Source organism: Pleurodeles waltl, chromosome 1_2, assembly GCF_031143425.1.
Source record: "Pleurodeles waltl isolate 20211129_DDA chromosome 1_2, aPleWal1.hap1.20221129, whole genome shotgun sequence".
Taxonomy (NCBI): domain Eukaryota; kingdom Metazoa; phylum Chordata; class Amphibia; order Caudata; family Salamandridae; genus Pleurodeles; species Pleurodeles waltl.
The window spans coordinates 1,071,435,938-1,071,580,116 of NC_090437.1; positions in this window are offsets into that span (position 1 = coordinate 1,071,435,938).

Genomic DNA, 144,179 nt, shown 5'->3' on the forward strand with positions numbered 1-144,179 from the left:
AGCCAATTTAAATAATGTATACATGACAAGATTCCAGTTTAAACTCATTATGTTTGTACAGAATGAAGATCAAAGCAGAATTGAAAAAGTAATTAAGGAGAGAATTAACAATTAAAGTATCTACAGTAAATCATAATGACAAAATGCATGATGATCCATATTATCTCCAGTTACAAATTAAGCAAACAGTTATAACTAAGGGACTCCTTACAAGTTTGGCGGTCGGACTTCCAGACCGCCATGTTGATGGCCCTAAAAAGACCTCCATGCTACGGTCTTCTAGACAACCCTATTTTTAGTTACACAGGCAGGACTGCTGACCGCCAACCAAAAATGGCAGATGGCCAGCAGTACAGAGGCCTGGAAATAGGTGGTCCGACCTCCAGCACCATCAACACCGTGACCAACCCCTGACCTTATTACAAGCACACAGTCACTGTTAGAACTGGGGTCTTTGGTTGGCAGTCAGGTTACCTTCTGTCCAAGCAAGGACTCGCACTCTAGTCTGGGTAAAGGAGAATCACCCTCAGCTAACCCCTTTGGTAGCTTGGCACGAGCAGGCAGGCTTAACTTCAGAGTTCTAGTGTCCTTTGCTTGTGTGTTCAGTGTGGCAATATGTGTCAACTGTGTTCTTTTCAAATTCATCCAATGTGCTCTTGTGTATTACTTTGGTGACCACAGACCGCAGACCGCCGTGGTTCAGACCACCATTGGCTGACCACAATGGTAGACTTGTCATGTAAAGTATTTTTACCAACACACACGGTAACTTAATGAAAACATTACAAAATGACATAACACAGGTTTAGAAAAATTTAAAATATTTATCTAAACAAAACAAGACTAACACGACAAAAATCAAACATATACAAGTCAAATTATTAATTAAAAAGCAAAAAGAGTCTTAAATCCTTAAGGTAAAAAACTATTAGCATTGAAAAGTACCTGGGTATCGCCAAAATAACACGCACAGGCGAGTGTGCGTCTAAAAATTTATGCAGTGCGTTGCTTTCTCACCCACAAGCGAGATCGTATGTTATTTCTCCTTCCCTGGTTCGGGCAGTACATGGGTCGTCGATCTGGGCAGCACTCGGGCTGGGCATGTTTTTTTTCTTTTTCCGTCCCAGCAAGGTTTGTGTCGAAAATCCTGCTGCACGGTGATAGCAAAACTGCACTGTGTGGGTTGCAACGTTACCAGCCTCCGTCAGCCATGCGCTGAGTCGTTTCTCCAGCTGCGTGCATCGATCTCCCAGCCACGCTGCAAGCTCTGCATCGATTTCAGCTGCGAAACTGGCAGCGTGCTGTTTGTTCCGCCGCTCTCTGAGGTTGCATCAGAAATTTCCCCACACGGCGGTCTGTGCATGGATTGGCCACAGGAACTGGACAGGGTACCACTTGGCAGGGCAGGAGTCTCAGCAGAGAGTCCAGGTGCTGGCAGGGGAAGTCTTTGATGGACCTGAGACTTCAACAACAGGAGGCAAGCTCAGTACAAGCCCTTGGAGATTTCTTCACAAGCAGGAATGCACAACAAAGTCCAGTCTTTGTCCCCTTTCACCAGGCCGATCAGCAACTGCAGGACAGCTCCACAAATCACAGTCACAGGCAGGGTAGCACTTCTCCTCAGCTCTTCAGCTCTTCTCCAGACCGAGATTCCTCTTGATGATCAGAAGTGATCTAAATCTGTGGTTTTGGGTGCCCTTCTTATACCCATTTTGGCCTTTGAAGTAGGCTTACTTCAATGGAAAGTCTTTATTGTTTGTGAAATCCTGGCTTGCCCAGGCAAGGCCCCAGACACACACCAGGGGTTTGGAGACTGCATTGTGTGGGGGCAGGCACAGACCTTTCAGGTGTGAGTGACCACTCCTCCCCTCCCCCCAGCACAGATAGCTCATCAGGAAATGTAGGCTACTCCTAGCTCCCTTTGTGGCACTGTCTAGAGAGAGGTGCAAACAGCCCAACTGTCAGACTGACCCAGACAGGGAATCCACAAACAGGCAGAGTCACAGAATGGTTTAAGCAAGAAAATGCTCATATTCTAAAAGTGGCATTTTTAAACACACAATCTTAAAATCAACTTTACTAAAAGATGTATTTTTAAATTGTGAGCTCAGAGACCCCAAACTCCACATGTCTATCCGCTCCCAAAGGGAATCTATGCTTTAATCATATTTAAAGGCAGTCAACATGTTAACCTATGAGAGGGATAGGCCTTGCAACAGTGAAAAAGGAATTTAGCAGTATTTTACTATTGGGACATATACATGATACACTTGCCATGTCGAATTGGTAGTTTAAAACTGCACACATAGACACTGCAGTGGCAGGTCTGTGCCATGTTTACAGAGCTACTATTGTGGGTGGCACAGCCAGTGCTGCAGGACCACTAGTAGCATTTGATTTACAGGCCCTGGGTACCTCTAGTGCACTGTACTAGGGACTTACCAGTAAATCAAATGTGCCAATCATGGGTGAACCAATTACATACACATTCTGAATAGGAGCACTTGAACTTTAGCACTGGATAGCAGTAAGAAGTGCCCAGAGTAGAAAAGCAGCAAAAACAGAGTCCAGCACACATCAACAACCTGGGAAACAGAGGCAAAAGGTTAGGGGAGACCACACAAAGGATGCCAAGTCTAACAGTCGCCATGGCAGACACCATGGTGGTCAGCCAATGGTGGTCTGAACCATGGTGGTCTGCGGTCACCAAAGTAATACACAAGAGCACATTGGATGAATTTGAAAAGAACACAGTTGACACACATTGCCACACTGGACACACAAGCAAAGGACACTATAAAACACACCCCTTCACAGACCACAATATTTTGCATTTACACTGCATGACAACACAGCCTTTTGTAACAGAGTACTTAGATTAGACACCCATTTGCTTCACCATCCCATTAAACACACTGCACACACTTTTGTCCATTCACACCTTATTGCACTTTGCCTGTTAAGTAAGTCACTGTCACCGGTTGTTTGTCCCACAATGTCATACTCCAAAAATCCCAATTTTTCTGAAGAAGAGTTAAGAGTTTTAGTGGAGGAAATCATAAGAGTAGAGCAAACATTGTTTGGAGCGCAAGTCCAGCACACTCCTTTCAGTAAGAAAACAGAAATGAAGGACAGGATATTAGAGAGATTAAATGCTGTAGGCAACACCCTGAACACAAAGTAGGACATTAGGAGAAGGTGGAATGTCCTCAGGGGCAAGGTCTGTTGTCTGGTCTCCAGAACCCAGCTGCATGCCAAGAAATCTGGGGGTGGCCCTCCCAGTGCCCCATTAGATCTCTTTCCCTGGGAGGAGAAGGTCTCGGTCATCCTGCATCCTGAGGGCTTGACAGGAATACCTAGGGGAGAGGAGTCTAGTAAGTCACAACATAAAAAATGTCACCAAAATGCTATGTCATGCATGCTCATAGCTCACCTTTTGCCTCATTTACTGTTTCTCCACTCACTAGCTCAGTGTTCACCTGGCCAAAGAACTCTATTTGGCAACTCAAATTGAAGTGTGCTAACTTGAGGCAATGATATTTGTATAGTGTGTGTAGTACAGGGACTGACATTACTCCAACTCCAAGCAGGCAATGTTCTATAACTCCAAACACCATATCTCCAGTTTTAATAATTGTTTTGTTGTTGTTTTGGTTGCAAATCATTTATTACATCTTACTCTATTTTTTCGGAATTGGGGTGGGCTCTTTTTTGTTTTTCTTTCAATTTATTACTGTTTACATAAATACTTTACACATTGTTTGTAAATTAAGCCTGACAGTGTTTTTGCCAAGCTACCAGAGGATTAAGAATAAGTGCAGAATAATTTGAAGTCTGTTTGGTACTTTATGCTAACAAGGATTATGGTTGCCTCTTGTGTAGGATTTCACCCCCCAACCAGTGGACAAATCATACTGAAGCTTTTGCTTCTGGCTGAAAAAGCTCTGAGCTGGAAAGTTCAGCTTTCATGCCCAGTTGCTTTTCACTGACTTGCCTGGTCAAGATTGTCTTAGGGCCTCATTAGGAGTCTAGTGGTCTCTAGACTGCCGGGCTCACAGTGGCGTTCACACTGCCCCACTCCTGGTGGTCTGACTACCAAATTATGGCCCTGGTGATTTTTATACCAGGGGACCACCCTCACCACCAGGAACATGGTTACCGATTGGGTGGCAGCAGTCGGAGTCGTGGTCAGCCACGGTGGTGCTAAGTTCAGCACCACTGTGCTGATCAAGAGCCCTCTTTCTGCCAAACTTTTCATGGCGGTGTCCCCTCCATGAAAAGGCTGGCAAAAAGCCAGTACTGGGGACAAAAGGGGGGCCCCTGCACTGCCCATGATCATGCTGTGGGCAGTGCAGGGGCCTCCCTGCTCAACACCCTCAGAACGCACACTGTCTTCTACGGAACCCTGGGAGCACCCTCTGTCAATGAGGAGCCAATGCCTCAGCCCTGTTTGCAATAGGCTAACCAGTGGAAACCTCAGATTTTGAAGGTTTCTGCCTGTCAGATCAGAGGAAATCTTGTAATCAGCCTGGGGGGATACACCCAGCTCTCTTCTCCATTGGGCTGGTGGGCCGACAGTCAGCCCACCAACCTCATATTGAGGCCCTGAGTCTTTCATTAGAGGTCAAAAATCTTCCAGGGAAAGCCTAAAGTTGTATACATTTAAGTTGCTCCAAAATTAAAGCTTTGCCTCTGGATCCCACTGAAGTTGTGGAGGTCTTGGATTTGAAAACCGTATTTAAATCCCAGCTTTTAAGACATTCTGGTAGAGATCCTCCTAGCCACTTCTAAGGCTTCAAAGAAACACTTCAACAGGGGCCACCCATAAGGTCCAGTACAGTCCCAATTGTAACTAGCCCTCTGTTCACTTTAGGAAAAATAAATATTGCAGCTAGTTATGTCCCTGTAGCCTTCAGGAGGTCAGTCAACTGACTATTGACATTCAGTTCTTTGTAATGGGTACAAGTGGGAACAGCTCCAGCCCTTCAAGTCTCCAAACAGATTCAGAAGCAGGGTCAATCCTCTTATGTTTTGCCCCAGATCAAGAGTAGGTACTGAGAAGCTGTGGTTTAGGTGCTTAGTTTGGTAAAAATCAACAGCCACTGGGTGTGGGTGACTCTTGTTTACTCCTTGGCCAACTGGCAAAAAGTCCCCAAGGGAAAACGTCCCTACTTTCACAGCTCATCCTGTTTGCCACTCTGCAAACTATCCCATAGTACCCCATTCTCAGCAACATACTGCCTGGCAAAATCATTCTGTCCCTGGAGAATGCTTCTGACCCACCTAACGGAGTATTTAAGGTAATGACCAGTCCCCATCCACTCAATGACTTCAAGCTTGTTCTTGGGTCATATATATATGCTTCGCCATTAAATGGGAATTTAATAAATAATAAAACAACATTTGAATCATCTCTGTAGCTTATGCTTTACCAAAGATAAAGGGTTAACAACAAGTTAATTGCACTTCTTTCTACAGCTAGCTACAGCCCTAGATTTTGTTGGCTGGTAACTTTAGGAATGTACAGGCATTAAATTAATGCATGCTCTACTTTGAAATGCCCTGCACTGTACCTTGTGGTCTTTACAGCCTTCTAAGTAGTGGTGAGTTACTTCATATTCTAAAATAGGCTTTCCCTCCTTTCAAAAAGTTTACTTTGACAGGTCTGCCCAAAGGTTTAAAAGCTTCAGGAGTCAAGGTGTGAGTAACACAATAGGTGCTGAAGTCTAAATGTGGCATCTAATTTTCTCTGTCATTAGTGTATTTTCTTACGCCATAAACAGTGACCTTACTGGAAAGTGGAACATGCTAGTTCGGAATAACCACTTTTACCATCTTTTTGAGGTCAGAGCATATTCATTTGGCTCTGGAAAGCAGTACCACAGTGCACAGAAGTAACAAAAGAGCAACATCAGTCCATAACAGAGTGGGGGTGACCACCATTAAAGAGGCACTTTCTCACACTGCTTGCTGCGTGAGTTCATTTTTCAAATGAAGCTCAACAAATCTGTAAGGGCTTGTTAATCCCACCTAATGGTTAGCCCTCTATGAGTACATTTTTTTTTGCCTGATCTAGAGAAGACATATTGAACCTGTCCTCTCCATATTAAACTATCACTGATGAAAGGAACCGGTAAGTCTTTTAGATGATTTGCATGAAAGACTCCTACTGTGTGTCCTTTCTTTGAAATGGTATGAACATTTGAAAAGAGCCTGCCTTTCTTTGAGTGGACCAGCTGTCTCATCTTCACTATTTGTCCCACAATTACCTAGTCCTACTTACATTTCTAATGTTCAAGAAATTCTAAAATATAAGCCACATATTCAAAATATAATTAATACTTAATACATTTACTCAAATGGTATCACTATATTTAATATAACAAATAATTATTAGTTTCAATATTTGTACAATAAAATAAAAAAAAGTTATTCATAATTGTATGAAACAGGAAGCTCTTCTGTACTTAAAATAATTTTGGATTCATTACTATTGAAATATTTTTGGAAATATAAAAAAATACTTTCATTCATTTCAAAATCAATGTTATTGTATATATTTTAAAACATGCTGATAACAAGAATATAAAAATATAATGATTTACACTTAGGGCCTTATTACGAGTTTGGTGGTCGGACCACCAGAGCGCAATAGTGGAAGCCGCCAAACGGGTGGCATGTTGGCAGTCACACAGACCGCCGTATTATGAGTTACACAGATAGGACCGACAAAAGTCAGCCAAAAACCCAAGACTGCCAGTCCTGTGGAGGGCCTGAAATAGGCAGGCTGATCACCAGCACCAACAGCACATCGACCAGCCACTGACCGTAGTACAAGTCAAAAGTGCCAGTGGCGGATCAGCCAAAGGGGTCAACTAATGGCGGTCCGAACCACTGCAGTTCGTGATCACCACAGTAATCCACAACACCACATTGGATTGATTTGAAAACAACACAGCTGACACAAATTGCTAAACTGAACACACCTGCAAAGCACACTATAAAACACACCCCGTCACACCCCACAATCCTTTGCATGGACAAAGCAACACACTGTAGCCAGAGCACACAATAGAGAAAACAAGAATTAGAATGGTCACCCCTGCAATATCACATACCACATCATTCACACATTATTTTTCCAAGGAAATACATTTGCACTTCCCAACTTCACACACTCATCGTCATCTGTTAATTCCAATCCATTCCCTTAGCACCACCATGTCACCCCAGAAAAATCCCCATTACACTGAGGAAGAGTTAGGAGTCATGGTGGATGAAATCATAAGAGCAGAGCCACATTTATTTAGAGTATTAGTCCAGCACACGTTTATTGACAGGAAAAGGGAAATGTGGCAAAGGATAGTTGGCAGAGTGAATTTTGTAGGCCCCGCCCTATGCACAAGGGACGACATCAGGAAGAAGTGGAATGACCTGTGGGTGAAGGTCCGTTCCATGGCATCCAGGCATCAGCTGGCTGCCCCTCTCCTCCCTTACAACTCACATCCTGGGAGGAGAAGGTCTTAGCCATCTGTATCTTGAGGGCTTGACAGGAATACCTGGGGGAGTGGAGTTTTATAAGTCACAACACTAAAATATCACCAAAATGTATTGTTAAGCTTGCTCACTGCTCACCTTCAACCACCTTCACTGGCACCCCACTCACCAGCTCAGTGTCCACCTGTCCACCGACCACTGCCTGGCATCTCACATGTGAACTAGACATACCTGGGGGAACAACAGCTGTGTACATTGTTTGTAGTATATAGATTGACAGCACTGCAATTCCCAGAAGGCACTGTTCTACAATTTTAAAAACCAGAACAGTGTATCCTTCTCAAATGTACCATTTTTGGCAAATCCCTAGTGAACTGTACCCACCTGACAGGGTGACATTTGTATAGTGTGTGGGTAGTACAAGCAATGACAGGACTGCTAAGGCCAGGAGGCACTGCTACTGTCACTCCACTCTGCCACCACCGTGCCCTCTACTTAAATTACCTTTGTCCCTGAACTCACCACTGAAGGGTACTCACCTGAGGGGATGACATTTGTATGGTGTGTGGGTGATACAAGTAATGACAGGACTGCTAAGGCCAGGATGCACTGCTACTTTCACTCCACTCTAAGCCACCACTGTATCTCCTACTCAAATGACCCTTGTCCCTGAACTCACCACTGAAGGATACTCACTTGTGAGGTTGATATCTGGATTATGTGTGGGTAGTAAAAGCAATGGCAGGACTGATAGGGCCAGGAGGCACTGCCACTGTCACTGCAAACACTAGAATATTGCCCACTTCCCTGAAGACATCAGTATGTCAAAGTGCACGTTATGTACTCACTGGGTTAGTAAGCAACTGTCAGTTATTGTAAAACATTGAGAGTGACAGGACTGCAATTCACAGCAGGCACTGCTCCCCCAAATCAAAATTACAAAACCATGCCCTCCTCCAAAATACCTCTGTGTACCAAATCATCCCTGAGGTGTACTCACATGGGAGGAAACCATCAGTATAGTGTGTATAATACAGGGAGTTACATGGCTGCAACTTACTGGAGGCTCCCTTAGTGTCACTCCAAACATCAGTCCAGTGCACACTTGCCAAAATACCCTTCTTTGTGAATTCACAGATGAAGTGCACCCATCTGGGGGGGATGACGCATAACAACTGCATGAAGCACAGGGAAGGGCATGACTTTTAGGGCCAGGAGACTCTGTCTCACAAAATCCAAACACAGGCCCATTGTTCATCCGTCCCAATATCCTTGTTTGTGAACTTGCAATGAAAGTGTACACACCTAGGAGGATAACTTAGGTATACTGTGTAGTGCTTAGAATAACATTACTGTAAATTTCAGAAGGGTCAATCCATGTAACTCCAATCACCATGACACTGTACACATGTCACAATGCATCTGTCTGTGAACTCACAAACATTACTCACCTGGGAGGGACGAAGATACAGATTATGGTATACTCTGTGATATGGCTAAACAGCTAGATCTGTCATGAGCAGCTAAGCCAAGATAGAACCATTGTAGACAGAAAGGACAGCTCAACCTGAGTGTACATAAAAACATGAACCAAAGGCCTCAAGATGCATCACCTGAAAGGTATTGGCAGCAGACACATTCACAATGCATTGATTGCAAGATGACTACAATCACATTTACAACAATTTCCATGGTCTGCCTGCATAAACGTCAAGTAGGAACTAAAAAGATCAAAGCCACATCCTGCCAGCCACTATTTTGCCTGCACTGCTGGCAAGAGGTAAGCCTATGACCATCCTCCCGAGAGCTAATGAACTCATACATTCTGCAGCTGGTTGACTTTAATGGAATTGTCATCTCTCAGAAATGTCAGTTCTATACAATTGATCCATATGTACCACTAACATCAGGAAAGGCTGCCAATCCAACAGGTACACAACCTTTACTAAATGTCACTGTCAACTATTGGAAGCAGATAACACAACACAACCTATAAAAATGTTATCTCTCCTATCAACAGGTTGAGCTGCCACTAGGAACACTGAGACTGCTGAAGAGACTACCACTACCCCCACAACAACACTCCTGGATATCTGGGTATTATGGACGGTTCAGGCCCATCAGGGCAACTGGTCAGAGGACACCAGTGAGCCTCAGCATAACCACATCAACTTCTCCCAGCCCGGTTGCATCTACATCTCAGGCAGTCATTCGGCCCCCAACCTGTGTCCCGAGGACAGTGACTACCATATTGTGCCCACAGTCCAGGATCCTGAGTTACAACAGCACACCTCTGAAAATGATGGTCCTAAAACCAGTGGTTGGGGGCTAACTGTGCCAAGGGTATAGACAGGTGGGGATACAGTGCAAGGGAGGGATGTTGTGGGCCAGTGGCATGAGGCCACTGGGAAGGGTCCTGGCCATGATACCATTCGCCAAGTCATGGGAGCAACAATCCTGAAGCATGAAGGGCCAGGTACTTACCAAACTCAAGGAAAACAAGCAGTGGCGGAGGGACTTCCATCAAGAGTCATTAGAAAAGTGGGAGGCCATAAACACCATCCTGACCTCCCTATCAGGGGTGTTCAGGGAGATCAGCAGTCCCCTGATCAGGGACCATGAGCAAAAGCTGTCGCGGTTCTCAACGGTCTTACCCTCGCAGCGGAGAGGCGTAGGGGAACGGTCCTTGTTCCGACGGGTTCTGCTCTGGCCGAGGTAGTGGCGACCCCTTCCGGTAGCCACGGTGCTGTTTGGTATGAGCGAACCACTACAGTCCGTGCCCTCCAGAAGGAGTCCCAGAGGAAAAACCCCAGTAGGGTAAAAAACCTCCACAGGAACTCCCTGAAACGAAAAGGAGGACACCAGGGTATTAGGACCGCAGTTCAGGAAGGCAGGAAAACAAAGCAATTCAGGAACAGACAGGATTCGCAGAAGGATATCAAATAGGAGCGTGACTATCACCAAGGAGTGTTGCAACGCAATGAACAGGCAGTTGGAATCCCCTTAAATACCCCTGGACAGGAAACAGGAAACAGGAAGTAGAACACCGCCATCTTGAATTGGGGAAAAGAAAACAGTAATGAATTAGGTATGTGTGTTAGACAATGCATGCTGGGTAGAGAGGAAGTGGTAAGCATGCTGGGAAGAGAAAAAGGCAAGTATAAAGAACCCCCAGTGTAAGGGTTCGGTTTGTCCTAGGAACATCGGTAAGTGGTGGTGGGCAGGTGAATACATGCAAGAGAAAATGTTAAGCGCATAATGCGCTGTGTGCGGCCATGCCTGAAACCCCCTCGGGGTTTCAGGCTCTGCCGCGTCTGCCTTTAAGGCAGAACTTGAAAAAGGGGGAGCGGCGAGCGCCGTGACCCCCAGACCGGCTCCCTGGAGCCTTTATGGCCCTCGCCGGAGCCGCGGCGACCCCCGCGACCTGGGTGTCTGCCTCGGCGTCTACCGCGGCCCGGGCGTCGGCCGCGGCAAAATTAACGTGCCGCGCCGCGGCAACCTGAGCCCGCGGCCGCAGCGAGCGCTGCGGTGTAACAGTATGCCCCCTCCCCGAGGCCCCGGGTTTGTGAGGGAAGAGCCGAAAAAAGCGGCGGATTAAAAGAGGAGCATGGACTGAAGAGGCATCCTCCCAGGAACACTCACTCAAAGGGTACCCCTTCCAATGAATAAGGTATTGGAGGCGCCCATGGAAAAATCGAGAGTCACAGACCTCCTGCACTTCGTATTCAGGCACATTGTCAACCAACAAAGGAGGGGGACAGGGCAACTGCCTATGAAAGAGATCAGGACGGTAAGGTTTCAGTTGCGAGACATGGAATACTGGGTGGATCTTCCATGTCCGAGGTAGGCGAAGACGCATGGACACTGGGTTGATCTTCTTGAGAATGAGAAAGGGACCATAAAAGCGGGGCTTGAATTTGTTTTGGGTGAGTCGGAGAGGTAGGAATCTAGAGGAGAGCCAGACCTTATCATGGACTTGATATAGAGGAGCCGCACAGCGTCTCCTATCTGCTATTGTCTTCATGCGGGACTTGGTGGACACAAGGTTAGAATGGATAATTCGCTGTATACCCCGTAGCTGTCGAACGAAAGAGGAGATGGCGGGAAGGTTGGAGTTGTCTCTCAGGGGAGTTGGGAAGGCCCTGGGATGGAAACCATAGGAGCCATAGAAAGGAGAGACTTTAGAGGCACTGTGTAGAGAGTTATTATAGGAGAATTCGGCAAGCGGTAAGTAGGGAGCCCAATTACTTTGTGTAGCGTTACAGAAGCTACGTAAGTACTGCTCGAGACCCTGATTGAGTCGTTCTGTTTGTCCATTGGTTTGAGGGTGGAACCCGGATGACAAGGCCACCTGGATCCCCAAGATCTTGCAGAATTGGTTCCAGAAACGGGAGATATATTGGGGACCTCTGTCTGATATAATAACTTGGGGTAGCCCATGTAGCCTGAAAATTTCTTGAGTAAAGACCTGACTTAACTCCTTTGCCGTGGGTAACTTTCTCAAGGCCGTGAAGTGGGCCATCTTGGTGAAGGAGTCCACAGTTACCATTATGACGTGGTTTCCCATTGAGGAAGGTAAGGCGCACATAAAATCGGTGGATATGGTAAGCCATGGGCCTGGGGGAACAGGTAATGGGCGGAGTAAGCCCACAGGTCTGGTTCGGGGTGTCTTGGCTTGAGCACATGTAGGACAGGATAACACATATGCCTCCGTGTCAGCCTTGAGAGTTGGCCACCAGAAAGAGCGAAGCAAAAGATCTTGAGTCGCTTTCACTCCTCGATGACCCGCAATAGGAGAATCATGGCACATGTGTAAGGCTTCGATTTGCACTGTTTTAGTGGGTAAAAACAGGGCCTTATCATGATAATAGTAGTCATGATCTATGTGCAGCTGTGGACGTAACCTCTTTAGTTCTGTTTCGTGTAGACGGGCATATTCAGACTTAACTTGATCTAAAAAGGTCTGTGCTACCCCTATGATTTTATTGTTGTCGAATAAGTTTTGAACCGCGGAATCACCGCACCCAGGATAACGTCGGGACAGGGCATCCGCCAGGATGTTCTGAGAACCAGGGATGTAGGTGATATAGAAATCATACTGCCTGAAGAAGAAGGCCCATCGAGCTTGCCGGCTATTTTGGCACTGGAAATTTCTTAAACACTGTAGATTTCTATGATCGGTCCGGGCTTCGAAGGGCTCCTTTGATCCCATCAAAAAGTGTCTCCATTCAGTGCACGCGACCTTTAAGGCGAGTAATTCGCGTTCTAGCACGGAATAGTTTCGCTCAGAATCAGATAGAATGTGGGATAGATAGAATACAGGGTGTTCTAGGTCATCATCGTCTTGTCTTTGTAACAAGGCAGCCCCAATGGCTCTTTCTGAGGCGTCTGTGACAACAATGAATTGTTTGCTAGTGTCTGGGTGTCGAAGAATAGGGGCTTGACTAAAGGCTTTCTTTAAGTCCTGAAAAGCTGACTCAGCGCCTGGTGTCCAACAAAAACCTTTCTTTAGGTGTTCCTTTTTGAGGGTTTGAGTAATGAAGCTGGTTCTCTGGGCAAAGTCTGCTATGAACTGCCGGTAGAAGTTGGCTAGTCCCAGAAAACATTGATTCTCCTTGATGGAAGAAGGAGATGGCCAGTTCAATATAGCCTGTACTTTGTCTGAGTCCATGGCAATTCCGGTTTGGTCTATACAGTATCCCAAATATTTCACTTCTATCTGATCAAATTCGCATTTTTCAGGCTTACAGAACAAATGATGTTGTCGGAGTCTTTCTAAGACTTGGCGGACGTGTTTGGAATGTTCCTCTGGATGAACCGAATAAATTAGGATATCGTCAAGATACACTACCACTGTTTGTTGCAAAAGATCAGAAAAGATAGAATCCATGAATCTTTGAAAGATGGACGGGGCATTAGTGAGTCCGAAGGGCATTACTCTATATTCGTAGTGACCAAAAGGTGTTCTAAAGGCGGTCTTCCACTCATCACCTTCTCTGACTCTTAGCAGATGATAGGCTCCTCGGAGATCCAGCTTAGTGAACCTCTTGGCTCCTCTGACTGCTTCTAAGATGTCTTTGATGAGGGGTAGCGGATACCGGTCTTTGATAGTGATCCTGTTTAACCCTCTGAAGTCGATACAGGGACGCAGGTCTTTGGTTTTCTTTGGTACAAAGAAAAGAGGAGCCCCGGCGGGTGAAGAGGAGGGAGTTATTAACCCACTTTGTAGATTCTCATCTAGGTACTCCTTCAGAATTTGTTTCTCTGGTTCGGTGAGGGAGTACATCCGCCCAAAAGGAACTACAGTGTCTGGCTCTAAAGAAATGGCACAGTCGTATTCTCTGTGGGGTGGCAATTCAGGTCTTTCTGGCTTCTGGAATACATCGATATAGTCCTGATACTGTCTGGGAACTCCCTGTAGAACATTAATGGATCCTCCCACCTGGGCAGGTGCTGTTGAGAGACTTTTTGGGGACCAATAATCCCTGGCCGGATAGCAATGGTGTTGACAAAAATGGGAGGATAACGAAATGGTTTTTGTTTCCCAGTTGATGTAAGGATTGTGCCGTGTAAGCCATGGAATTCCCAGGATCATGACATGGTGTGGTGATGAGATTAAGTCAAACGAGAGAATTTCCTGATGTTTACCGAACTGTAAACAGAAAGTAGGGGTGGTGTATTGTACCGGTCCAGAGGCCAAGAGTGACCCATCAACAGTATGTACCTGTTCTGGTATTTCTTTGGGTATTTGTGTTATTTGTTGTTCTTTGGCCCAGGTTTCATCTAAATATAGGCCACTGGCTCCGCAATCCAATAAAGCCAAAGTTCTTGCTTCACGGCCATCAGTTAAATGGAGGGTAACTGGTAAGAGAAAAAGAGCAGTTCCTTCCTCCCTGGAAGAGCAAATAGAAGGTATATCACGATATCCCGTCCTCACCCTTCTTACTGGGGACGGGAGTTGGCGTTTCCCAAGGGCTTGTTTGGACGAATGGGGCAGGCGCGAATTAGGTGACCAGCTGCACCACAATATAGGCAAACCCCCTTCCTTCGTCTATGTTCCCTTTCGCTGGCGGATAGAGGTCCGCGAGCTGTGTCAATCTGCATGGGCTCTTCCTCGGTATTCCCTTTGGATTCAGGGCGGGCTTCCTCGGAACGATGGGCGAAGGGACGAGATGGTACTGAGTGAAAAGGCAAACGACTCTTCTTTTTCTCCATTCGTCGTTCATTTGACCGATACTCTATAGTTAGTGCTTGGTCCATCAACCCTTTGAGGTTTTCTATCCTGGCAGAATGTACTAGTTCATCTTTGATGTCCTCTCTTAGACCTCTACGGAAGAGTGTCACCAAGGTACGTTCCACCCAGGTTGTTTCTGCAGCTAATTGTCTGAAACGGGTGATGTATTGTAATACATCCTGACTCCCTTGTCGGACTTCGCAAAGAGCCTCTTCTGCTGACGCCTCGAGTCCAGGGCGTTCAAACATCTGTTTAAAAGTAGTGATAAAGGTGGAATAATTAGATAGACAGGGATCGTTTCTGGTTACTAGAGGTGTGGCCCAGGCCAAGGCTGGTCCTGATAAGGCACTAATCAAATACCCCACCTTGGTCTTATCTTGTACAAATTGCGAGGGGCGAAAGGCAAAGTACACCGTTAAGGCATCCAGGAATTCTTTTAATGTGGTGGGATCCCCGGAAAATCGAGGTGTAGAGACGGCTACTGCAGGGACATCTGTGGTCCTGGAGGCAAAGGTTTGTCGATAAACAGTATTCTCAGTACGTAATTGCTGGAGTTCTTGAGCCTGTTGTTGTATCGTCGCCAGTAGGTCCTGGTTAGTAGGTTCCGTGTTTACCACTGGGTTATCCATAGTTCCGGACTGCAACAGGAATTGTGGGCGTTGCAATCTGTCGCGGTTCTCAACGGTCTTACCCTCGCAGCGGAGAGGCGTAGGGGAACGGTCCTTGTTCCGACGGGTTCTGCTCTGGCCGAGGTAGTGGCGACCCCTTCCGGTAGCCACGGTGCTGTTTGGTATGAGCGAACCACTACAGTCCGTGCCCTCCAGAAGTAGTCCCAGAGGAAAAACCCCAGTAGGGTAAAAAACCTCCACAGGAACTCCCTGAAACGAAAAGGAGGACACCAGGGTATTAGGACCGCAGTTCAGGAAGGCAGGAAAACAAAGCAATTCAGGAACAGACAGGATTCGCAGAAGGATATCAAATAGGAGCGTGACTATCACCAAGGAGTGTTGCAACGCAATGAACAGGCAGTTGGAATCCCCTTAAATACCCCTGGACAGGAAACAGGAAACAGGAAGTAGAACACCGCCATCTTGAATTGGGGAAAAGAAAACAGTAATGAATTAGGTATGTGTGTTAGACAATGCATGCTGGGTAGAGAGGAAGTGGTAAGCATGCTGGGAAGAGAAAAAGGCAAGTATAAAGAACCCCCAGTGTAAGGGTTCGGTTTGTCCTAGGAACATCGGTAAGTGGTGGTGGGCAGGTGAATACATGCAAGAGAAAATGTTAAGCGCATAATGCGCTGTGTGCGGCCATGCCTGAAACCCCCTCGGGGTTTCAGGCTCTGCCGCGTCTGCCTTTAAGGCAGAACTTGAAAAAGGGGGAGCGGCGAGCGCCGTGACCCCCAGACCGGCTCCCTGGAGCCTTTATGGCCCTCGCCGGAGCCGCGGCGACCCCCGCGACCTGGGTGTCTGCCTTGGCGTCTACCGCGGCCCGGGCGTCGGCCGCGGCAAAATTAACGTGCCGCGCCGCGGCAACCTGAGCCCGCGGCCGCAGTGAGCGCTGCGGTGTAACAAAAGCATACCCTATCCTTTGCCCCAGCAACAACAGCCCCATAGCATTGTTGGCAGCCACTGTAAGGGAGGCCTTGTCAGGGGAAGGACCCTCCTCAGACACCACTGCTTATGTAGTTGCAGAACCCAGCCCGCTAGTGGGGATAACCACCCAAGACTCCAAGAGGTGCAGATGGCAAGACATCAACCACTACCAGCAAGTGATCTCTTCATGATTTCACTTCTTTATGTGCTAATTATTGTAGGAGGTTGGCCCTCTATATAATGTGTAAAACCGAGCACACCATGCAGAGGGTCCGGACGGGTTAATTTCCAGAGGTAAAAATTAGACCACCTAATGCTCCAATTTTTAAGATAGCTGGTCGGCCGGCAGTTAGGTTAGATGTGCTAGGTATTTGCTGTGCTCACAAATCCAATCATGCGCCACACACACTCAATGAATAACTCAAGACCAGAGTTTATAAAACTACTTCAGACTTTTTTATATATATTTTAAGACCAAAATCTTTAGAAAACCTTGAGTACTTTTCAAGATACGACTTTTTAAAGTTTTGATAAAGTTAGTCTTTCTGTGAGTAATTACACACCATTGGAATTAATAGGCAGTCACTTTTAGAAATGCATTACAAATCGTACAGTTGAGTCACCAGTCTCTTCTTTTGCAGGATGGTTGCAGCAGTCAGTGGGCACCCTATGCCAGCTGGAGGGACTCGGACGGCACCTGGTTCTGGTAGGAGCAGCGTTGGAGAGTCTTTTGGCACAGGCATAGGGCCACCGGAGGGGCCACTTGGAAAAGGAGCTGGTTTGCAAATTTAAAGATTGTGCCTTGGGGTCCCCTTGGGCTGTTGAGGTCTCAAGGGGTTGGGTACCCCAGGCACACAGCAGATCCCATGATGCAAGGATGAGGGCGGCCAGGTGCAGGCTGAGTCGGAGATCCAGGAGCTGTGCGCAATAGAGTCCTTTGGAGCTGGAGGTGAGTTTCTTTGAGGGCTGCTTACAAGACAACCAGGGCACTCTGGTTGGAGGTCCAGGGTGTTACTGAAGTCCCTCGACTGGGGCTTCTTCCTGATCCTTTTTCAGCTCTGAGGGAGCTGTTTTTCTGGTTGTCCGACATCAGCTGGCCAGTACCCAGTGTATTGGCGTAACTCCCCCACTGGAGAGCAAACTTGACACACTTATTGGTCACATCTGAGCGGTTGTCAGTGTGTCATCGGGTTTGGCTGCAACTTTGGGTTGTGGAGATATTGTCCGTCCGGGGAAGTGACCCTCACCAGTTTGTTGGTTCTTTCTTGGTTTTTGAGTGGTGACCCCGCTCAGAAGAGAGATCTGGGGTGATCCTTGAAGCCTGGAGATCCCCTGGGTTTATTTGTGTCCAATGTCCAGCTCCGCCACAATTTGTGGGTCCTGGATGCAGCACGCAGGCTTTGGTGCCTTTTATTGTGCAGCAGGTCCACAGTTCTCTTGCTTTTGCTCTTCTTTGGGGCTGGTCTTCTTTGTCTTTTCAAATCCCTTTCAAATCTGATTTCTTGGTCTAGGGGAGCCCACTAAATACTGAATTTAGTCAGTGTTTTGGGGGATCACGGTAGAACCTAATGGGACACTTACCTTTGGGCGGCTACACTCACTACAGTGACCACTTCCTGTGGGAAGGGTCACTTCCCTAAACCAGACTGGCTATTTTCTTGCCATCTAACGTGGAGGAAAATGAAATGGAGGGTCCACTTTGCCTGCAAGCCTCTAGGGGTGGTGCATGCTCAGTGATGCCACTCCTCCTACCCTTTGTCTGGTTTTCCCCCTTTGCTTCCTCCAAAAGTGGGGGCTTACGAAGGAGGAGGCCATCTCCTGCTAGCAGCAGGCCTAGGGATCAAGTTTAAAGGGTGATAGCCCTTCAAACTTCCCTGCTGGGGCAGTGCACATTCGTGAGGGAGTGGGTGTTATCTCTTCCACCAAGGAAGGGCATTGTTTTACAAACCAGAGAGACAGGGCTCTCCCCCAGATTTGTATATTGGCTTTCTGGATGTGTCAGCCTTGCTGGAACCAGTCAGAACCCATGCCAGGATAGTTAATTTTTACACGGGGCACCATTAAGGTGACCCCTGGGTATATTTTATAATAAATCCAGTTCTGGTATCAGTCTGGATTTATCATTCTGAGTTGTTTGATACCAAACAACACAGGGTTTAGCGAAGCCGTTATGTAGCTGGGAAAGTCGTATTGACCACTGCCCAGCACATATACTAAAATGTCTGCTCTGTTCACTCACTATGTCCCAGGTTTGGCAAGGACACAATGGGTGCATATTGCTCATGCAATTATGCCCTCACATAAACAATGGTGCACCCTGTCTTATGGCTGGAAGGCCTAATAGAGGGGTGATGTACCCATAACATATGCGGTGTAGGGTGGGCAGGGCACACAGGGAGTGTGCCATGTCGAGTTTGTATTTTAGGTTTGCACCAGGACACTCTGTGGCCATGCTGAGTGCATCTCAATGAATGGCCCTTGACGGTGGCTACAATCAGTGCTGTTGCCCTTAAGGGCTTACCCATAGTACCCCATGCCCTGAGCACCTAAGTACCTTTTACTAGGGATTTATAGTGGTAGCTAACGGTTTAGCCAATTGCTTTTACAATGGTTTAGGGAAAGAACACTGCACTGGGAACCTGGTTAGCCAGCACTCAGTGCACTCCAGTCCAAGTTGCATTCAGAAACCAGGCAAAAAGTGGGGGTACTGCAACAAGGTGCCAGTTTGCCACGCTTATTCATTTTATTGACTGTTCTCCCTACATGTTTACTCTTCCATGGTAGTAGGACACTGGAATTCAGACTCCAAATGTTGTGGCATCTACTAATGTGATTACATCCACCATGGCTGATCCTCTCATTTTCATCTTCGGTAGCATCAGTTTTTTATGTCCTAAACCTATTGAAATAAACTCACCAAAAAGAAAAAACATTGCCTGCTTGCTTTTGTTCGACATGTTAAATGTTAAAATGCGATGCCCCTGTGATGCACATGAGAAAGACACAAGATGGTAATGGAAGGAAGGATATGTCACAGGTAGTGTCATGTTGAGGATTAATAGCAATATAATGATACAAGTGTCTGGCCACATCAAACATTGTATTGGATTATACCAGTCACATCAGGAAAGGTTTGTCAGAATGTCTGGACTGTCATAATCAACAATGTCTGAATCAAGCTAGGTATGCCAAAGTACCGTTCCCCCAGACCACAGAAGAAAGGGCTTTGTCAGACCTTGTCCCATAGAATAGACTAAAGATTAGTGGATGTTGTCACCAACTTGAGCCTTATCACATACCATAACCTGGTCTGCCAACTTTACACAAGCCATGGAATACACCATGGAACAGATGGAGGGCAGTAGAGGAGTCCCTAATCACAGGTCCATCCCATTACAAGTGCAAAGCATCTGTGGGCATGATACAACCTATGTCAGTGTTGTGGCACAGGCACTCTGGCTTGCAATTAAGAAACACATCTACAGCTGCAAACAGGTCATACAGGTTATTGTCAACATAATGTAAACAAAGAATGCATGGATTGCACTTAATTATAATATATTTCAAGGCACACATGGACCAACACACTTTATCAAACCAGTGTATCCTGCACTTCAGATATCCATCCACATACTGTCTAAGCTGCCTTGGCATAGGACTCATACACCTTAAATCTGTGACCAACATTACCTGGATCAATCTATGTCCTCTTCTAATGTCAGAACAGCATTAGATACCAGTTGTCATGACTCTGAAATATCTGCATGAGGATGGCATGGGAAGGTACCCGGATAAAGAATAATACAAGGCGTTTAGCTTGGGAAGTTATACCTATGACCAAAAGCTTATATCAAACATCAGTTGATACACTAATGTTGCAATTAGAATGACACAAACCCTGCAGGCAATCAATGTATTGAAATGTTCAAGTCTGACTTAACAAGCAAAGCTTGAATGCATACGGCAAAGCATTGCAGTCCACACATCCTGACAATTACAGTTCCTCGTACAGTCACAGTGACAACGTAACAATACTTACACTCAGGTAAAGTAGTGATTGATGAGATCTGCCTACAGATCCTCACCTTCCTCTTCATCACTATCATTCTCACTTGGCATTTCAGGATTCTCTACGGAGGGCACTGCTGGCTCCACCTCATCTGTGATGTAGGGGACATTCCTCCAAGAGGCAATGTTGTGGAACATGCAGAATGCCACAATGATCCTACACACTTTTTTGGGTGAGTAAAGGAGTGCTCCACCTGTCTTTACAGACACCTAAATCTGGCCTTTAAGGCCCAAAAACCCGCTCCATGATATGCCGTGTTCTTCCGTGGGCATCATTGAAGCATATGTCCCCTGGCATAGTTGGGTTCCTTAACAGTGTCAAAAACTATGGACGAATTGGGTATGCAGAGTCGTCTGTAATGGAATGGGACATAAGTGCAACTATGAGTTCCTCTCATCTGAGTATTTGCTGCAGGTATTGCACACATACAAATATGACAGATTTGACTCACCAACAAGCCAGGCCCCCTCTGGGTACAGTCATGGGTTCAGTTGGAGGATTGCGCTGTTCAGCATAATGAATGCATCATGGACTGAATCTGGGAAATGGGCACAGACTTGTGAGCTGTAGAGATCCCCAAAACAAAGCACTTGGACATTGATGGAATGGTAGCTCTTTTTTTGTGGTACACTTCTTCATTGCCATATGGTGGGACCAAGGCAACATGTGTACCATCAATGGCTCCCACCACATGTGGGATGTGTGACAAACCAAAGAAGTCCCCCTTTACATGGGTGAAATCCTCATGCAGAGGAAAGCAGTTGTAGCTGTCAAGGGGTTTCAACATTGCTGAGAGTACATCCTTCAAACCAGACTGAACTTAGCCTGGGACATCCCAGCAAAGAGGGCCATTGTATTTTGGAAGGACCTGTGGCCAGGAAGTGCAAATCTGCCATAACATGTGCAATAGGTGGTATGCTATTTGGATGGCAAATGGCAGGCATCAGATCTGGCTCCAACTGATGACATAGGTCCACAATTGTTAGCCGATTCAGACGGTAGATCTGGATGATGTGGAATACTTCCATAGTCTGAAGGTCTGGCAGTGGACCACAGACAGGAGGATGTCTGATCCCTCCCCTCCCTGGGTACCCAGGTATGACAAGGCATGAATATTGCATGTCATTCTGTAAGATGTGAGCAAGGCATGGATTTGATACACAGTACCCATCACAACTGATATTCACACAGTTGTCACATGTCACCCCCTTACTTTGACATACGTGTACACAACATGTGAATTGTCATCAACCATTCAAACATGCCTCTGGAACTGCGTCTTGATGGCCTAAGAATTAAAACATCCTTTGTCGTGGGGAGCTGTGTCCTAATGAATATCACTACATATGTCTAGCAGTCTACAACAATGATGTCTGAGTAGTAGGAGCTATATGACTGGAAAAGACAAGCAGTTAGTGATGCAAAACCCAATAATTTCAGAGGTGAGATGAATTTGTCAGAGCCATATGACACATTGCAGGCCTCTAAAATGGTGGATGCCCCACCTATTTCACATGACATTGAGAACCGCCCACAACCGCCAATGGAAGTTGTCATGGCAGTATGCAGTTGCAATTGTGGATGGCACAGCAATAGGTTAACATTGATGCCAGTGGCGGTCGTAAGTCAATGGCTGTATCCGCCAGTGGTGACAGCCGCGTACGTGGTGGACGTGACCGCCATGTCCTGCAACGTTCCTCACTTGACTCCTGGCAGTTTTGCCAGCAAGAACTCCACTACCTGAGCTGCTGTGTACCGCCTCTGTGAGCAATCATGCCATGTCCAGCAGGTGATAGGGTCCCAGCCTTCTCACCAGAGAAGAAGGAGAAGCTGGCGTCTGAAGTCCTACCCCTGTTTGAACAGCTCTATGGCACACCAGAGATGTGGATAAGTGCCTCATGTGCACAGTTTTCTCTCTACTTTGACATATGGGCTGGTGTTGCGTCCCTTTTGTTATGCAACTGTGGAACTATGTCTACTCCCTGTATTGCAGCACAACAAGTTATGAGCCCAAATCTTGCCCAAGTGCTAATATGCTAGGTATTGAGACTCTATCCTCTGATAAGAATGCACATGTCATTAGGGGAGAGCTGATGATCTATGATTGATGTGCACTTGACACCTCTGTCAATATGTGTTTCAGAGCTTTGATATGTCCCCTAATCCCACAGGCCATTTCATACCTTCATACAGGTCACATGTGTCCTGTGCAAGCCCATTGCATTTCCGACATTGCATAAGTGCAAACTGTGTGTTGTTTATTGATAACCTATGATATGTGACTCAGTTGTCTGGTCACACATTGCAGGAAATGTACAATGCATGCCTATGTTATTCTGAAGGTGATCTATGTATTATTTACACCTATGTCTAAAAGTGTGTTTTGGTTTGATGATGAGAAACACAGACCCCCAATCCCTTAAGTGGCATGAGTCTGCATCTGTATTTGCACATGTCCACACATGGACAGACTCTTTCTGTGTCCACCATGCCAATGGTGATGTTAGAATGTGTGCCCTGGCAGTAGCCTTAGGGACTGTATACAAAGGATTATTCTCACAGATTGTGAGATTGTGAGGGTTTTAATGCATTCATGGCTGAGGAGTTCACCTTCCAGAAGCCACATAGATGTGATGTTTCTAATAGTGTTTCTGATCTCTGTCAGATTCCTAGATCATGTCCCACAAGATGTCTGTTTACCTATCTAGTCAGTGAAGGGCCTGAACTGGGAGATAGGTAGGGCTGCATATTGGAAAGTGCCTACAGTCATCTCCCCATTTTCAATTACTGCTATGTGACAGACCTGGGCAGTATGGGCAAGACAGGACATTATCATCATGGTATACCAACATGTGTGTGACTCAGCCATTTTGGATAAAACTTGTTGACATAATTTCTTGTCTTGTCTTTTCCATCCATGCAGGTCATCGCCCATCAGTGGAAAGAGATTTGGAGAGCCATTGACAAGAAGGTGCAGACCCGGGGGGTTTACAGCCAGCGGAGCACCCATTGTCCCAAGAGGTGGTAGGATCTGAGACACAGGGCACAGAGGATTGTGGAGGACCATTTGGGTATCCTCCTAATGTGGGAGGAGTGCCCATTGGACCATGACCTCCCTAATGGCCCACATTCTGGCGGAATCCTACCCGGAGCTGAATGGGCATTTTAGGGCAGCACAGCAGCCACAAGGGGGTGAGTACACTGCAAATTCCTGCACGTCCCATTGCCAGGTGATTGCGTAAAGTACTGACTGTTCCCCCTGACTATGTGTTGCATAGTAGATGGGGGATTTTTTGTGTTGACATGCCATGTGTGCCAAACTGGTGTGCCTTGCCTTTTGGACCTGGGACCTAGGACAAAACAGGGGGAATCCTCAGACCATTTGCTCAGCAGGGAGCACAAAAGGCTGTGGAAAGTGGTCATTCATTTACTGATTGTTGTTCTAGTGGGTTTAATTTCTATCCAACAGATCACTCTACCTAAATGCCACAGGGCAAATGTAAGTAATTTGTGCATCACTGTACTCTGTCATGTGCCTGAGTATATGTGTATGGAGACATCTGCCACCCACAAGCTAGCTGTCTAATGTGTATGATGTATGCTGGTGTCTTGCTGCAGTCTGTGATGTATTGATGTCCACCATACATATGACGGCTTACATAGCTATTTGTTTGCAGCGGTAGCAAACTACTTCCCTTTTTAAGTTATGTTATGTTATGTTATGTTATGTTATACTATTTATAGAGCGCATGGCTACCCTGGGGTTTCCCAGCGCTAAAGGACCAAGACCAAAAATAAAATGGCAGAGCCAGAGCCAGGTCTAAAATAACCAAGTTTTTAGGGCCTTCCGAAAATAGTACTCTTGATTCATCAGCCGTAGGCTGGGAGGAAGGGAATTCTACAACTTGCCGCCCAAAAAGGCCAAGATGGCTCTACCCCATTTGGTTTACTTTATTTTGGGTAGGGTAGCCAAAGCAAGGATGGCAGATCTCAAAGCTCTATTTGGTTTATAGAAAGTAGCAATATTCTTCAGAAGAGGGGTGCCCTTATCATGAAGGGACATGTGTATATAGCATAGAGCCTTAAATTGTATCCGCTGTTTGACGGGTAACCAATGTAAAGAAACTAGACCCGTCTTTACAGATGACCATCTTGGAATGTCCAAAAGCAGCTAGGCAGAGGCATTTTGGACCCTTTGCAATTTCTTTTTAACGTAAGATGGGGAGCCAAGGAAAAGTCAGTTACCATAATCAAGTCTTAAAAAGATGGTGGTTTGCACAATAAGTCTCTTAGCCAAAGCTGGTAAGATGGAGAAGACCTTCCTCAGAAGTCTGAGGAGGCTAAAGCAAGTAGAGGATATATGCTTAGCGTGGATATCCAATGTCAAAAGAGGGTCAAGGCAGATCCCCGAACTCTTGATCGATTTTTTGGGGGGCGGAAGATCCCTCAACGCTGTGGGAAACCTTCGCTGAGTGCCTAATCTAGGTTCTGGGCCTTTTCTTCGTTTAATTGCAATTTACTATCAGCCATCCAATCTAAGGCAGCTTGTAGGCAGGTGGATAATATGGCCCCTTTCAAATCCACGTTGGAAGAGAAAGAGACAACCAATTGAGTGTCGTCAGCATAGGACACCAGCGTTAACCCAAAAGACTCTACCAGTGTAGCTAGCGGGTGATGTATATATTAAATAAAGTAGGACTCAAGGAAGAGCCCTGTGGAACACAGCACTTACATTGTAGTTTGCCGGACAGATGAGAACGGTCCAAAACCTGGATCGATCTACCTTCTAAGAAGGACGTCAGCCACGCCAGTGCTTGATCCCTGATGCCGTTGTTCCTCATCCTTCGGATTAACACTTGATGGTCAACCGTATCGAATGCTGCACTCAGGTCCAGCATAATAACTACGGTAGTGTGTCCCTGATCTACACACTTCCTAGCTTCATCCATTACAGCTAGAAGCGCTGTTTCTGTACTATGCCCTGGTCTAAAACCCATCTGAGTAGGATGAAGAAGGCTATTGGCTTCGAGAAAAGTGGAGAGCTGTAAGTTGATGTGTTTATCTAAAATCTTGGCTGGAGTAGGTTAAAGGGAGATGGGCCTGTAATTCTTCAACACTGCTGGGTCCAAGTTGAGTTTTTTCAGCAATGGTTTGACTATCGCATGTTTCCATAGACTGTCCACTGATCCTTTAGTAATGGAAGTGTTGAGCAATTCTGTGAGGACTGGGCCTATGACCTCGGATCTTTGAGCAAGGATGGCGGGAGGGGCAGGGTGTAGCGGGGATGCCGACTTCAGAGAGGAAAGGAAAACTATGACCTGTGCCTGAGAGAGGGGGTTAATTGGGAACTAGAAGATAAACTAATTTCCATAAGATTCTCCCCCTCTTCATCTATGGGATTAGTACTACCAAAATTTGAATAGATATCCAAAATAGTTTGTTGAAAGAAATAGGCCAGGACGTTGCTATGTTCTGTGGAGGCTTCCCTAGGAGTCTCCTCCACTGGTACTTGGAGAATCTCCTTTAAGATCTGGAACACTTCTTTTTGGGAACCGGCAGCTTTATCCATTCTCTGCTGAGTGAAGGAGCTTTGAGCTAGTTTAATCTTGTTATGGTATCTTATAATAGCTTTTCTGCACATGTCCCTTTCCTCCAACTCCTTTCTAACTTTTTACATTCTTTTTTTAGGAGATACAATTGGGGGGTGAACCATAGGGCATTGGTTTTCCTATGAGGCCCCCCTTTTTTCTTATTGGGAAGAACCGTGTCCAAGCTGTCCATTGTCAAATCATTGAAAGCCAAAGCTTCATGATCCATCTTGTCCAAGAACTGGGATTTACGACTTTACAGGGTAGCTATAAATTTCACTCTGTTTAGCTTACTCCATTGTCTCCCTACCTGCGTCGTGGGCCTGGACCTAGTTCCCACAGATTCTGACGCAAGCGCTAAAGGTATTAAAAAATGATCTGACCAGGCAAGAGGAATGGGAGTTTTGCAGGCTAGGGCAGATGTGTTACTGAAAGCTAAATCTATAGTGTGTCCCTTTTCATGAGTGGGGCCTGTAACCAATTGAACTAGTCCAAGTGACTCCATATTCCCCAACATCCTTCGACATTCTAAAAGTTCAAGGTTATCGGCCAGAATATTAAAATCACCTAGGATAGTGAGATTAGGTCTGGAGCATATGATGTCTGTGATGTAGTCTGAAAGAGAGTCCAGAAATGTGTCTGATGGGCCAGGGGGGCGATACACTAAGATCCCTGAGGGGGTATAGTGGGGATTTAGAGCAAGGGAGAAAAACATGCCTTCCCCTTCTGCTAAGTGAAGGGGCTGGTACGTTAATTTGAGGAAGTCCCTGTAAATGATTGCAATTCCCCCACCTTTGGAGGTTGTTCTATCCACTCTGGCTATTGCGTGTCCGGTAGGTAAAGCCAAGTTAATATCGGGTGCAGACCCTTCATGCAGCCATGTTTCAGTGAGAAACAAGGCTGTTGGAGCTACATCAGCAAGTAATAGATTAATATCTAGTTTGTGGGCAGACAAGGACCGATTAGTATATAAGAAGGAGGTGTAAGAGTTAACCCGAGAAATAGTCCTTACCCCTTCTGGCGAGGAGTGTCCACTGACAGGCAGGGCAGTGCCAGGCCTTAATGTAACCTTCTAGGCAGTTCTTACAGTTTTTGTTTCTAGGCAATCTCCAAGAGTGCAGCTGCTCCAAAGTGTAACAGGGGGCAGAGGTAGGGGATCCTGAGAGTGTGGAGGAGCTGGGGGGGGGGGTCCTATGGCCCGGTCTGGTGCAGACGGGCACAGACGGGCTTGCCTTTGGCGTGCCGGTGGCACGCCCGCTGCGCATGTCTGCTGTGCGCACGCCGCATGGCTCCTTAAAAATGATTGTAAGGAGAACCGGTGTGTAGGTTTAGGAAGCCTAGACCACAGACCCTCTCAAGATGGCGGCAGAGAAAGTGCAAAAAGTGCCAAGTAAAAATGGTGGCTGCAACTAACTTCCCACTGAAACAATGAGGGACTGTGTGGTCACTCAAACACAGGCCCTAACAGTCACAGTCACCCAAACCAAGCGAGTGGGAGTGGGGAATGTCTATTGACTTGTATAATGTGTCATCACTGTTGCCAACATTCCTTGCATCTACATGTCAGCATGTGTCCCTTTCTCTTTAGGAAACAATCCCATGCTGCAGTTCTACAATGAGCATCCATTTCATGTGGTGACACAGACAGGAGTGTGTCACCATTGCTGATTTTCTGACATATACCTTCATGTGTCATTTTATGTCATTTGGTATGTAGAACTGCAGTAACTATGAGGGAGAGGACAGGTAGGCCCAGAGTGTGGAACCACTTTGTGTTTATTTATGCCCTTGATGTGGAATCATATGTAAAATTACACTGTACATGTGTAATGATTGAGGATTGTGCCCTGACTACTGGCATGCATCGTGGAGTGAGGTACAATTATGTTTACATCACATGTTTAGGTACAGGCATTCATCCACAGACAGACACCAGGACTGGGATGTCCAAGATGTGGTTAGTAATGTTGGTGCTCATTGAGCAACACATAGAGGGCCTTCTAATGTTCTGTTTAAGTTATGTGTCTTCCCAAAGTGCAAAGGACAGATGTATATTACAGAAACCCTCAGAGGATGTCATTGTAATGGGTGTCAGACACTAGTGGTGAAAAATGTTGTTTTGTTTATTCTAGGGACATTCATCTCTGACATATTGAACCTGACGTCAACTGTGTTTCAATGTCACTTGTGGATTATCAGAATTACATTGATATTACCTCCTTCTATCTATTGTGACAATGTCACTTGTTGAAGTGTACATTGTTGAAATGTTTCCTGAGTGACATGGTTATTTCCAAGTAACATACTCCTGGACATAGAACACATAGTAGGATTTCAGGGCCTCCTTTCTAATTGCAGATTCATTATGTATGTGCCAGGTAGATGTGTGCTTGACCGTCTGTGGAATATGTGGTAAAGAAATTTAAAATATGATACTATTGTTTACCATTAGTTGACTGAGTTCTGCTGCATGTGGGGCACATTTGAGAATGAAGAGGAGTCCTTGTTGTTGTATGGTTAGTGTGGTTCTAAGAATTCACCAATGCAATTGTAGTTGTCTGAGGTCCTAATGTTACTGTGGCCACTGTAGTAAATCCAGATGGGATGCATATGTAATGGCACACTTAGATGAGTAGTTTTGCTGGGGCCTACTAGATGTGATGGTTAGTCCATCTGAGTAGTGGTCCAGGTATTATCATGGATATGTGATGACTATGGGCCAGATGTAGGTACAAAGCAAATTGCGACTTGCAATTTTTGCGAGTCGGAGCGACTCGCAAATTGCAACTCGCAATTTGCTATGCAGAACGGTGTCTCAGACACCGTCTGCGAGTCGATATGGGGTCGCAAAGACCCACCTCATTAATATTAATGAGGTGGATCACAAATTGCAGCCCCATGTCCGTGACTGCTTGCTAATAAAGCATTTTTTTTGTTTTCAAGTGTAGCCCGTTTTCCTTAAAGGAAAACGAGCTGCACTTAAAAAAAAGAATCCGAAACCTTTTGTTTCGGTATTTTTTCAGGGCAGGTAGTGGCCTGAAAAAATATTTTGGGGTCCATTCACAAAGGGGAAGGGGTCCCATGGGGACCCCTTCCAATTTGCGAGTGGGTTACCATCCACTTCAAGTGGATGGTAACTGCGACTCCATTTGCGACAGCATACGCGGTCGCAAATTTAATTGCATACCACTGCGAGTCGCAAATAGGAAGGGAACACCCCTTCCTATTTGCGAGTCGGAAATGCATTTTGCGAGTCGGTCCCGACTCGCAAAATGCATTTCTGCATAGGAAACTCCGGTTTGCGTCTCGCAAACGGCAGTTTTTGCCATTTGCGAGTCGCAAACTGGTTCCTACATCTGGCCCTATATTCCTCTTTGCAGTAGCATAGGCAACAGAAGGAGAAGGGGCTAAGCCAAGTGTGGATGCCTCTGGCCACTTGACTTCAGGTCAAGAGACTACTGACACGGAGAAACCCAGCGGTCCAGAGAGCGAGGGGAGTGCCGGGGGGAGACAGCATCTGCATAATCATCATCCTCATATTCCTCATCCTTGGCCACTCCCTAGTGGTGGTGGACCCATCTTGGCATTCCCCAGCACCATCTATGTCTGCCACCCCCTGCTCTATCACCCCTCTTTGTTGATCCTCACCCAGTTGGCCGTGCTCACTCATCTCTGTGGGTCAGTCAGCAATTGTGAATGCCATCCAGGGACTAGTGAGCCAACTGCAACAAACCAACATGTTCCTGGAAGGCATTCATGGTACAATGGCTGGCCTACAGAGATCTTTTTAGGCTCTGGCCTCTACACTGATCATAGCCAGTCACCCCCACCTTCCATTCCCCCTCCACCTCCTTCTTTCCAATCGAAATCCCTCCTTCCGCTACTTACCCAAACCACTCAAACCGGTCTGCAGAAATCCAACTCAGCAGACAAACGGAGTACACAACAACAGTCACAACTTCCCCTGACACCCCCACCACCCACAGTATCAAACACATAACATCAAGCATACCTACAGACACCAGCACAACAGTCACTGACACAGCCACCACACCCATCCTACCTGCTGACACCAACCCAGCTGACATCCACCACAAGAAACCGCAGACACCGTACACCACCACATCCACCACACCTGCAGTCACCACCCCAATAGTCATCTATCTACCCACCACAGCATCCCCCAGCACCTCCACCCCCTAAGCCCAAGACACATAAGTGCCCTCACTCACCCACTTAACAGACACCTACCCTCAAATAAGCACACAACCACAACATCCACACCTGCACATCAGACAGACTCCCTCAACCTCCAATCCCCGACCCCCTTCTGATGACCATCCCCAAGTGTCCAGAAAACAGTTCCTCTGTGAGCTTGACTTTATCCCTGTTCTTCCCCAGACCACAACCACAAGGACCCAGCCCAGCTCCATCCCATCCACTTCCAAGGCCTCCCCTGCCCCCCCTGCAAGCACCCATTACCCTCCCCCTGCCAAGAAGTAGCCCATCCCTCCCAAGAATCATCCCACCCCTCCAAAGAAGACCTCCCATCCCAAGCTCAAACCCCCCTCCCTTCTAAATCCAATCCCCTAATGCCCCCCTGCCCGGATAAACCCTAGGTGCCTTCTTGCCTCCTTAATGCTCCTTCCTGAGAAGGTTCACTAGCAGTTGGGAGTCAAGTTTATGCACAATGTGCTGTATTTGAAAATGTTTGGACTGGCCAATGGTCTTTGGACTTGGAGAACTTTATAAGTTAAGAAACCCAAACAGTTAGATTTGTTGGGTATGCAATTATTGTGCAACTCCTTTAATACCATTATGTTGTTCCTGATTAATTTGTTCTGTGGGCCTTAAGTTGTGTGTGTTTGGGCCTGCTTGCTGCTCCAAGTGCTGTTGTTTGCAGTATGTGAGTTTGAGGACAGTGCTGGTGTCAACTGAGAGAAGGGTATTTGTTTTGTGTATAGGTATTTGAGCACAATGCAATGTTGGTATCATGGCATTGTGTACTATTTGGTATGGTAAGTATTTCTTTTTGTGGTCTGCAATGTGGGCATGTATGGTGTCCCCCTGATATGGATATGAAAAATAGGCCTATTTAGGACTGTAAGAGCTAGTATTCTAACTTCCATCTAACTTACGTTGGAGAAAGTGCAAATATACTAGCTAAACCTGTCCAACTAAAATTGCAAAAAGTTAACACAACTCACTATTCTTAATTCAGTCCAACTGCCATTTGAGAAAAAAATACATGTATTTGGAGGGGTGGGTGTCAAATTTTCAATTGTAGCTTCAGTTTAACTAAGATTAGAGTGCACATATTTGGCAGGGGGATGGTCAGGTTCACTCCACTAACTCAGGCCTAACTAAAATTGGGGAAGCTCTTATACTTGGTAGTCCCAGTTTCCTATTTTAGCTATGCTCCAAATAACACTGTAGAATATATATATATATATGTGTGTGTGTGTATATATATATATATAAGGGGTGTCAGATTTACTATTATTACTATTATAATGTCATTCCAAACAAACACTGGAGGAAATGTATATATTTCAGGGTGTCAGATTCACTATTCTACTCCCAAACTAATAAGCACTGGGGTAAGCACATATAAGTAGAGAAGCCATATTTAGTATTCTAATTCTAGTCCTGTAAACATTGGGGTAAGTGCATATAATTGGGGAAGGCATATTTACCATTCTTTCTCTAGTGCAAAAAAGATTGGGGTGAGTTCATAATTTTGGGAGGCGAATTTACTCCTTTAACCTCAGTCGAACAAACATTGGGGTAAGTACATAGAAACAAACTTCACACATGACAATAAAACTAATTCTCCAAATGCACTACTTTACAAATTCCAAATCCAGTCCTATACTTGTTAATTTGTAAGTAAATCTAAAATCTAAGCCACGTTTAAAAAAAAATATATTACTATTTATTCTATTTATTTATTGAAAGTATTACTATATTTCATATAATGGTAATGTGTTATAATTTGACATTTAAAACAATACAATACATTAAATTGCTACTAATAATACTAAGAATCAGGATGATATTTTCTATTTTAAATAATTTAGAATTTGTTACTAAATTGAAAATATAAAATATAAATTCTAATGACCTTGGGCCTGATTACGAGTTCGGTGGACCATTTTGCCTGTCCGCCAAACATCCGACAGGGAGGTTGCCGCCATAGTGGCTACCTCCCCACCAGGTACATTACTAGATTTGCGCTAGATCGGCTAGTGGAAACCAGAGTTTCTGCCTGCAGGCCTAGTGGGACACACCCTACAGCATTGTCTCGAGCTGGCAGCAATGCTGTAGAGCGCAAGGTGCACCAACACCCTCGCAATGTTCACTGTCGGCAAAGTGAACATTGCAAAGGTGCTAGCCAGGGGGGCCTCTGCACTGCCCATGCCAAGTGCATGGGCAGTGCAGGGCCCCCCTGGGGCCCCGTTCACCTGTTCTCAGCCAGCTGTTGGAGAACGAGGTCCTAATCCCAAGGGCAGCACTGCATGCAGCGCTGCCCTGGTGGATTAGGACCGTCACATCCGGCAGACCGCTGGGATAACTAATCCTGGTCGTGCTGGTGGTCTGACCACAGCATAGCTGCCGTGAACATAATGTGGTGCTCGGACGGCTGCATTGGTGGCGGTCCAACCACCGCAACAAGTCTGGCAGTCCGGAGACCGCCAGACTTGTAATGACCACCCGAATGTTGACCTAATATTGAATCTCAAAAAAAATACTTCAACCATATTTCACCCATGTGGAATGAGTGTGCTGCTTTCAGAACAGCAAATTCTAAAACAACATTGAAATTCAATGGTAATTGGCTGAACAGAAACATATCAGCCGCAAACTTGAATGCCAGTATAATGTAAAACGATAAGATTTTGAATGTCTACAATGAGGTCACCATCCTAGACAGCCAAAAAATACCATCTGAGTAAGCTGCCTTGGGAAGACCCACCTGTTGTTGTTTGAATCTCAAATGCCCATTATTGTTGATGCCATCTCTGGCAACACGATACAACAATATTGCATCCTCTGGTGCAGACGGGCTTCATTATCGCCAACCCAGTGACCAAGAAAAACATGTCCAGAGTCCCCTGCAAAATAAATACTAAACAACCAAGGAGAGCCCTGACCTGATGACTATATTAAACAATCCCTTACTATTTGGAAGATCACTGTGCTGCACTTTTTGAGTCCCACTTTCATATTAGACACTTTCCAACCTACTTGTGAAATAAGCCTATATATTGCCCTTACTTAAGAAACCTTCAGTCAGGTTCACTTTCTCCCTACCCAATGAGATCAGTGAAAAGAGGCAGCTAGACACTTTTAATAGTGCAAGGAACATAATCTTATAGCACATGACTACTAGTCAGTCAAGCTTTATGTTATTCCTTGATAAAAACAAGGGATGAACCCAGCTATGTTACTCTTTTACCACTCAGTGGATTAATCCACTATAAGCAATGGCATATTACAGGAATTGCTGGACAATAAGTAGAATGATGTCACTCTTCTTCATTCACAGTCAACATGTTTGTAGCAAATGTGCCTTTTCTGCCTTATCATCCCTATATTTCTCACCATTTTCAGGACCTACCTTTGCTGGTTTTAAGACAAAACTGTAGTAGTGCTAGTGTACCCCTAACACATGAGCTCTACATTGGAACTCTCTGTTTGACCTAGATAACTTTCAGATCTGTCCATGATAAATAGTGTCCACAATGCAACTATAGCATAGAAGATTAAATGTCATTTATGGGCTGTGGTTCATTCTTATATGTATCTATTACAAAAGTATATGTCCTCTAGGAGGCTCTCGGAACCCTGGATGGGCTGCAGTTTAAATGCCATACAAACACTCATGACAAGGAGAATGCCTTTGATATGTTGTAAAAGCCTATTTTAATTTTTGTAAGCCATCTCTAGAGTGTGCCTTGTAGTCCCACAGGATACGGTGCATTAAAAAAAATGGAGCACAATACCTTCTTGGGGTAATGTAGTCACAATTAAATAAAACCATAAAGCTATTTCACAGTTTCTGTTTTGCTAGCTCGGAGCAAGATGTGATTTAAATGTTATCTCTGCTTTGGGAGAAGCTTAAACAATGCGTTAAAGATATTTCTTAATTAAATCTGGTTTAATTGTGAAATAATATTCTTGGCAACATAAGCAGAAAAGTTACTTTGTTAAAATGTAAGCCAATGCTGTCTGTAGGTAGTTTTGCCATTCAAGCCATCAGAAGCTGGAATTCACATTCTTAGGTGGAGAGAATAACCCTGGCCATTCTGAAATATGGGGTTTCTGTGTAGTCTATGGTCCAGACAAAGGTTTTAAAATTTTAAAGCTAAGCTCGATCTCTGGTAAACATAGCACATAAGTAGAAAAGTAACTTTAAAAAATAAATTTCTGCTACCTGATAAAAAACTGTCTGTAATTTGTTCTGACACTGAAGCCATAAGCTAGAATTCACATCCTTGGCTGGAGAGAATAACCCTGACCATCCTGAAACAGGGGTTTCTGTGTAATCTAGCAGTAAATGTGAGAGTGGTTCATTAATTAATGTGTGTTGTAGTATACCACGTGTAATAAAGCCAATAACCTCTTAGGTCCAGACAAAGGTTTCAATATTTTAGACCTGAGCTCAATCTCTGGTAGTAATAGCACAGCAAAGACAGTCTTAACTTTACACAAATTAGTAATTTTTTTGAACATTCCCTATGGCACAGAGGAGAAATCCATGTTTCACAAAGGAAGGATTTTCAGCCATGGTGGATGAAAGTATTACATAAGAGCCACAATTGTCTGGGACCCTAGTAAAAAACACAACCATATCTCAGAAAAAGGGAAATGTGAACCAGAATAGTGAACAGAGTGAATGATTTACGGAACAATGCATTCAGAGGAGGAAATTAGGAAGAAGTGTAAAGGCCTGCTTATGAGTGTGTTCACTGGTCCCCAAGTGTCACCTGGAAGCGCAGAGGACTGATGGTGGTTCGCCCAACCTGCTCTTGCAACTCCTTCCCTTGGAGAAAAAGGTCTTGCAGAACCTACATCCTGAAGGCTTGACAGGAATTCCTGATGGAGTGGGGACTGGTAAGATGATTGAAAATTTTCACTAATGAGAAATTGAGTTTTTGCACTTAAGTTAGCTGTTCAGAATGTTCAAGACCCTTATCAAAACCTATGTATCTAAACTACAAACTATTTTGTTTCATCCAATTGCTATCATCATGTTTGTATGTCTCGTTTTAACAATGAGCACTATGCTTTGTCATATTGTGTTTTGTTCTCCATGGACCATCCCTTTGCATTTCCTTTAACTCAATTTAGGCTGTTTTACTGAAACAAACAAGTTCCAAACTCAATCTATTTTCACATGAAGGTATATTGCTTGTAAGTGGTATTTTCACCTACTCACATCATACACATATGTGTGTACATATTGTAAATGTGGGTTCATTTTTAATTAAGTAATTTAAATAGGCATGTGTAACCCACTTTGTAACAAGTATTGGCAACGGTATTAACAAATGACTACAATTATCATGATGCCCTGTGTTAGAAATGGGGCCTCTGGTTGGCGGTCAGTTTGCACTCGGTCCAAACAGGGACCCTCATTCTAGTCAGGGCAAGGGAGATACTCACTTAAGATAACCCCTACTCATCCCCTTGGTCGCTTAGCGCAAGCAGTCAGTTTTATCACAAAGCTAATGTGTAAAGTGTTTGTATCAACACAAACATTAATACAAAATGGATGCAACACCAGTTTAGAACAATATTTAGCTAATATTTATCTAAATCAAACAAGACCAAGACAACACAAAGATACACATAATAGAATCTTACTCCATAGAAAACAATGGAAACATTGTTGTTACACAAAGTGCCTGGTTTGCATCAAACATAAAGCCACATGGGCGAGCGTGCATCAGAAAAGTCAGCAATGTTTTGATTCCTTACTTGCAAGTGAGGCTGTGCATCATTTCTTCTCCAGTCGGGTGGGCAATGCATCATTTTTCTCTCCCACAAGAGAGTGATGCGTTGATTATCAGATGGACACCTCAGATCTGGGCAGTCGATTTTGATGCTCAGTGACATTGCGTGCAAAATTCTGCCGCAGGAGAGTGAGAATCCGTGCTGCGTGGGGTTTGAGTCGATTTCAGCAGCTGCAAGCAGGTGTTGGGTCAATTTTACAGCCACACTGCAGTTTGCAGGTGGTGTGTCAAAATATTAGTTGCAGGGTTCCTGTGCGTGGATTTCCACCTTGGTTCCACCAGCTTCACCTTTTTAAGACCCAGGGCCTGAATAGGGCACCACTTGGCAGGGTAGGAATCTCAGCAGAGAGTCCAGGTGCTAGCCTAGGAAGTCGTTGATGGCCCTGAGACTTCAGAACAGGAGGCAAGCTCAGTCCAAGCCCTTGGAGACACTTCACAAGCAGGAATATACAACGAAGTCCAGTCCTTGTCCTCTTTCAGGCAGAAGCAGCAACTGCAGGCCAAACCCAGCAAAGCACAGTAACAGGCGAAGGGGCAGTACTCCTCCTCCAGCTCTTCAGCTCTTCTCCTTGGTAGAGCTTCCTCTTGGTTCCAGAAGTAATCTAAAAATCTCGGGTTTTGGGTCCACTACTCATACCCATTTAGTAGGCAAACTTCAAAGGAAGGTCTCTGTTTTTACAAGATCCTGCCTTGCCCAAGCCTAGCCCAGGACGCACGCTAGGGGGTTGGAGACTGCGTTGTGTGAGAATAGGCACAGTCCATTCAGGTGTAAGTGTAAGTTCCTCCCTCCACTCTAGCCCAGGTGACTCATCAGGATATGCAGGCTACATCCCAGATTTCTGTGTATCAGTGTCTAGTGGAGATTCAAAAGCAGCCCAACTGTCAGTCTGACCCAGACAGGGAATACACAAGCAGGCAGAGTCACAGAATGGTTTAAGCAAGAAAATGTCCAGTTTCTAAAAAGTGGCATTTTCAAACTGACAATCTAAAAACCAACTATCAAAATATGTATTTTTAAATTGTGAGTTTAGAGACCTGAAACTCCATACCTCTATCTGTTTTTTAAAGGCAGGCCCTATGTTAACCTATGAGAGAGACAGGCCTTGCAACAGTGAAAACCGAAGTTGGTAGTATTTCACTCTTAGGACATATAAAAACACACCAGCACATGTACAACGTTTAACATACACTGCACCCTGCCCATGGGGCTACCAAGGGCCTACCTGAGGGGTGCTTTACATGCATAAAAAGGGAAGGTCTGGTCCTGAAAGGTGGGTACACTTGCCAGGTTGAACTGGCAGTTCAAAAACTGTATACACAGACACAGTAGTGGCAGGTCTGAGCCATGAGCCATGAGCTACTCGTGGGTGAAACAATCAGTGCTGCAAGCCCACTAGTAGCATTTTATTTACAGGCCTTGGGCACCTCTAGTGCACTTTACTAGGGACTTTCTAGTAAATCAAATGTGCTAAACATGGAAAAGCCAATTACACATACATTTTACACAGTGAACACTCGTACTTTTGCACTGTTTAGCAGGGGTAAAGTGCCCAAAATAACACAACCAGGAAAAGGAGAGTCCACTATATAGTCAAAACATGGGAAGCAGAGGCAAGAAAGATAGGAGAGACTACACCCAGGATGCCAGGTCTAATACCCTGTTTTTGTGTCTAGAAAACACTAGTGTAACATGATGTTGCTCAACCTCCCTTTTTTTCAGTTATGCACAATGTGAAGGCTTTATACATTTGTCATTCAGCATTTCATGATATGTATGAAAATGGCATCTGCTGTGTTGATCTGGTATGTTGTCACCTTCTTGTTAATAAGCTACTTGCTTGCATAAATCATAGATCTGTTTATTCAAAGTTTTCCAGTCATATTCTGTGGCATGCTGAATCTAACTAGTATTGATGCACACTTTATTTTGTAGCGTTATTTGATGACCAATGTCATTAATGCTAATAAATAATCTCATAGTTTGTGTTTGAGGCTGCCAGGTCTTGAAATGGCCTGGCTGTCAACTTTCCTCTATACTATTTTGATATGTACGTCTGATATATGTAATGTACAATGTTTGAATAACATTTTACATTTCAGGATGTCTCTCCATCATTGTTACTGAAGTTTGCATCAGTATAAATGAACCTTCATGTGTAAAAAGCTCAAAATCACACAAAGGTCTAATCGTTCTGTTAATCACATCTGTCTATTGTGTTGGGTAGATTCATTTGTAGCTAAAAACACATTTGAGGTACAATACAGACCTTTAATTTCATTTTGTTTGTAATTCATCTTAGATCCAACACCCCCGGACAGTGGAAGACTGTCTGGAACAGAAGACATCTCTAGTCAAGACCAGGATCAAGCCTTCAGTGAAGATACTACTCCAGGATCTGGACATGACTGGTCCATCTGGTCTGTCTGGTCACAGAGCTTAAGTGAATCTTAATTGGGCAACTCTTACACCTCCCACCCTAGCAGCTATAACACCTCAGCCTCAGAATACCTCCACTTCCTGTGTTCAAAGGAATAGAACACCCATTGTGTGTCCCACAGTCATGGCTACTGTTGAGCAACAATCACCACCACCTGCAGTTGTGCCAGGACCCAGTAGGATGGGCCTCACTGCCTCAAGGGCTCAATGGAGTGGGGGTTGGGGCTATGGGAGTGAATCTGTAGGCCAGCAAAGTGAGGCCACTGGCATCATTGACACCCAGACCACCATTAACCAATTCATGAGAGCACTGCAACACTCCCAAGATGTGATGGGCCAGGTTGGAGCAGAACTCCAGTACAAAGGGAACACAATGTTGAGATGCAGAATATCAACTCCATTTTGTGCTCTGTGACTGGGATGATGTTTGATATCTATCATCAAATGTTCAGGGCTTTTCTTGTACCCTCAACCCCTATCTGCTGTCCCTCAACATTAGGTCAACTTACACCCATCTTTGCCACAGACATGGAGGTCCTGGTACAACAGGAGACAGATACACCCACCACAGTCCCTGAACCTGTGCCTTCCCAGGAGGGGTCATTTATCCAGATCACCAGGAGAAGACAGCAAGACCACCACCGCCTCCATGAGATGCCAAACATAATTTCCTCCAGTGTGTGTTTACCATTCACTCTGTGGACTATTTTGTGAAAACATTTACCTTTTTTGAGGAAAGTTGTATTTTGTACATAGGACACCAAACTATTCTTACTAAAAAAATATAGTTTCATCCACCATGATAGACTTTCGTTTTTATTATTTTCCTTTTTCATTCTGGATTCAAAGATAATGCACTCACTTATAATTTTCAAAATAAATGACATAATACAAAATTAAAGACTGGTGTAGTATTTAGTGTGGTAATTCCTTTCCCATGACTTTTAAACAACATTGTTTTCTAAACCTGTCAGCAATATGATTCAAAAACAAATAACACATATCAACTGGGTTATGCATTCCCAATAAAGAAAGATAGAAAAAGAAGCAATGACATCTCAATGTGTTAGTGTCATACATTTGTAGGTAACAAGTCTTTGACAAAATCTATGATGATTTTCACAAACAATACATTACCCAAATAGTCTGTGCCACTTAGGAGTTGACACTCCACAACCTTGATATCATGGAAGAAAGGGAACATTTAATAAAATCAAATTAAATAAGAAAACTGTTTTTGATTTATGACCTTTGCTGCAGCCAGACATCCAGCCCTCACAACAAGAATCTGACATACAAAAACAGCAGTCAACATTATGGCAGTAACAAAATATAAGGCTACCTGGCATTTCAGTACACTGTGGCAGTATCTGGTGGAATGTCACAACCACCTTTCAGTGGTATGCTACAGCTATGAAAAGAAATATCAACAACTTCAATCACTGAACACATATGGAAGATTTAACCATTGTGAAAGAAGAACAGTATGTTATGGATTGACATTAACATGTGGTTAGAGCAAATTAAACAGCACATTTTTACTTGGTGGCAATATTCCAACAGAAAACAGGTCTTATACAATCTCAAGAGTTCCATTCAATCACAGTGCACGTTGTCTCTGTACAAGATCTGTCCACCAAAAGTGGGTGTCTGTCCAGGAACAACCCATGTTCCCTTTGTACTTTCCAACACCAACACATCACTGCAAGTGCCACAACTTTGAATTGTCCAAACGAAGATGACATGGTGAAGGACCCTAAAATAGAATAACAAGGGAACGGTTTCACATGAGAGATTTGATTCAACTGATAAGTTAGGAGGACACATATATTTAGCACAAGCACAAATAATCTATGTCAATAAACACAACAGTCAATGTAGGGAATTTTTTATCTACACACATCTTTGCCTTGGGCTTTCCTGAACTGACCATTCCCAAAAAAGTCCCATTGCTGACTGAAATGTTCAGTATGGCACAAGTTGTTCTGAAATTGGATGTTACAATATATAAAGATACACTTACACTCAGGTGAAGAAGTAACTAATACCTTTGTGACATAGGGCAAATCCTTCCATTTTACCACTGTCATCTTCATTGAGCATTTCAACATCCTCAGCTGGTGGCTCTTCATGGACCGCATCCTCTGCGATAAGTTGGATGTTCTGTCACAGGGTGATGTTGTGCAACATGCAGGAGGCAACTGTGATTCGGTACACTTTATCGGTTGAGTAGAGGAGGGCTCCACCGGTCTTGGCCAGACACCAAAATCGGACCTTCAGGAGCCCAACAGCCCACTTCACTGACCTCTGTGTTCTTCCATGGGCCTCAATAAAGCATACTTCCTCTTGAGATGTTTGAGTACTCAACGGTGCAAATAAACATGGTCAGTTAGGAGACACTGAGGGCCTGATTTATGAAAAGTTAGCACCACCTTTGCGTAATTTTTTTATGCAAAAGCTGTGCAGACTTACAAAATCTAATTATATTTTGTACGTTAGTGCTGCTTTGTCGTCAAAAACTGATGGTGCTAACTTTTCATAAATCAGGAGCTGAGTTTCCTACATGGAAGCAATACATTGATAGATTAAACTCATATTAAGTAATTGTACATTCCTAAACTATGAATAAAGCAAATGATCCTCAAGTTATGTTGTACTTACCAACAAGCCAGGCCCTCTCATGTCCAAGTTGTGACATGTGCAGGGGCATGGAGCTGTTCCCTGGTACAAAGAAATGAGGTGTTGACCATGGAAAACAGACAAACACACTTCTTGAGATCTACAAATCAGGTGAAGGGACAACTTGCACATTGATGTAATGGAATGTTTTCCTAAGTTCCCTGGCATCTGATGGCACCAAGGCAAGCTGTATGCCATCTATTGCTCTAACCACATGTGGCTGGCCACCCAAAGAATAAAAATCCCTCTTCACGTTGGCCAAATCCTGATGTTATGGAAACTGAATGAAGCTGTTGATGTGTCTCATCATTGAAGCAAGGGCTTCTTGCAGCATACCACTGAAAGCTTCCTATGGCATGTCCACAGAAACTGCAAAATGTATTGGAAAGATCCAGTGGCCACAAAATGAAGTACTACCATGGATTCCTCTATTGGTGATATTGCTGTTGTGTTCCTATTGTGGCAGGAGATCAGGCTAAAGCTGGCGGCATAAATCCAGTATTGTTTGCATATTTAATCTGAATTTCTTCATGATGTCCCTTTGCTCCATGGTGGCAAGGTCTGGAAACAGTCTGAAGACTTGAGAACAATATCTTCTATCCCTCCCTTGGTTCATATGTCTACATATAATGAAAACAACCTATCAATTAAAATAGTCACACAATACATTGATAATTAACACACATCTCATGTCTTAATAAAACTAGTAATGTTATTGGTTGCTATGTTGTAGCACTGTTCCCGTCATGTACTACAAAGTTCTTATCACTCAGCTCAGCGGGATCATTCTGATGCAGTCAGGGAGGATGCCACAACCATAGCGGTGGCGTCCTCCCCGCAACTTTGATGATCCTGCCGTGGGACCACAAAACTCATAATAAGGCCCTGTGTCATTTATGAACACAAAATGTTTGCAACTTGAACCCTCTAAACTTAACATGTCTGACATTTTTAACAAATAATGTGTAAACAATACATTTGAAATATATTATTTGCACATTATTTTTTAAATATATTTATTTTAATTACCGTTAATGGAAGTACAACCTACACTGCAGCACTATCAATGTTGAAAACCATAACAGTACGCTTTTTAATGTGTCATATTTGTGTCACGTTAATTTTGTATGTATTTTACTTTGGTTAAAAAACTAACCACAATTTGAGAGGTGGTGACTCACAAATAATTTGGAAATGCAGTGCTTCACATCCTAAAATGGTGGGTGCTTGATCTTGATGTCAGGACATTGGCCATCCGGTAGCTATCTGTGGAGGCTGACCAGAGAACAGGTGTATCACTCCACAGCAGACACAGCCATAGGCTAACATATGGCCAGTATCTGTGCCATCTCCATCTAGGATTGAGTACTCTGTGTGCTTGATGTGGCATCTGGAGAAAAGCTCACTTGCCTTCTAACACTGCAGAGAAGAACACCTCCTCAACTTTTGCTGCTGTTACCAACCTCTGGGAGCCAGGAAGACAGGCAAAGAAGGAGAAATGGCTCCTGGCCAATTCCCTGAGGGTTGGATCTCCTCACCATGGAGACTATGTCCCTGTACAGCCAGCTTTATGGGAACCCAAAGGAAAAGGTTCATGTTTTGGGGGGGGATATTTTACTAAGTAACTTGTTCCTTCTTTATACACAGGCTAATTTGTCACTTTTTGTTCATGAGTGAAATATTGCGATTGGATTGGATTGAATTGAATAATTTAGCTGGGTACAGAATATTATTCAATGTTAGAAATGAAATGTCTGTACAATTAAATGAACAGTCACCTGAAAGAATAAGCAGACTTTTCTGTAAATGTTACTCACAATTCCAGATGTCATTAGATAAACTGCAGTCCCCTTAGTGCCTGTGGCCCGTAAACACTGTACCACTAGTATGAATGAAAACATACATCCCACTTCAAAATAAGAGCAATGTACAGTGCAAGATGATACTTTTAAGTTATGGAGTTGTCTGATTATTTTTTTCAAGCTAAACTATAGCCTATATTTTTTTAAGTGAGTATCTGTATCTTTTCAACATGTCACAGTGCCACATATGGGGAAAGGTATTTCCTGTGCTGAAAGTCTAAATGACAAAGGCTCTCAAATCCCCAACATGTATGGCCCAGTACTACACAGAGTTGTTCATACATCCCCAAACACAATGTTCTCACTTACACATGGCAGGCCTTCCATACTGCCCTTTGTCACCATGTGTGGTTCAAACCTTAGTATCTGACTTTTAAGATTAGGCATTACGCCGATGTCACTCTGGGTGGGTTTATATGCAAATATCGAACAGGTTGTTTAGCCTTCAGTAGCTCAAACTTATTTGGACTGATCAGGAGTGGGTATCACTTCAGGAAAGGTTTCATAGTCCTTGGCCTAGATGATGTTTGTGACCTGGACTGTAAACATACTTTGATGAAGGTACTCAACAGATCCCTGTACATTAGTATTTTCTATGACATTTAAATGTTGTTAAACAATCTGTACTGTCTGTGTTAAGTAGACATGTGAGAAATGCAACAACATTTAGTCACAGCATTACAGGCAAACTAAATCACTCAAAACATATTTTGTTTCTATTTTTTTCATACTTACATGTTAACGTCCATCAAAAGCGGGAAATAAGGCCATCGCCAAGAAGGTGCGGACGCTGGGGGTCCATAAGCGGAGCAGCCTGCATTGCTGGAAGAGGTGGGGGGGACCTTAAATTCTAAACCAGAAAGTCAGCAGATGTCCAGCTCAACCAGTCCTCCCAACGAGGCAAGTGTTTGCACTGAACCCTAACCCTCTTAATGGCCTGCATCATCGTGGTGGTCAATCTGGGGTTTGATAGGCAGTTGAGGGCCCAACAACAGAAGCTAGGGGGTGAGTTATTGTTTGTAGCCATTCTTGGTATTTAACCTTTTTTATTTACAACAGTGTTTTATGACCTTAAGATGACGTTTGACACACATCCAACACAAATGAGGATTTCTGGAAGGGTACATTTTTCAGACGGTGTCTGATGCTATGTTTCGGGTATTGATTTGTGTTAAAGGTCACAACTAGATTCCTCACCACAAGCCACGTTCTGTTTTCAACAGACACATGGCTGAATAAGAAAAAAGTACTTGCACTTTTTAGATGTAATGAGGGACAGATGTACCAAACATGGCTCATTTGAGAATTGAGTCAGGTGTGAGTCTCCATCACAAATGTGAGTGGGTAATGTAGACCCTAGTACAGGTGACATGGCACACAAAGCACTTATGATACAGTTGATGTTTCAGACTTTGCATTGGTAAGTTGGTACAATGAACATATGACCATGAGCGTCTGGTCCAAAAAGACTGGAAACAAGAGTACAATGGTATCATTCCTAGTCAAAAACAAGTATGTTTTCACTGCAAGATTTGTCACTTCATGTGGACAGTAGCAGACTGACATGAAGCCTTAATCTTTCAAAAATGTCAATGCAAGCCAGTCTGTTTCAAACAATATGAATTTTTCAGCCAAACTGTACTTATTGACACAGACAGAAATGTGTTGACATTGCGCATAGCCCAAACAACATTTTAGTCACCTTATTTATGTCCAAATGAGAAATCATTGATTGTGAGAAATGGGATACTTAAAGGACAGCTGCAGATGAAATGTTCCATCACATATATGGTGGAGTATCCCATCTTGAAAAATCAGTATCAGACCCAAATTATGACTCTTTTGGAAATGTCACAAGGCTCTTGCTCTGTACTGAAGTGGTTTACAAATGTATTAAAGCCCATGTATGTACCCATGCTGTCATAGCCATTTGTCAATCAACCAAAAAAAAAGCTTAGAGAAATATCTTTTGACAGCATAGGTATGTACATAGTGTGCTAATACATTGGCAAGCTAATTCAGTACAGACTCCATATATACCGCATTTGAATTATACTTTAGTTACTTGAAGTAAGTGTTACTATTGTGAATAGTGAATAGACAAAAAGAACAGGCTTTCAGTTCATAGATCTATTGGTACAACATTGCAGTATGTGTGGACACACATTGATCCATATTTAAGTGTCGATGAATGTAAATGATGCAAATTGTTTTACCTTGTAAACACACTGTACAAATGTATTTCTTGTTACTGTAATTTTTTAGGATATAAGTTAAGTATTCTAAACAACAAGGTCCTAGGAATCAGAGACATTAAAAAGTTAATGAGGAGAAATAAAAGTGGATAAGATACAAGGACATACATGATAGAGGAGCTAGCACAGGGAGTTTCAAAAGTGTGAGCAAATGGTTTTAGAAAACGTTCCCTACATGCATGAGATACTGATGATAAAGAATCCAAGTCTGAGAGCCTTGAAGCTCGTTAAATAAGTAGACATGGCAAATGTTTTGTGAGAAAAGCTCATGTACAATTGTATTTACAAAAATACACTCAAACTGTTGTATCTGTTTTTTTAGCATCATCAGTGACAGGTATAGGATACATTGGGCATGTCAGTGGGGAAGCAGCTGGCCACTGTGATCTTGGTGCTGACACCACAGACACTGAGGGACCTAGTGCCATGGAGGGTGAGGGGACTGGTACAAAGGCCAGAACTTCATCATCAGAGGCCTCCACCGAAGACCAATCCCTAGGGGTGGCAGACTCTACTGGTTACCATCTGCATCCTTGTATGCCACCAACATTCCCATTTCCACCCTACCCCTTGGTGTATCCCCAGTTGGCCAAACCTGCCCCCCCTAAAACGGGTGAGGTCTGCTTTGATGCAGGCACTCCCCCCTGCTTCTGTCCTCCTGAGTGAGGAGGCCATTTACCTCTTGCAGACTATCACTGTAGGACAGGCTGCACTCTTGAATGCCATCCAGGGGCTTAGTTGTCAGATGCTACAAATGTTGGCTTCCCAGGAGGGCATTCATAGTGCAACATCTGGCCTATATAGGTCATTCCAAGGTCTGGCCTTCTCACTGACCGCAACCTCCCAACTTTCCCACCCTCATGCCCCAAATCCCACCGCTTTCCCATCCGAATTTCCTATTCCCACCCCTGTCAAAAGCACACCTCTGAGGGTAGGTCGCTCCCCTGCCCACGAAGCGCCACCAGATCGCTTCTGCATTCTTTTCGCTGGTCTGTCAGTTGCTGGCTGTGATCGCGTTCCCCTTTTGCCTTTTGTAACCCGAGCGTCTGTGTTTGTGTGCTTGTTGCTGGCGGTGATCGCGCCCCCCTCTTACCTTTTGCATCCCGTTTTGGGCCCCCAATCGCCGTTTTTCTCCCCCCGCCGACTTTTTTCTGCACTTTTTCAAGGCCTCCTCGCCGCTTTTCCCACCTTTTTTTCCCCCGCCTGCCCGCCCGCCTCCCGCCTCCCAGCTGACCCCTCCTCCCCGGCTCCCCCTTATATGGCGGCCGCTGCGAGGCAGAGGTAGCGACCCCTGACCTGAGGGTAGGTCGCTCCCCTGCCCACGAAGTGCCACCAGATCCCTTCTGCATTCTTTTCGCTGGTCTGTCTGTTGCTGGCTGTGATCGCGTTCCCCTTTTGCCTTTTGTACCCCGAGCGTCTGTGTTTGTGTGCTTGTTGCTGGCTGTGATCGCGTTCCCCTTTTGCCTTTTGTACCCCGAGCGTCTGTGTTTGTGTGCTTGTTGCTGGCTGTGATCGCGTTCCTCTTTTGCCTTTTGTACCCCGAGCGTCTGTGTTTGTGTGCTTGTTGCTGGCTGTGATCGCGCCCCCCTCTTACCTTTTGCATCCCGTTTTGGGCCCCCAATCGCCGTTTTTCTCCCCCCCGCAGACTTTTTTCCGCACTTTTTCAAGGCCTCCTCGCCGCTTTTCCCGCCTTTTTTTCCCCCGCCTGCCCGCCCGCCTCCCGCCTCCAAGCTGACCCCTCCTCCCCGGCTACCCCTTATATGGCGGCCGCTGCGAGGCAGAGGTAGCGACCCCTGACCTGAGGGTAGGTCGCTCCCCTGCCCACGAAGCGCCACCAGATCCCTTCTGCATTCTTTTCGCTGGTCTGTCTGTTGCTGGCTGTGATCGCGTTCCCCTGTTGCCTTTTGTACCCCGAGCGTCTGTGTTTGTGGGCTTGTTGCTGGCTGTGATCGCGTTCCCCTTTTGCCTTTTGTACCCCGAGCGTCTGTGTTTGTGTGCTTTTTCCTGGCTGTGATCGCGTTCCCCTTTTGCCTTTTGTACCCCGAGCGTCTGTGATTGTGTGCTTGTTGCTGGCTGTGATCGCGTTCCCCTTTTGCCTTTTGTACCCCGAGCGTCTGTGTTTGTGTGCTTGTTGCTGGCTGTGATCGCGCCCCCCTCTTACCTTTTGCATCCCGTTTTGGGCCCCCAATCGCCGTTTTTCTCCCCCCGCCGACTTTTTTCCGCTCTTTTTCAAGGCCTCCTCGCCGCTTTTCCCGCCTTTTTTTCCCCCACCTGCCCGCCCGCCTCCCAGCTGACCCCTCCTCCCCGGCTACCCCTTATATGGCGGCCGCTGCGAGGCAGAGGTAGCGACCCCTGACCTGAGGGTAGGTCGCTCCCCTGCCCACAAAGCGCCACCAGATCCCTTCTGCATTCTTTTCGCTGGTCTGTCTGTTGCTGGCTGTGATCGCGTTCCCCTTTTGTACCTGAGCGTCTGTGTTTGTGTGCTTGTTGCTGGCTGTGATCGCGTTCCCCTTTTGCCTTTTGTACCCCGAGCGTCTGTGTTTGTGTGCTTGTTGCTGGCTGTGATCGCGTTCCCCTTTTGCCTTTTGTACCCCGAGCGTCTGTGTTTGTGTGCTTGTTGCTGGCTGTGATCGCGCCCTCCTCTTACCTTTTCCATCCCGTTTTGGGCCCCCAATCGCCGTTTTTCTCCCCCCCCGCCGACTTTTTTCCGCACTTTTTCAAGGCCTCCTCGCCGCTTTTCCCGCCTTTTTTTCCCCCGCCTGCCCGCCCGCCTCCCGCCTCTCAGCTGACCCCTCCTCCCCGGCTACCCCTTATATGGCGGCCACTGCGAGGCAGAGGTAGTGACCCCTGACCTGAGGGTAGGTCGCTCCCCTGCCCACGAAGCGCCACCAGATCCCTTCTGCATTCTTTTCGCTGGTCTGTCTGTTGCTGGCTGTGATCGCGTTCCCCTTTTGCCTTTTGTACCCCGAGCGTCTGTGTTTGTGTGCTTGTTGCTGGCTGTGATCGCGTTCCCCTTTTGCCTTTTGTACCCCGAGCGTCTGTGTTTGTGTGCTTGTTGCTGGCTGTGATCGCGCCCCCCTCTTACCTTTTGAATCCCGTTTTGGGCCCCAAATCGCCGTTTTTCTCCCCCCCGCCGACTTTTTTCCGCACTTTTTCAAGGCCTCCTCGCCGCTTTTCCCGCCTTTTTTTCCCCCGCCTGCCCACCCGCCTCCCGCCTCCCAGCTGACCCCTCCTCCCCGGCTACCCCTTATATGGCGGCCGCTGCGAGGCCGCGCAGCGGGCGTGCCGCTGGCGCGCCGAAGGCGCGCCTAAGGCAAGCCCGTCTGCGCCCGTCCGCGCCTGGACCGCGCCCAGCGCCCGAACCCCTGGCCCCCGCAACCCCCACCTCCCCCGCCTGACCTACAACTCCACCACCCTCACCGCCCTCAACCCCGGCCGCACGCCGGGCTGCTACCGCGCTACCCCGAAGCGGACCCACGGACCCTTCACCTGCCGCAACTGCTGTCTCACCGGCCTACGAACACACATCGCACCCAACAAGAACAACTCCCCCGGAAACAACCTCGACTGCATCCTGATCAACTCCCGATCCGTACACAAGCATGCCATCGAACTGTGGAACCTCATCGACACAACAAACCCGGACATCGCCTTCCTCACTGAGACCTGGATGAACCCCTCCTCGGCACCCGACATCGCCATAGCCATCCCCGATGGCTACAAAATCATCCGTAAAGACCGCACCAACCGCACCGGAGGAGGCATCGCCATCGCCCACAAAAGCTCCATTCGCATCGCGACCTACGTCGACGACTCACTCCCCGATGCCGAACACCTCCACTTCACGATCCACAGCGACCCCAAGACCACCCTCAGAGGCACCCTCATATACAGACCACCAGGACCACGCACAAAGTTCAGTGAAGACATCGCAGACTTCATCAGCCCACACGCACTCCCGTCCACCGACTACATCCTCCTAGGGGACCTGAACTTCCACCTGGAGAACCACACCGACAACAACACCGCCGCTCTACTGGACAACCTCGCCAACCTGGGACTGAAACAACTAGTCAACACCCCCACCCACTACGCCGGACATACGCTCGACCCCATCTTCTCCTCCAGGAAACACATCTCCTTCAGCCACACCACCGAACTCTCCTGGTCGGACCACAGCTGCGTCCACTTCAGCTTCAAGAAGACCACCGTGCACCACCACACCCAGCAACCACCAAGAAGACAATGGAATCGAATCACCACGGAACAACTCACATCGACCCTCGCTCAGAACCAACCCACCAGCACTACAGACCCCAACGAAGCCGCCAACAACCTCATGAGCTGGATCTTAGACTGCGCCAACCTCCTGGCCCCCCTGAAGACCCAAGCAAACACTAACAACCACAAGAAAAACTCATGGTTCACCCCCGACCTCAAGGACTCCAAAAAGGAATGCCGCACCCTCGAGAAGACCTGGCGCCTCAACCGGACCGAGGAGAACATGTCTGCTCTCAAGAACGCCACCCGCCAACACCACCAACTCCTCCGTGCCGCACGAAAATCAGCCTTCCAGAACAGACTAGACAACAACGCCCACAACAGCAAGGAACTATTTGGCATCGTCAAAGAACTCTCCAACCCCGACGCAGAAAACAACTCCATCCCTCCCTCACAGGACCTCTGCGACTCCCTCGCAGCCTTCTTCCACCACAAGATAACCGACATCTACAACAGCTTCACCACAACCAACACCAACACAAACCCACCACTGGAACCCACCTCCGACAACACCACCATCCTCACCTGGACCCCAACCACCACCGAGGAAACCACCCGCATCATGAACTCCATCCACTCAGGATCTCCATCCGACCCTTGCCCGCATCACATCTTCAACAAAGCCGACAACATCATCGCACCCCACCTCCGAGACATCATCAATGCGTCCTTCACCACCGCAACCTTCCCGGAGAACTGGAAACACGCCGAGCTCAACGCCCTCCTAAAGAAACCAACAGCAGACCCCACCGAACTCAAAAACTTCCGTCCCATCTCGCTCCTTCCGTTCCCCGCCAAAGTGATTGAGAAAATCGTCAACGCTCAACTCACCACTGCCCTGGAAACCAACGACTCACTCGACCCCTCGCAGTTCGGCTTCAGAGCTAACCACAGCACCGAGACCGCCCTCATCGCAGCCACAGACGACATCAGATCCCTGACCGACAAAGGAGAAACCGTGGCCCTCATACTCCTCGACCTCTCTGCAGCCTTCGACACGGTATGCCACCGCACCCTGATACGTCGCCTCAGCAACGCCGGCATCAGAGACAAGGCCCTGGAATGGATCATCTCCTTCCTCTCCGGAAGAACGCAGAGAGTCCGCCTCCCCCCCTTCAGATCCACAGCTTCGGAGATCATCTGTGGCGTCCCCCAAGGATCCTCCCTCAGCCCCACCCTCTTCAACATCTACATGACCCCCCTGGCGAACATCGCACGAAAACATGGACTCGACCTCATATCCTACGCCGACGACACCCAGCTCATCCTATCCCTCACCAACAACCCCACCTCAGCAAGAACCAGACTACACGAAGGCATGAAGGAAGTAGCGAACTGGATGACAGACAGCCGGCTTAAACTGAACACAGAAAAGACGGAGGTCCTCATCCTCGGCCCTACACCCACCGCCTGGGACGACTCCTGGTGGCCCCCGCCCTAGGCAGCACCCCCCAACCCACGGACCACGCACGCAACCTCGGCTTCATCCTGGACTCATCCCTCTCCATGGCCAGACAGGTCAACTCGGTGACCTCGGCATGCTTCAACACCCTCCGCATGCTCCGCAAGATCTTCCGCTGGATCCCCACCGACACCAGGAAGACCATCACCCACGCCCTCGTCACCAGTCGGTTGGACTATGGGAACACTCTGTACGCCGGCATCACCATCAAGCTGCAGAGGAAACTTCAACGAATTCAAAACGCGGCCGCACGACTCATCCTGAACATACCCCGCCACCACCACATCTCCGGACACCTGAAAAAACTTCACTGGCTCCCAGTCAACAAGAGGATCACCTTCAGACTCCTCACCCACGCACACAAAGCCCTGCACAACCTCGGACCAAAACTCATCAACCACTGAGTCTCCTTCTACACTCCTCCGCGCACCCTACGCTCGACCGGACAAGCCCTGGCAGCCGTACCCCGCATCCGCAAAGCCACCGCCGGAGGCAGATCTTTCTCTTTCCTGGCAGCGAAGACTTGGAACGCTCTTCCCAGCCACCTTCGCGCCATACAGGACCACCTCTCCTTCAGGAGGCAGCTCAAGACCTGGCTCTTCGAGCACTGACCCCTTTCTCCCCCCCACCCCCCACCCCCCAGCGCCTTGAGACCCTTACGGGTGAGTAGCGCGCTTTATAAATGCAATTGATTGATTGATTGACCTCTGCATTCACACATTCCAATGCACATAGACAGCACATCCATTCACAAACACAGACACAGCAAGAAACACAAGCACACATAGTAAACATATAGACACCACACCCCTCAGCACATCCACTACCACTGCAACCACCAGCAGACACCACTCCCACCATCACAGCCACATCTACCACCACACCAGCAGACAAGACCCACCATCACAGTTGCATTCATCACCACCACAGCATACCAGCAGACACCACACCCACAATGCACTACCACACTGGCAAATACCACACCCACTACCACACCCACATGCACTACCATCACAATACACCAGCAGACATCACACCCACTACCACACCCACATTCACCACCACCACCACACCAGCAGACACCATAAACACCACCATACCTTCATGCACCACCACCATCACCACATCAGCAGACACTACAACTACCATCACCACCACAACAGCAGACACCACACCCACTACCATATTCACATGCATCACTGCACCTGCAATCACCACATCTACACCCACAGGACACAAACACCCACACTCAACAGAAGAACAGACACCCAGCAAAAAACAAACAAACATACATTACATTTACGTGACCTACAGATACCTGCACCCTCAACAGACACACACACACATCACACACAGTTACTCCCTCAACCTCCCAACCCCAACTCCCTACCAACCATCTTACCCATTTTCCTATGGAAGACCTGTTATTTGTCCACATCTTAACACACCTCCCCCTTAACATGAGCCCACCCCTCCCAAACTCCAACACACCCCTTCCCTAACCAGAACCACCAACCAAACCCAACACAACACTCCCACACCCAAAACCACCCCTCCCAAACCAAACACAACCTCTCCCAAACCCAACAACCCCCCAAATAGCATCATTGAGGTGCCTGCTCTGTACTTAATAGTTTACCCTTCCTGAGGAGATTTTATTGGCAGTGCAAATAGGAGGCACGTTTTGAACCGATAGCCCAGTGCCCCCAGGCTGGACTCTAAAACCTGTGTTTTATTTTTTCTTTAATAATTTCTTGAGAGTTATCTCATTGTGCAATTAAAATTTCGTTTAATTTCCATACCTTTGTCTTGATAATAATTGATTGCTGTTATTTATGCCAATGTGTGTGACATGCAGTTGTTCTCATTACTGACAGTGACTTGCACGGGTTATAGTTTTGCCATCTTTTCTGTAGGGCATACATTAGTGTTGTACATTTGTGATAAACATGCTGTTTTTAGTGCAAACATTCATCCTGGTATTGGAAAATTACACAAAAAGTACATATGTTTCTATTTTTGTGACTTGAGAATTCATGTGTGTTTTTTTTTAACATGATGTGTTGATGATATACACATATGCATTACACAGGGAACATTACACTTTAGAGTTAAATGAGATCTAATGTGTTACAGAAATTGCACAAAAAAAGGAGACCTGTGACCATAATACATCTCTGACATGATTGACATTTAGAGGTTACATTGGTTATGCATTCTGTGTACACCCACTTGTTTCATTGTGTAGTGCAAATGCTACATTATTTTGGCTTTCTGTATTTGCAATGATGTGTACTGTATTTCATTGAACAATCAATCAATCTAAACGCCAATGATCACGCAGACACAGTCCAATATAAATTAATCATACATTATTCATCAGTGCAAAAGAAAATGAAAAGATAATACATGTTAAAAAATCGTCAATGAACTCCTATGTTTAATCACTTCCCACAGAAACTTCACCATACAATAGCAGATATGAATATTTAATAAAATCTGTAGAAAGAAATAGGTGGGTCAAAACTGTTTAAAACTTGAAAATTTCAAAACTGCTAAAATTCAAAGTTTTCTTAAATCCTTAAAGAAATTACAAACTAAAACCTGATGGTAGTACTCTGTTCTGCTATCTGATCACAGGGGCATTTAATTAATTTCCTGGACCAGTCATTAATTATCGGGAAGCTAACTAGGCAATGCAATATATCTAGCCTGAAGCATTTTAGAATGAGTCTGTGTTGGCCATTAGATACGTTTTGTAATTAAGGTTGTAATTTAAATGCTACCAAGGTCATTACATGGCTACGGACAGTGGGCTTCATCACCTCGCAAGCCAACCTTTGGCCTTCACTCAAGGCCAAGCAATCTACTCTAAGCAGCTTCCTACTTGGACATTAGGAGCTCCGGTTGGTCAAACTATTCCTGATGCCCCTAGGTCATAAAGGAAGTTTTTGACATACTTTTACCAAGAAAACTGGAAGGCAGCCTATAGTTTTAAGCAATCCCTAAACAATGTCTTGATTTAAGGAGGCTTGCTCAGTGGTCCAGATCTTGTGCCATAATAAAATGGTTTGAATTTTTAATAAATCACTAAGAAACGGGATCCCCAGTTCAGTTTGGCATGCATAGATAGGGCATCTGTCAGGCACTGCAATGACAAATCACAAAAAAGTGTTCTCAACCACTTGGATCTGCTGACAATCAAAGTGCCCCTGTAGAGCCAGCCCTATAAATAACTGTAGATACAGACTTTGCAGTATAAATAGCTAGTAGCTCTTTCATAGGTTTCCGCCCCATTTTGCAGAAAAATTACATAATGCCATAATTAATTTACTGTAGTGAAGTTTCCTGGTGTTAAGAGCTGGCTTCCAACTACCCTTCTGCTCAAACATCATACCTAAGCATGCAAAGGTTTTTGGAAATTCGATACGGGTGTCTTCAATAAATGGGTTACTGCATTTTACTGGACTTCTGCCACACTTCATGACAAAAGTTTTCCCCTTTATTAATAGAAAGCCCCAGGTTATGCATACAATTCACAATATGGGGGTGTACAAGCCATTAGTACGGTATCATCCGCATTGAGGACGGCGGAGATTGGGTGATGCCCAACATGAGGGAGGTCAATACAATGCTCAGTCAAAGCCTGACCTAAGTTATTAATATATAATGTAAATAAAAATTGAGCAAATATGCAGCCTTGCCTGACTCCTCTCTCTATGCGGAATTTACATGTGCACTCACTCTTAATCCAGTATCTAACCACTGCTGTACCATCCACATACAGGTACCTAAAAAAATCAACCTATAGAAATCATTATACGCCATAACTTGTCATGAATCACACATTCAAAAGAAGAATAGAAATCTACGAAGGCCAAGTATAGATTGCTACTTTTAATCTGCGTATATTTCCCTACAAGTAATGCCAGATTAAGACCCTCTTTGAGTGTGCTGATACCATAATTAAACCCGTACTGATAAGATCCCCTTTGAATCAGCTCAAACCTCAAATCTGTTCAGCAATACATGTCCCACTACCTTAACCAGTGAATTCAATAAGGATATTGGGCGGTAGCAAGCAGGATTAAGACGGCTCCCCTTCTTATATCCCGGGACTACAAGTGATTCTAAACAGGTAGTTAAAAAAAACGGAACTAGCACATGCTCGCAAAACTAGAGTTAGCAGCGGTGCCCTCAAGGGGATATTGGCCTTATAGAGGTCCACAGGGATTGAATCTGGACCAGGGGCCTTTCCACCTTTACTAGCTACTAACACTAAAGCATCCTCCTCCACTGTGAATAAGATCTTGCTTAGACTTGGAGGTGGACTGGAAAAAATATGCTTATCAGTGGCCATTTGAGGGGATGACCCCACATGATTCTTATAAATGTCTGAAAAGTAATCAACCCACTCAGGTTCCTTAATAGCAAACTCCAGCCTAGGGGAATCCTCAGCCCTAAAAAAAGGGGCATTTGCTGCACGCCAAGACGCCCTGCTATCATTTGTAAGACTGCACATTATACCCTCTTATGTGCCTGCAAGCACAATGAATCGAGCCAACGTCCACTTTTCTTGATGGGGTTGTTGGTATGCATAAATAGGCCACTTTTAACTCCCTCCATAATTGATTAAATGCCTCAGTAAGATCCTCATGGCCAGCTGTCTCTTCTAGGGAGGTGGTAAATACATCTCTCTGGGTGACCACCAATTGTTTTAAGAATTTTGCCGAGTCAATCTGAGACCAACGGAAAGTATATCTATTAGTGCCAATGATTTAAATATTATCCACAATGTGTGGTTTACTACTCAAAAACGGAATGACTCTGTTGCGCAACTCAACAGACACACTATGAGGGTGATGATCACTCATTGCATTACTATAAGTGACAAACTGTATCATCCCAGAGTAACGTACTGAAAATAGTGCATAGTCTATAACTTAGTTAGCCCCCCTTCCATTACAAGTACCTTTAAGCGGGAAGGGTGGGCAACAAAATTCATTGCATAAGTCTAAGTCATACCAGCATAATAAGTTATCAAGAAGATCACCATACCTGGATTGAATAAAATGTGATAATGCCCCATCTTCACAGTTAGATAAACCATAAATCCTGGCTGATTGAAATTGACACAGATTCACACTAAAATCACCACCCCACATGATTATCAAATCAATATTAGATGTCTTAAGCAGTGTAGCTAGTTCACAATCCAGCTGCCTTGGAGAACTACATGGTTCAGACATGCCTAAATTATTACAACAATTCACCACAGTTAAAAGAAGGTTGGTTGATACCTTAACAGTAATAATTTAAAAGCTAGCACTTGACATAGCCAAACAAACCTCGACAAAAAGGGTATCGATCGACACATAGGTGCACAAACCCCCTTTTGCTCTTCCATAAGTAGACAGAATGGCTGAGGTATGAAATATTTTATAGCCGTTTAGGTGACTAGGTTCCACTTGCCAGGTCACTTGAAAACACAATAGTTGGAATCCTGCAATAAACTCAAACCATTCAGCAGTCTGCAGTTTACTTTTTAAACCAGCTATGTTCCTGAGAGAGCATAGTTTAAAATATTATATGTTATAGATGTGAAATGCTTATGTTTAACAATGCTGCATTAATAATTGAAATGTATTAATAAACGTGGAGAATTATTCACCTGTGTAAACTAATGTCAACTAGAAGAAATAATCATTTATAATTGTGTGCATTATCACGTATAAAACCGCATTCATTAGAACTCGTACATCTTAAGTTAGCATGAGTCGCGAATTAGCTGTGTAACTCTCATATTAAAAGCGTATTTTTCTGTTTCTCCAGTGTGCTGACTTGCAAAAGACCATGTCCCAGCGATTGTTCTTTTTCCTCACTTATTCGCTACAATGCCCAACTCTCCCATTCGCATGCTAGTAGCTTTTAGTAAATTATGAGACTTCGAAACAAACATGGACACTTTCAAGGACAATAAAGCGAGGAGAAGAGAACTCTTGACCCGAGATGTGTGCCAAGGAGATGAAATAACCCCGGATATGCCACCTACGAAAAACGTCAATTATGAAGACCAATTAGGATCTAGAAAGATATCATGAAATGACAAATGCATTACTTAATGTATAATTTGATTGGTTACCAATAGTGGGGTGTAGTGACTGACCAATAGAATTTTGGGGGAATGTATTTTGGGAAAAGGGATAAAAACCCATGACACAGGAGACAAGACGCATTAGGTAGGGAATGATATCGATTGCATCCAGAAACTGTCACTCTATTTGGTGACTTGAGACTAGACAATAATCTTTGCCCATAGACCGCCCATTACACTTTCCTCCTTAAGGGGAGAGTGTCCCTTGCCTTTACTTAGATAGACTGACGGTGATCTAACTGATGTCCTGAAGACGAAGACTGATCCTGTATGCTGACCTATCCAGAGGAGGGTATGTTTTAATTAGAGATCCTAGTTAGATATTTTCCAAATTGATGTTCTAAATTGTTTTACATGAAGCCCCACATGTTAATGCTAATTCGAGGTTAGATGAGGTATTCATTAGACTGACGGAACTGACGTGACTGACTTAGTGCTATGCTGAACTAAGACCTCTAGGAGGTATTATGTATCACGATCTGTTCTTATTGACCTAACTTTCTTATGTTCCTGATCTTTGCATGATTGAAAGTTTATCATAGTTGTCACCTTGTGTTTATGTTCATATGCTTCTTGGGTTTGAGACTAATGTTTAGATTGTAATCAGTAGGGAATAAAAATTCACTAAAATCTCTATGAAGGTGTGGTTATTCGTGACTGAAAGGTCATGATTACGCCGAAGGTTTATTAATGACTGAAGTGAAATATATTTTGATGTTAACCTTTGACAATGGTATTGACATATTGATTGACTTATTGATCGGTTATCTCGTCTTATGGAGTCTCACCACTGGGCTCAAAGATTCATCGACCTAAAACGAGTCCTGATGTGTATAAATTAACATAGACGGACGCGTTAGCAGTTCTGGTAGCAGAGCGACGGTTTGGCCCTTGGGGGCCCTAGGAAGGAGTTTTCATTGTTAAATTTGTTTTCTGTGATAATGAAATTTGGTGAGACGATGAGTGGCTAGGTTCGCCATGGCTTTCCTGGGATCTCGGAGCCTGCCTGAATGAGTTGGGAATGTTCTCGGCGCCATACTATGTGTGGTTAGGGTCTTTGCGCTTATTAAATCTTATGCATCTTGCAGTTGGTTTTGAAAAATTTGCATGTGTCTAGGACAAATTAAGTGTTAATTAGAAGAAGTGGGCGTACTCCACAGTATGAGAGTAGGGAAGTCGGTGTACTTCATGTGAATGTAGCGCTTATTGCTCAAAATTATCCACGTGGTTGGTTGTTGTATACGGACCTATTAAGGTCTAAGACTCCGGAGTATGGTGGTAAATATGGTTTATGTTGTAATCTGTGCAGTTTAATAGGTCAATCGGGCGTGGTTGACAAGTCAAGTTCGAGTTATAATGCATGTGTGAAACCTTCGATGGAGATTTGACGAGTTCTAAAGTGCACTAGAAGGAGTCATTGACAAGTCGAGAGTAGGATTTGCAGGTCGAATTCTGCTTGCGTATGTGGGAACTGAGAAGGAGAAAGTAGCGGCCGAGGCTTCAAGTGAAATCTCTGTAAAGTTCTGAAGCAAATGTGTTACCCTTCCTGTAGTAAACCGGCAGATTTGTGTTGTCATTTAAGGTGCTTGCCATAATTCGCATTAGTTTGAATGAATTGCAAGGAGTTAGTGAGGTGTAGACAAGCCGCAAGACTTTGTCAGCCGCAGTATGTTTGAGTGTGACGTCAGTGGTGCCGCGCTGAGATAGGTCAGATGCCGAGAGGGGTCGCGCACGGATTGGCTGCCGTCCGTGAAAGGCCATAGGTTGAGAAAAGGGTAGGTGAAGAGTGTCCTGGGAATTAAGCCGTTTTTCTGATTAAATACGAAATAAAAGAATTGCAAAATGAATTTTGTTAAGGCATTCAAAAGCGCTTTGAAAGGAGATGTATATATTGTAGCAACCGATGGGGAACCTACACCACCTGAAGGTACTCCAGCTTATACAGTTATGGAGGAGAAGGGTGTTGCACCTTGTTTATGGATGAAACAATGGCGCAAATTAACAGAGAAAGAGGGGTGTCTAGCGTTTCCGGAACATGGGACATTCAATCCAAAGGTATTAGAATATTTGAGGTGGATGTTAAGTACGCAGAAACCACCTCCGAGACCGGCACAATACGAGGCTTTGGCGATTTGGGACCTGATGGCTCTTAAACATAGGCAAGAAAGGTTCCACAGAAGATTGACAAGAGCAGAAAAATCCTATGCAGAAGCTAGATGGGACAGTGAGAATAAAATGTGGAGACGAGGAATAGTAGATGGGTTAAAGCTGTTTCCAGCAATAACACAGGGAGAAGAGACACAGGGAAAGAAAGCTTCTTGTAAAACCGACAAGGATTCAGGAAAAATTAAAGAGAACAAAAGGTCCTGGGAAGAAGAGGATGATTCAGATGATGAGGCGTTTATGGATAGATTGTTGCATGATCGTCCACCACCGTATGCAGTGAGCGACAGTGTTCCGAGTATTAGCTTGGATCATGGGAACCAGACGCAAGAGAAGGGAGTTACTGATACGGTACAGACTAGCGATACAGCCTTGATACAGAATGGTGACAGTGTACCCACTGCACCAGACTCACCAATACAGTTGCAGCCTTCACCGCAGATAAAAATAATTTATCCTGATGTTCCAGTGCTTGAGACTACTACAAACTTAGTGGTGCCGCCAGACCCGATATACACAAAGCCAAGGCTGATTCAGATTAAGTCAAAGCTAGTGTCTCAACCGCCACAGCTGATACCTGGGTATAACCCTGTAGCAGGACCTCCGTTAGTACCTGTACCAGGTACATTAGAACAGACCTATGGTGTTGCAGCTCCCAGAAGCTTGGGACCAGGTCAGACACCTGCCGCTATATCACTACCTATTACTGTCGGTTCCCCGGTGCCGTTATATGCACAAGAGAAAACAGGGACATGTGAACAGGGAGTTATGACTCATGAAGCGATAAGAGGAGGGCCTATTAGAACTCCACAGATAATGGCCCAAGAAGGACAGGTATGTGAACAACAGAGACCCTTAATGGACCTTAGTCCAATAGGGGCACCTATTGAAGCAATGCGGCAAGCAGGGTTGGGAGTCTTGACTCCCCAAACTATGAGCACGAATACCTCTCACACTCCAATGATACATGCAGGGAACATTTCACTGCAGGGGTTTACAGTACAACAGTTAAATGAGTGGTTAGAGAAAACTTGTGCTTCACAAAAGACTACAGTGACCACAATCGATCCTGAAAAGGAAAGACAAGATGAATATCTGAATATCATACGATTAGGGACTGAAGCTGCTGAATTGGTGGAAGGAACTATGGGAGTGAATAGGTTGGAATCATACACTGAGGCAGAATTGAGGTACTTATGCCCTAAGATTACCAAAGAGGTAGGAAAAGTACACCAGAGATTAACAAATTTGGCAGACAAATACAATATTGATATTGGCAACACGAAACATTTGAAAAGGAGCTACAGGTTAGATTTTGACACTAAAGATTTTGAACACATGAGATCTGCAGGCATGAAGATACACCTGAAAGAATTGTTGCAAAGTGCACAAATTTGGGGAGCACTAGAGAAATGGGAAGGCCGGTGGGCAAAGAAAAGAAATAAGGAAAAAGGAGATGGTCCAGGGTCTAATGAAGTAACAGCTACACCCAATTTAGACACGGTAAAAATCCTACCCATGAGAGAAACAGCTGGTGGTATCTTAGTGCATGTGCCTTGGTCAAGAGGAGACATTTTGTCCTTTACGAATGATTACCCTAGGTTAAGAGAGAAACCGATCGAGTGGTATCAACAGACAGATAGATTTGTGAAGCTTGCGAAGTGTCTTTGGGAAGACTTGAATACCTCATTTGAGATCATTGTTCCGCCAGACTTGTGGCTGGAGTGCAAGAGAGGGGTAGATTGGCCCACGAAGGAGCCGGCAAGGGATAAGGTGACTGTTGCACCTTCTGAAGAGGTGATGAAATATTATCATAAAGTTATTGAGTTTTTTAAACAAAAGGTGTCGCTGAAGGTGACTGATTGGCAGAAAATCGACCGGACTTCGCAAGAGGTCAAAGAATCAATACATGCATATTATGAGAGATTGTTGAAACCATTCAAACATTACAGTGGTACTGAGACAATCGAACCGAAGGACATGAATCATCTTGTGTTTAGGTTTGTCGAAGGGCTAAGACCGGAGGTCAGCCAGATGATTAAGAATCATTTGATCTGTTGGCAAGCTAAACCGATTGATGAAGTGTTACAGTATGCAAAATACTGCAGTGATGAAATTGAGTTGAAGCAGAAAAAGTTGAAGGAGAAAGTGATGGTGATGCAGATAAGAGCTGCACAAGCTGGAATTCAGGGAGGTGGTGTTCAGCAGATGATACAGCAACAACCGCAAATGAACGGTGTGTTTCAGGCACAGCCGAGAGGTAGAGGTCGAGGTTTTGTGAGCCGTAATTCGGATATGAATAATGTTGTCATTCAAAATGACGGGCAGATAGTGAAAAGGATATCACCATGTCATGCGTGCGGGGGCATGGGACATTGGAAACAAGATTGTCCGAATGTGGTGCAGGATGGTACAGTTCAGCAGAGCATTAATGTCGGTACACTACAAAATCCACGAGGTCCAAGAATGAGACACCAGAACCCGAACTTCCAGAATAATTTGGTGCAAATGTCAGGGGTACAACCCATGCAGCAAATGCAAATGCCACGTTTCCAAACCGTGTCAGTACAACCAATGCAACAGCAGATCCCTATGGTGCCTAGACAGCAAATGCAGTTACCCCTAGCTCCGATGGGACAGCAACAGGTGACGCTTCCTCAGCAGGTCACAGGCCAGGTAACAAACCAAAACAACACTGTACAACAATTCCCATTACGAGGTGAAAGTGATATGAATGAAGAATGGTCAGACAACAGCTCAGACAGTGAAGAGTGCAGGCTTGCAGCCTCTTTAGAGGTAGATCAGAGAGGCCCATATGTAGAGGGAAAAGTAATGGGCTATAAGGTTTCATTTTTAGTTGACACAGGAGCTACATGCTCTACAGTTCGCAGTGTAGAAGTACCGAGATTACCTCTTTCAGGGCGCACCATACGAGTGGTTGGTGTGGCTAACCAGTATCTGACAAATCCAATCACTGACCCAGTACAGGTTGAAATTGGAAATTTCCAAGGCCTGCATAGGTTTGTTGTATGCGATTCAAGTCCAGTGTCCTTACTAGGAAGGGACTTACTATGTAAGCCCAAATGTTCAATTACCTGTTCCAGCGATGGAATAGAAGTTCAGACAAACAGTGAAGATGAAGGAGATGAGGGTCAATTCATAGAAGGAGGAGAGACGAATGAAGATTACCCTCTAATTGCTCTATTCCCAGTGTTTACTTTGATCGATCTACCTGCTGATCTGCAAGGGTCTGTAACAGAGAAAGTGTGGGGCTTGACTGGAAAAGAGGTTGGATTAATCAAGGGAGTAGGGCCAGTCAAGGTGCAGATAAAGCCAAATGCAGTGTTCCCACAAGTACCACAATACCACATGACTCAGGATGTCCTCATTGAAGTGACACAGATAATTGCAGATTTTCTCAGACAGGGAGTTTTGAAAGAAGTTTGGAGCAGTCCGTGTAACTCACCTACAGTATTATGGGTTTAAAGAAGCCCTGTGGAAAGGTTCGAATTGTGCAGGATTTGAGAAAAATAAACGAAATTGTGATAAAATGCTGCCCTGTGGTACCTAACCCAGCAGTAATAATGTTCCAGGTTCCTTGTGATGCTGAATGGTTTACTGTAGTAGACCTATCACAAGCATTTTTCTCAATACCTCTGCACGAAGATAGCCAATTTTTGTTCAGTTTCAAATTCCTGGATAAGGTTTACAGTTGGTGCAGAATTCCTCAGGGGTTTTCTGAGTCACCATCCATCTTCAATCAGATATTGAAGAAGGATTTGGAACCTCTTGTGCTGCCTTTTAATTCGACTCTTGTACAGTACATTGATGATTTGTTGATTGCATCCAAAACCAGAGACAGCTGTAAGTACGATACCATTGCATTGTTGAATCATTTGGGAAAGAATGGAATAAAGTGTCACCTAAGAAGTTGCAATACTGTCAGAAAGAAGTGAAAAATTTGGGGCATCTGATTGAGAAAGGGTCCAGAAGAATTTCAAAAGAAAGAATAACGGCTGTTTTACAAATGAATCCCCCAACAACAAAGAGAGATGTCAGGATGTTTTTGGGAATGGTGGGTTACTGTCGCCAGTGGATACCCAATTTCTCGATCATCTCAAAACCCTTAAAAAAATTGACAGGAAAAGAGGTCAAAGATGAACCATACACAATCACTTTGACAAAAGAAGAGATTGAGTCATTTTTAGAGCTGAAGGAGTGCATGTGCAGGGCTCCAGCACTAGGAATGCCCGATTATGAGAAACCTTTTCTGTTGTTCTGTCATGAACGTGATGCTTGTTCTTGGTCTGTTTTAACACAGGTCCACGGAGATGCAAATCGCCCTGCAGCGTATTTTTCAGCTACTTTGGACCCTGTTGCAGCAGCCTTACCGGGTTGTTTGCGAGCAGTCGCAGCAGTTGGTCAAAGCCTTTCACAATGTGAGGGCATAGTCATGGGATACCCTTCAACAGTACTGGTTCCACATTCTGTCGAAATTCTGATGACCCGAACTAAGACGCAACACATGACAAATGCACGATTTACTAAATATGAGACAATTATTTTAGGGTCACCAAATGTTACATTAAAAAGATGCACTGTGCTGAACCCGGCAACTCTACTTCCCAATGAGAATACAGAAATCAAAGATGGGGAAGAATTTGAGCATGATTGTCTTGAGGGGACTGAGGTCTGTACCAAACCTCGCCCAGACATACAGGATACCCAGTTAAAAGAAAACGACTGCATTATGTTCGTTGATGGGTCCTGTCTAAGAGATTCAACAGGAACATTGAGAGCTGGTTACGCAGTATGTACTATATCTGGCATAGTCGAGGCCTCTTGGCTTGAGAAAGTGTTTTCTGCACAGGTGGCAGAATTAATAGCTCTTACAAAAGCCTGCCACGCTGCTGTGAATTTGAAAGTCACAATCTATACTGACAGCAGATATGGATTTGGAATTGTACACGATTTTGGCCAACTCTGGTCGCAGAGGGCTTTCATGACTTCCTCTGGTTCACCAGTGAAAAATGGAGAACAAATAAGAGATTTGTTACATGCGATTCAGTTACCTCTTGAAATTGCCGTGGTGAAGTGCATTGCTCACACCAGATCACAAGACTTTGTGTCAATGGGGAATGGTTACGCAGATCAAGTTGCAAGATTTTGTGCATTAAACTGTATATCATTTAAAGAGCAGTGGGAATTGTTACCACAACCTGAGAACGACACAACCTTGAGTCTAGCATTACGAGTGGTTGATACCTTAGACGAATTAAAGACATTACAAAGTCGTGCTAGCAAAGAAGAAAAACGTTCCTGGCAGAATATGCAGTGTGTACAAAGAGCAGATGATATGTGGGTTTCAGAGGAAGGAAAGCTGGTTTTGCCAAATAGTCTTCTGTCACAATTTGCCCGATTATATCATGGGCAGGCACATTTAGGAAGAGATGCCATGATCAGATCTTTTAAAATTGATTGGTTCAATCCAAAATTCAGACATGCCGCAGAAATTGCTTGTCACAGGTGCGTCATCTGTCAGCAGATGAACGCTGGAAAAGGAACAGTGGTAACTTTGAGCCACATTGGAAGAGCTGGAGGTCCATTTAACAAAATGCAAATGGATTTCATTGAAATGCCTGTTTGTGGAGGATTGAAGTACGTGTTGGTGATTGTGTGTGTATTCAGTCATTGGATTGAGGCATACCCCACACGCAGGAATGACAGTCTTACAGTTGCAAAACTACTACTAAGAGAGTTAATACCAAGGTTCGGGTTTCCGGTTTCTATAGAATCAGATAGGGGAAGACACTTCGACAATGAGGTGATCAAACTTCTGTGTGCAGCACTCAACATTGAGCAGAAGTTGCACTGTAGCTATCGCCCTGAAGCATCAGGACTAGTTGAACAGATGAATGGTACCTTAAAATCAAGAATAGCAAAAATGTGTGCAGCAACAAACATGAAGTGGCCAGATGCGTTACCTCTAGTACTGATGTCTATGAGAAACACGCCAGATAAGAAAACGGGACTGTCCTCCCATGAAATCCTCATGGATAGAGCAATGAGGTTACCAGCGGTACCTGCAAACGCACTAGTGAATATTACAGATGATATGGTGTTAGATTACTGCAAAGGTTTGGCTGACGTGATTCGCTCTTTCTCTCACCAGGTGGAAGCTAACACATTGCCGCCAATCGGCGAACCAGGACATTCTTTGCAAGCTGGCGATTGGGTGGTTGTCAAGAAGCATGTGAGGAAATCGTGTCTTGAGCCACGTTGGAAGGGGCCATATCAAGTAATACTGACTACCAATACTGCTGTGAAGTGTGCCGGGGTTCCCAACTGGATACATGCCAGTCACACAAAGAGGGTAACGTGTCCTGTTGAAGAGGAACTTGAAGATTCCGGTACAGCAACTTCAGGAGGAGAGGTCTCAGAGACAGAAATCAGTCAAGAAAGATCTGAGACTGCGGGAGAGCCCACTGAGAACAGCCTTGTCCCTCAAGCTGACAGTGAGTTCGAGAGAGGTGACAGAGAACCTATCTCAGTTGGGGCAGCAGGAGAACTAAGACAAGGAGAGGTTCTCCCAGAAGTAGACGAATACAATTCGGAGCCTGAGTACAGTGTAGAACCGGAAGACGGCAGAGAGAGAGCAGTTGAACCAGTTGCAAGTCCGTCAAGAGAAAACACCATATCACAAGAGGAGGGTGCTGTTCAGCGTCCTGAAGGAAAACACCAAAACAAAACACACGGAGGTGATAATTGGCCAGACAAGCCACATTTCAGAATAAGGGAAATAGCAAACGAGACAATAATAGAAGAAAGCGATACTTCACAGGCAGATGATCTGAGTGAAGGAGAGGAACAAGGTGAACGAAGATTAAAAAGAAAGAGAATAGCGAACCGAAGATACACAGGTCCTGAATGGGCATACGCTACAACCTCTGAATGGCAACAAGAATTCTTAGCATTCTGCTTTGATCGAGAAGTGCCAGGCCAATACTATGGTACCTGAAGGTAATCTACGAGAAAATTTGGATACAATTAATATCGTAAAAGCTGAAAAGAAAAAGAGACTTTAGAAAACTACCGGAAAAGTGACACTAAACCTGGATTTGACTTCAAGAAACCTAATTACGACAAGCTGCTAACCTGAATTGACGAAAAGGGTCCTGGAGTGAGTGAAGACGCTGTAAAATTACGCAGAAAGAGTTTGCCTTCTTGAGTTGATTGTTGATCTGCTATTCTGATTCTATACAAACATGGCTTATAGTAGCAAAGGAAGTAAGGTGTGTGGTTGGTTAGGACTTATGGTGAGTGTTGTATGTGCAATAATGATTGTGGGAGTGATTGTAAGAATGCCGTGGAGAGAGAGTAAAACTATTAATGCAACTTCAAAACCTGAGACTACTACTGCTAGTAAACTATCACCGTGGGAGAAATTTGAGCAAGACGCCAGACATCTGCATGAGGGTACTAATGCAAAAGGGGAACTTTCTACTAATGTCTTCTATCGCTTACTAAATGAGTATGTGGAAACTATGGATGCGAAAGATTGTTATGTGTGCACTAAAATTCCTTCATCTGTGCAGGAGGGAGTTACTTATCATAGCCTCCCTCTTACTTATGGGATTAGCTGCAGCTTGCTATTAACAAGATTTTATAATCAAGAGCATGTGCAATACTTTTATTCAAATTTGGATGTTGTGTTTTCTTTTGTACCTGTGATTGAATTCTTAAATAAGTTAGCTAAAGAGCATGATATTAAAATAGTTAGAGGATTCTTTGAGCCAACACTTACATTTGGAACTGCTTATGCACATCGCAATAATCTGACTTGCTTACTGTCTTCTGTAGAGAAAAGCTTTTTAGATCACACAGATGATAGACGCAAAGCATTAAAGGAAAGGTTAGAAAAAGGATTAGAAAAACGTACTTACGCAAATGATTATGCTTACACGGCAATTAAAACACAAGGCAAATTAGCTTTAGATGCATTACATGTAGGTAGACTGTGTATATATAGGCCAAAGTCTGATCAAGACAATCTATTTGTAGGTACGAGTGAATGTAGACATGTGTTTCTGTTTCAGAGTAAATGGACCTTTATGTTAAACGGACAAGACCCAGCGATTCCTGGAATCTATTACATCTGTGGGTTAAATGCATATTACCGTCTCCCTAAGGGATGGTATGGGACATGTTATTTGGGAATAGTATTCCCAAAGATATACCAGATTGATGACTTGAAACAAATACCTAAAACGTCTGAAATACAACATACTAGACAAAAGCGAGAATCAGTAGCGGTTGTCATTGGTGACATATTTGGAGCTATAATCCCATCAGTGGGGGTTATCTTAAATTCCATGAAAATTCAAAAGTTGTCTACTATTGTGGATTACATGCTGACAAATTTTACAGGAGCAATACTTCTGATGGATACTGAACTTGCTGCAGAAAGAGCTATGACTCTTCAAAACCGGCTTGCTTTAGACATTCTTTTAGCAAAGAGTGGAGGTGTGTGCAAAATGCTTAATGAACGTCATTGCTGTTCATTCATACCTGACAACAGTAAGAAAATTAGAAGCATGCTTACTAACCTTACTAGAGATAGTACAGAACTGAAGGATCTAAAAGAACCTGGTGTTTGGGAAAAATTTGGAAAAGGAATTGCCCGAGTGGGAAGCTGGTTTACCAACATTTGGAATGGGGTACTTGCAAAAATTATGATAGGTCTATTAATTGTTTTGATTTGTCTATTAGGATTATGGGGGGCATGCAAAATTAATGACAAAATAAAAAGAAATTTGTCAAAAAGAGCCAGACAAAATGAAGAAAGTGAAAGAGAGAAAATGTTCAATGAAATATGGGAAAGCTCACATAAAGGGCAAGATGTTGAAATGCGTATCATGCGCAAGGTGAAAAATTAAAAGATCAAAAGATTGTGTGATGACGAGCGTCATCAGAGGAGGGACTGAGAGAGCCTAGTTTAAAATGTTACATGTTATAGATATGAAATGCTTACGTTTAACAATGCTGCATTAATAATTGAAATGTATTAATAAACGTGGAGAATTATTCACCTGTGTAAACTAATGTCAACTAGAAGAAATAATCATTTATAATTGTGTGCATTATCACGTATAAAATTGCATTCATTAGAACTCGTACATCTTAAGTTAGCATGAGTCGCGAATTAGCTGTGTAACTCTCATATTAACCCCTTCGCTGCCAGGCCTTTTCCCCCTCCTGTGCCAGGCCTTTTTTTGCCTATTTGGGGCAGTTCGCGCTTAGGCCCTCATAACTTTTTGTCCACATAAGCTAACCAAGCCAAAATTGCTTCCTTTTTTTCCAACATCCTAGGGATTCTAGAGGTACCCAGCCTTTGTGGGTTCCCTTGAAGGAGGACAAGAAATTGGCCAAAATACAGTGAAAATTTCGTTTTTTCAAAAAAATTGGAAAAAGTGGCTGCAGAAGAAGGCTTGTGGATTTCTCCCTGAAAATGGCACCAACAAAGGGTTTGCAGTGCTAAACTCAGCAGCTTCCTAGCTTTCAGGAACAGGCAGACTTGAATCAGAAAACCCAATTTTTCAACACAATTTTGGCATTTTACTGGGGCATACCCCATTTTTGCAATTTTTTGTGCTTTCAGCCTCCTTCCAGTCAGTGACAGGAATGGGCATGAAACCAATGCTGGATCCCAGAAACCTAACCATTTCTGAAAAGTAGACAAAATTCTGAATTCAGCAAGGGGTCATTTGTGTAGATCCTACAAGGGTTTCCTACAGAAAATAACAGCTGAAAATGAAAAATATTGAAATTGAGGTGAAAAAAACATCAATTTTTCTCTACGTTTTACTCTGTAACTTTTCCCTGCAATGTCAGATTATGGAAAGCAATATACTGTTACGTCTGCTGGACTCCTCTGGTTGCGGGGATATATAGGGCTTGTAGGTTCATCAAGAACCCGAGGAACCCAGAGCCAATAAATGAGCTGCACCCTGCAGTGCGTTTTCATTCTATACCGGGTATACAGCAATTCATTTGCTGAAATAAAAAGAGTAAAAAATTGCTATCAAGAAAACCTTTGCATTTCCAAAAAGGGCACAAGATAAGGTGCTGAGGAGCAGTGGTTATTTGCACATCTCTGAATTCCGGGGTGACCATACAAGCATGTGAATTATAGGGAATTTCTCAAATAGATGTCTTTTTTACACACTCTCCTATATTTGGAAGGAAAAAATGTAGAGAAAAACAAGGGGCAATAGCACTTGTTTAGCTAATCTATGTTCCCCCAAGTCTCCCGATAAAACTGATACCTCACTTGTGTGGGTAGGCCTAGCGCCCGCGACAGGAAACGCCTCAAAGCGCAACGTGGACACATCCAAAATTTTGGGAGAAAACAGAGGTGTTTTTTGCGAAGTGCCTACCTGTAGATTTTGGCCTCTAGCTCAGCCGGCACCTAGGGAAACCAACCAAACCTGTGCATTTATGAAAACTAGAGACCTAGGGGAATCCAAGGAGGGGTGACTTGCGGGGCTCGGACCAGGTTCTGTTACCCAGAATCCTTTGCAAACCTCAAAATTTGGCTAAAAAAACACATGTTCCTCACATTTCTGTGGCAGAAAGTTCTGGAATCTGAGAGGGGCTACAAATTTCCTTCCACCCAGCGTTCCCCCAAGTCTCCCGATAAAAATGATACCTCACTTGCGTGGGTAGGCCTAGCGCCCGCGACAGGAAACACCCCAAAGCGCAACGTGGACACATCCTAAATTTTGGAAAAAAACAGAGGTGTTTTTTGCGAAGTGCCTACCTGTAGATTTTGGCCTCTAGCTCAGCCGGCACCTAGGGAAACCTACCAAACCTGTGCATTTCTGAAAACTAGAGACCTAGGGGAATCCAAGGAGGGGTGACTTGTGGGGCTCGGACCAGGTTCTGTTACCCAGAATCCTTTGCAAACCTCAGAATTTGGCTAAAAAAACACATGTTCCTCACATTTCTGTGCAGAAAGTTCTGGAATCTGAGAGGAGCTACAAATTTCTTTCCACCCAGCGTTCCCCCAAGTCTCCCGATAAAAATTATACCTCACTTGCGTGGGTAGGCCTAGCGCCGGCGACAGGAAACACCCCAAAGCGCAACGTGGACACATCCTAAATTTTGGAAAAAAACAGAGGTGTTTTTTGCGAAGTGCCTACCTGTAGATTTTGGCCTCTAGCTCAGCCGGCACCTAGGGAAACCTACCAAACCTGTACATTTCTGAAAACTAGAGACCTAGGGGAATCCAAGGAGGGGTGACTTGCGGGGCTCAGACCAGGTTCTGTTACCCAGAATCCTTTGCAAACCTCAAAATTTGGCTAAAAAAACACATGTTCCTCACATTTCTGTGGCAGAAAGTTCTGGAATCTGAGAGGAGCTACAAATTTCCTTCCACCCAGCGTTCCCCCAAGTCTCCCGATAAAAATGATACCTCACTTGCGTGGGTAGGCCTAGCGCCGGCGACAGGAAACACCCCAAAGCGCAACATGGACACATCCTAAATTTTGGAAAAAAACAGAGGTGTTTTTTGCGAAGTGCCTACCTGTAGATTTTGGCCTCTAGCTCAGCCGGCACCTAGGGAAACCTACCAAACCTGTGCATTTCTGAAAACTAGAGACCTAGGGGAATCCAAGGAGGGGTGACTTGCGGGGCTCGGACCAGGTTCTGTTTCCCAGAATCCTTTGCAAACCTCAAAATTTGGCTAAAAAAACACATGTTCCTCACATTTCTGTGGCAGAAAGTTCTGGAATCTGAGAGGAGCTGCAAATTTCCTTCCACCCAGCGTTCCCCCAAGTCTCCCGATAAAAATGATACCTCACTTGCGTGGGTAGGCCTAGCGCCGGCGACAGGAAACACCCCAAAGCGCAACGTGGACACATCCTAAATTTTGGAAAAAAACAGAGGTGTTTTTGCGAAGTGCCTACCTGTAGATTTTGGCCTCTAGCTCAGCCGGCACCTAGGGAAACCTACCAAACCTGTGCATTTCTGAAAACTAGAGACCTAGGGGAATCCAAGGTGGGGTGACTTGCGGGGCTCGGACCAGGTTCTGTTACCCAGAATCCTTTGCAAACCTCAAAATTTGGCTAAAAAAACACATGTCCCTCACATTTCTGTGGCAGAAAGTTCTGGAATCTGAGAGGAGCTACAAATTTCCTTACACCCAGCGTTCCCCCAAGTCTCCCGATAAAAATGATACCTCACTTGCGTGGGTAGGCCTAGCGCCGGCGACAGGAAACACCCCAAAGCGCAACATGGACACATCCTAAATTTTGGAAAAAAACAGAGGTGTTTTTTGCGAAGTGCCTACCTGTAGATTTTGGCCTCTAGCTCAGCCGGCACCTAGGGAAACCTACCAAACCTGTGCATTTCTGAAAACTAGAGACCTAGGGGAATCCAAGGAGGGGTGACTTGCGGGGCTCGGACCAGGTTCTGTTACCCAGAATCCTTTGCAAACCTCAAAATTTGGCTAAAAAAACACATGTTCCTCACATTTCTGTGGCAGAAAGTTCTGGAATCTGAGAGGAGCTACAAATTTCCTTCCACCCAGCGTTCCCCCAAGTCTCCCGATAAAAATGATACCTCACTTGCGTGGGTAGGCCTAGCGCCGGCGACAGGAAACACCCCAAAGCGCAAAGTGGACACATCCTAAATTTTGGGAGAAAACAGAGGTGGTTTTTGCGAAGTGCCTACCTGTAGATTTTGGCCTCTAGCTCAGCCGGCACCTAGGGAAACCTACCAAACCTGTGCATTTCTGAAAACTAGAGACCGAGGGGAATCCAAGGAGGGGTGACTTGCGGGGCTCGGACCAGGTTCTGTTACCCAGAATCCTTTGCAAACCTCAAAATTTGGCTAAAAAAACACATGTTCCTCACATTTTTGTGGCAGAAAGTTCTGGAATCTGAGAGGAGCTACAAATTTCCTTCCACCCAGCGTTCCCCCAAGTCTCCCGATCAAAATGATACCTCACTTGCGTGGGTAGGCCTAGCGCCGGCGACAGGAAACACCCCAAAGCGCAACATGGACACATCCTAAATTTTGGAAAAAAACAGAGGTGTTTTTTGCGAAGTGCCTACCTGTAGATTTTGGCCTCTAGCTCAGCCGGCACCTAGGGAAACCTACCAAACCTGTGCATTTCTGAAAGCTAGAGACCTAGGGGAATCCAAGGAGGGGTGACTTGCGGGGCTCGGACCAGGTTCTGTTACCCAGAATCCTTTGCAAACCTCAAAATTTGGCTAAAAAAACACATGTCCCTCACATTTCTGTGGCAGAAAGTTCTGGAATCTGAGAGGAGCTACAAATTTCCTTCCACCCAGCGTTCCCCCAAGTCTCCCGATAAAAATGATACCTCACTTGCGTGGGTAGGCCTAGCGCCGGCGACAGGAAACACCCCAAAGCGCAACATGGACATATCCTAAATTTTGGAAAAAAACAGAGGTGTTTTTTGCGAAGTGCCTACCTGTAGATTTTGGCCTCTAGCTCAGCCGGCACCTAGCGAAACCTACCAAACCTGTGCATTTCTGAAAACTAGAGACCTAGGGGAATCCAAGGAGGGGTGACTTGCGGGGCTCGGACCAGGTTCTGTTACCCAGAATCCTTTGCAAACCTCAAAAATTGGCTAAAAAAACACATGTCCCTCACATTTTTGTGGCAGAAAGTTCTGGAATCTGAGAGGAGCTACAAATTTCCTTCCACCCAGCGTTCCCCCAAGTCTCCCGATAAAAATGATACCTCACTTGCGTGGGTAGGCCTAGCGCCGGCAACAGGAAACACCCCAAAGCGCAACGTGGACACATCCTAAATTTTGGAAAAAAACAGAGGTGTTTTTTGCGAAGTGCCTACCTGTAGATTTTGGCCTCTAGCTCAGCCGGCACCTAGGGAAACCTACCAAACCTGTGCATTTCTGAAAACTAGAGACCTAGGGGAATCCAAGGAGGGGTGACTTGCGGGGCTCGGACCAGGTTCTGTTACCCAGAATCCTTTGCAAACCTCAAAATTTGGCTAAAAAAACACATGTTCCTCACATTTCTGTGGCAGAAAGTTCTGGAATCTGAGAGGAGCTACAAATTTCCTTCCACCCAGCGTTCCCCCAAGTCTCCCGATAAAAATGATACCTCACTTGCGTGGGTAGGCCTAGCGCCGGCGACAGGAAACACCCCAAAGCGCAAAGTGGACACATCCTAAGTTTTGGGAGAAAACAGAGGTGTTTTTTGCGAAGTGCCTACCTGTAGATTTTGGCCTCTAGCTCAGCCGGCACCTAGGGAAACCAACCAAACCTGTGCATTTATGAAAACTAGAGACCTAGGGGAATCCAAGGAGGGGTGACTTGCGGGGCTCGGACCAGGTTCTGTTACCCAGAATCCTTTGCAAACCTCAAAATTTGGCTAAAAAAACACATGTTCCTCACATTTCTGTGGCAGAAAGTTCTGGAATCTGAGAGGGGCTACAAATTTCCTTCCACCCAGCGTTCCCCCAAGTCTCCCGATAAAAATGATACCTCACTTGCGTGGGTAGGCCTAGCGCCCGCGACAGGAAACACCCCAAAGCGCAACGTGGACACATCCTAAATTTTGGAAAAAAACAGAGGTGTTTTTTGCGAAGTGCCTACCTGTAGATTTTGGCCTCTAGCTCAGCCGGCACCTAGGGAAACCTACCAAACCTGTGCATTTCTGAAAACTAGAGACCTAGGGGAATCCAAGGAGGGGTGACTTGCGGGGCTCGGACCAGGTTCTGTTACCCAGAATCCTTTGCAAACCTCAAAATTTGGCTAAAAAAACACATGTTCCTCACATTTCTGTGGCAGAAAGTTCTGGAATCTGAGAGGAGCTACAAATTTCCTTCCACCCAGCGTTCCCCCAAGTCTCCCGATAAAAATGATACCTCACTTGCGTGGGTAGGCCTAGCGCCGGCGACAGGAAACACCCCAAAGCGCAACGTGGACACATCCTAAATTTTGGAAAAAAACAGAGGTGTTTTTTGCGAAGTGCCTACCTGTAGATTTTGGCCTCTAGCTCAGCCGGCACCTAGGGAAACCTACCAAACCTGTGCATTTCTGAAAACTAGAGACCTAGGGGAATCCAAGGAGGGGTGACTTGCGGGGCTCGGACCAGGTTCTGTTACCCAGAATCCTTTGCAAACCTCAGAATTTGGCTAAAAAAACACATGTTCCTCACATTTCTGTGGCAGAAAGTTCTGGAATCTGAGAGGAGCTACAAATTTCTTTCCACCCAGCGTTCCCCCAAGTCTCCCGATAAAAATGATACCTCACTTGCGTGGGTAGGCCTAGCGCCGGCGACAGGAAACACCCCAAAGCGCAACGTGGACACATCCTAAATTTTGGAAAAAAACAGAGGTGTTTTTTGCGAAGTGCCTACCTGTAGATTTTGGCCTCTAGCTCAGCCGGCACCTAGGGAAACCTACCAAACCTGTGCATTTCTGAAAACTAGAGACCTAGGGGAATCCAAGGAGGGGTGACTTGCGGGGCTCAGACCAGGTTCTGTTACCCAGAATCCTTTGCAAACCTCAAAATTTGGCTAAAAAAACACATGTTCCTCACATTTCTGTGGCAGAAAGTTCTGGAATCTGAGAGGAGCTACAAATTTCCTTCCACCCAGCGTTCCCCCAAGTCTCCCGATAAAAATGATACCTCACTTGCGTGGGTAGGCCTAGCGCCGGCGACAGGAAACACCCCAAAGCGCAACATGGACACATCCTAAATTTTGGAAAAAAACAGAGGTGTTTTTTGCGAAGTGCCTACCTGTAGATTTTGGCCTCTAGCTCAGCCGGCACCTAGGGTAACCTACCAAACCTGTGCATTTCTGAAAACTAGAGACCTAGGGGAATCCAAGGAGGGGTGACTTGCGGGGCTCGGACCAGGTTCTGTTTCCCAGAATCCTTTGCAAACCTCAAAATTTGGCTAAAAAAACACATGTTCCTCACATTTCTGTGGCAGAAAGTTCTGGAATCTGAGAGGAGCTGCAAATTTCCTTCCACCCAGCGTTCCCCCAAGTCTCCCGATAAAAATGATACCTCACTTGCGTGGGTAGGCCTAGCGCCGGCGACAGGAAACACCCCAAAGCGCAACGTGGACACATCCTAAATTTTGGAAAAAAACAGAGGTGTTTTTGCGAAGTGCCTACCTGTAGATTTTGGCCTCTAGCTCAGCCGGCACCTAGGGAAACCTACCAAACCTGTGCATTTCTGAAAACTAGAGACCTAGGGGAATCCAAGGAGGGGTGACTTGCGGGGCTCGGACCAGGTTCTGTTACCCAGAATCCTTTGCAAACCTCAAAATTTGGCTAAAAAAACACATGTTCCTCACATTTCTGTGGCAGAAAGTTCTGGAATCTGAGAGGAGCTACAAATTTCCTTCCACCCAGCGTTCCCCCAAGTCTCCCGATAAAAATGATACCTCACTTGCGTGGGTAGGCCTAGCGCCGGCGACAGGAAACACCCCAAAGCGCAACATGGACACATCCTAAATTTTGGAAAAAAACAGAGGTGTTTTTTGCGAAGTGCCTACCTGTAGATTTTGGCCTCTAGCTCAGCCGGCACCTAGGGAAACCTACCAAACCTGTGCATTTCTGAAAACTAGAGACCTAGGGGAATCCAAGGAGGGGTGACTTGCGGGGCTCGGACCAGGTTCTGTTACCCAGAATCCTTTGCAAACCTCAAAATTTGGCTAAAAAAACACATGTTCCTCACATTTCTGTGGCAGAAAGTTCTGGAATCTGAGAGGAGCTACAAATTTCCTTCCACCCAGCGTTCCCCCAAGTCTCCCGATAAAAATGATACCTCACTTGCGTGGGTAGGCCTAGCGCCGGCGACATGAAACACCCCAAAGCGCAAAGTGGACACATCCTAAATTTTGGGAGAAAACAGAGGTGTTTTTTGCGAAGTGCCTACCTGTAGATTTTGGCCTCTAGCTCAGCCGGCACCTAGGGAAACCTACCAAACCTGTGCATTTCTGAAAACTAGAGACCGAGGGGAATCCAAGGAGGGGTGACTTGCGGGGCTCGGACCAGGTTCTGTTACCCAGAATCCTTTGCAAACCTCAAAATTTGGCTAAAAAAACACATGTTCCTCACATTTTTGTGGCAGAAAGTACTGGAATCTGAGAGGAGCTACAAATTTCCTTCCACCCAGCGTTCCCCCAAGTCTCCCGATAAAAATGATACCTCACTTGCGTGGGTAGGCCTAGCGCCGGCGACAGGAAACACCCCAAAGCGCAACATGGACATATCCTAAATTTTGGAAAAAAACAGAGGTGTTTTTTGCGAAGTGCCTACCTGTAGATTTTGGCCTCTAGCTCAGCCGGCACCTAGCGAAACCTACCAAACCTGTGCATTTCTGAAAACTAGAGACCTAGGGGAATCCAAGGAGGGGTGACTTGCGGGGCTCGGACCAGGTTCTGTTACCCAGAATCCTTTGCAAACCTCAAAAATTGGCTAAAAAAACACATGTCCCTCACATTTTTGTGGCAGAAAGTTCTGGAATCTGAGAGGAGCTACAAATTTCCTTCCACCCAGCGTTCCCCCAAGTCTCCCGATAAAAATGATACCTCACTTGCGTGGGTAGGCCTAGCGCCGGCAACAGGAAACACCCCAAAGCGCAACGTGGACACATCCTAAATTTTGGAAAAAAACAGAGGTGTTTTTTGCGAAGTGCCTACCTGTAGATTTTGGCCTCTAGCTCAGCCGGCACCTAGGGAAACCTACCAAACCTGTGCATTTCTGAAAACTAGAGACCTAGGGGAATCCAAGGAGGGGTGACTTGCGGGGCTCGGACCAGGTTCTGTTACCCAGAATCCTTTGCAAACCTCAAAATTTGGCTAAAAAAACACATGTTCCTCACATTTCTGTGGCAGAAAGTTCTGGAATCTGAGAGGAGCTACACATTTCCTTCCACCCAGCGTTCCCCCAAGTCTCCCGATAAAAATGATACCTCACTTGCGTGGGTAGGCCTAGCGCCCGCGACAGGAAACACCCCAAAGCGCAAAGTGGACACATCCTAAGTTTTGGGAGAAAACAGAGGTGTTTTTTGCGAAGTGCCTACCTGTAGATTTTGGCCTCTAGCTCAGCCGGCACCTAGGGAAACCTACCAAACCTGTGCATTTCTGAAAACTAGAGACCTAGGGGAATCCAAGGAGGGGTGACTTACGGGGCTCGGACCAGGTTCTGTTACCCAGAATCCTTTGCAAACCTCAAAATTTGGCTAAAAAAACACATGTTCCTCACATTTTTGTGGCAGAAAGTACTGGAATCTGAGAGGAGCTACAAATTTCCTTCCACCCAGCGTTCCCCCAAGTCTCCCGATAAAAATGATACCTCACTTGCGTGGGTAGGCCTAGCGCCGGCGACAGGAAACACCCCAAAGCGCAACGTGGACACATCCTAAATTTTGGAAAAAAACAGAGGTGTTTTTTGCGAAGTGCCTACCTGTAGATTTTGGCCTCTAGCTCAGCCGGCACCTAGGGAAACCTACCAAACCTGTGCATTTCTGAAAACTAGAGACCTAGGGGAATCCAAGGAGGGGTGACTTGCGGGGCTCGGACCAGGTTCTGTTACCCAGAATCCTTTGCAAACCTCAAAATTTGGCTAAAAAAACACATGTTCCTCACATTTCTGTGGCAGAAAGTTCTGGAATCTGAGAGGAGCTACACATTTCCTTCCACCCAGCGTTCCCCCAAGTCTCCCGATAAAAATGATACCTCACTTGCGTGGGTAGGCCTAGCGCCCGCGACAGGAAACACCCCAAAGCGCAAAGTGGACACATCCTAAGTTTTGGGAGAAAACAGAGGTGTTTTTTGCGAAGTGCCTACCTGTAGATTTTGGCCTCTAGCTCAGCCGGCACCTAGGGAAACCTACCAAACCTGTGCATTTCTGAAAACTAGAGACCTAGGGGAATCCAAGGAGGGGTGACTTACGGGGCTCGGACCAGGTTCTGTTACCCAGAATCCTTTGCAAACCTCAAAATTTGGCTAAAAAAACACATGCTCCTCACATTTTTGTGGCAGAAAGTTCTGGAATCTGAGAGGAGCTACAAATTTCCTTCCACCCAGCGTTCCCCCAAGTCTCCCGATAAAAATTATACCTCACTTGCGTGGGTAGGCCTAGCGCCCGCAACAGGAAACGCCCCAAAACGCAACGTGGACACATCCCATTTTTTGAAAGAAAACAGTGCCTACCTGTGGATTTTGGCCTGTAGCTCACCCGGCACCTAGGGAAACCTACCAAACCTGTGCATTTCTGAAAACTAGAGACCTAGGGGAATCCAAGATGGGGTGACTTGCGGGGCTCCGACCAGGTTCTGTTACCCAGAATCCTTTGCAAACCTCAAAATGTGGCTAAAAAAACACATGTTCCTCACATTTCTGTGGCAGAAAGTTCTGGAATCTGAGAGGAGCCACAAATTTCCTTCCACCCAGCGTTCCCCTAAGTCTCTCAATAAAAATGGTACCTCACTTCTGTGGGTAGGCCTAGCGCCCACGAAAGGAAATGGCCCAAAACACAACGTGAACAGAGCATATTTTTTCACAGAAAACAGAGGTGTTTTTTGCAAAGTGCCTACCTGTGGAGTTTGGCCTCTAGCTCAGCCGGCCCCGGGAGGGGGGGGCAGAAATACCCTAAAATAAATTTGCCCCCCCGAGCCTCCACCCCCCGGGAGCGACCCTTGCCTAAGGGGTCGCTCCCCCTGCGTGACATTGGCACCAAAAAACAAATCCCAGCTGCCTAGTGGTTTCTGCCCCCTTGGGGGCAGATTGACCTAAAATCAGCCAATCTGCCCCCAAGGGGGGCAGAAAAGGCCTAAATACAATTTGCCCCCCAGGGGAGCGACCCTTGCCTGATGGGTCGCTCCCCATCTCGAAAAAAACAAACAAACAAAAAAAAAACAACACAACAAAAAAAAAATCCCTGGTGCCTAGAGGGTTCTGCCCCCCCTGGGGGCAGTTCGGCCTAATAATAGGCCGATCTGCCCCCAGGGGGGGCAGAAATGGCCTAAAATAAATTCCCCCCCAGCCCCCACCCCCCCCGGGAGCGACCCTTGCCTACGGGGTCGCTCCCCCTGCGTGACATTGGCGCCAAAAAACAAATCCCCGGTGCCTAGTGGTTTCTGCCCCCTTGGGCGCAGATTGACCTAAAATTGGCCAATCTGCCCCCAGGGGGGCAGAAATGGTCTAAATACAATTTGCCCCCCAGGGGAGCGACCCTTGCCTGATGGGTCGCTCCCCATCTCTAAAAAAAGAAACAACAAAAAAAAAAAAAACACAAAAAAAAATGTTGCCCTGGCGCCTAGAGGGTTCTGCCCCCCCCCGGGGGCAGTTCAGCCTAATAATAGGCCGATCTGCCCCCCGGGGGGGCCGAAATGGCCTAAAATAAATCCCCCCCTCGGAGCGACCCTTGCCCACGGGGTCGCTCCCCCTGCGTGACATTGGCGCCAAAAAACAAATCCCAGGTGCCTAGTGGTTTCTGCCCCCTTGGGGGCAGATTGACCTAAAATCGGCCAATCTGCCCCCAAGGGGGGCAGAAATGGCCTAAATACAATTTGCCCCCCAGGGGAGCGACCCTTGCCTGATGGGTCGCTCCCCATCTCGAAAAAAACAAACAAACAAAAAAAAAACACAACAAAAAAATTTGCCCTGGTGCCCTGAGGGTTCTGCCCCCCCCCCCTGGGAGCAGTTCGGCCTAATAATAGGCTGATCTGCCCCCAGGGGGGGCAGAAATGGCCTAAAATAAATTTGTCGCCCCCCAGCCCCCACCCCCCCGGGAGCGACCCTTGCCTACGGGGTCGCTCCCCCTGCGTGACATTGGCGCCAAAAAACAAATCCCCGGTGCCTAGTGGTTTCTGCCCCCTTGGGGGCAGATTGACCTAAAATCGGCCAATCTGCCCCCAGGGGGGCAGAAATGGCCTAAATACAATTTGCCCCCCAAGGGGAGCGACCCTTGCCTGATGGGTCGCTCCCCATCTCTAAAAAAACAAACAAACAAACCAAAAAAAAATTGCCCTGGCGCCTAGAGGTTTCTGCCCCCCACCCAGGGGCAGATCAGCCTAATATTAGGCCGATCTGCCCCCGGGGGGGGGGCAGAAATGGCCTAAAATAAATTTGCACCCCCCAACCCCCACCCCACCCGGGAGCAAGCCTTGCCTACGGGGTCGCTCCCCCTGCGTGACATTGGCGCCACAAAACAAATCCCCGGTGCCTAGTGGTTTCTGCCCCCTTGGGGGCAGATTGACCTAAAATCGGCCAATCTGCCCCCAGGGGGGCAGAAATGGTCTAAATACAATTTGCCCCCCAGGGGAGCGACCCTTGCCTGATGGGTCGCTCCCTTTGCGTGAAATTCACGCAAAGAAAAAATTCCCTGGTGTCTAGTGGTTTCTACCCCCCTTGGGGGCTGATTGGCCTCATCAAAATAGGCCAATCTGCCCCCAAAGGGGGCAGAAATGGCCAAAATATAATTTTTCCCCAAGGGGAGTGACCCTTGCCTAAGGGGTCGCTCCCCACCAAAAAAAAAAGAAATGAAACATAAAAAAAAAAAAACAAAAAAAAAAAAGCTCCCTGGTGCCTAGAGGTTTCTGCCCCCAGGGGGGGCAGAAAAGGCCTTCTCAAAAAAATGCCCGCCCTGGGAGCGACCCTTGCCCAAGGGGTCGCTCCCTTTTGTCTGTTTCAATAAAAAAAAAAAAATCCCTAGTGTGTAGTGGGGTTTCAAAATCCGGATTGCAAGCAATCCGGCTTTTGAAACCCTCGGAGGGACTTCAAAGGGAAGGAAATACTTTTCCTTCCCTTTGATGCCCCTCCGGGCCTCCCAAGTGATTGAAAAAGAAATGCTTTTGCATTTCTTTTTCAATCGTGCTGGAAGCAGAGCTTCCAGCGCTACTAGGGAGGCCCCTGTGACAAATCAGCGCGCGCGTCACAGGGGGGGGTGGGGGGGTCGGGGGTGGAAGGGGAAGGTCTTCCCCTTCCATCCCGACTTGGGGGGGGAAGGGGGGTGCACGGGGGGCGCGCTAGCGCGCCCCCAAATTCCCCTGTGCCATGGACGAGATGATCTCGTCCAAGGCACAGGGGAACTGTAGCCTTGGACGAGATCATCTCGTCCAAGGCACAGAACCTGTTAAAAGTGTATTTTTCTGTTTCTCCAGTGTGCTGACTTGCAAAAGACCATGACCAACGATTGTTCTTTTTCCTCACTTGGGGCCAGATGTAGCAAAGTAGCAAATTGCGAATTGCAATTTGCGAGTCCGTGCGACTCGCAAATTGCAAGTCGCAATTTGCTATGCAGTACGGTGTCTCAGACACCGACTGCGACTCGCAATGGGGTCGCAATGACCCACCTCATGACTATTCATGAGGTGGGTCGCAAATTGCGGCCTCATTGCAAGTATAGGCACTCGCTAACATGGAGGCCTGCTGTCGTCAGCAGACCTCCATGTTTGCGACCTGCTTTTCAATAAAGCAGTTTTTTTTTTTTTTAAGTGTAGCCCGTTTTCCTAACAGGAAAAACAGGAAAAAAACCGAAACCTTTTGTTTCGGTTTTTTTTCAGGGCAGGGAGACCACTCCCTGCCCTGAAAAAATATTTTGGGGTCCAGTCACAAACTGCGATTTGCGATTGGGTTACCATCCACTTGAAGTGGATGGTAACTGCGATGCCATTTGCGACCTCATATGCGGTCGCAAATGGTATTGCATCCCAATGCGACTCGCAAATAGGAAGGGAACACCCCTTCCTATTTGTGAGTCTGAAATGCATTTTGCGAGTCGGTAACGACTCGCAAAATGCATTTCTGCATTGGGATACGCGCTTAGCTAGTCGCAAACGGCAAATTTTGCCGTTTGCGACTCGCTAAACGTTTGCTACATCTGGCCCTTATTCGCTACAATGCCCAACTCTCCCATTTGCATGCTAGTAGCTTTTAGTATAAATTATGAGACTTCGAAACAAACATGGACACTTTCAAGGACAATAAAGCGAGGAGAAGAGAACTCTTGACCCGAGATGTGTGCCAAGGAGATGAAATAACCCCGGATATGTCACCTACGAAAAACGTCAATTATGAAGACCAATTAGGATTTAGAAAGATATAATGAAATGACAAATGCATTACTTAATGTATAATTTGATTGGTTACCAATAGTGGGGTGTAGTGACTGACCAATAGAATTTTGGGGGAATGTATTTTGGGAAAAGGGATAAAAACCCATGACACAGGATACAAGACGCATTAGGTAGGGAATGATATCGATTGCATCCAGAAACTCTGTCACTCTATTTGGTGACTTGAGACTAGACAATAATCTTTGCCCATAGACTGCCCATTACACTTTCCTCCTTAAGGGGAGAGTGTCCCTTGCCTTTACTTAGATAGACTGACGGTGATCTAACTGATGTCCTGAAGACGAAGACTGATCCTGTATGCTGACCTATCCAGAGGAGGGTAATAACATTACTAATGAAATCTATTTTGCCTTTTCTTTCTAGGTACCAACTGCTGTATGTTTTAATTAGAGATCCTAGCAAGATATTTTCCAAATTGATGTTCTAAATTGTTTTACATGAAGCCCCACATGTTAATGCTAATTCGAGGTTAGATGAGGTATTCATTAGACTGACGGAACTGACGTGACTGACTTAGTGCTATGCTGAACTAAGACCTCTAGGAGGTATTATGTATCATGATCTGTTCTTATTGACCTAACTATCTTATGTTCCTGATCTTTGCATGATTATCATAGTTGTCACCTTGTGTTTATGTTCATATGCTTCTTGGGTTTGAGACTAATGTTTAGATTGTAATCAATAGGGAATAAAAATTCACTAAAATCTCTACGAAGGTGTGGTTATTCGTGACTGAAAGGTCATGATTACGCCGAAGGTTTAGTAATGACTGAAGTGAAATATATTTTGATGTTAACCTTTGACAATGTTATTGACATATTGATTGACTTATTGATCGGTTATCTCGTCTTACGGAGTCTCACCACTGGGCCCAAACATTCATCGACCTAAAACGAGTCCTGATGTGTATAAATTAACATAGACGGACGCATTAGCATTCCCAAAAACAATCTTAGTCCTCAAAGCATTCTTGTGGTCATCAGAAACGTAATGACTATCCAGGGATTTCAATGTTCCACTGTTAGACGGTAAAGCCAAATGAAAACGACATGTTTGAAGGTTAGAGCACAGATTACAAACAACCCTCTGGAAACAATGCTATTAGTATCCAAGGATCCCAGCACAGGGCTGGCATGTAGTCAGTCAACACCATCTATGGGGACCAAACCTCTAAATGTATTTATTGGCAGTCATAGAACCTGTTGAAAGACCAGGATTCAAAGCTTCCTATACACCTGAGAATCCTTGCAACATGGAAGACTGGTAAAAGAAACCGAAGGAAAGCACCAGGATCTTATTATCTAATACCTTTGGCACATTTAACTGATTCAAAATAATTTCAATCAATTGTGAGGATTGAAAAAAACAGAACAACCCAGTCCCCCCACCATAGTTTGCCTCCCTCTTTCCTCGTGACCATCTTAATATCTGGAAACAGGGTGAATAATAAACCAGTATACTTCCCCACCCAATGCAGTGTCTTATTTCTTAATGAGTCCCAAGACTCTTGACCAATTGGTTGAAGAGTAGGTACATTATATAGTTCTAATACATTAGGTGTGGTCTCCGGTGGAAGATCAAGATGGTCCGCAGGGGACTGCGCATTCTTACTTCTGGAAGGGCTGTTTACCGCTATGGGAGGATCTAAGGGGCAGCAACTCCCACTACTAATAATCTTAACTCCTTTATCTAAAGACAAAACACTCTGTGAGCTCTAATGCCACCTTGGGTTGGACAAAAAACTGTACCGTTTGTTTATGATATGGTATTTTTTGTTAAATGTTTACACACACTTGTATGGCCACATTGCCATTTAGGGATTGTTGTGCCTTTTTGTGTGGGTGTTCATTGGCATGCAGGCATTTAGACCATTATTGATTCTGACTGATTTGACAGGGTGTTTCATTTTACATTTTTGTAGCTACCACATTTCAGGCATATGCATTGCACATGATTATACTATTGCTTACAAATATTTTATAATCTAGTTCAAGTCCAGTGCTAATTAACACAGGCAAGTCCAAGGATGACAGGTAAAACAGTGACTTACATTTGGTTCCGACAATCACATTGATTTTTTTCTTGGTCCAGCAGCAGCAGAAGTAGGACTTGTATGTTTGGATTCATGGCAGCAGGAAATAAGGAAACTCAAAAAAGGGGTGGGTTTTGTGCATATATCCCTCCCAATCTGCCAACTCTGGTGGGCAGGTTTAGTTACAACAGTTGTGTCTGCTGGAAGGCACATCATGAGTGGTTCAGCAGTAAAAGTGGCTAGAGTCCCATCGCCAGCCACTTATGCCTATGGTAGCATCAATGAGGGTGAAAATTCATTTTGGTGATGGCGGTTTGTGGTCGGTCTTTCGTCTATGGGACTGTCAAAATCTATATAAAGTGGGCATACCGCCAAGATGGCGGATGGGAAATCTGATTGAAAATCATTGGCAGGACCAGTACCACCAAAATCGAAATCAGGCCCTAAGTCTCAGAAGTGGAAGTCAGCTGTGTCCAGAGTAGTCCTTTCAAATTTGGATATGTTGTGTGCAAGGTGTTGCTGAAGCTCTTGGTTTTGGTAGGAAAAGTGAACTGTCACACACATGAAAGTCAGCGTATTGGCTAGATACATTTAGCACCTTCTCCTGGTCAAAAACTTTTACTTTAGACTTCCATTAACCTTTAACTGGATTTCAAGGTGGCTAGTAGCTCCAGGGGACCCAACCTGATTTTATTTCCCAGCGGGACCTTAGGGACAGCACCTAAATGTCTGGAATTACTCGGGCAGAGGCCACCAGCAGGGTCCAGTTCTCTTTCAGTTGAAACTGGTCATTGATTATTCCAGGAAAATGCCTCTTGCAGCTTTTTATGTCCCCGTAGCCATACTGGTAGTCTGTCAACTCTCCCTTGGGGTCCAGTTCTTTGCCCCAGGTACAGGTGGGAGCAAGTCCAGTCCTTCTTGTCTCCTCACAGGTCTCATCAGGTGCAGTCTTCATTCTGTTTTTCCACTGGTCCAGAAAATGTCCTTTTGAACAGTATTCGAGTCTGTGGGCCAGAATGGGGTGTGTTTAGCAAAATGAATAATATCCTACTGCTCCGATATACCTAACTTGTTCTGCTACCTGCTCACCCGCCCATAAGCCAGGCCTTTCAGGCAATTCCAGCATGTATGAATGAAGGACGGCCACCAACAACTTGTTTGAAAGTAGAATGCGAAGAAAAACCCAGAAATTAAGTTAAATATTAAGTCAAAATGAGGATATGGTTAACTTAGGTGTTAGCACCCTAATACATGTTCCTGAGATCAATGCTAGTTAAACTATAGCTATGGTTCTAAGTTAAAACTGAAATCCAATGAAATTTAAAAGTTATGATTAGCCCCACCAATCATAGCTTGTAGAATGACCATGTAAACAATAAATCACATACCAATATAACCTCACATAATTTATTACAAGTAACAACACCTAAAAGGAAATCATTACATAACAACATATACTAAAAAAGCACTATATTCATTGTTGATCATTTCATAGTCTTAATATTTGTGTGATGTGTTATCTGATCTGTATTATTGTTTATATCATTTGTAATAGCAGCTGTTACAGTATGGGTGAGGTAATGGCATTGCATTTGTTGTTTGAAAGTGCTTTGATGATCCCATCCCACACCAATTTGTGATATTAGAAAATCTAAAAAACTTTTTAAATACATGTTAAAAACATTGAATCCCCCATGAATGGTATTTTGACATTGCAAATGTCAAACTTGTCAATTAAGTGAGCATTGTTAGTTCACGGATATTTCGAAATTAATGTCATGTTGCCATGCAGATCGCAGTTGCCTCAATTTAAAGTTTAGATAGATAGTTTGATGAAACAAAAAGCCGATTAAGAAATACTGTCGAGCTAAGTGTGCTTGGAAAGTTTTATAACATGTTAATGGACATTATACCGTTTTCATAAATAAATATTTCAAGAGGTAAAACTTGTATGCTGAGCCTCAGTAATTAATCAAAAATGTTGGATCCTGTAAATTACATCTCTGCTTAAAATGAGTTCAAAAATAGAAGTGTAATCAACTACGGCAATTTTTTAATAATGTGTTTGACGCTTTAGAGGAAAGTGAGAATACTGTAGTATCAGCCCAAAAAATCATTGAAATGAACAAAAGAGAGTAGAGCCAATAAATCACATTTGTTCGTTCTAACGTGAAATATGCTGAACACACTGTTCTTTCAACAAGATGTGCCCTTTCATTTTTATTGTATAAATAGTAAAAAGTCCATGCTTCCAGAAAAGGAAATATTTCTTACATAGGAAATGTTTTAGAAAACGCTATCTAAACCTCTGAGCAACGAATAATATATTTTCATATTTGTCTTATGTGATGTTTTATTTTCGAAAGTCAACATATATTTCTATATCCATAGTTGACAATATAGCCAGCCTGCTTTGTTCCTATAGAAACACCATACCCACACTATGGGTATGTTGGGAGGAACTCTATTGAGGTTATTGTAAAATAATCTGTGACACAATAATTTCCATTCGGATTTTATTAAGTATCAGTTGTTCAGTACAGAAAACTAACTCTAGTGCAGACAAGTGCTACCATTTTGTATTTATATTTTAGCGTTTGTAAAGCGGTACAATGTCCGTTTACAGTCGCTCTGTAACACAATGATTAGTGGAAACTGGTCAGGGGTTGAGAAAGGTCTACACCTGAAAGACTGACCTTAAGCCCTTTCTCTAGTTTTGTTTAACATTTTTGCAAACTGAGGGCCAGATTTATGGAAAGTGGCGCTGCACTGAGTGCAGCCCAACTTTCCCTTCGCCCTTTAGCACCCCCCTACCGCCAGCATGTATGCGCCCTATTTATAATACGGCGCACCATGGTGCAGGGTAGGGGGAAATAGTGTAATTTTCAATGATGCTATCGATGAACTCTGCAGGAGCAGCACCAAAATATTGGCGCTACTTTTGCAGAGTACATAGGGGCCCATTCTAATGAATGAAAGCCCCCTTTTAGCGCCTGCCTTGAGCAGGCATTAAAAGTGCCGTAAAAATGGCGTAAGAAATCTCAGAGATTTCCTTATGCCATTTTTCTGGCTCCCCTAATGGGGGAATGCCCCCTTTGCATACATTATGCCTGGCACAGGCATAATGTAGCATGAACGGTTACAGAGTGGCGCAATGTATGCATTGCGCCACTCTGTAAATACAACACAGCGATTTTGGCCTCTTTGGGCAACATTAACTTCAAAATAAATTAAGTTAATGTGACGCAAGGTAGCGCTAGAGGCCTATAAATATGCCCCTAAATACTACAGTTAGTACTTTTTGTAGTATAGATATCCTTATATTATCCTAATTAAGCAATAGCTTTCCTCCTGTTTTGTTGCACTTAGGGCTGAATTTAAGAGAAGTGGAACTGCATCCAATGCAGCGCCTCTTTTATTGCTCCCACCTGCGCTCTCCTAATGCCACCATGCGTGTGCCGTATTTATGATGCAGGTATGCTGATGGTTACGGATCTGAAAGTGCCCTGGGCTCTGCTAACCAGGATCAGGGCCAGGGCTCTGTCCTCTAAAGCTATACGGTATATGGTAAAACTCTAATGTGCAAAGACAACCTACCTGTAAGTCCCCAGTATATGGCAGGGCATGTAGGTTTGGAGACCCCAGTGGACTTAATGCAGTGGTTTGGTTATAAAAATATGTTTTAGAAAGAAAAACAACCAGCATTGTTTTTGCCTATTATAGTGCTACTAGCCCCTTAGGCTAACACAGCAAGGCTTTCTTAAACGTAATAACATCTAGCTTTTGATTTGACCTAGCTATACAACTCAAGTATCAAAATAATGCTTACAATAAATCAAACAACTTGCCAGGGTCCAATTTATTATAACTATTACAGGAAAGTAGTTTTAGAACTTACTATCCTGAAATTACCTATAGCATTGCTGTAGCCGCCTCTTCTGATAGGTCAGTCTTTTACAGCCTGAACCAAGCTGCTGCCTGAGTAGGTATGTGGAGGCCCGGGGCTGTAAGGATACAACCATTAGGTGGGAGGAGATTTGCTAACTGGTGAGAAGAAGGGAGCTGGGTAGATAAGCTTGACATAAAAGGCAGGAGAACAGATGCCATAGGTCCCAGGCCAGCCCCACATCCTTCATTACCAGCCAGAAGGGAGCGTCCTAATTAGATTAGGAGAGGGGCTGGAAAGGGAGTGTAGTCAGATGTTAGCCACATCTCTGAGTTGGCTACATAGATACACACATAACCAAGGAGAACATTTAGATTTTTGAGGGAACAGTGCATTCTGGACCAGAAATATGCCAAACTTTATATGGTGGTCTGGATACATATTGTGTTGTGTTGCTTAATGATTAAGGGCATCATTACGACCCTGGCGGTCTTGAGACTGCCTGGGTTGCACTGGCAGTTGGACCACCACCAATGTAGCGGTCCGGCAGCCACACTATGAACGTGGTAGTTGCACCACAGTCGGACCGTCAGCACCACCATTTTGCAACTTTTCGTCAGTCTGGCACTGCAAGTAATCCTAATCCACCAGGGCAGCCCAAGCAGCGCTGCCCTGGGGATCACAAGTTCCTTCTCCGCCGGGGATTACATAGCGGTAGTCCTGTCATGTAAAGTTTGGCAAGGACGGGATGCAGGGGGTCCCATGGGGGCCCCTGCACTGCCCGTGCACATGGCATGGGCAGTGCAGGGGCCCCCATGGCCAGTCCTGTCGTGCTTTTCACTGTCTGCTTTGCACACAGTGAAAAGTGTGATGGGTGGTGGTGCACCCTATGCACCACATAATTGAGCCGGCATCAATGTTGTGGGCTGTTTCCTGCTGGGCCAGTGGTAAACTTGTAATGGGGCCTGCAGGAAGGGGACAGCACTAGAGGTAACCTGACCACAGGAGTTTAGCGGACAGCCTTTTCCAACCGCCAAACTGAAAATGACCCACTTAATGTTTCACTGGTTTTAAGTGTTTTACACATACCTGTCGCATGTGTTAAGCCTAACTGCTCATTTTCTAAGCTACTAAGGGTTGGGCAAGGATAAAGTTACTAAAACTTGACTGGACCTTTTAGTGGTTGTTGTATTATTACTAGCTGAGGATGAATACCTCCACCTACTAAAAACCCACTTTCCTACACAAGGGTCCTCTCCATACCCACATTGACCCCATCACATCAACCCATCAATGTTTCTGAGTGATATCTAAGAATCATGCATGATATCCCATGAATGAGGTGTTGCCAACATAAACCTCCCCAGATGATTTGCCTTAAATAATAGTGTACTAATGTTTCTAAAGAATGAAGGAGGGGGTGCTGAAGGGACAGTCTCTATCAACTTAAACATAGGTCCAAAGACAATTACTTTGTTTAGTCATAAAAGCTGTTGGGAAGAAGCACATCACCCTTGTCCAAATAATTTTAAGCAGAGTTCAAGTTTAAGCATCTTACAAATGATAGGACAATATAGATATACCGATACAAGCATTGTTAATATCTGCATATGTACATGAAAGCTATGACGGGCCTACAGGGGACATGGCTTAGAAATGAATCACTGGTATTTCTCCTCCTCTTTCAAAAGAACTACACTCCATACCCATATGACTCAAGAAATGACACTGACCCGATCTCTAAAAAATACACAATGTTTAAAATAAATTATCCCTGATCCCACTTTGGTCTTACTGAAAATCTGAATTTGATCTCATTGAAATAAATGAGACACTGCAAACTGTCTACCCCTTCCACCTTAAACTGTTCTTGTGACTCTGGGTCCTAGGGTTTCTCGGGGGATCACCCACTTCCAAGGCAAGACAGCCATGTTCTTATATTAAGTTGTTTTAGTGTAGTGAAGTCCCAGGTTTATTACTCCGTTACCTCTTTGACTCACAAGGAATCAATGAGATGTGGAAGAGTCAGTGAAGCACCCAGCACTCTTAAAATGTTTCTTTACTGCATTTTTTGATTTAATAACAAGGTGAGGAGGAAGTTCTCAAAATTGAAGAGCATGTTGAGATGCACATAGGAGCTATAGGAATTATGAACAGGCCAGAAGCACAGCAGCAGACTTAGGCATTGTCAGCTCAGACATTGAAAATATGACAAAACTGTGCAAGGCCTGCAGTGGTCTTCACTCTCCCACCTCAGGAGGTAGAGAGGTTTGAAAAAATAATGCACTATGGATGCTGTATGGCCGAGTGAGTGGACAGAGAGTGAATGGAGACAATTGTGAGACACTGAGGGGGGCTTTCACCCACTCTCTCAGGAAATATGTGGACAATAAAAAACACAATAGACAATGGCACTCTGAGCATACTAAGGGCCAGATGTATCAAGCCATCCCAGAACTCCTGTCTTTTATCTACTACCAAAAGTGCAAAAAGACAGGGATAATCCCCCCAGACGTCCAATTATTTTAGCCATTGGCAGCGCCTTTGAGAACATGTCAAAATACACAGATTATTTTTTGCAGGACCTTGTCCGAACACTGCCCTCTCATAATCAGGACACAGGAGACTTCCTTAAAAAGATCTATAACCTACATTGGGAAGAAGACTACTGTTTAATGGCAATTGATGTGACAACATTGTACATGAGTATACAGTATGCTGATGATTTAAAAGAAGTAGAGGAATTTTTGGGTGGTAGCTGAAGGATGCTGGCCTGGCTTATAGTGGGTACCTTGTGGTACTTACACCTTGTGGCAGTTCCAGTTATCGCTTATTAGTAGATTAGAGGTGTTCTAGCAGCTTAGGCTGATAGAGATAGCTATAGCAGAGCAGCTTAGGCAGAACTAGGAGGCATGCAAAGCTCCTACTATACCACTTATATCATATAGCACTATATCATAAGAAAACACAATACTCAGAGTTACTAAAAATAAAGGTACTTTATTTTAGTGACAATATGCCAAAAGAATCTCAGCGAATATACTCCCTTAGGAAGTAAGTAATATACACAACATATACACACACAAACCAAATTAGGTAAGTAAACAGTTAGTAAAGTAGTGCAAACACTGTAGGACACAAAAGAGTGCAATAGGGAGAAATAGGCCTAGGGGCAACACAAACCATATAGTCCAAAAATGGAATGCAAACCACAAATGGACCCCAGGCCTAGTGTAGTGTGTAGAGTGTCGCCTGGAGTGTAAGAAAACACTAAGGGTGTCCAATATACCCCACCCCAGGACCCTGAAAAGTAGGAGTAAAGTTACCTTACTACCCCAGAAAGACAGTAAAGTCGAGATAGGGGATTCTGCAAGGACAACAACTGACTGCAAAACACTGAAGTTGGATTCCTGGACCTGAGGACCTGTAAAGGAAGGGGACCAAGTCCAAGATTCACACAAGTGTCCAGAGGGGGCAGGAGCCCACTAAACCCCGTATGAAGGTACAAAAGGGCTGCCTCTCGGTGGAAGAAGCCAAAGATTCTGCAACAACAGAAGGTACCAGGAATTTCTCCTTTGGTCAGAAGATGCCCCATGGCGTGCTAGAGGATACAGAGTTGTTTCCACACAGAAAGACCACAAACAAGCCTTGCTAGCTGTAAGAGTCGCAGTTGAGGATTTTTTGGTGCTGCCAGAACCCAGGAAAAACCAGGCCATTGCCCCTTGGAGGAGGAGACAAAGGGGGCGCTCAGCAACACAGAGAGCCCATGCAGAAGCAGGCAGCCCCCACAGAAGCACCAGACCATGCACTTAGAAGATCTGAGGATGACGGTCAACTCAGAGCAACAAAAGAGGGTCCCACGACGTCGGAGTCCAACTCAGCGAGTTGGGCAATGCAGGACAGAGTGCTGGGGAACTGGGCTAGGCCATGCACAAAGGAAGTCTTGCAAAAGTGCACAGAAGCCCGAGCAGCTGCAATTCACGCAGTACGCAGCATTACTGTCTGGCGTGGGGAGGCAAGGACTTACCTCCTCCAAATTTGGACAGAAGGGCCACTGGACTGTCGAGGAGACTTGGACCCAGCTCCTGTGTTCCAGGGACCACACTCGTTGGGATGAGAGGGGAACCAGATGACCGGTGATGCAGAAGATTGGTGCCTGCTTTAGCAGGGGGAAGATTCCGTCGACCCACAGGAGATTTCTTCTTGGCTCCAATGCAGGGTGAAGACAGACAGCTCTCAGAGCATGCACCACCAGGAAACAGTCGAGAAAGCCGGCAGGATGAGGCACTACAATGTTGCTGGTAGTCTTCTTGCTACTTTGTTGCGGTTATGCAGGTGTCCTGGAGCAGTCAGCGGTCAATCCTTGGCAGAAGTCAAAGAGGAAAGTGCAGATGAACTCTGGTGACCTCTTGCATTCGTTATCTGGTAAGATACCCACAGAAGAGACCCTAAATAGCCCACAGAGGAGGATTGGCTACAAAGAAAGGTAAGCACCTATCGGGAGGGGGTCTCTGACATCACCTGCTGGCTCTGGCCACTCAGAGCTGTCCATTGTGCCCTTACACCTCCGCATCCAAGATGGCAGAGGTCTGGGACACACTGGAGGAGCTCTGGGCACCTCCCCTGGGAGGTGCGGGTCAGTGGAGTGGTCACTCCCCTTTCCTTTGTCCAGTTTCGCACCAGAGAAGGGCTGGGGAATCCGTGAACTGATGTAGACTGGCTTAATCAATGAGGGCACCATCTGTGCCCTTCAAAGCATTTCCAGAGGCCAGGAGAGGCTACTTCTCCCTGGCCCTTCACACCTATTTCCAAAGGGAGAGGGTGTAACACCCTCTCTGAGGAAATCCTTTGTTCTGCCTTCCTGGGACCAGGCTGCCCAGGCCCCAGGGGGGCAGAAACCTGTCTGAGGGGTTGGCAGCAGCGGTAGCTGCAGATTAGGCCCCAGAAAGTTAGTTTGGCAGTACCCAAGCTTTATGCTGGAGACCCGGGGATGCATGGAATTGTCCCCCCCAATACCAGAATGGTATTGGTCTGACAATTCCATGATCCTAGACATGTTACATGGCCATGTTCGGAGTTACCATTGTGACGCTACATATAGGTATTGAGCTGTATGTAGTGCACACGTGTAATGGTGTCCCCGCACTCACAAAGTCTGGGGAAATTGCCCTGATCAATTTGGGGGCACCTTGGCTAGTGCCAGGGTGCCCTCACACTAAGTAACTTTGCACCTAACCTTCACTAAGTGAGGTTAGACATATAGGTGACTTATAAGTTACTTAAGTGCAGTGTAAAATGGCTGTGTAATAACGTGGACGTTATTTCTCTCAGGCTGCAGTGGCAGTTCTGTGTAAGACTTGTCTGAGCTCCCTATGGGTGGCAAAAGAAATGTTGCAGCCCATAGGGATCTCCTGGAACACCAATATCCTAGGTACCTAGGAACCATATACTAGGGAATTATAAGAGCGTTCCAGTGTGCCAATCAGAATTGGTAAAATTAGTCACTAGCCTGCAGTGACAATTTTAAAAGCAGAGAGAACATAAACACTGAGGTTCTGGTTAGCAGAGCCTCAGTGATACAGTTAGGCACTACACAGTGAACACGTATAGGCCACAAAGTTATGAGCACTGGGGTCCTTGCTAGCAGGATCCCAGTGACACATATCAAACATACTGACAACATAGGGTTTTGACTATGAGCACTGGGCCCTGGCTAGCAGGATCCCAGTGAGACAGTAAAAACACCCTGACATATATTCACAAGCAGGCCAAAAGTGTGGGTAACAAGGCTAGAAAGAGTCTAACTTCCTACAAGCTCTCGGTCTGCATTTCTTAAATAGCTAATTTTAAGAAATCACTATTTAAGAAATGCAAAATGGGATGTATAAAAATTGCGAGTCAGGAACAGCGATTTCTTAAAAGTCCCAATCGATATTACTGAATCGCAGTTGGGGAATGGGACTCCATTCATCCCCATGGGCCTATAGGCTCATAGGTGCGAATAGTGTTGCATTACCTAATTTGCGAATTCCTATTAGGAATGTGCAAATTAGGTAATGCAAACCCCAGGGTGCTCGGTGCCTAAGGCCCCCTTTGTTGCACCCCATAAAAATATTTGCGAACATGTGAAGTACACTACATGTCATTTAAAAAAATGCATTTCTAATGTATTTTTTGAAATTGCACATTCTTACCACCAGCTTGGATTTGGTAGTAACTGCATTTCCTAAATGCCCAATTCGCATTTAGGAAATGCTTGATACATGTGCTTTGGAAATCGCAAATAGGAATTCCATGTTTTCGATTTCCTATTTAAAGAATCGCAATTTGCGATTCTCTAAATGGAGTCGCAATTTCAGAGAATCGCTATTTTAGCGATTCTTTGAAATTGCATTGCAAATGCCTTTCATACATCTTGAAAGGGATTTTTGTATTTGCAAACGGCCAAATTTTGCAATTCGCACCGCTTGCGAATGCAAAATTGTTTGATACATCTGGTCCTACGGCACTTAATGGGTATCTAGCCAGAGGGGTCAAGTAGGCATTTACATTACAAAAAGCCTAAATAGGAATAATAGGTAAGCAGAAGAAGGCTTGGAACCACAGTGCTCGGGGGAGCTCTGCAGTGGCATATATACTGTAAAGGGGGAAGAATTCTTCTCTGGTCAAATTGCCCAAAAACATTCAGGGCATCATAGCCATAATCAGGATGGACAATGCTTGATTGTCTTGACTGACTAAACTGCCTTACCATTGGCAAGTAAGCATTGTCAGGTTGGGAGAGAAGGTGAGATCTGCCCCAAGTAACAGAGTATATAAAATACACTGATGTCCATTGGCAGCTTCTTGATGCTCAGAGAGACACTTCAAACAGTTAGCCTCTTTTAATAGGTCATTGTCCCTAATGGTTTAGCTGAAGCATCATCCACTGCGGGAAGACACTATGGCCAGAGGAGTCATATTATCCTACAGGCAGCATCGCTTGTAAACAGCTTCTCCCAAGAGATGTAGCTCTTATAAATGTATATGTTGACCACTCATTAGACAATGCTCACTATATCAGAAACAACAGTGACTAGTGGCATGGGGTGGATGGGGTCTACTTGTCAAGGAATCCCACAAAGCCAAAACTTCTTGAAAGAGTAAAGAGTAAAGTAGTGACCCAAAACATAGCCGGAGAAACAGAAAACATGCATATCATGCCAGATTTCCTACAGCACCTCCTCTAAAACATAAGAACACCTGTAGGGACCATAAGATATTACTTTCAAGCCTGGCTTTAAAGAGTTGAAAAGCAATATCAACTCCCTGGACTCTTGCACAGATGATCTGGGAAGAACCATAAATTAATGTTTAGAGAAGCAACACTAGACCTTGGGAGCAGTGCATTCCCTACAGGACCACAACAACTGACTTACAACTCAAGAACAATATTCACTTAAGAGGACTGCTGAAAGGATTTGAAGTGTAAAGACATCAAAGTAATGTTGTGCCTATGAACTGATGCAGTCTGTCAAGGGCAGGAGTGAAGAATAGCCTGATAACAATGGATCATACCCATTGAGTGGCAGTGGGACAACTCCTTATTTAATATCAGTGGGGCCAGACCTTCTGTTTGGTCTCAATGTAGAAAGGAAAAAGATTGGCAGTGAGGTCTCTGTAGAGAAGCCAGTGAAATTGTCGGCATCCAAGAAGAGACCATGTGTTCCTCTGAGGATGACAAGCCCTTGGATATGCCCAAGAAGAGTTGTTCCTCTTGGCAAATGGTTCTGAATGACATTGCAGATGACAGGGCCAGTGTAGTGCATTATCTAATGGCACCAAATGAGAAACAAAAAGTCCATCACAGCATGGAGGTCCACATCAAATGCACTAAATGAAAATGAGACTTGGCTACATACAGTTGCCATTAGGGGGATCAAAGATGGGTGGCGGGTCCAGGTGGTTTCTGTCTAATGATCACAGGATTGAAAGATTATGCATTTCAGGAAAGAGTTGGAAGAGTAGGGCCAGGTTCATATGGCGGGACTGTGTTAATAAAGGTTACAAGATCTAGATTAGTTGATGTTATAGTTCATGTTAGGAGAATGGTTGACAGTAAATAGAATTCCTCCTGGCAGTGAGAGTCAGCTTACCTAAGGTGTGCACTTTTTTCCTATGGTTTTCCTTAGAGCACTACCCCATGCCATGAAACTGCTTATGTTTAACATTAGTAATCTTAACAGACTGAGGAAACACTTTCTAGCTCTACACTTCCTGAGCAAAACAAAATGTGGCATTTTTCTCATACACAAAGCACACCATCTAAAAAGTTGTTCTCAAAACAGATCTTCTCATCGAACCATAGAACAATGATGATCCCACAAACAGAGAAATGTGACATTGTGAAGGCTATTTCAGAGACTGCAGGACGACTACTACAACTTTTTATAACAATGGGACAACCACATACAGCCGAGCAAATATTATTGTACATAATTAATCGAAAGAGAAAGGTATGTAAAAGTATATGGCAGAGGTTATGAGGCATCCTCAAAGGGAAATGATAATCAACCATTTGAAAGGACCTCAATGTACCAAAGGATGGAATAAGAGATATGTTCCCCTTGAGACCGGTACCAAAAGGTTTCATATCTCACAAAAATAGATAATAATTATGATGTGAATACAGAGACTATGCCTGTGTTAGATCTCTTTGATTTTTATCATGTGCTTCTTTTCAGATTCCTTTATCTGTATAAGAAGAAATGTAAAGTTTTAGACACAGGGATGTTAGCATCACGGGTGCCTCCTATTTAGGCTGACATATTTTTATTGTTTTTGTTGACTCAAGATGAAACATTGAATGCCATATTTCTTTAGTTTTGTTGATGACTCAGGGCCTGATTACCACCTTGGTGGAAGGGCTACTCCATCACAAATGGGACGGATATCCCACTCACTGTTTTACAAGTTCTATAGGATATAACGGAACTTGTAATACAGGGGATGGGGTATTTGTCACTTTTGTGATGGAGTGTCCCATCTGCCAAGGTCGTAATCAGGCCCTCAGGGCTTCCTATCCTGCACTAGCAGAGGTGCCCCCACAACGTCAAGGACCATTTTCCCAGACCTTGTGAGTGCGGGAATGCCATTTTATGTGTGCACTGGACATAGGTCACTACCCGAATAGGGCCATGTTCGGTATTAAACATGTTGGAATCACACCCCAAGCATTGGATGTAAGATTCCATGCACTCTGGGGGCTCCTTACAGGACACCCAGTGCTGCCAGTACAGCCTTCTGAGGTTTTCTTGGATGCCCCAGCTGCTGCCACCTCAAAAACAGGTTTCTGCCCTCCTGTTGCTCAAACAGCTCTAGCCCAGGAAGGCAGAACAAAGCATTTCCTTTGGGAGAGATGTGCTACACCTTCTCCCTTTGGAAATACGTGTTACAGGCATGAAAGGGGTAGCCTCCCAGAGCCTCTGGAAATGCTTTGATGGTGCAACACTGGACAAGGGACTACTCCCCTGTCCATCACCACCCCAGGGGTGGTGCCCAGAGATCCTCCAGATTGTCCCTGGGTTTTGCTATCTTGCATTCCAAGTTGGCAGGGCACTCTTGGAGCAAGTGTATGGCCAGTGCCAGCAGGTGTTGTCAGAGCCCTCCCTTGATAGGTGCTTATCTGTGTAGATGACCAATACCCCTTTCAGGGCTATTTAGGGTGGTTCTTCAGATTCGGATTGCAAGACTCCAGCAGGAATTTTCTGCATCTGTTTCTTCACCTTCTTCCCAAAGAAACTGCATCTGGACCCCCCAGGAACTCTAAAAACTGCAAAAAAGAAGCAAAGACAACTTCTACAACATTATATCTTCAGTTCCTGCCAGCAACCGCAACTGTTTCCAGGTTGTGAATCCTCCGAGGACTGCCTGTCTTCAACCTGCACCAGAAGAATGAAGGAATCTCCCTTAAATGAAGGAGTCACTTCCCTCCTTCGGCAGGCACCTCTCTGCAGCGACTACCAGTGGCTTGGGTCCCTCTTCTGAAGAATTGCGTGGATCCAGCAACGCAGGTGGTAGACTGAAGTGGTCCTGATGGTCCTGACATCCAACTGTTTAACTTTGGTGGAGGTAAGAGCTTGCCTCCTCATGCAAGACAGTACCCCCATGCAGCACATGCATTGCAGTTGCCAAGGCTTGTTGTCATCCTTCCACAAAGTTCATCATTCATTCTTGTGTGTTCTAGGAACGTTACTGTGATTTACTCCTGCTTTCCTGGGATCTGGTGTGGGTTCTATTACTTACCTTTATTGTTTTCTAATACTCCTAGCGCCCCTCTACACACTACACTTGCCTAGGTAGGAAACCGACTTTCACATTCCACTTTCTTAGTATATTGTTTGTGTTCCCCCTTGGCTCATTTCTAACTATTGTGATTTTCACTATTTGCACTGTTTTCTAACTGTTTTTACAGCTATTTCTGCACAATAGTGTGTATAATTTGTGTATTACTTACCTCTTAAGAGAGTATAGTCTCTATGGTATTTTTGGCATTTGTATCACCAAAATAAAGTACCTTTTTGTGTTCCACTGAGGGGCATATTTATACTCTGTTTGCGCTGAATGTGCGTCAAAAAGTTTGACGCACATTTAGCGCAAACCGTGCACCATATTTAAACTTTGACGCCCGAGCCCGTGGACCTCAAAATTCCTCTGTGTGAGTCATTTTTTGTATGTGGGAAACTGCCTTGCGTTAATGACATGCAAGGTAGGCGTTCCTGCTCAAAAAATGACTTTAAGGCCTGTGCGCCCTATTTATACTTCTGCATCATTTTGACGCACAAAAAATGGCGCAAAGCCTGATGTGCACGGATTTTAACACCTGGGTTAGGGCAGGCTTTAAGGGACCTGTGGGCTCACTTCCATGGTCTCTGACCATGGATGGAGTCCAGAGGTGCACTTCCCTGCCCCCAGGGACACCCCCTGCCACCCTCGCCCACCCCTGGAGGACACTCATGAATGTGGGGACCCATCCCAGGTAAGAACAGGTAAGTTGAGGTAAGTATTTTTTTTAAAGTTACATAGGGGGGGGCTACATGCCACTGTGCCCAATGACCATGACCAGGGGACAGAAGTCCCCTGGGCATGGATATTGGGCTGGGGGCATGACTCCTGTATTTGCTAAGACAGGAGTCATTTCAATGGGGGTTGTGCGTCATAAAATGGCGCAAGTCCGGTTTGAGGCATGATTTTTGTCTCAAACCTGACTTGCACCACTTTAGACGCACAACCTCCATTTTCCCTAACATTATTTCTTAAATAAGGCGCCTGCACGGCACATAGGAATGGCGTTAGCCAGCGGTAACATTTTGGACGCATACCAGCGCCGGCGCTGGTTTGTGTCACAAAATATAAATATGGGCCTGAGTATTTTCTTTCATGTGTGTGAGTAGTGTATGACTTCAGTGGTATTGCAAGAGCTTTGCATATCTCCTAGTTAGGCCTTGGTTGCTCATCCACTACAAACCAGGCCACCCTTCTACATCATGTTACTGAAGAATCATTGAAGCTTTGTTGTTAAGTATGCTGTGTGGAATTTTCTTCTGCATCGTGATCTTAACAGTTCTGTAGACCATTGTATGTCAATTTAATTGAGGATTGAGACAATTGCTGAATTTTCAGGTGTAATAAGTGGTACACTGGGGGCATTTAGACCCTGATTTAAGAAAAGCCTTGTCACTTTTCTTGTACCCCTTAGAGCTCCCATTATGCCACCATGTGTGTGCTGTATCTAAGATAAGGCACATCCTGGTGGTAGTATGAGAGTACTAGCATGTGAATTACAAGGCATTTCTCAAATAGACATCTTTTTACACACTGTCTTACATTTGGAAAGAGAAAATGTAGAGAAAGACAAGGAGCAATAACACTTGTTTTGCTATTCTCTGTTCCCCTAAATCTCCTGATAAAAATAGTACCTCACTTGCATCGGTAGGCCTAATGCTCGCAACAGGAAATGCAACATCAACACATCACATGTTTACATTCAAATTTGATGTGTTTTTTGCAAAGTGCCTAGCTGTAGATTTTGGCCTATAGCTCAGCCAGCAACCTAGAGAAACCTAGCAAACTTGCACATTTTTGAAAACTAGACACATAGCAGAATCCAAAATGGGGTGACTTGTGGGGCTCTCACCAGGTTAAAAAATAACTTTTTCCACATATTTCGGTGACAAAAAGTTCTGGAATCTGAGAGGAGCCACACATTTCCTTTCACCCAGCGTTCCTCCAAGTCTAATGATAAAAATGGTACCTCACTTGTGTGGATAGGCCTAGTGTCCGCGACAGTAAATGCCCCAAAACACATTGTGGACACATCACATTTTTCCAAAGAAAACAGACCTGTTTTTAGCAAAGTGCCTACCTGTGGATTTTGGCCTCTAGCTCAGCCGGCAACCTAGAGAAACCTACCAAACTTGCACATTTTTTAACACTAAACACCTTCGGGAATCCAAGATGGGGTGATTTGTGGGGCTCCCACCATGTTCTGTTACCCAGAATCCTTTGCAAACCTCAAAATGTGGCCCAAAAACTATTTTTTCTCACATTTTGGTGAGAGAAAGTTCTGGAATCTGAGAGGAGCCACAAATTTCCTTCCGCCCAGCGTTCCCCCAAGTCTCTCGATAAAAATGGTACCTCACTTTTGTGGGTAGGCCTAGTGCCTGCGACAGGAAATGCCCCAAAACCCTATGTGATCACATCAAAATTATCAAATACAAAACTGTTTTTTTTTTGTGGAGTGGCACTTGCGTTTTTGGTCGTGAGCTCAGTAGCCATATAGGGAAACCTACCAAACCCAAAGATTTCTGAAAGCTGACTTGCGTTGATCCCCCAGTTTTTTCTTACTCAGAATCCATTGCAAACCTCAAAATTTGGCTAACAAACACTTTTTCCTCACATTTCGGTGACAGAAAGTTCTGGACCTTGAGAGGAGCCACAAATTTCCATCCTGCGTTCCCCCAAGTCTCCCGATAAAAATGATACCTCACTTGTGTTGGGGCCCAGGTGCCTGCAACAGAAAAGGCCAAAGACCTATAGAGATTGAGGGGATAGCACAGCAAGTTGATAAGCACATATTTTTTTCTTTTATACATCTTTAGGCTGACTTTGCTTTGGGGACCCACACAAGTGAGGTATCATTTTACTTAGGAGACTGAGGGGAGCACTGGGGAGTATGAAATCTGTGCCGGAGTGGTCATCCTACAAAGAAAAATGAGGAAAATATGCTTTTTCTAAGTAAATTTTGAGGTTTGCAGAGGAGTCTAGGTAAGAAAATGTTGGGGGATCCCCGCAAGCGACACCTCCCTGGACTTTAAAACAATGTCTGGGTTTGGTAGGTTTCCCTCTATGAAGACCGCACCTGGGACCTAAAACATAGGTCCCCCCTCCCCCCAAACACAGATAGTTTTGTAATATAACATTTTGACATGTTTACGTACTTCTGTGATGTTCCAAACACTAAAATTGTGAAAAGATATGCACTTAGGTTATGTTAGAAAGAACCCTCACCCACCAACAAATTAGGTGGCATGCTTCATCATCAGTGTCCCACCTGAGACATTTAGTGTGTCACAGGTGTGCTGCGACGCATGATTACAGCGGAGCAGGATTTGTTATTTTTACCACACATACTGTTTGGATTTGGCACAAGGGTGAGTGATCGTTCAGTAGATCAAATCTTATTAACAAGACATTTCACAAAAATGAAATGCACTGTTAATAACAGAAAGGCCAAAAAACTGAACCAATGACTCACAGCTCGTGAGCTGTAAAGCCACCTCAAGGCACCAACTGCTTGACAGTCCATTCACACACCATTCATACATGACATGCACAAAACCATTCACGCTGCCAGCCATGGGCCCAGCACATTACAACACTTGCATCGACAGACAGCGCCACTCAATGGCCGATCACTTACATATGCCCACATGCCTGATACAGCAATCACACTAGGTGATGGGAGTGTGTAGACTGACGTTTGGCTGGCACCGCCAGCCAAGCACCACTCCACACACACCGCCGGCCAAGCGACACCCCACGCACACTGCCAGCCAAGTACCACCACATGCACGCCGGCAGCCAAGCGCCACCCCATACACACCGTCAGCCAATTGCCACATCACCAGCCAAGCGCCACCCCACTCACACCAGCCAAGCGCGACCCCACGCACACCGCCAGCCAAGCGCCAGCCCACGCTCACTGCCAGCCAAGCGCCACCCCATGCACACCGGCATCACTTTTTTGTTTATAAACAACAAAGAAACCACTAACTAATTATAGAAGTACAAAACTACAAACACAAAAGCTCTAACTGAAACCATGACAGAAATGTGAAACTGAACATCTGAAAATATAAAACAGACAGTTTACGCTCACGGCATTTCCCCCATTTTTTTTTTTTTTGGGAGTGGTAACTCCTGAAACAGCCAGTCACACACAGCCCAGGCTTTGAAGGGTAATCAGGGCAGTACATCAGGCTCTACCTCCAGATACCCCTTAGGGCACATACTCTACATTTCTTAGTGGGCAAGTTTTTTTTGGGAGTGGGAGGAATGTGATCTGGAAAGTGGCGATCTTTCAATCTAGCCACATCCTCCACCTCTGGTACTCTAGGAACTTTTGCCTGTTCAACGACAATAAGGCTCTCTATCACTAACTCCTGAAACTTAACAAATTTCATCGTTGACTCAGGTGAACAATCCTTGAACACAATAAAAGCATTAAAAGTTGCTAGCAGCTCATTATTCCGCAAGGCACTGCACTGTCCCCTCTCAAGTTAATTACAGACAAGCTCCCTTGGATAGCCTTTCCAGTTAGAACGGATTTTGCCACAAGCAACAGTGTCCATTCTAAACAACACCTTGAATAGCTGCACTCCAGTGTAGAAATGATCTAAGTACAAATGGTGACCTTTGATAAACAGTCGTCTACCAAGTTCCCACACAATTTTCTCGCTAACTCCAAAAGTGGGCGGACAACCAGTGGGTCAATACTGGAATCCCTACCAGTGTAGACCTGTAAATTATACACGTATCCTGTACTACTTTCTGACAGTTTTCTGTATTGACTCTACACCCTGGGAGAACAGTAAATGCAGGTAACTGTGGCTGCTCCATGTTTGGGGCAATCCAGGGGCCAGGTCTTGTAATGGAAAAACCTTCAGCCCCAGGCTGCTGCACTCTTGTCACATCAATGTCCTCTTCTAAAACAGGTCCTTCATCTGCACTGAGAGTGGCTTCCTCATCAGAAGAACTCTCTCAGACAGAAAACTCACTGCCAGAATCTCTCACTTCCTCCTCTGCCTCAGATGCAGAGTCAGTCTCATAATAATGATCAGAAGATGACTCAAAAAGCATGCCAACAATCTGCTGAGCGGTCTCTCTGCGGCTAGCCATGATCCTTTCTAACAACAAATGGATTGCCAACAACAACCAACACTGTCTAAAACAAGTAATAAACAAAGTGTAGCTTTATCACAAAGAGTTATGTACTAAAATACTATACCACTCACTTGCCTGAAAAAGCTAGACTCACCAGCAACTACTCTGCACAGACACAGCAATCACACATGATATCCCACTAAAAAGAGAAAAGAAAAAAAGCAAATTAGACATAAGGCAACACAAATATCAATTTGCACACATCTAAGGACAATTTCACACACAATCCTGCATTTAGTACACCGCCTACAACATGTCATTCATGCATGTCAACTATTCTCCTTTGGAGTAAATTGCTTTCACTTACCTAAAACATGCAACTATTCAAACCACAGGACAACTACTGCCAAAACTAAAAGGATCCACAGCAAAAGAAGCAAAAGCTTTGAACTAAAACAAAAAGAAAAAATAAACTGTTAAAATCACAAATACAAATACGTTGCCAGTTGACAAACACCTCGCCAACAAGAACTTACACATTTTCCCTTGTGCAGATGGGCCTAAATAAATAGGGGGGCAGAGATGGCCATCAGTAATGTGCCCCCTTTGGGGGGTGACCCTTGCCAAAGGGGTCTCCCCCCACACAAAACATACACACACAAGATCTCTGGTGCCTAAGTGGATTCTGGCCCCCTTGGGGGCAGATGGGCTAAACAAATAGGTCGTTCTGCCCCCAAGGAGGGCAGAAATGGCCAACAGCTCTGTGGCCCCTTTGTGGGGGCAACCCTTGCCAAAGGGGTTGAAAGGGGGCTCCCCAAGCACAAAAAACAACAGGGAACAAAAAAAAATACCGGATGTCTTGGGGACAGATGGCCCTAAAAAAATAGGGCAATCTGCCCCCAAGTGGGGAGGGGGCATAAATGCCCATCAGTAATGTGCCCCGACCTTGTCAAAGGGGCCATCCCCCACACAAAACACACTAACACGAGATCCCTGGTGCCTAAGTGGATTCTGTCCCCCATAGGGGCAGATGGGCTAAATAAAATTGGCTGATCTGCCCCCAAGAGGGGCAGGAATGGCCAACAGCTCTCTGCCCCCTTTGGGGGGGCGACCCTTGCCAAAGGGGGCACCCCTCAGCACAAAACAACAAAGGAAAAAAAAAAAAAAAAAAATCACTAGCGTAATGGTGGTTTCTGCCCTCCTTGGGGGCAGATGGGCCTAAAAGAAAAAGGCCCATTTGCCCCAGGGTGGCATAAATACCAACACTAATTTCCCCCCTTTGGGGGGGCGACCGTTGCCCAAGGGGTGCCCCCAAGACACAAAAACACACACACACAACACACAATCCCTGGGGGCCTAGTGGGTTTTGACCCCCCCGAGGCGAGATCGGCCAAAATCATGGCCGATCTAGCCCCATGGGGGGCCAAAACATAAATCAATATTGCCCCTGGGGCAGCAAACCTTGCCTAAGGGGTTGCTGCCCGAAAACATGATAAAAAACATAATCCCTGGTTCCTAGTGGGTTTTGACCCCCCGGGGGCAGATTGGCCGAATAAAAGGTTGATCTGCCACCCGGGGGGCCAAAACATGAATCTTTTTATTGCCCCCCCCCCCCCCCCCAGGGGAGCCACCCTTGCCCAAAAAAAAAAAACTTGAAATCCCTGGTGCCTAGTTGTGGATTCCTGGAATCCATTGAAAACAGGCACAGGGGGAAAGGTAAAATTCTTTCTTTTACCCCTGTGTCTGTTTTACCCCCCTAACGCCCCCACAAAGAGAAGGACTTACCTGTAGATGTCCTCTCTTCTCGACTGGTTGGAGGCAAATGGCTTCCAGCGCGTCCTCTGCAGTATTTGATGACGTTGGTGCACTGTGAGCGCGCTAACATAATCGGATTGCCAAGGGGGGATTGGGGTGGAAGGGGAAGCAATTCCCCTTCCACCCCCGACTAGGGGGGTTGGAGGGAGGCCCACAGGGGGGAGCACTGTGGGCTGGATGCAGGACGAGCTGGTCCCGTTCCCGGGTGCCAGGATGAGACCAGCTCGCCCCAGGAACCCATGTGGTTAAATGCCTTCTCTGAGCAGACGTAAAAAGTGCCGAAATAAATGATGCAAAGAAATCTTTTAGATTTCTTTGCACCATTATTTTAGCTCCCCTAATGGAGGGAATGCCCCCATTGCATACATTATGCCTGGCGCAGGCATAATATAGCGCTAAAGGTTGTAAGTGGTGCAATGCAATTTTGGTCTCATTGGGTCACATTAGCATAAAACAAATTACGCTTTTGTGGCGTAAGGAGGCGCCGGGGGCTCTTAACTCAGCCCCTTAGTTTAGTTATGTTATAGCGTTTTGTTTAGTGTGGGTTTTGTACTTTAGAGTTACCCAGAAGGATTTTAGATCTAAAGATTGTTCTAATGATAATTTGATGATTTCATTGATGATTTGAACTAATTGGATAGATTTACAGAGTGCTACAACTGAAACATATCAATAATTGTTAGAAATGGGGTCTTTGGTTGGCAGTCAGGTTACCCCCTGTCCAAGCAAGGACCCTCACTCTAGTCAGGGTAAGACACACACAATCCAAATTATCCTGTGCTCACCCTCTGGTAGCTTGACACTGAGCAGTCAGGCTTAACTTAGAAGGCAATGTGTAAAGTATTTGTGCAATAAGTCATACACAACACAATATAGCACCACAAAAATACACCACGCAGTGATTAGAAAAATATATAATATTTATCTGTATATTTGCACGTCAAAACGGTCAAAGATACAATAAGTAAATGTGGCGATATCTCTGAAAAGTGATATAAAGTGTCTTAAGTCTTTTTAAAGCAAACAAAGTCTCTTTTAAGCTTTTAAGCACAAAGTACCTGGTTCACGTGAAAAATCTCCACAATGGGCCGCAGAGGAGGAGAAGCGTGGAAACAAAGGGGGTGTGCGTTGAGTTCTGACCTGGTTCTGGCCAGGAGTCCACTTGGCTCCACCAGCCTGCCCCCGTGCCCCTGAGCCACTCTGACTGCCACCTGGACAGGTGTTATTCCACACTGAAGATTTGAATAATTACGTACCTTCATTTGTACGATCATGAGTGCCCTGACAACCTTTTTATGCCACCTGGACAGTAGTTTGAGGCCCTCCTCCACCTGCAGGCACCCACCTGCGCCTCATTCCTGGTGCCTAGTGGTAGGCAGCTCCGGTTACCGTGTAAGTAACCCTTTTGTGTTTTTCTATTTCTGTACTTTTGTAGTTGCCATGTACGTATTTGTTTAATTCTGAATCCTGTATTTTGCTGTTTTTTCATAGCCCCCCACTCCACCTGTGATCCTCTGCTCTGCGCCTTTCTACCCCCTGTCCCCCCGTTCTCAGCGCTCGCTCCACTCTCTCTCTCTCTCCCCGCCTGTTTCTCCCTTCTCTGGCTCCGGCCGGTCTCCGCTTCCCCTGCCTCTGCCTCCCCTGCGGCCCGCCCCTGCACACACCCATTGGCCCTCCCTCCCTCCTCCCAGCTGCTCTACCGTCCCACCCCACCCTCTTAATGGCAGCCACATCACTGGCACGCCGGAGGCAAGCCCGTCTGTGCCCGTCCACACCTGGACCGCGCCCAGTGCCAGTCCCCCTGGCCCCCTCCAGCCGAGACCCCCTCAGGCAACACTATTCCACAAACACACCCCACTCCCTCAACCCAGGACCATGCCCTGCATGCACCCAAACCAACCCCACACACACACAAGAACCCGTCACCTGTTACGCCTGCCGTTTTTCCCACTCCACCTCTCACACCTCTGACACCCACACGCCACACACCACCCCCGGCACCCCTCACACCAAACACCACGACCTCAACCCAACAGACTCGCGCACAACCCCCAAACACCCCAACAGGCCACACCTCAAAGAAAACCACAACCCTAACACACTCCACTAAAACACCTCCACAACCCACAACAACACCACAAGCACCCACACCAACACCATCGCACAACACAACAACACCCCCACAGCCATCTCAACTGCCTACTCCTCACCATAAAATCCCTACACAAGCACGCCATAGAACTCTGGGACCTCATCACATCACAATCACATGACATTGTCTTCCTCACAGAAACCTGGACAAACCACTCATCTGAGCCCGACATAGCTACAGCCAACCCTGACGGATACAAACTCCAACGCAAAGACAGCCTAAACAAACCAGGAAGTGGCATCGCCATCCTGCACAAAGACACCTTTAAGGTCACCACCAACACACACAACACCCTCAACAGTGCAGAACACAGGCACTTCCTAATCCACATAAACAATAATACCACCCTCCGAGGCACACTCATATACAGACCCCCAGGGCAACGCCCCCCCTTCTGCAACACCTTTGCCGACACCATCAGCTCTCACGCACTCATCTCCACAGACTACATCCTCCTCAGTGATTTTAACTTTTACCTGGAGAACCCCCAAGACCACAACACCTCTTCCCTCCTAGACAACCTCACCAACCTTGGACTCAAACAACTGGTCACAGCACCAACCCACTCAGCAGGACACACACTAGACGCAATCTTCAGTTCGAGCCAACACATAACCTACACCCATACCACTGAACTCCACTGGACTGACCACCTCTGTGTCCATTTCTCCTTGGCCCCCTCACACCACCAACAACACACCACGCCCTACCGCTTGTGGGACAGGATCCCCACAGAACACCTGAACTCCGAACTGGCACAGAACTCTCCCGCCCACACCAACGACCCCAACACTGCTGCCCACAACCTCACAAATTGGATCACCATCTGCGCAGACACACTCGCCCCCCTAAAAAAAAACATCACCACCCGCAACATCAAGAACGCCCCATTGCTCACCACTGGACTCCAAGACTCCAAACGTAAATACCGCAAAGCTGAGAAAGCCTGGCGACAGGAACACTCAACCACTAAGTTCTCCACCCTCAAAACCACCATTCGCACTCACCACCAACTCATATTCACCACCAAAAGAGCATACTACAAGGAATGCATAGATAGCAACTCCCACAACAGCAAAGAACTCTTCACCATCATCAAAGATCTCTCCAAACCCAAAGCCAGCAACATAGACCCCACGCACACACAACTCCTCTGCGACTCCCTCTCAAACCAAATCCTAGACATACACAATAGTTTCACAACAAACACACCTACCGCACACACCCCCCACCCATCCAACAAAGACTCCCCCTCACACCACTCCCAACATACTTACCACCTGGGCCCCAACCACAGATGAAGAAAGTGAAACAACTATGAACTCCATCACCTCTGAATTCCCCTCCGCCCCCCACCCCCACCGCATCTACAACAAAGCCAGCCCCACCATTACCCCAAGCTTTGTGACATAATCAGCACCTGATTCGACACCGTCCCCTTCCCAGACCCCTGAAAGCACGCAGAAATCACTGCACTCCTAAAAAAGCCCAAAGCTGACCCGAACGACCTCGCCAACTATCGCCCCATCTCTCTCCTCCCTTTCCCCGCCAAGGCTGCCGAAAAACTAGTAAACACACGCCTATCCCACTTCATGGAGGAAAACAATACACTCGACTCCTTCCAGTCCGGTTTCCGCAAGAACCACAGCATGGAAACCGCCCTCATTGCATGCACTGACGACATCAGAACCAGAGTCGACAAGGGTGAGACCATCGCACTCATCCTCCTAGACCTCTCTGTGGCCTTTGACACAGTCTGCCATCACACACTCCGCACACGCCTCTACAACGCAGGGATTCAACACAAAGCCCTAGACTGGCTCACCTCCTTCCTCACCGATAGAACCCAAAAAGTCTGCCTCCCTCCCTTCCAATCCACTGCCACCAAAATCATCTGCTGCGTCCCCCACGGATCCTCCCTCAGCCCCACCCTCTTCAACATTTGCATGACCCGGCGCGCCTACATCCTCCGACCACACGGAATCACCATCCTCTTCTATGCAGCGACACCCAACTCATCATCTCCCTCACCCGCAACCCTACTACCGCCAAAACCAACCTCCACGCTGCACTCCTCGACATCGCCACTTGGATGACAGCCAACCACCTCAAGCTCAACTCCAACAAAACCGAAATAATCATTTTTGGACCCAACAAAACCATATGGGACGACTCCTGGTGGCCCACCTCCCTAGGCCCCGCTCCTACCCCTGCAAGCCACGCATGCAACCTCGGCATCATCCTAGACCCCTCCCTCTCCATGACCCAGCAAATCAACGCTGTCACCTCCTCCTGTTTCAACACTCTCTGCACGCTGAAAAAAACCTTCAAATGGATTCCCACAGAGACGAGAAAGACTGTCACCCACGCAGTCATCAGCAGCAGGCTAGACTACGGTAACGCCCTCTACGCCAGCATCACACTCAAACTCAAACACAAACTCCAGAGAATCCAGAGCACAGCCGCAAGCCTCATCCTGGATCTCCCTCGCCATGATCACATCTCACCACACCTCAGATCCCTTCACTGGCTCCCCATCGACAAGAGGATCACCTTCAAAATCCCCATCCACGCCCACAAATCCCTCCACAACTACGGCCCAGCCTACCTCAACCAAAGAGTGAACTTCCACACTCCCATCCACCACCTCCGATCTGCCGACCTCGCACTCGCCACAGTCCCCCGCATCAAACCCACCACCACAGGAGGCAGATCCTTCTCCTACCTCGCCCCCATTGCCTGGAACGCCCTCCCCACTGACCTCGGTAAGACCCAGGACCTCCTACTCTTCAGAAAAATACTGAAGACATGGCTGTTCGAACAGTGACCCTCCCCCCCTCAGCGCCTTGAGAACCTAATGGGTGAGTAGCACACTCTATACATTTTATTTGATTGATTGATTGACAAAGTGATGCGTCGTTTAGTTTCCAAGGAGGGACGGCTGTGCGTCGATGTCCGGTTCTCAGTCGTGGATCCTCTTCAGGTTGGGGGGTTTCAGATGCCTCGGGGTCTGTGCGTGGAATCCTGGCCTTGTGGAGCGAAGTCACAAGTGCTGCGTGGTTCTGGTGGGTGTTTCTTCAGCATGGTAGACGCTGCATCGATTTCCACTCTGGAAGTCGGGCCGCGTCATCCCAGGTCGGCTGTGCATCGATCCGGTGGCCCGTGTGTCGAAGTTCCAGTTACAATGCAGGCACTGCCTCGATCTTCTCCTCGCGAAGTCGGGCTGCGTTGTTCCAGTTCGGCATGCAGTGAATTTCTTACAGCAGGGCAGGCTGTGCGACAGTTTTAGCAAGCTGTGCATCGAGGTTTCGCCGCAGAAGGAGTCCAGTTGCAAGCAAGAAGTCTTTTTAGTCCTGAGACTTCAGGAAACAGGAGGCAAGCTCTATCCAAGCCCTTGGAGAGCACATCTTCACCACAGCCAGGGAGCAGCAAGGCAGCAGGGCAACAGAAAGGTATCAGTCCTTCACAGAAAGCAGTCAGGTGAGTCCTTTGGGTAGTCAGGCAGTTCTTCTTGGCAGGATGCAGGTTCTGGTCACAAGTTTCTTCTCTAGGAAGTGTCTGAGTTGGAAGGGGCAGAGGCCCTGTTTATATACCCAAATGTGCCTTTGAAGTGGGGGAGACTTCAAAGAGAGCTTAGAAGTGCACCAGGTCCCCTTTCAGTTCAATCCTGTCTGCCAGGGTCCCAGTAGGGGGTGTGGCAGTCCTTTGTGTGAGAGCAGGCCCTCCACCCTCCCAGCCCAGGAATACCCATTCAAAATGCAAACGTATGCAAGTGAGGCTCAGTATCCTGTGTTTGGGGTGTGTCTGAGTGAATGCACAAGGAGCTGTCAGCAAGGCACTGCACTGTCCCCTCTCAATTTTTTTACAGACAAGCTCCCTTGGATAGCTTAAACCCAGCCAGACATGGATTGTAAGGCACAGAAAGATTTAAGTGCAGAGAAATTCTCACTTTATAAAAGTGACATTTCTAAAATAGTAATATTAAATCCAACTTCACCAGTCAGCAGGATTTCATGCCACCATTCCAGCCATACTACATATGACCTTCCTACTCCTTTCAGATCAGCAGCTACCACTCAAATAATATATGAGGACAGCCCTAATGTTAGCCTATGAAGAGAGCAGGCCTCACAGCAGTGTAAAAACAAATTTGGGAGTTTTACACTACCAGGACATGTAAACTGCCTAGGTACATGTCCTGCCTTTTGCCTACACAGCACCCCGCCCTATGGGTTACCTAGGGCATACCTTAGGGGTGTCTTATATGTAGAAAAAGGGGAGTTTTAGGCTTGGCAAGTACTTTTAAATGCCAAGTCGAATTGGCAGTGAAACTGCATACACAGGCCTTGCAATGGCAGGCCTGAAACAAGGTTAAGGGGTTACTTAAGTGGGTGGCACAACCAGTGCTGCAGGCTCACTAGTAGCATTTAATCTACAGGCCCTGGGCACATATAGTACTAGGGACTTATAAGTAAATTAAATAGTCCAATTGGGTATGATCCAATGTTACCATGTTTAAAGGGAGAGAGCATATGCACTTTAGCACTGGTTAGCAGTGGTAAACTTAGCAGAGTCTAAAAAACAGTGCCCAAAAAGTGGAGGGAGGCAGGCAAAAAGTTAGGAGTGACCACCCTAATGCTGTCAGGTCTAACAATAATAAATTAATTTAAGTAGACTAAGTTGCTTAGTTGGTTAATTCCTTTGACATATTTTGTTTGGAGAAAAATCTTAGGTTTAGGTTTCTAGTTTTTGTTTTGGTTAGAAAATATGTTGATTCACCTTGAGAGAAAATATCAGTGTTAACGTTTGACCTATACAGCTCGAGGTGCACTGAAAACTGTTCCTGTTGGTTGTTAGAAAAAATAATAACTGTTTTAACTTTTTGAGAACAACAATTGAGCATAGCGAATTAACAGTAGGACAGAAATACATTTCATTATGTATGCTGCAGTGTACAGATATAACACCAAGAAAATGCATTACACCTGTTAACGAAAAGGACGATGAGTATAAGAAATTGGGTTGTTGTTTGACCACGACAACAAAAGTCATAGTCCATGGCACGGTAAAGTACAGAAATTCACTGAAACAACCTGTGTTTATTCATGGGAAGCATGCCACTAAAAGCAGTCATGCTTGAGCCGGGTCAGCACTTACCTTCAGAATTAGAAGAAAATCTGTGGAAAACGTTCTGAGAAAATAAAGTTCAGAAAATAAAGTTCAGTGGGGCAAGGCTGCAGGCAGTGTTTGAGGTGAGAGCTTCATACTTAGAGCCTCATTATGAGTTTGACAGTCCCACCACAGGACCCCCAAACTCATGGGGAGGATGCCACAGCCATAGAGGTGACGTTGCCCCCAAGCATTTTACAAGGTTCCTGATGGGTTGACAAGTGTTAAGACTGTAATACGTGTTCCTGCCGGGCTGCCCCCATCCTTGCACCATATGGCCCATTCAGGCACACCTAATACTTCCATATTGTGACTCTCTGGGAGGAGTTCAAAAGTGCAGCTGCCAACTGGACCAAGTCGTGTGACCCAGGGGAGGCTGCAGGTACCAAATGGCAAAGGGCTGAAAAATGCCAACTGTAATTTGAATTCCAACTTTATCATTAAAGAGGATTTGTAATTACAATTTCATAGATAGCAAAAATGAAATGTGTATTTGTCCCTAATCAAATGTTCATACTTATTAAATGTAATAATGTATCCCAATTTTATCCTATGAACAGGCAGACCTCATAGGAGTGAAAAACGACTTTAGGAGTTTTTCATTACTAGGACATGTAAAACTGAAAAGTAAATGTCCAACCTTTTAATTAAAATGCACCCTGCCCTGTGGGCTACCTAGGGCCTACCTTAGGGGTGATATATGCAATAAAATGGCAGTTTAAGGCTTTTCAAGAGGGGTTATACGGCCAAGTCAAATTGACAGTTTGAAACTGCATTCAAGTTGCAATGGCAGTCCTGGGACATGTTTTAATGGGCTATTTGAGTGGGTGAGAGCACCAAAGACCCATGGATATGGTATCCATGGTATATGGATCCCATAAACTGATTGTACCATGATTTTGGGAGTGAGTAGAAGCACGTTAGCACTGGTTAGCAGTGGTAAAGTGCATAGCGTTTGAAGGCTACAAAACGAATTTCAACAAAAATGGAGGGAAACAGTGAAAATGGTTTGGGAAGACCACCCTAATGCTGTCAGATCTAACAGTGAGAGACAGTTTCTGCAGTAATCTGTGGAAAGAACAGGTATAATTTGAGAACTGAAAAAGAGATTACACATACATCCCTCATTTGCAATCATTAATGTCAAGCAAAGATGAAGCATATGCTTTGTCGACCTATACAGACCAAAGGTATTACCCAGCTCTATACTGGCAGTGTATCAGGCCCACACAGGCTCACTCCTATGTTCTACAAACATTTTGAAGGCCCCTTGATCTGACAGTGAGCAATTTCTTCAAGCTGTTTGCAAAAGGAGGTAAATCCAATGCCAAAATCAGAGAGGCACAGGTAATCATTCATGGGAAAGATCCGACACACAGCAGGCATTATGGGTCCATCTGGCTGCTTAATGTGGCTGGATCCAATCAGCATTTCATCCATCATCAGTTATTTTGCTTTTATCACCCAAAATGGGAACGGTATGTCCATACGTGGATCCCTTGCTCACTGCGCCACTGGAGTCAAGCTATTCTGGCTGATGAGAGGTGATACCCAGAAACCGGTCCCAGGATGCTTGTTTCCGGTCCAGGTAGGACCTGGCCTTGCAGTCAGGGTAGACTGTTCCCATAGGGAGCAAGGTCAAGACTGATTTGAATTTGGCTGGGTCCAAACTGGGGTGGCATGGTGGCCCAAAAATTATTAGGGGTGAATGTTTGTATTGCTCAGCATTCCATCCATCATCTGTTCTTTGTGATTTTGCAGGCCCACTAGTAGCATTTAACTTACAAGCATAGGGATATAGTATACCACTTTACATGATACTTACAATTAAATTAAATATGTCTATTGTGTATACACTAATGTCCCCTTGTTTAGGGGAGAGCACATGCAGTAAAGCACTGGTCATCCATGGTAAAGTGCTCAGAGTCCTAAGGCCAACAAAAATACATTGAGCAAAAAGTGGAAATTAAAAGGCAAAATGTTTGGGGTGACCGTTCAGAGAGGGCCATTTTCCAACAAGGACCCACTTAATGTATCCATCCACTTCTCTATTGAGGTCGGCCAGAAATTACATCTAGGTCCTGGCCAACTGTGAGCAGTAAATTGTGACTGACTCTTCACTCTTTCATTACGTTTTTTTTACCTTAAACTTTAAAAATCGTATCCTGACTTCCCAATATTGCTTTTTAATATATTTTTTTCTAATGTGAATTTTGTCAATTTCTACAAATTGTTTATGGGATTTTTATTATTTTATTTTTTGACGCTTTATTTGTTTTGGTATCACTAAATACGCCACACACTTTTTCTTAAGTTAAGTGTGCCTGCACAGTGTCATAGCTACCAGGAATTTAGTTCAGCTTTATGTATTGAACTTGTGTGTTGGAGCTGACATGATTCTACTTGTGACCTCCTCAACTAATAACCAATTTTCTTACATTTGTGTTCATTTGTGCAATCCAGAATGTACACTATGCAGTTCCTATTTCATTTTAAAGGTTAAAATGTAAAATACCTCTCCACAATTGGCAGTAAAAATGTATTTTTAATTGGCATAAGGAATTTCATTGCGTTGTTCTTGATTTTTAGTCAAAATTGATAATTCAGTTGTATTTTTTGTATATTTAGGGGGTCATTACAACATTGGCGGTAAATGGCGCTTACCGCTGTGCAGAAGACCGGCAACACACCGCTGCGGCAGCTATTATGACCCACAGCTCGGAATCCGCCAAAATCCAGACACCCACACAAGTCTGCCACACCAAAGGTGGGTGATAAGCAGCCGATAACAAAACCTCCACTGTCACGCCAACATCAACCTATCACAACCCACGAATCCACACGGCGGTCTTTCAACCGCGATATTCCATTGGCGGTACGCACTGCCTCGCTCAAAATACACACACATTTACAAAAAACGACCACATTGGACAATTCCAAATACACACACCTGATACACATACACACACCACTCCCACACACTCAGTACAATATAAAACACACACCCACACCACCCACAAACCATTACAACCAGAAATTTAGACGAAGGCCCGAGAGACAGTACAGCAAAGACAACCCCACCATACAGAGGCACACAACACCATCACACATACACATCCAAGCACAAAACACCACCTAAACATCACCCCACACATCACAACACACAACGCCTCACACATCACCCACACCTCCCCATGACACCACAAATACACCCCAGGTTTTCTGAGGAGGAGCTCAGGGTCATGGTGGAGGAAATCATCCGGGTAGAGCCACAGCTATTCGGATCACAGGTGCAGCACACCACCATAGCTAGGAAGATGGAACTATGGCGCAGAATTGTGGACAGGGTCAACGCAGTGGGACAGCACCTAAGAACACAGCATGACATCAGGAAGAGGTGGAACGACCTACGGGGGAAGGTACATTCCGTGGTCTCATGACACCACATCGCGGTTCAGAGGACTGGCGGCGGACCCCCACCTCCTCCCCCACAACTAACAACATGGGAGGAGCAGGTCTTGGCTATTCTGCATCCTGAGGGTTTCGCAGGAGTAGCTGGAGGGATGGACTCTGGTAAGTCAAAGCTTTCACTACTTCACCCCCACCCTACCTGCATGCTATCACATACCCCCACCCTCACCCCCATCACTCCGACTCCTCACACATGTCCCTCTATCACAACCCACCCATCCCAAAACCAAGCCCTGCTTGCAACAACAAAGCATGAACACCCATCACCAATGCATGGTCACTGCACATACCCACACACACCCCTAAACAATTATCACACAAGGTCCTACACAAGAATGCAAGCACTGGGGTACAGGGTCACCCACCCATTGCACACCATGGCACACACAGATGCAATAATTATGCCTTTACATCCCTGCACGACCCCTACCCAACGTCACTGGACAGGAGGTTCCAGACATGTCCACTCCCCCCACAGAAGAGGCCCACAGTGATGACAGCAGCTCTGTCCAACTGGATCTAGATGACCAGCCCGGCACATCTGGGACCTCGGGACAGTCGGTTCCCCTCACACTGGCACAAGCACAACAGAGCCTTCCCACTCTGGAAACACCAGCACAGCACAAACTCAGCGGGCCCATACCTCTGTCCCCAGGACACGTCAAGCAGCAGTGTGTCCACCACTACAGGGACCCCAGGCTAATCCACCAACCCAACAACACCAGGGACCTGGGGTCAGTGGCAGTGGGCACACAGATCAGGGGACAGAGGCCCAGGAACACAGGGGAACTGGGAGGGCTGCTGTGCGACAGGGGGAGCATAGGCCCACGGAAACCACTTTCCACGAGGCCCTCTCCAACATCATGGGAGCCTACCACCATTCCCAGGAGACGATGGCAACGGTACTGGCCAAGTTTCAGGAGACCCACCGGCTGCAGGAGGAACAGAATTTGGGGTTCAGGGAGGAACTCAAAGCCATCAATTCCACCCTGGGCACCATTGTAGGGGTGCTGAAGGAACTCGTGAACACCAGGAGGGACACTGTGGCACAATGAGGGGCCCCTGACACTACCCTGAAAGATGAACTGCCCACCACCTTCGCCGGCGCTAGTGGACAGGAGGCACCGTCACAGGACCACAACACCAGCACCCCACCCCCTGCAGATGGAGAACCACCCGCAAGCGGGCCCTGAGATCCAGGACAAAGACAGCGAACAATGCCAAGACCCCGCCAAAAAATGAGACCACCCTGATTGTCATCCTTTTGTCCCACTTTGTCACCCTGTCCATCCATCAACTGCCCCAGCTCCACTTCCTATGCCCCTTTGGACAATGTACCTGTGAGACTAATAGACTGGACTCTGCCATGAACATTCCTCCACCATCACCCCTGACCATTTTACAACCCCCTCCACTATTTAGCACTTAAATAAACACCCTTAAATCACAAAACTATCTGGAGTCAGTCTGTGCTTTCGAAAATGTGTATTTGCAATAACTGAGGAAAAATGATATATCCATTGATTTGTCAACATACCAATGTCACACAGCTCTAGTCCATGAGGAAACAAAGCAGATGTCACACAGTGGGACCCACATCTGTAAAATCGAAAGGGAAAGTGACAACTCAGGCTCCATACACAGGGTGAAAGTGACAGACGGATGAGAGGTAGAACAAGTGTATCAGATGTAGCAGGCAGTGATGTCTTCTTACCTGTGTCTCACTGGAAGTATTGATGAATCACCGTGTTTCTGTAGTCGATATCCTCTTCTTCTGCTTCCTCATCTTCACTGTCCACAGGCTCCGCAGCTGCCACAAGACCTCCATCTGGACCATCCTCCTGCAGAAAAGGCACCTGTCGTCACAAAGCCAAGTTGTGAAGCATACAGCAGGCCACGATGATCTGGCACACCTTCTTTGGTGAGTAGAATAGGGAACCACCTGTTATATGGAGGCACCTGAACCGGGACATCAGGAGGCCGAAGGTCCTCTCTATAACACTCCTAGTTCGCCCATGTGTCTCATTGTAGCGTTCCTCTGCTCTTGTCCTGGGATTTCTCACTTGGGTCAGTAGCCATGACAGGTTGGGGTAGCCGGAGTCACCTGCGAATGTCGAGGGACAACTGTTAGACACACACTAACCCTTAGGGACAACCCCAGACCCAGACAACTATTCACACTGTATAGGGTCCATGTCCTCACCTAATAGCCACACACGGTGCCTCTAGAGTTGCCCCATCACATAAGGGATGCTGCTATTCCTTAGAATGTAAGTGTCATGCACTGAGCCAGGACATTTGGCGTTCACATGAGAGTTGTACTGGTTGGACAAACACACCATCTGCATATTCATAGAATGGTAACTCTTCTGGTTTCTGTACACCTGTTCACTCCTGCGGGAGGGACCAAGGCCATATGTGTCCCATCAACGGCACCTATGATGTTGGGGATATGTCCCAGGTCATAGAAGTCACCTTTCACCGTTGGCAAATCCTCCACCTGAGGGAAAATGATGTAGCTGCGCATGTGTTTCAGCAGGGCAGACAACACTCTGGACAACACGTTGGAAATCATAGGCTGGGACATCTCTGATGCTATGGCCACTGTCGTCTGAATAGACCCACTTGCTAGGAAATGGAGTACTGACAGCACCAGCACTAAAGGAGGGATACCCGTGGGATGGCGGATAGCTGACATCAGGTCCGGTTCAAACTGGGCACAGTTCCAGGATTGTGGCATGGTCCAGTCTGTAGGTGACAATTACATGTCGCTCTTCCATTGTCGATAGGTCTACCAGCGGTCTGTACACTGGAGGATGCCGACATCTGCTCACCTGCCCCTACTGACGTGCTCTATGGAGGAGAAGAGCGATCAGAGGGTCAGCCAACACTGAGGTACGAAAACACTACTTTATTGCACACATTCTTCAATCCGCTATGTCCCTGTCGTAGTTTGCACGCAAGGCCTAGATATGTGTGACACAATTCAAATGAATGCCATGTGGCCCCCTGAAATGGCGGCTGACTGACCTGTAATGTGGGACAAGGGGATATGAGGTAACTGCGCTGGCGTTGTACACCGTCGCGGTAGGCCGCGGCGCAATCCTACATTGGTTAACATTGGACCCTATGGGTCCCAGGAGCCAATGATGATGTATGCTGGTGGTGACGGTATGCACCGATGCGGACGTGACCGCCATTTTCTAGCTGTTCACTCACTTGAGACCTGATCTTCGACAGGAGAGGACCTACACTGCAAGTGCTACTGTGACCTCAGTCTGGAAGAGACAATGACTCATGTGTCTGGGGAAAGGGCCCCTGCCTTCACCCGGAGGAGTTGGAGACACTAGTGGACGGGGTCCTCCCCCAGTACATGCTACTCTATGGTCTTCCAGACAAACAGGTAAGTACACTGTGAGCATGCTGTATGGGCAATGCCTGTGTGGAGTGGTGTGGATGGAAGAGAGGGGGGGGGAATGAGGCATGCATGAAACGACGTTGAGTGCATGTGCGTCATGGCAAGGGTAGGAATGCGGGTCAATGACTGTGATGGTCCGGACGGTTATATCTTCTCCTTTTCCCCTGTACCATTCCTCTACGTCAGCGCCCACCAGAAGAAGGATATTTGGCGTGCCATCGTCAAGGAAGTACGGACCCTGGGGTTCCACCACAGACGGAGACCCCACTGCCGGAAAAGATGGGAGGACATTCGCCGCTGGAGCAGGAAGACAGCGGAGGCCCAGCTGGGGATGGCCTCCCAATGTGGGAGGGGTGCCCGTCGCACCATGACCCCCCTGATGTTCCGGATCTTGGCAGTGGCGTATCCGGAGTTGGATGGGCGCTTGAGAGCATCTCAGCAACCGCAAGGGGGTGAGTACACTCTCATTCAGCGTGCATTACGAGGTGTCTGGGTGGTGGAGGTGGGCTGTGGGTTCCCCTAGGCCAGGGCGAGTTTAGTTGGCAAGGTCCCTTCGTAAGGCAGGCCATGTGGCACCCCACCCCACCAGTGTTCAGAGGCAACTACACCTAGTCAGGCTTGTGTGACTTCCATGTGTGCATCAATCGGGCATAGGCCTTGTACCCCATGTCCCTGTGATTAATTAGGGAACTCTAAGTGCACAGCGCAGTGCAGAGATCATCTGTGTCTGTAGTGTCCGCCAACGGTAGCGGTATTGCATGCACTCAACATGTCTTTCTTCTGTCTTTTCCCCCCCTGTTTTTGGTCTCCCTGTTCTTGTGTGCATTAGCATCATCAGGCGGAGGAGCAGTGACACCGGAGCAGGAGAGAGCTGCATCCCACATGGCCCTGGAGGGAGAGACAACGGAGGCTGAATCAACCAGTGGGATGGAGGGCAAGGGGAGCTCCACGGTAGGGACAGGAGCTGAGACCAGCGACACAGACTCTTCCTCTGATGGGAGCTCCCTTGTGGTGGCGGGCCCCTCTGTGCCACCCGCATCTAAGGTTAGAGCCTCCAGCACCCCTACCAGCACCGCCCTCCCAGCAGCCCCTCAGCGTGTGCCCCGTGGCCGCTCACCCAGGAGGGTGGGCATCTCCTTCACCCCAGGCACCTCAGCCTCTGCCCCAGTCAGCCCTGCTGACCTCAGTGAGGAGGCCATTGACCTCCTCAGATCCCTCAGATCACCTACAATTTTCTGAATGCCTTCCAGGGTGTAGAGAGGCAGTTGCAACAGACAAATGCATACCTGGAGGGCATTCATTCTGGTCAGGCAGCCCAACAGCGAGCTTTTCACACTCTGGCCTCAGCAATGATGGCAGCCATTGTCCCTGTGTCCAGCCTCCCCCCTCCAACTTCCTCCACCCAGACCCAAACCCCTGTACCTCAGCCTATCCCAAGCACACCATTAGACCAGCATGCACACACTTCAACACACAAGGGAAGCTCTGGCAAACATAAGCACCACACATCCCACAGGCGCTCACACAAGCATCATACCCATGCAGACGTACCAACAGCCACTGCCTCCACTGTGTCCCCCTCCTCCTCGTCTCCCTCCTCCCTCCCTGTCACGTCTCCACTCACACCTGCATGCACTACATCTTCATCCACTACGTCCATCACCAGCACACCCATCACCACACACCGCTCACGTGCAGTCACCACCCCCACCACAATTCACACATCCCCTGTGTCCTCTCCCAGTATGTCTGTGAGCCAACCTCCCAAGGGACACAAACGCAGTCATACACCCACCAAACAGCCATCCACCTCCAGCCCATGCACCTTCACCAAAAGTCAGCAAATGTACACCTCCTACAACCACTACCCCTTCCTCCACTCCCAAACCCCCTCCATCTACCCGTCCCAGTGTCTAAAAAAAACTTTTCCTGTCCCCTCACCTCCCCACCCCTTCAGTCCCCTAGGGCATGCCTTTCCTGGTCCCAACCCAGCACCTCAGCCACCACATCAGCGGGTACAGTGGTGCCAGCAGTAACCCGCTTCTGGAGTGCGCCAAGCAGCAGGGCAGCCAGTGTGCCAAGGAGCCAGACCACGGACAGTCCCCCACCTCAGAAGCATATGAAGATGGCCACTGCCCGGAGGGAGAAGGGTAAAACACCTGCCACCAAGGGCCCTCCCAGGACTACAGTTGGGAGTGGGAAGAAAGCTGCGCCACCATCCAAGGTGGGGAAGGGGCACAGAAAGAAAGGGAAGTCGCCGCCAACCTGCATAGCGGACAAGACCCCTACCACGACCACTGCCCAGGAAACCGCCGCCACCAGCCCTGCTGCCAAGGACACCGCTACCACTAGCACCGCTGCCAAGGACACCGCCGCCACTAGCCCTGCTGCCAAGGACACCGCTGCCACTAGCACAGCTGCCAAGGACACCGCCGCCACCAGCACCGCTGCCCAGGACACCGCCGCCACTAGCCCTGCTGCTCAGGACACCTCCACCACCAGCCCCGCTGCCATGGACACCGCCGCCACCAGCACCGCTGCCAAGGACACCGCCGCCAGAAGCACACTCACAGAGCTACCCACCAGCACCGCAGGCCAATGAGCGCCCGCAAGCACCGCCGCTACTGAGGCCGCCACAAGCAAGATGAAGCACTCTGGGCACAAAGCCCCCTCCAGAACCAGTGGAGACTGTTATCCACTACCTCTGTCCTTGGCAGGATGAAGCACTCTGGGCACAAAGCCCCCTCCAGAACCAGTAGAGAAAGGCATCCACTACCTCTGTCCTTGGCAGGATGAAGCACTCTGGGCACAAAGCCTCCTCCAGAACCAGTGGAGACTGTTATCCACTACCTCTGTCCTTGGCAGGATGAAGCACTCTGTGCACAAAGACACCTCCAGAACCAGTGGAGACTGTTATCCACTACCTCTGCCCTTGGCAGGATGAAGCACTCTGGGCACAAAGCCCCCTCCAGAACCAGTGGAGACTGTTATCCACTACCTCTGTCCTTGGCAGGATGAAGCACTCTGGGCACAAAGCCCCCTCCAGACCCAGTGAGTCTGTGAGCCCACCTCCCAAGGGACACAAACGCAGTCACATACCCACCAAACAGCCATCCACCTCACCACGGCCTCCAGCCCATGCACCTTCACCCAAAGTCAGCAAATGTACACCTCCTACAACCACTACCCCTTCCTCCACTCCCAAACCCCCTCCATCTACCCGTCCCAGTGTGTCTAAAAAAGCTTTTCCTGTCCCCTCACCTCCCCCACCCATTCAGTCCCCTAGGGCATGCCTTTCCAGGTCCCAACCCAGCACCTCAGCCACCACATCAGCGGGAACAGTGGTGCCAGCAGTAACCCGCTTCTGGAGTGCGCCAAGCAGCAGGGCAGCCAGTGTGCCAAGGAGCCAGACCACAGACAGTCCCCCACCTCAGAAGCATAAGAAGATGGCCACTGCCCGGAGGGAGAAGGGTAAAACACCTGCCACCAAGGGCCCTCCCAAGACTACATTTGAGAGTGGGAAGAAAGCTGCGCCACCAACCAAGGTGGGGAAGGGGCACAGAAAGAAAGGGAAGTCGCCGCCAACCTGCATAGCGGACAAGACCCCTACCAGCACCACTGCCCAGGACACCGCCGCCACCAGCCCCGCTGCCCAGGACACCGCCGCCACCAGCCCTGCTGCCAAGGACACCACTGCCACTAGCACCGCTGCCAAGGACACCGCCGCCACTAGCCCTGCTGCCAAGGACACCGCTGCCACTAGCACAGCTGCCAAGGACACCGCCGCCACCAGCACCGCTGCCCAGGACACCGCCGCCACTAGCCCTGCTGCTCAGGACACCTCCACCACCAGCCCCGCTGCCATGGACACCGCCGCCACCAGCACCGCTGCCAAGGACACCGCCGCCAGAAGCACACTCACAGAGCTACCCACCAGCACCGCAGGCCAATGAGCGCCCGCAAGCACCGCCGCTACTGAGGCCGCCACAAGCAAGATGAAGCACTCTGGGCACAAAGCCCCCTCCAGAACCAGTGGAGACTGTTATCCACTACCTCTGTCCTTGGCAGGATGAAGCACTCTGGGCACAAAGCCCCCTCCAGAACCAGTAGAGAAAGGCATCCACTACCTCTGTCCTTGGCAGGATGAAGCACTCTGGGCACAAAGCCTCCTCCAGAACCAGTGGAGACTGTTATCCACTACCTCTGTCCTTGGCAGGATGAAGCACTCTGTGCACAAAGACACCTCCAGAACCAGTGGAGACTGTTATCCACTACCTCTGCCCTTGGCAGGATGAAGCACTCTGGGCACAAAGCCCCCTCCAGAACCAGTGGAGACTGTTATCCACTACCTCTGTCCTTGGCAGGATGAAGCACTCTGGGCACAAAGCCCCCTCCAGACCCAGTGAGTCTGTGAGCCCACCTCCCAAGGGACACAAACGCAGTCACATACCCACCAAACAGCCATCCACCTCACCACGGCCTCCAGCCCATGCACCTTCACCCAAAGTCAGCAAATGTACACCTCCTACAACCACTACCCCTTCCTCCACTCCCAAACCCCCTCCATCTACCCGTCCCAGTGTGTCTAAAAAAGCTTTTCCTGTCCCCTCACCTCCCCCACCCATTCAGTCCCCTAGGGCATGCCTTTCCAGGTCCCAACCCAGCACCTCAGCCACCACATCAGCGGGAACAGTGGTGCCAGCAGTAACCCGCTTCTGGAGTGCGCCAAGCAGCAGGGCAGCCAGTGTGCCAAGGAGCCAGACCACAGACAGTCCCCCACCTCAGAAGCATAAGAAGATGGCCACTGCCCGGAGGGAGAAGGGTAAAACACCTGCCACCAAGGGCCCTCCCAAGACTACATTTGAGAGTGGGAAGAAAGCTGCGCCACCAACCAAGGTGGGGAAGGGGCACAGAAAGAAAGGGAAGTCGCCGCCAACCTGCATAGCGGACAAGACCCCTACCAGCACCACTGCCCAGGACACCGCCGCCACCAGCCCCGCTGCCCAGGACACCGCCGCCACCAGCCCTGCTGCCAAGGACACCACTGCCACTAGCACCGCTGCCAAGGACACCGCCGCCACCAGCACCGCTGCCCAGGACACCGCCGCCACTAGCCCCGCTGCTCAGGACTCCGCCACCACCAGCCCCGCTGCCATGGACACCTCCGCCAGCAGCACACTCACTGAGCTACCCACCAGCACTGCAGGCCAATGAGCGCCGCAAGCACCGCCGCTACTGAGGCCGCCACAAGCAAGATGAAGCACTCTGGGCACAAAGCCCCCTCCAGAACCAGTGGAGACTGTTATCCACCACCTCTGTCCTTGGCAGGATGAAGCACTCTGGGCACAAAGCCTCCTCCAGAACCAGTAGAGAAAGGCATCCACTACCTCTGTCCTTGGCAGGATGAAGCACTCTGGGCACAAAGCCTCCTCCAGAACCAGTGGAGACTGTTATCCACTACCTCTGTCCTTGGCAGGATGAAGCACTCTGTGCACAAAGACCCCTCCAGAACCAGTGGAGACTCTTATCCACTACCTCTGTTCTTGAAAGGATGAAGCACTCTGGGCACCAAGCCCCCTCCAGAACCAGTGGAGAAAGGCATCCACCACCTCTTTCCTTGGCAGGATGAAGCACTCTGGGCACAAAGCCCCCTCCAGAGCCAGTGTAGACTGTTATCCACTACCTCTGTCCTTGGCAGGGTGAAGCACTCTGGGCACCAAGCCCCCTCCAGAACCAGTGGAGAAAGGCATCCACTACCTCTGTCCTTGGCAGGATGAAGCACTCTGGGCACAAAGCCCCCTCCAGAACCAGTGGAGACTGTTATCCACTACCTCTGTCCTTGGCAGGATGAAGCCCTCTGGGCACAAAGCCCCCTCCAGACCCAGTGAGTCTGTGAGCCCACCTCCCAAGGGACACAAACGCAGTCACATACCCACCAAACAGCCATCCACCTCACCACGGCCTCTGGCCCATGCACCTTCACCCAAAGTCAGCAAATGTACACCTCCTACAACCACTACCCCTTCCTCCACTCCCAAACCCCCTTCATCTACCCGTCCCAGTGTGTCTAAAAAAACTTTTCCTGTCCCCTCACCTCCCCCACCCCTTCAGTCCCCTAGGGCATGCCTTTCCAGGTCCCAACCCAGCACCTCAGCCACCACATCAGCGGGAACAGTGGTGCCAGCAGTAACCCGCTTCTGGAGTGCGCCAAGCAGCAGGGCAGCCAGTGTGCCAGGGAGCCAGACCACAGACAGTCCCCCACCTCAGAAGCATAGGAAGATGGCCACTGCCCGGAGGGAGAAGGGTAAAACACCTGCCACCAAGGGCCCTCCCAAGACTACAGTTGAGAGTGGGAAGAAAGCTGCGCCACCATCCAAGGTCGGGAAGGGGCACAGAAAGAAAGGGAAGTCGCCGCCAACCTGCATAGCGGACAAGACCCCTACCAGCACCACTGCCCAGGACACCCCCGCCACCAGCCCCACTGCCCAGGAAACCGCCGTCACCAGCCCCGCTGCCCAGGACACCGCCGCCACCAGCCCTGCTGCCAAGGACACCACTGACACTAGCACCGCTGACAAGGACACCGCCGCCACCAGCACCGCTGCCCAGGACACCGCCGCCACTAGCCCCGCTGCTCAGGACACCGCCACCACCAGCCCCACTGCCATGGACACCTTAGCCAGCAGCACACTCACTGAGCTACCCACCAGCACTGCAGGCCAATGAGCGCCGCAAGCACCGCCGCTACTGAGGCCGCCACAAGCAAGATGAAGCACTCTGGGCACAAAGCCCCCTCCAGAACCAGTGGAGACTGTTATCCATTACCTCTGTCCTTGGCAGGATAAGGCACTCTGGGCACAAAGCCTCCTCCAGAACCAGTAGAGAAAGGCATCCACTACCTCTGTCCTTGGCAGGATGAAGCACTCTGGGCACAAAGCCTCCTCCAGAACCAGTGGAGACTGTTATCCACTACCTCTGTCCTTGGCAGGATGAAGCACTCTGTGCACAAGACCCCTCCAGAACCAGTGGAGACTGTTATCCACTACCTCTGTCCTTGAAAGGATGTAGCACTCTGGGCACCAAGCCCCCTCCAGAACCAGTGGAGAAAGGCATCCACTACCTCTTTCCTTGGCAGGATGAAGCACTCTGGGCACAAAGCCCCCTCCAGACCCAGTGGAGACTGTTATCCACTACCTCTGTCCTTGGCAGGGTGAAGCACTCTGGGCACCAAGCCCCCTCCAGAACCAGTGGAGAAAGGCATCCAGTACCTCTGTCCTTGGCAGGATGAAGCACTCTGGGCACAAAGCCCCCTCCAGAACCAGTGGAGACTGTTATCCACTACCTCTGTCCTTGGCAGGATGAAGCACTCTGGGCAGAAAGCCCCTCCAGACCCAGTGAGTCTGTGAGCCCACCTCCCAAGGGACACAAACGCAGTCACATACCCACCAAACAGCCATCCACCTCACCACGGCCTCCAGCCCATGCACCTTCACCCAAAGTCAGCAAATGTACACCTCCTACAACCACTACCCCTTCCTCCACTCCCAAACCCCCTTCATCTACCCGTCCCAGTGTGTCTAAAAAAACTTTTCCTGTCCCCTCACCTCCCCCACCCCTCCAGTCCCCTAGGGCATGCCTTTCCAGGTCCCAACCCAGCACCTCAGCCACCACATAAGCGGGAACAGTGGTGCCAGCAGTAACCTGCTTCTGGAGTGCGCCAAGCAGCAGGGCAGCCAGTGTGCCAAGGAGCCAGACCACAGACAGTCCCCCACCTCAGAAGCATAAGAAGATGGCCACTGCCCGGAGGGAGAAGGGTAAAACACCTGCCACCAAGGGCCCTCCCAAGACTACAGTTGAGAGTGGGAAGAAAGCTGCGCCACCATCCAAGGTGGGGAAGGTGCACAGAAAGAAAGGGAAGTCGCCGCCAACCTGCATAGGGGACAAGACCCCTACCAGCACCACTGCCCAGGACACCGCTGCCACCAGCCCTGCTGCCCAGGACACCACCGCCACCAGCCACGCTGCCAAGGACACCGCCGCCACTAGCACCGCTGCCAAGGACACCGCCGCAACCAGCACCGCTGCCCAGGACACCGCCACCACTAGCCCCGCTGCCCAGGACACCGCCACCACCAGCCCCGCTGCCAAGGACACCTCCGCTACCAGCACCGCTGCCAAGGACACCGCACCACCAGCACCGCTGCCTAGGACACCGCCACCAGCAGCACGCTCACTGAGCTACCCACCAGCGCCGCAGGCCAATGAGCGTCCGCAAGCACCGCCGCTACTGAGGCCGCCACAAGCAAGATGAAGCACTCTGGGCACAAAGCCCCCTCTGGAACCAGTGGAGACTGTTATCCACTACCTCTGTCCTTGGCAGGATGAAGCACTCTGGGCACAAAGCCCCCTCCAGAACCAGTAGAGAAAGGCATCCACTACCTCTGTCCTTGGCAGGATGAAGCACTCTGGGCACAAAGCCTCCTCCAGAACCAGTGGGGACCGTTATCCACTACCTCTGTCCTTGGCAGGATGAAGCACTCTGGGCACCAAGCCCCCTCCAGAACCAGTGGAGAAAGGCATCCACTATCTCTTTCCTTGGCAGGATGAAGCACTCTGGGCATGAAGCCCCCTCCAGACCCAGTGGAGACTGTTATCCACTATCTCTGTCCTTGGCAGGGTGAAGCACTCTGGGCACCAAGCCCCCTCCAGAACCAGTGGAGAAAGGCATCCACTACCTCTGTCCTTGGCAGGATGAAGCACTCTCGGCACAAAGCCCCCTCCAGACCAGTGGAGACTGTTATCCACTACCTCTGTCCTTGGCAGGATGAAGCACTCTGGGCACAAAGCCCCCTCCAGAACCAATGGAGACTGTTATCCACTTGAGAGACTGTGGCTTTGCACTCCACAGGATAAAGCAGTGGGCAAACCACCCACTTGAGAGACTTGAGAGACTGTGGCTTTGCACTCCCCAAGATAAAGCAGTGGGCAAACCACCCACTTGAGAGACTATGGCTTTGCACTCCCCAGGATCAAGCAGTGGGCAAACCACCCACTGGAGAGACTTGAGAGACTGTGGCTTTGCACTCCCAGGATAACGCAGTGGCCAAACCACCCACTTGAGAGACTTGAGAGACTGTGGCTTTGCACTCCCCAGGATACAGCAGTGGGCAGCCCACCCAGTGGAGAGACTTGAGAGACTGTGGCTTTGCATTCCCCAGGATAAAGCAGTGGGCAAACCACCCACTGGAGATACTTGAGAGACTGTAGCTTTGCACTCCCCAGGATACAGCAGTGGGCAACCCACCCACTGAAGAGACTTGAGAGACTGTGGCTTTGCACGCCCCAGGATACAGCAGTGGCTATAGAGCACCCTCGTGGATCTGGCGTTGTGCACTCATACGGCTGAGATGCCCCCCTTCCCTTCCCTTGAGGTGCCTGTTGTATTTCTATCTGATGCCCCTGCAGTGTTCTCTCCGTTTTGATCGTGTATCGAGTGTGGGCCTCGCCCATGCATTTTGGACCCAGTGGTCCATGGACTTTAATTGTGCATTACCTGGACTTGTATTATTGGTGTATATATTTGTTTATAGTGTATATATATTTTTGAGTACTGGATTTCAGTAGATTACAATCATTCAAATCATTTCCTTTTGTCTTTGCATTCTTCTGGGGGGTTGAGGGGTGTAACTGTAATGTATCAACATGTATTAGTGTGTGTGTTGTAGTGGGTGAGGGGGGTGGGGTTGTTTGCGTGTGTGTGTCACTCTCTTTTCCCTCCCCCCTCCTCTGTGTCGTAAGTGCAGTACTCACTGTGGTCTTCACCGCTGGCATTCGTGCTCCCGGTAGAGGAGCAGGAAGACAAATGCTGGGAGAATATGGCGTTACAGCTCCATGGCATCCTGGTTCCTCGTGGGGTGTGTAGAGGTGAGCGTTTTCCCTTCCAAGTCCTGTTTCTGCAGTGTTTTTGTTCGCAGTGAAACCGCCCCAGAAAAGGTGGCGGATTGGTCTGTTGTAATACTGTGGACGGTACATTGTCTTCCGCCTGTCTGTTGGCGGTTACCGCTGCGGTGTTTGTTTGTACCACTTTTTTTCTGCCGGCCTGTTGGCAGTTTTACCGCCGCTTTAACACTGACCACCAGGGTTGCAATGACCACCTTAATCTTTTGCAAAGTAGGAGGTTAGTCTGTCTGCACCGGAGAGCTTCAGCATTGGAGAGCATTGAACAATGACCAAGAAGAGAGGACTGAATCTGAGCCAAAAATTCAGGAAAAGTTAATTTTCCACAAGCTGCAGATGATCTTCAAGGAGAATTGGCAGATGGAGGGAACTCAAGAAGAGGAGGTAGGTGACAATCCACTTTAATGAGGCTTGTCTTGTGTATTTTCTAGGGCTGGGAATAAAGGCACCCACGACCTAGGCCCAGGAGAGCTGGTAGTCCACCAGATGGAGTTCTGTGAGCTGTAGTCTAAGAGGGATTACACAGCCAAGATGACCTTTGAAGAGAAGTCAGTTGCACTGCAGGAGAAAAAAATGGTCTTGGGGGAGAAGGAGTCCAGGCTAAAGTTCAAAGGAGATGGTGGCAGAAAGGGTGAGAGATCCACATGCGAGTCACTCTCTAGACTAAATATGCTGTACCTACATTGGCAGTGAGGGATTGACAAATAGTTCTTTCTTATGAGAGGTCATTGAGAATGCATAGGTGGACAAGCAACACTGGGGAGCATTGCTGGTGGAGTTTGCGTTTACACAGGGTAGGGATACATTCCTAATTCTAGATGGGGACCTACCAGAGTACTTAACACATCAGGGATAAACTAGCAAATATATTTGGTCTCATGACTGAAGAGTGGCACAAGACGTTTAGAGAACAACCAACAATTTGCAACAAAAACAATAAAAAAATTGTAGTGCCCAAGAAGCGCTCAGTCTATCACCAGATTACGAGCAAGCTCTGTGTCATTCAGATGTGCTGGAATAAGTGTATTTCTGATTTCTTGATTCAGAGGTGTGTGAAAAACTGGGCTGATTCCAGAAGTATATGGTAGCGCATGCTAGTTTAGGGACCCCAGCATAGGTAGTGCACCCATAGGTGCACTGCTGAGGAGCCCAGTGTCATTTTAAAGGCAGTCCTGCCTTCCTGGCTGCTTTTGAATTAAAGTTTCCTTCAAATTTGACTTTGGAATTAAAAGTACTTCCAAAGTCTTAAAACTATCTTATTTTTACATATGTCACCCATAAGGTGTGCCCTAAGTGCCCCTCAGGCTGGATGCTAAGTAACTATAAGCAGGGACTTTCTAAAAGATGTTTTATGAGCCCTGGTCCTGGAAAAATAGCCACGTTTGTTTTCCTTTCCTTTAGTGAATGGTCTCCATAGGCTAACATGGGGAGACTTTATTTTGATTAATAAAGTTTCAAAAGGAGCTAGATATGTCACGTTTCGTATCAAAATTATTGTTATAATAAATGCAACAACTTGCCATTGTTGAATTTAATATAACTAAATCAGGGAAAGAGCTTTAGAACTCTACCTGAAAGTTGCCAACTTCAGCCCTGTAGTGCCCTTTTCTAATTGGCCAGGCTGCCTTGATGAGGTGTGAAGTGGCCTGGGCTGAATACAAAGGAAGTGCCTGGGGAATGAGATCTGCCTTTGCAGATGGCAGGACAGGATGTGGGAAAGCAGCCATACTGGTTTTCAAAGGAGGGAAGGACATTTGGAGCAGCTCAGGACCGCCCTCATTTCCTGCAAACCCAGACAACCAGGTACCCATTGATTAGATTAGTAGAGGGCAGGACAGGGGTATGTTAAAGAACAGGAACAAGCCCAGAAGAAGAAGGACTAACCTGCTTGACCCCTGACCTGTACCCTTACTCTGCACTCTGAGGCCCGTATTTATACTCCGTTTGCGCCGAATTAGCGTCGTTTTTTTCGACGCAAATTCGGCGCAAAACTAACGCCATATTTATACTTTGGCGTTAGACGCGTCTAGTGCCAAAGTATGGGCAAATAGCGTCATTTTTTTGCGTGAACGCCTTCCTTGCGTTAATGAGATGCAAGGAAGGCGTTCCCGTCTAAAAAAATGACGGTGACGCAAATGCGTCGTATTTATACTCCCGGGCAAAAATCACGCCCGGGAGTTGGCGGGTCAAAAAACCCCGCATTTGCGCCACTATTTAACGCCTGGGTCAGGGTAGGCGTTAAGGGGCCTGTGGGCCAGGGACCCCCCCTGCCACCCCTGCCCACCCCAGGAGGACACCCAAGGATGGAGGGACCCACCCCAGGGACATTCAGGTAAGTTCAGGTAAGTATAATTTTTTATATTTTTAATTTATTTTGGTGGCATAGGGGGGCCTTATTTGTGCCCCCCTACATGCCACTATGCCCAATGACCATGCCCAGGGGACATAAGTCCCCTGGGCATGGCCATTGGGCAAGGGGGCATGACTCCTGTCTTTACTAAGACAGGAGTCATTTAAATGGCGTCGAAAAAAATGGCGCAAATCGGGTTGAGGCGATTTTTTTGCCTCAACCTGACTTGCCCCATTTTAAGACGCCCTAACGCCATTTTCCCCCTACGCCGGCGCTGCCTGGTCTACGTGGTTTTTTTCCACGCACACCAGGCAGCGCCGGTCTGCTAGCGCCGGCTAACGCCATTCCATAAATACAGCGCCCGCATGGCGCTTCAGAATGGCGTTAGACGGCGCTAAATTTTTTGACGCTAAACTGCGTTAGCGCAGTTTAGCGTCAAAAAGTATAAATATGGGCCTGAAGGACTGCTCCAGCTGCACACTTGGGCTTCACGACAAAAAGGACTTTGCCTGGCTTCAACTGATTCAAGAAGGGGCTCCCTGTTTGCTACAGGTAGAAAATATCTAACCAGAGTCCCCTGCATCAAATACTGAAGATACTGACCAGTTGACCAATGGCCAGTGGTCATTTTGGGATTTGAGCGAGGTGCATTCTAGGAGTTGGGGGTCCTAACCCTCAAGGAGCAGCTCAGAGCTTCTGGAACCTGGCGGTGAACTGTGGACTCACAATGACCTTCAAAGACCTTCTGGGAGAAGATCCAGAAAATTGGAGAAGATCAGAGAACTTTTGGAAAAAAGCTCTATAAGGGGACCGACCCGATGTTGTGAGTCAAGCCGGCTTACGTAGACCGCGACTCAGCTTGACTTGCAGGTTAATCCCGCTGAAAAGCTCCAGAGCCCCAGACTTCCAGGATTTCAAAGGGGACTCCTGGAAAGGCAATCCATCGACATCACCTCAAAGTCTGCTTGCTGTGGAGGGTCGTCCGACATCGGAGAGAAAAAGCTCCAAACAAGTGACAAAGTCCAAACATAAAAAGTTGACCAGGACTTCTGGTGTAGCGTATCCGAGGAGGGCTCAAAGGACATCAGTCCCAATTTCAAGTTTGTCCCGGATGAAGATTTCCGTCACCTGAAATCACCTAAGTCTTAAGGTAGAATTCTTCACTGAGGTCTTCTGTGATGTCTATCGGAAGAGGGCTTCAAGGAGGTCGGATCAGATTGTGACTTCGTCCCGGTGGGAACAATCTTCAAGAAAAAGACTAAGGGCTTCATTACGACTTCGGAGGTCCTTTTCCAGGACCCCTGAAGCTGCTGAATGCAAAAGATCACCAGTGTTGGTGGTCTTTTGCCTTCCATATTAGGAGACCTTGGAGGACTTTCACTGATTCTGGGCAGAAGTCTGACTCTGAAGTGGCGGGTGCATCGCCAGCAGCGCCACGGCAGCAGGACGCCACCCGTCATATTACAAGTCATAATACAGCGTGGCGGAGTCCTGCTGGTGGGTGGTACTGTTGATGCAAGACCACCAGTATCCATCCCCTTCCGGATGTCCTCCTCAACAAAGAAGGTAAGTGGTTGTCCGCAAGGGGGGTGAAGGGTATCTGTTTGTTTGGGTAAGTGCCTGCATCTCTGCGGAGGGGAGGTGGTGAATTTGTGCGCGTATGTGAGTGAATGTGAATGTGTGTGTGCATGTATGTGCCCGTGTATGGGGGTGTGTTAGACTTGGCATCATTGGTGAGGTCTCCCCTAACTTTTTGCCTCTGTTTCCCAGGTTGTTAATGTGTGCTTGACTCTGTTTTTGTTACTCCGGGCACTTTACCACTGCTATCCACTGCTAAAGTGCAAGTGCTCCTAAGTAAAATGTATTTGTAATTGGCTTTCTATGCTTAGCATATTTGATTTACTAGTAAGTCCCTAGTACAGTGCACTAGAGGTACCCAGAGCCTGTAAACCAAATGCTACTAGTGGGCCTGCAGCACTGATTGTACCACCCACATAAATCACCCTGTAAACATGTCTCAGACCTGCCACTGCAGTGTCTGTCTGTGCAGTCTTGCACCACTAATTCAACTTGGCAAGTGTACCCACTTGCCAGGCCTAAACCTTCCCTTTTTATACATGTAAGGCACCACTAAGGTGGGCCCTAGGTAGCCCCATAGGCAGGGTGCAGTGTACTTTAAAGTTGGGACATGTACTTATGTGTTTTACATATCCTGACAGTGAAATACTGCTGCATTCGGTTTTCACTGTTGCAAGGCTGTCATAGGTTAATATGAGGGCTGTTTTTTAAAATTATTAAAGCGCAGAATCTCTTTGGGAGCAGATAGAAATATGGAGTTTCGTGTCTCTGAGCTCATAATTTAAAAATACATCTTTTGGTAAAGTTGGTTTTTAGATTGTGTGTTTGAAAATGCCCCTTTATGAAAGTAGGCATTTTCTTGCTTAAACCATTTCTGTGCTTTACACACCTGTCTTCTAGGTTAAGCCTAGCTGCTCATTGTCAAGCTGCCAAGGGTTGAGCTGGGATTAATTTATTGAGATCTGACTGGGCCTAGTGGGGGTTTGTGGCCAATTGCTAAGTGTAGGTACTGATCTACCCTTGCCAATAATCCACTTTTCCTTAAGGTATAATTGAACTAGTCAGGCCATTGTAACATCCTGTCCTTTCTAATGCCCTTCTCCTATTATTTCATGTATGTTCTAGATTAGCCTGAAGAACTTGATTAAGCAGTTATCAGTATTCTGCAATGAGGCTTGAGGTAGCAGGGACTTTCAAGATGTCAGATGAAGTTAATGATATGTTACAGATTCTTAGATGAGTAGATAAGTCCTTCCCAGAAGTTCTCCTTATGATTGATAACTGCTTCATTGTACTTTTTAAACTGGGATTTATATATCACATATTCATAGTGCTAGTAAGTCATCTTGCACTTCTTATCAGTCCATTTACATATCCATTGCAAGAACCAGCAAGACAGTACCACAGATTTCATTTATGTAGTGGAAGTAAGTTAGGAAAGCCATGGATACAAACTCTTAATAACCGGTGAGGTCCAGTGTGCCTTATTAAAAAAGAAGAGAAATCATCAAACTCTGTCTAAAGTAACAGAAAGGAGAAAAGAGTCAGGCCAATTTCCTGAAGAAGAACTCAGTAGAAAGTTCCAACTGCAAGGAAGAGAAATCACACACATAAATAATAGCACAGGCACAGAAAATGCAGTGAAATATACAAACCAATATGTGTCCACACACCATTCCCCTGGGATTGCATCACTTTGTATGGTACTAACAGGAACTAACATTATCAGAAAGAGACTGTACCTCTGCTTGGATTTCCATCTTCACATGAAATGATATGGGCATACCACCATTTTGGAAAGGGTATGATGTAAGTTTGACCATGCCCTCATTCTGTAGATCTTGGTGTTCACTTGGAAAACAATGATGCAGTCTAAAGGGCATATTTAGAAGCCCATGTGCCACAGGAGCATCTCTTTTTGCAATGCTCCAGTGGCGCAATGCCCAGCAACATATTTCCAAGGTACCCCATAACTATGGGCCGCCTGCCACAGTTTTCAGCGGCAGAGGGATGCAATGGGTGTTGATATGGGCATACCCACGCAACACCAATCACTTTTTGACACCACCCCAGAATTAGAAGGACACATAAAACTGAGACAGTGTCAAAAACTAACACCACCGTTAGAGTGGCACAACAAAGAGACATACTTTAATTTCTATTCGTTTTTTGCTCTCTCTATGTGTGCTGCATTATGCAGCACACTTAGAAGTAGCACATCGCCATTAGTGATGTTTTTGTGTCCCTCCCTATACAAAAACAATCACCCCTGTGATGCAGGTACCCTTGCACCATGCGTTTGGAAAATGGCGCAGCTGAGCGCAGCAAGACTGCGTCATTTCCTTGTAAATATGGTCCTAAGTTTTTCATCTTTCACCTTGTGCTGCATTTTGTGATTCCACTTCCACCATGTTTTCCCAGTATTCCAGAAAGTGTGTGGAATACTCCTCCGGGAAGCTGCAAGCACCGAGAGACTGTAGTGCTTCTGGCAGCATGTGTCTTCATCCACACGCTAAATGCAGCACTTCCGAACACACTGCCTGAGGACTCAATCAATGCTATTTTTTCAATTTTTTACAAAGTCACAACATCCAGATTCACTTAGAAAATGTCAGTTCATATATACACATGCAAAATGCGTCCCCCACTGCTATTAAATTCCCCCAGTTCTAGAGTCAGATTCCTTTTCTGCATGTTGCTGCAAAGAATCGCTGACCCCAATGATTAATTTTACTCCCATAATATATTTTCCTTACGCTCGCATTCAGTTGGACTACACTGCATCCTCTTCAACAATTTCCACCGACAGGAACCACAACGAATTTGCCAAACGTATTGCTCCCAGACAGAAAATGAAACGGTTCTTCAATTTCAACAAGGCACTTTTCCCCAACTACAGTCCTAATTATCCTTTGGATCATCATTTATATATAGAAACTCCTGTTACCCTCTAAATGGCGATCAGAGAATCCACATAATTGGGGTCTAAGTACAATAGGCTGCTCGGCCACATGACTCAAATTGCACTTTTGTGGCGAGGCCGTAAAAGACAAAAACCGGTGACAGCACTTCGAGATGAAAATTGATGGGCTGGATTGCCTGACTTGAGTAAATTATAATATCTGAAAATAATGCAAACACCTTCTTGTTTTTTCAGCGCGTAAAACATATATAGGTGCTTGGCTTAACAGACATATGGAATAAAAACATAGCATTTTGGGTTAGACTCTTTTTGGCATTGAATTCATCGCTATCTGTTCTTCTTAGAGTGAATTAGTGCTAGATATATTAACCCATAAAAGGGATGATTACAAACAATCACTTTTGTGAAGTTAAGTAAATAGAGTTATTGACGAAGAATATGAAGGTATGATCTTCTCTAAAAATATAAAGTTAGACAAAACATTGTTAAATGTAGTATTTTTTTTAAAGATTCTCTATTAATATCTTCTCTTTTTTGCAAGAAAGAGAACAATTAAATTAATAGTTTCTATAATTCAATAAACGCTAGACATTATTTAATGATGTGATGCATCTCCAGAATTATTTGGCAACACGTTGGCATGCAAACAGAGTTTATACACTGAAACATGTCACTTTTTAAAATGTATTACAGACGTTGCATCCATGAGAGTCAGGAGGATGTCTGTTCAAAAATGTATGTTTTTCTCAAAAGATCTACAATAAAGTTCCACCATTCGCTAATATAATACACAAAAGCATATTATTAAATAGGATTAAGTCAATCAGTCGCTTTAAAGTGCCCAGTTTTTGAACATGGGTAAGTTTCTTGTCGTAGATCTGATCCGAATTTCGACCCGTAACTCGCTCCGTCTCATTGTTCAAGGCTCCCTGTCACCCCAGCTAGTCTTGTGCTGAACGGGGTCAGGTACATTAAAAAAATCCATTGATCCATGTTTCGAGTGACCCTATTCTCCTAAAACAGCAAACGATTCATATCTTGACCAAAGCTATATTTAAATAGACCTCAGAGTCCTTCTCCTTCAGTGGGCAACGCCTGTGTTATGTAAATCTAAGGTTTACCTTAACACACACGAGATACAAAAAAGCTTGAAGTGCTCACCTCTTGATTCAGCAGCACTGTATTGGCACAGATCAAATACAATAAGCATTACTCGTTGGTGTATGCCTATATGCATTTCTACACACCAAAGGCCTCATCTGAAGGCAGCAGAGTTGTTTTGAGATCAGCACAGGATTAGCATAGGTAAAGTACCTATGGGCCCCACTCCTTTTAGAGGTACAGTGACACCGGACCAAAATAATATTGATTTGATCTTCAAAGAAAATTATAATGAAGCTTTCCAAAATTGTTTCCAAAAGATAGAAACAAATTAATTTTCTCAAAGAAACGAACATTGACATTAAAGACTCTATAGAGAAAATACTGTGTTAATGTAATGTACCCATAAACAACTTACAGTAAAGTACATAAACCATAGACATAAGATTCAAATAACAGTTTGTCTCTTAAAAGCTCATTGTCTGTTAGCTGTTTTGTGTCATGAAATTGGTTTATTAAAATCTGGCACTGATTGTAAAAGACAGGAGTGTCCAGATTAGCGGAGAAAGGGAAAGGGGTCATCTTTCTGATCTGTCCATTGGTGGGTTTCATATCTTACCATCAATAGAACACATGATGTTCATTGAAGAATTAGATTTATGTTCATGAAGTGGAGGTGCTATCATTTTGAACCTCTTGATTTACAGCCTGGTAATATCAAGACTAGGAGAAATGTATTTGTAACCCAACATGCTGTTTCTATTGAATTATAATGTGGGGTGTTAGTTTACTCATTTATCTTTCATTGTTAGCATCCCCAATAGGGTTGTGTCTGAATATATAGGGAGGAGCAATAGGGAGGAGGAAGTTGAAAGCAGTGACACACCAGCTGAAGAAGTCAGTCAATAGCTCTGATAAGGCCGGCAATTGGAACCCACTTTCTTCTAAGCAAATGGATGCTGTTAAAGCCTTAAAAGGCTCAGAGTGTTGTAATTATTCAAATATGATGGATGTAAGAGATTGGGTTGTTGGTTGACTGGGGTGAGGCCCCTTGTCAAGCACCAAACACAATCCTTGTCAGGGTAAGGCACAAGTAAACTCAAATTACCCCTATAGCTTGACACAGAAGAGTGAGCCTTAACCTAGGGGCAATGTGTTAAGTATTTGTGCAACACTTTAAGCAGTAACACAGTGAAAACAAAACATACCACAATCGGAGCCCATAACAGTGTTAGAAAAACAGAGCAAGCAAAATCTAATGAATAAAACACAAACTAAATAGAAAAACTCCAGTTAGCAGCATTTTAAAGCTTTTCTAGTGTCGCGTATGCTTTCATTATTCTAATGAGACTACTGGATTTTGAGCTGCAGAATCGCCCCCGGTGTGGGGAGACTGAGTCTGACCCACTGCAGGTGACACCTGTTGCTCCAATCCGGGCTTTGTTCCGGCTAACTAGTAGTGCCTCATCTCTACCCAAGGGCAGGGATGACTGGGCAGCCGAGCGCATGACATAATTGGTTTCTCAGGGAAGCCGTGGTCACTCAGGTCTCATCCGTCTCAGTTACATTAGTCTCATATATACAATGACAAACAGAGGCAGTATATGTTTCAATAATGTTTTTAATGAAGCAACTACATCTTAGATAGCAAAGCGTGAGCTGCAATAACCAGGACGACACAGCATGACAGTATTAAAATTGTGACAGGGAGAGTGAAGCATAAGAATAACGCTACCATATTGTCACTACAGTCAGTAGACTAACTCCTATCTAGGCTATGATAGAGCACAGCGTGTTAAGCTCTAATTCTGCCTTTCAGGTTCACCTGGGAAGACATCATCCCCCATACCTGAGCAAAGGCCTGCGGTCTGCAAAACAGCTGCAGCGAAGCATTCGGCAAGCAGCATACAGACGTGCTTCTCTGGGTGGAATCTCCCTCCAACGTGTAAGGGACAGGAGAGTGTTTTTATAATAAAACAACTAATATTCTGAGAAAATGTCCCTACATAAGGATGTTTTCTATGAATGTCAGAGACTAAACTTATACCATGTTCACCGGCAATGTACCTTGCTGTACCCTTGGAAAAAGCACAGAGCAAGGATGTCTTGTTTGAGAACAGAGCGCTGGCCTAGGCAAAACAGCTAGATAAACAGAAAATAAAACAAGACAGTAAAAGTGGCTAATGTAAGAATAATAAAATAAAGCCAAATAAAATATGTTTAGGTTAGAGTGCACTACGGCTTGACTAGTGTGTTAAAATAATGTACAAGGAGCTATACCTAAAATGGCTACACAACACTAGTAAATAGAGCCAAAAGTCATAAAGCGCCAACTCCAGATATCTGGATGTGTCAGACCGGGACCAAACCTGAAATTCAGGCCGACCGTGATAGAAAGCAAGCTGGCTACAATGACCCAGTTAGGTCCCCTAAATCCTGAAATCCTAATTTGCAGAGCGTGTTATGGATCTACGTAAAAGATGTCCGCGCACTAAAAGAGGCGCTTGGGTTTCGTGATGCAGGGAGGCTGCGATGCAAGGTCCTGTAGCATCGACGGCGAGGATCTCATTGATGGGGTTTGCAATGTGAAGTCTGGCAGTGGGGATGCAGCATTCCGTTGGGATGATGCACGCGGTTCCAAAGAGCTACAAGGGTTTAATGGGACCCCCCATGGGCAAGAATGAGCCTGGAGACCAGGCTCCTGCAGGTCCCCTCTCTGTATGTAAAGTATTATGCATTCCTCATACCGACCACCTCACGGGAAGTTGGTGAAAATAGTAGTGGCGCCCCAACTGCTCCTTCTGAAAAACCTTGAAAAGGCCATATCTTGGGCCCTGTTGGGCAAATTTTGAGGATTTCGGGCTCATTTTATTCCTGTATTCCTGACATCAGGGGTTAATCTTGACAGTTCTGCATGGAGGTCACAAGATCCAGCAGTGAAGCCCACAAACAAACACCACGCAAGAGAGAGTCACCCCATTATGCAAGAGTTTTTGAAGGGGAGAGGAAGGGTTTAGAAGTCAGGCAACCCTAGCCAATCCTGGATTGTAATGTCACTTCTCCAACCCTGTCCCAACCCTTCTGCACAGCATGCTGAGACAGTTAAAATGGCATCATCTAGGAGTTATTAGTCACATTTGCTCCTGGAGTATCAGCTCCACCCCTCACTGAGATCACTGTCAGCGTCTTGGACACCAAAAGTTCAAAGAGAGCTACCCTTCTGGGTTGTTTGTAGCTGTGTATGTTTTGTCCAGTGGCAGACCCATCACTGGTACAATGTGACAGTTGATTGATTGATGCAGATCATTCAGTCAAATTCCTTTCTTCCTAAGGAGCTGGGTAAAGGTCTATTAATTGCTCCTTTTGTGGGAGAAGGCCTTAGTTCCTGATGCTGGAGAGAAATGTAATATACTGGGCACAGCAGGTTAACTAAAGATGTGGGCTCTGATTCAGACTAATGTGACAAATCTGGATGACCGATAAAGTCTACAGATATAATTTTGGAAATTGAAGAACCCCAATCAATAAGTCAATTGCCTTTTTAGGCCAAACAGAAGCAAAACTTCATTCTAAGGCAGTTCTCTCCCTAAGTGTATAATAAAGTGTCAACAGTAAAGAACACTGGCTTTCCCTATTAGTGTACAGTAACATTGTAAGGCCTATCCGAGGTCAATCACAAATCCTGCAGAGTCCCCATTTCACTAGGCTACCTGTGCACATTTACTGGGCATCGCACAACTGTAGTCTCCCATGTTCACCTGTAACCAGCCAGGTACCCCTTACCCTTGAAAGCATTGCAGCGTCCTCAAAAGGTGGACACTGGCAGTAAATAGACACAGTCCATTTGCTATGAGATTACTGTGGGTGTTACACATGTAGTGAGACCCTCCCACAGAATTAAGTCCAAAAAGCGGGTGGTACATAAAGCAAAAGTTCTGGGTGTACTGAATGAGCAGAACCCTCCTGCAACAGTTTATTTTGCCAGATCAAAATGCCAGGCTCTGCAATGGCATGCATGAAACATGTTTAAAAGGCTATCAGTGATGCAGGCCAGTTAGTGCTACTTTACTAGGGACTTATAACTAAATACATGTTGCCATATAGAGATAAGAGAAGCACTTTAGCACTGGTTAGCAGTGGTAAAGAGTGCAGAGTCCTAATGCAGTCAGAAAAAGTGGAAGAGGAAGGTAAAAGGTTGAGTGGAAGACCACCCTAAGGCTGACAGATCTAGGAATGAGGCAACTCGTCTGTATTAAGGATATGATTAGCTGAGCAGCAAGAATAGAATATCGATTGTAGTTCAACTGCTGCATAATCGTTCAAGAGGGTACAAAGTAAAAGGCATGATGAAATGGCTGTTTTTAAGAATTTCCTGAATTTGAGGAGTTGAACTTTACTTCCTTGTGCTTGGTGCAACAAGGTGTGTAAGTTGCATTCCAAAGAGTGTTTTTCACCTTTGTTCTTAGCCCGATCGCCCTTACCGATAATGTGCTATACTAGGCCTCACTCCATACTTATTGCTTATACATCTCCAGCTAACACAGCCTATAAATTGAGAAAGGAATCTTTGCATCCAAGCTCGTCACTAGTAGACTCCATAAAAACAAACCTTTTGTTTGGGATCCTAGTTTAATGTATTTATCTATTGAGTGACATTTTTTATTCAGACTAAAAAAGACCACACTTTACACTACCTCCTGAGCAATTAAAGGGCAGTAAAAGCATAAATAAAACAAAATGCAACAATGACACAATTCTATTTGTGTGTGAGAGGTTTCACCATAACACATAAAAGCATAGGTGAACACAAGTGTGATGCGGGAACTTCAATAATTAAGAAATATGTGAACATTTATGTGTTGAATGTGAAGTCCTGTACAGTTTTAGTCCTTTGGTGCATCTGGATACTAATGGTAGGCCAATGTTTTGTGGGGCTAGACTGTCAAAGGCACACAAATGAGCATGGAAGGGCCACTGTTCAGGTGGAAGAGAACCAGATCTTGATCAATTGCTCTTGGCTGTTCCTTGAAAGTACATTTTATATTTTAGAAGACGGAAAGTGTAACATGTAATTGCACCTTCCCAAAAACATACATACCAATAGAGACTTAAGGGTGGTATCGGGCCATACCCTCCAATAAATGTGCATGTGATTGGCATTTCTGCTGTTTGAGGCTTTCATGTGGATTTAAGTGTCAACAGCGTTCATGGATTTGGTGGTGTGATTTGCCAGGAGTGCTTTATTTGGATCAAAACATATCTGGAACACCAGCATAAAACAATTATTTGCTTGGGTACGCCTCAGGCTACAGGGACAAACTCATATCTGGAGGTGTTCACATGGACTATTTGATATTTTGGTAACAAAAGCAGTTGTGCAGTTATTCAGCACATAAAAAAGAGCTGTGGCAGTTTTCTAAAAGAACTCAGGCCCTCATTTTGAGTTTGGCGGGAGGCAGAGGACGGCTGCCAAATCCTTTAGGACAGAAAAACGCCACTCTGGTTTTCCGGCCGCTGGCCCTATTATGAGTTTACTGCTGGGCCAGCGGGCTAAAACCGCATTTCTGCCCGCTGGCCCAGCGGGAAACAGACCACAACATTGTCTATTATGAGCCAGCAGCAATGTTTCGGTGCGTCGGGTGGGACAACTGTAATTCAGGCAGTAAAAAGTGTGATGGGGCTGTCCATGGGGGCCCCTGCGCTGCCCTTTCCAAGTGCATGGGCAGTGCAGGGGCCCCATGGTGTCCCCATGGTGACCCCAGAACTCAGTCTCCGCCAGCCGTTGCATGATGATGGAACTGCCCTGACGGATTAGGACTGCCAGCGCCACCAGGCTGTGGACTGGCGGCAACCTGGCGGTGATGGTCATAATGTGGAGGCTCGACCGCCACAACAAGTCTGGCAGGTGCAGGACTGCCAGACACGTATTGAGGGCATCAATGTGTGTGCCTATTATTCTTTATCAAGATCCAAAAACTTTCATAACGGTTTTGCTACTGCACCTGAAGCTAATTGAATCTAGTTGCCCTGATGGTCTCAGACAGAATCACAATGGGAATCACAAAGGGAGAGCTAAATGGTTATGAAGTAGTCAATATTGACTGAGGTCTGTTTATGGTATACAGTAGCAAATTAATTTCCTGGGGCCTATGTGTGATGTAAAGGTTATCTTGGCCATTGAGGTGGGGTGGTAGGTTTCTCTGATATCGACTGGCCCCATTAAATAATAAGGCAGTCAGCCTGCAACAAAAACATCTCCCTTTTGAAGAATTATTTGCTTCTTTCTTGGTGATTGAGTTTTGGAGTATTTCTGTCCCCTGACAAAAAAAAAAAAAAAAAAAACCTATTCCACGCATTTGTGGAATAGTTTTTATCAGAAGGACAGAATTAAAGTCGGATTATGGGTTGTATGTTACTCTTCACAAATTACCAATCAAAAATTGTGAGAAAATATTTTT